This window comes from Scyliorhinus torazame, chromosome 12 (assembly GCF_047496885.1).
Source record: "Scyliorhinus torazame isolate Kashiwa2021f chromosome 12, sScyTor2.1, whole genome shotgun sequence".
Taxonomy (NCBI): Eukaryota; Metazoa; Chordata; class Chondrichthyes; order Carcharhiniformes; family Scyliorhinidae; genus Scyliorhinus; species Scyliorhinus torazame.
The window spans coordinates 44720880-44865058 of NC_092718.1; the positions used below are offsets into that span (position 1 = coordinate 44720880).

Below are 144179 nucleotides of genomic sequence, written 5' to 3' on the forward strand. Positions count from 1 at the left end.
GCGCTGAATACGCCTGCTTTAAACTATATGTCCTCCCTCACCTCTGCGCCCCCCTACTGCTTGGTCCGGATTTTCAATGTAGTCACCGAAGCCTGACCCTGAAGTTCGGCGGACCCTTACCCCCACCTCACGGTCTGTAGCCTCGCGACTCTGAAGGTCTCCCCCCCCACCCCCCCCCCCCTCGCTCTTCGCGAACCTCACCCCTAACTGTAAGCCCATCGCCACCAGAAGCCAGCGGTACAGTGCCCAAGATATGACTTTCATCAAGTCAGAGGTTCAGTGACTCTTGAGAAAGGGGGTCATCGAGGCAAGCAACAGCCCCTGGAGGGCGCAGGTGGTGGTAGTCTGGTCCGGAGGAAAGAACCGGATGGTCTTGGATTACAGCCAGACCATAAACCGGTTCACGCAGCTTGATGCGTACCCCCTTCCCCGCATAGCGGAGATGGTAATCAGATCGCGAAATACCGGGTTTTCTCCACGGTTGATCTGATGTCCGCCTACCGCCAGCTCCCGGCCCGCCCGGAAGAGCGCCACTACACTGCTTTTGAAGCAGCCGGCCGACTCTTTCACTTCCTTAGGGTCCCTTTTGGCGTTACTAATGGGGTCTCGGTCTTCCAGAGAATGATGGACCGAATGGTGGACCAGTACGGGCTGCGGGCTACTTACCCGTACTTGGACAATGTCACCATCTGCGGCCATGATCAGCAGGAGCACGACGCCAACCTTGAGAAGACCTCCAGACCGCCCGGGCCCTCAACTTAACTTACAACAAAGAAAAATGCGTTTTCCGCACAACCCGGCTAGCCATCCTCGGCTACGTCGTGGAAAACGGGGTCCTAGGACCCGACTCCGACCTCATGCGCCCCTCACGCAACTCCCTCTTCCCCTCAGCCTCAAGGCCCTCAAACGGTGCTTGGGACTTTTCTCCTATTATGCCCAGTGGGTCCCCAGCTATGTGGACAAAGCCCACCCACTTATTAAGACCACAACGTTTCCTCTGATGGCTGAGGTCCGTTCAGCCTTCAGCCGTATCAAGGCCGATATCACTAAGGCTGCTATGCACGCGGTGGATGAGTCGTGAGCGATGCGTCAGACGTCGCCCTGGCTGCTACCCTCAACCAGGTGGGCCGGCCAGTTGCGTTTGTTTCTAGAGCCCTCTACGCTTCCGAGATCCGACACTCCGGTGTCAAGAAGGAGGCGCAAGCTATTGTGGAAGCTGTGCGGCATTGGAGGCACTACCCAGCCCATAGGAGGTTCACCCTCGTCACCGACCAACGGTCGGTCGCCTTTATGTTCGGCAACGCACAGCGGGACAAGATCAAGAATGATAAGATCTTGAGGTGGAAAATCGAACTCTCAACCTACACTTACGATATTAAGTATCGTCCGAAGGAGCTCAACGAGCCCCCAGATGCCCTGTCCCGCGGTACATGTCGGACTCGTAAAATGGCCGTCGCCGCCGGCTGTGCGTTTCGGGTCGAGAAGATGGCCGCCGACAAGATGGCCGCTCCCATGATTCGCACAAGGCTGATGACGCATCAGAAGAGGGCGAGTCAGGTCAGTGCGCAGCCGCATTGCGAGGCCTGCGGGCCTGAGAGCCTGATTTTCGGGCCGGCTGTTCTTTGTTTTCTGGTCCCTGGGTCTGGCGCAGGCCTGTAATACGGTTGAGTCTGAGGAAGTCCGGGGGGGGGGGGGGCTGGCAGAGTCTGCGGGGTACGTACCCAAGTTATGTCGGGCCACCTCCAGCGAGGAGGCGAGCGTTAGCGTCTCCTGGAGGTCTTTTGCCCCGTTTTCGAGCAGCCGCTGCCGGATGTAGGTCGAGCGGATGCCAGACACGAAAGCGTCCCTGATGTGCAGGTTCATATGGACTTCCCCTGTCACATCCTAATGGTCACAGTCCCTGGCAAGCGCGGTGAGTTTCTCAACAAATTCATCGAGCGATTCCCCCGAGCGCTGCTGGCAGGTAGAGAGCAGATGCCAGGCGTGCACCTCATTGATGGGTTTGACAAACCGCTTGCGGAGCAACTCGATCGCTTCCTCATAAGTCATCGCCTTTTCGAGCGTGGCGGAGGTTCTGTGACTCACCCGGGCGTGGAGTAGACGCAGCTTGCGTGGCCCCAGGATGGGAGTCTCTGCGGAGTCCAGGTAGGCCTCGAAGCACCGCAGCCAATATTAAAAAATTTCCTTTGCCTCCCGTGTTCGTGCTTCCAGATTGAGCTTCTCTGGTTTTAGGCCTGCGTCCATCCTGAATCTAGTTTAGTCTGATAAATTGAGGTACCCTCAATAATGACACTTAGAGATTAAACTGTAAAGAAGGCTTTATTAGACTAATAGCTATGCTAGAGCTAGAGACGAGAGCTGACTGTTACAGACCATGAGGCAGCCCTGATGTATGGCTCCCAGATGGGCGGAGCCAGAAGCGGAGTCCCCAGGGTTCCAAGCCCGGTCTTAAAGGGGACATCACCTTACATGATGATAAGGCAGTAACCGTTCATCACAGAGGGTATTATTGAGGCCAGCAACAGCCCCTGGAGAGCCCAAGTGTTAGTGGTTAAAACTGGGGAGAAACACAGGATGGTCGTGGACTACAGCCAGACCATCAATCGGTATACGCAGCTCGACGCGTACCCCCTCCCACGCATATCTGATATGGTCAATCAGATTGCGCAGTACCGGGTCTTCTCAACAATTGACCTGAAATCCGCCTACCACCACCTCCCCATCCGGAAGTCGGACCGTCCATACGCGGCCTTTGAGGCTGACGGTCGCCTCTACCACTTCCTTAGGGTCCCTTTCGGTGTCACAAATGGGGTCTTGGTCTTCCAAAGAGAGATGGACCAGTACGGTTTGCAGGCCACCTTTCCGTAATTAGATAATGTCACCATCTAGCGGCCATGACCAGCAGGCCCACGATGCCAACCTCGATAAATTCGTCCACACTGCCACCCTTCTCAACCTGACCTACAGCAAAGAGAAGTGTGTGTTCAGCACGACCCGGTTAGCCATTCTCGGCTATGTAGTCCAAAATGATCTACTCGGGCCCGGCCCCGAGCGCATGCGCCCCCTCATGGAACTTCCCCTCCCCCACTGCCCCAAGGCCCTCAAACGCTGCCTGGGGTTCTTTTCCTACTACGCTCAGTGGGTCCCAAACTATGCGGACAAGGCCCGCCTACTCATTCAGTCCACCCAATTCCCCCTTGCGGCCGAGGCACAACATGCTTTCACCCGCATCAGAGCAGACATTGCCAAGGCCGGGATGCGCGCAGTGGACGAGTCACTGCCTTTCAAAGAACAAAGAACAAACAAACAACAAAGAACAAAGAAATGTACAGCACAGGAACAGGCCCTTCGGCCCTCCAAGCCCGTGCCGACCATGCTGCTCGACTAAACGACAATCTTCTACACTTCCTGGGTCCGTATCCCTCTATTCCCATCCTATTCATGTATTTGTCAAGATGCCCCTTAAATGTCACTATCGTCCCTGCTTCCACCACCTCCTCCGGTAGCGAGTTCCAGGCACCCACTACCCTCTGCGTAAAAAACTTGCCTCGTACATCTACTCTAAAACTTGCCCCTCTCACCTTAAACTTATGCCCCCTAGTAATTGACCCCTCTACCCTGGGGAAAAGCCTCTGACTATCCACTCTGTCTATGCCCCTCATAATTTTGTATACCTCTATCAGGTCTCCCCTCAACCTCCTTTGTTCCAGTGAGAATAAACCGAGTTTATTCAACCGCTCCTCATAGCTAATGCCCTCCATACCAGGCAACATTCTGGTAAATCTCTTCTGCACCCTCTCTAAAGCCTCCACATTCTTCTGGTAGTGTGGCGACCAGAATTGAACACTATACTCCAAGTGTGGCCTAACTAAGGTTCTATACAGCTGCAACATGACTTGCCAATTCTTATACTCAATGCCCCGGCCAATGAAGGCAAGCATGCCGTATGCCTTCTTGACTACTTTCTCCACCTGTGTTGCCCCTTTCAATGACCTGTGTACCTGTACTCCTAGATCTCTTTGACTTTCAATACTCTTGAGGGTTCTACCATTCACTGTATATTCCCTGCCTGCATTAGACCTTCCAAAATGTATTACCTCACATTTGTCCAGATTAAACTCCATCTGCCATCTCTCTGCCCAAGTCTCCAAACAATCTAAATCCTGCTGTATCCTCCGACAGTCCTCATCGCTATCCGCAATTCCACCAACCTTTGTGTCGTCTGCAAACTTACTAATCAGACCAGTTACATTTTCCTCCAAATCATTTATATATACTACAAAGAGCAAAGGTCCCAGCACTGATCCCTGTGGAACACCACTGGTCGCAGCCCTCCAATGAGAAAAGCATCCTTCCATTGCTACTCTCTGCCTTCTATGGCCTAGCCAGTTCTGTATCCACCTTGCCAGCTCACCCCTGATCCCGTGTGACTTCACCTTTTGTACTAGTCTACCATGAGGGACCTTGTCAAAGGCCTTACTGAAGTCCATATAGACAACATCCACTGCCCTACCTGCATCAATCATCTTAGTGACCTCTTCGAAAAACTCTATCAAGTTAGTGAGACACGACCTCCCCTTCACAAAACCGTGCTGCCTCTCACTAATACGTCCATTTGCTTCCAAATGGGAGTAGATCCTGTCTCGAAGAATTCTCTCCAGTAGTTTCCCTACCACTGAAGTAAGGCTCACCGGCCTGTAGTTCCCGGGATTATCCTTGCTACCCTTCTTAAACAGAGGAACAACATTGGCTATTCTCCAGTCCTCCGGGACATCCCCTGAAGACAGCGAGGATCCAAAGATTTCTGTCAAGGCCTCAGCAATTTCCTCTCCAACCTCCTTCAGTATTCTGGGGTAGATTCCATCAGGCCCTGGGGACTTATCTACCTTAATATTTTTTAAGACACCCAACACCTCGTCTTTTTGGATCTCAATGTGACCCAGGCTATCTACACACCCTTCTCCAGACTCAACATCTACCAATTTCTTCTCTTTGGTGAATACTGATGCAAAGTATTCATTTAGTACCTCGCCCATTTCCTCTGGCTCCACACATAGATTCCCTTGCCTATCCTTCAGTGGGCCAACCCTTTCCCTGGCTACCCTCTTGCTTTTTATGTACGTGTAAAAAGCCTTGGGATTTTCCTTAACCCTATTTGCCAATGACTTTTCGTGGCCCCTTCTAGCCCTCCTGACTCCTTGCTTAAGTTCCTTCCTACTTTCCTTATATTCCACGCAGGCTTCATCTGTTCCCAGCCTTTTAGCCCTGACAAATGCCTCCTTTTTCTTTTTGACGAGGCCTACAATATCTCTCGTCATCCATGGTTCCCGAAGATTGCCGTATTTATCCTTCTTCCTCACAGGAACATGCCGGTCCTGAATTCCTTTCAACTGCCACTTGAAAGCCTCCCACATGTCAGATGTTGATTTGCCCTCAAACATCCGCCCCCAATCTATGTTCTTCAGTTCCCGCCTAATATTGTTATAATTAGCCTTCCCCCAATTTAGCACATTCATCCTAGGACCACTCTTATCCTTGTCCACCAGCACTTCAAAACTTACTGAATTGTGGTCACTGTTACCGAAATGCTCCCCTCCTGAAACATCTACCACCTGGCCGGGCTCATTCCCCAATACCAGGTCCAGTACCGCCCCTTCCCTAGTTGGACTGTCTACATATTGTTTTAAGAAGCCCTCCTGGATGCTCCTTACAAACTCCGCCCCGTCTAAGCCCCTGGCACTAAGTGAGTCCCAGTCAATATTGGGGAAGTTGAAGTCTCCCATCATCACAACCCGGTTGTTTTTACTCTTTTCCAAAATCTGTCTACCTATCTGCTCATCTATCTCCCGCTGGCTGTTGGGAGGCCTGTAGTAAACCCCCAACATTGTGACTGCACCCTTCTTATTCCTGATCTCTACCCATATAGCCTCACTGCCCTCTGAGGTGTCCTCTCACAGTACAGCTGTGATGTTCTCCCGAACCAGTAGCGCAACTCCGCCTCCCCTTTTACATCCCCCTCTATCCCGCCTGAAACATCTAAATCCTGGAACGTCTAGCTGCCAGTCCTGCCCTTCCCTCAACCAGGTCTCTGTAATGGCAACAACATCATAGTTCCAAGTACTAATCCAAGCTCTAGGTTCATCTGCCTTACCCGTAATACTTCTTGCATTAAAACATATGCACTTCAGGCCACCAGACCCGCTGTGTTCAGCAACTTCTCCCTGTCTGCTCTGCCTCAGAGCCACACTGTCCCTATTCCCTAGTTCTCCCTCAATGCTCTCACCTTCTGACCTATTGCTCCCGTGCCCACCCCCCTGCCATACTCGTTTAAACCCTCCCTTGTGACACTAGCAAACCTCGCAGCCAGGATATTTATGCCTCTCCGGTTTAGATGCAACCCGTCCTTCTTATACAGGTCACACCTGCCCCGGAAGAGCTCCCAGTGGTCCAGATAATGGAAACCCTCCCTCCTACACCAGCTGTTTAGCCACGTGTTTAGCTGCTCTATCTTCCTATTTCTAGTTTCACTGGCACGTGGCACAGGGAATAATCCCGAGATTACAACCCTCGAGGTCCTGTCTTTTAACTTTCTGCCTAGCTCCCTGAACTCCTGCTGCAGGACCTCATGCCCCTTCCTGCCTATGTCGTTAGTACCAATATGTACAACGACCTCTGCCTGTTTGCCCTCCCCCTTCAGGATGCCCTCTACCCGTTCGGAGACATCCTGGACCCTGGCACCAGGGAGGCAACATACCATCCTGGAGTCTCTTTCATGTCCACAGAAGCGCCTATCTGTGCCCCTGACTATAGAGTCCCCTATTACTATTACTCTTCTGCGCTTTGACCCTCCCTTCTGAACATCAGAGCCAGCCGTGGTGCCACTGCTCTGGCTGCTGCTGTTTTCCCCTGATAGGCTATCCCCCCCGACAGTATCCAAAGGGGTATATCTGTTCGAGAGGGGGACAACCACAGGGGATTCCTGCACCGACTGCCTGCCCTTTCTGGTGGTCACCCATTTCTCTGCCTGCACCTTGGGTGTGACCACATTTACATAACTGCGATCTATGACGCTTTCCGCCACCTGCATGCTCCTAAGTGCATCCAATTGCTGCTCCAACCGAACCATGCGGTCTGTGAGGAGCTCCAGTTGGGTGCACTTTCTGCAGATGAAGCCATCCGGGACGCTGGAAGCCTCCCGGACCTGCCACATCTCACATTCAGAGCACAGCACCCCTCTAACTGACATTGCGTCAATTAATTAAAATTAAAATTAAAAAAACATTTTTTTGAATATTTTTTTTTTAATTTCAAAGTTACTGTTAACTATCTGTTTCCTAGCACTAGATTTCTAATAGAAATGCGAAAGCTAAATATAGTACTCTCCGATCTCTGCCTTAGATGTCCCTCTAAATTATAATTAAGTAATTATGTTTAATTAGTTACCAATGCTCAATTTTTTTAAATTTAATGTAGAATCCCAACCAGGCACTCAGGCCACAGCTTTTCTGTGATGTCACTTCAGTTTCCCCCCGACACACACACAATTTGAAAAAGGTACAAAAGTAAAAATGAGTAAAGATCACTTACTTACCTTCTTAGTGTTAATAATAAAATATGGTACTTACCTCACACCAATGGGTTTTATTATTAGGTTAGAGGAGGAGGGCGGGTGGGAGACACTACACGTGTAGTGTCTCGGGTTTCCTCTCCACCAGAATTTATTGGTGAGGGTCTTCCCAGAAGTCCGCGGGTCGAACTTCCTGTTCCCGCCTTAAATACTAAAATATAAAAAAAAACAGAAAATAGGGACCGAAAACGGGACCAGGTAAGTGTTTTTAAAGGACAGACTTACCTCCCAGCAATCACTTCCGCACTGCCCCCGCTGAAATTGGATCACCAGCTGTTCTCCCGCCGAAATCGACTGGCCTGCCTCTGCAAAGACAAGTGTTTTTAAAGGAGAGACTTACCTCCCAGCAATCACTTCCGCACTGCCCCCGCTGAAATTGAATCACCAGCTGTTCTCCAGCCGAAATCGACTGACCTGCCCCTGCAAAGACAAGTGTTTTTAAAGGACAGACTTACCAGACTTACCAGACAGACTGCCAGGTCTACCTTCCAAGTAGAAAGCGACGCTTCAGACGTCGCCCTTCCCGCCACCCTAAACCAGGCAGGCAGACCCGTGGCATTCTTTTCCCGCACCCTTCATGCCTCTGAAATTCGACACTCATCCGTCGAGAAGGAGGCTCAAGTTATCGTTGAAGCTGTGCGGCATTGGAGGCATTACCTGGCCGGTAAGAGATTCACTCTCCTTACGGACCAACGGTCGGTAGCCTTCATGTTCAATAACACACAACGGGGCAAGATCAAAAATGATAAAATCTTGCGGTGGAGAATTGAGCTCTCCACCTATAATTATGAGATCTTGTATCACCCCGGTAAACTCAACGAGCCCCCAGACGCCCTCTCCCGAGGTACATGTGCCAGCGCACAAGTGGACTACCTCCGGGCCCGACATGACAGCATTTGTCACCCGGGGGTCACTCGATTGTACCATCTGGTCAAAGCTCGCAATCTGCCCTACTCCATCGAGGAAGTAAGGATAATCACCAGGGACTGCCAGGTCTGTGCGGAGTGCAAGCCACACTTCTACCGGCCAGACCGTGTGCGCCTGGTGAAGGCTTCCCACCCCTTTGAACGCCTCAGCGTGGATTTCAAAGGGCCCCTCCCCTCCACCGACCGTAACACGTATATTCTCAGTGTGGTCGATGAGTACTCCAGATTCCCCTTCGCCATCCCATGCCCCGATATGACATCTGCCACCATCATCAAGGCCCTCAGCACCAGCTTCGCTCTGTTCGGTTTCCCCGCCTACATCCACAGTGACAGGGGATCCTCATTCATGAGCGATGAGCTGCGTCAGTTCCTGCTCAGCAGGGGTATAGCCTCCAGCAGGACGACCAACAACAACCCCCGGGGAAACGGGCAAGTAGAACGGAAGAATGGGATGGTTTGGAGGGTTGTCCAGCTGGCCCTATGGTCCAGGCCCCTCCCAGCCTCTCACTGGCAGGAGATCCTCCCTGACGCTCTACACTCCATCCGGTCACTATTGTGCACCGCCACTAATAACACACCCCATTAACGTGTTTTTACCTTCCCCAGGAAGTCCACATCCGGTGTGTCACTCCCGACTTGACTCGCTGCTCCAGGACCGGTCCTTCGCCGTAGGCACGTCCGACTCCACAAGGCGGACCCCTTGGTGGACAGGGTTCACCTGCTCCACGCCAACCCTCAATATGCCTACGTTGAGTTCCCCGACGGCTGCCAAGATACTGTCTCACTCAGGGACCTGGCACCGTCAGCTTCCACCCCAACACCCCCCCCCACCACCACCAATGCGCCCCCCCCCACCTCCCACCGCGCCGCCAATATTGACCCCACCAGACCATCCCCCCTCCCCTTTTCTGCACAAGAGGACGAAGAGGACTTCAGCACGCTCCCGGAGTTCCCCGATGACTGGCCAGCATCAGAACCGCCACCACCGCCATCAGGGCCACCTCCACCACCGCCAGCACCGACTTCACCGACACCGTTACGCCAATCCCAACGAAGCACCAAAGCACTGGACCGGCTGAACCTTTGACGGACTCCGGACCGTCAACATGGACTTTTCTTTTCCTACCACTGTACATAATTCCACTAATTGTATATAGTTTCACGTCACCCCCACCGGACTCATTTTTAACAGGGGGTGAATGTGGTGATCCACTGTAATTGGAGATGTAAGGCAGGACCTGCACTACAGGTTCGCCGGTAGCTCCTGCCGGCTGGCAGGTACATGTGACAGCGCACAAGTGGACCGACTTCGGGCCCTACACAATGGTCTCTGTCACCCAGGGGTCACCTGGTTCTTTCACTTCATAAAGGCCCGCAACCTGCCCTACCCCATTGCAAAGGTGAGGGCTGTCACCAGAGACTGCCAGGTCTGCGCGGAGTGCAAACCACACTTCTACCGGCCAGACCGGGCGCACCTGGTGAAGGCCTCCCGCCTCTTTGAACGCCTCAGCATGGACTTTAAAGGGCCCCTCCCTGCCATCGACCGAAACACGTACCTCCTGTACGTGGTCGATGAATACTCCACATTCCCCTTTGTCATCCCATGTCCCAGAATGACGTCTGCCATGGTCTTTAAAGCACTCAACACAATCTTCGCCCTGTTCGGTTTCCCCACTTATGTCCACAGCGACCGGTGATCCTCCTTTATGAGTGATGAGCTGCGCCAGTTCCTGCTCAGCAAGGGCATTGCCTCGAGCAGGATGACCAGCTACAACCCCCGGGGAAACGGGCAGGTGGAGAGGGAGAATGGGACGGTCTGGAAGGCCATCCTGCTGGCCCTGTGGTCTAAAAATCTCCCGGTCTCCCACTGGCACGAGGTCCTCCCCGACGCGCTCCACTCCATTCGATCGCTTTCTGCACTGCGACTAATGAAACCCCCCATGAACGTCTCCTTGCCTTCCCTAGGATGTCCACCTCCGGGGTTTCGCTCGCAACGTGGCTGGCAGCTCCAGGACCCGCCCTTCTCCGGAAACACGTGCGGCTACACAATGGGGACCCGTTGGTCAAAAGGGTACAACTGCTGCATGCGAACCCGCAGTACGCCTACGTGGCGTACCCCGACGGCCGCCAGGACACAGTCTCCCTCAGGGACCTGGCACCAGCTGGATCCCCACCCACGGCCCAACACCACCCGACACCCCTCCCTCCGATTGCCCTGGCGCCACCCACCCTCCCTCCAGCGCACCTCACTACAGCACCCGCCCCAGGACAATCCGTCCTCCCACTGGTTCCACCCGGGGATGAAGATGAGGACAACACGCTCCTGGAGTCACAGGCGACCAAGTCGGCGCCTGCATCACAGCGCTCACAGTGGAGGATCAAGGCACCCGACCGGCTAAATTTGTAAATTTTCACAAGACTGTAACCTTTAAATCCTCACAAACCTGTAAATAGTTTTCCAGCACCCCCGCTGGACTCTTTTTTAACAGGGGGTGAATGTGTTAGTCACCACTGTTTGTATAATAGTTGTATTAGAGGTAATACGGTAAGGCTCCTGTGCTACAGGTACGGGGGTAGATCCCTGCCTGCTGGCTCCGCCCAGTAGGCGGAGTATAAATGTGTGTGCACACCGTGCTGCTCCCATTTCTGGTAGCAGCTGCAGGAGGCCACACATCTCTGCTTAATAAAGCCTCGATTACTCTCTACTCTCATCTTGTCGTAATTGATGGTGCATCACTATGGCCATCTTGGTCAGGAAAAACTCTGTTAAGAAACTGGGAGTAATATGAGTAAAGTGCTGTCCTTCCGGCATGCAGCTCGTGCGGACACCACAATGGATATACAATAACCATCAAATTCTACTCCATGTCACGCACTTTCCTGACTTGGACATACACCAATGAATAATTTTTCAAAAATAAATCATAGGTCCTTCTTCGCAGTTGGGCCAAAATCCTAGTATCCCTTGGTGCAGTTACTTTAGACCTACTATGAGGTATTGTCTCATTCTGTTGCATCATGTCAGGCACTCCAGTAAATATTTCGCTACTCAAAGTACCTTATATAACAGAAAGATTTGCATTTTTATAGCACGTTTCATGACCAGAGGATGTTTCAAATTGCTTTGCAGCCAATGCTGTGATGCAGGAAAAGTGTCAATTGGCACACATGTTCCCACAAACAGCAATGTGATCATCTGTTTCTGAGATGTTGATTGAGTGATAGAGTGATGGCTGGGACACTGGGGATAACTCCCAAGATTTTCTTTGAAATATTGCCATGGGTTGGTTTAAGTCAACCAGAGAGAGAGAAGATGTTAATCGGGAAATCCCGATTTGGTGGACAAGTAGATAATATCCTCTTCTGACATGAAAACTTAGACCTTCAGGCTGGAGTTACTAGAATATGAATAGAAGCAGAAAGAGAAAATAAATGTTCAATTATAGAGAGTCTTTTGTGAATTTAGCACATTTTTAAAAATCAATTTTTACGGGATGTGGGCTTCGCTGGCTTGGCCAATATTTGTTGCCCATCCTAATTGCCCTTGAGAAGGTGGTGGTGAGCTTTGTTCTTGAACTGCAGCAGTCTATGTGGTGGAGGTACACCCACTGTGCTATTAGGGAGGGTGTTCCAGGATTGTGTCCCACCGGGACAGTGAAAGAACGGCAATATATTTCCAAGTCAGGATGTGGAGTGGAACCTCAAGGTGGTGTTCCCATGTATCTTCTGCCCTTCCCCTTCTAGTTGGTAGTGGTCATGTGTTTGGAAGGAGCCTTGGTGAGTTCCTGCAGTGCATCTTGTAAATGGTACACACGGCTGCTACTATGTGTCGATGGTGGAGGCAGTGAATGTTTGTGGATGGGGTGCCAATCAAGCGGGTTGCTTTATCCTGGATGGTGTCGACCTTCTTGAGTGCTGTTGGAGCTGCACTCATCCTGGCAAGTGGGGAGTTTTCATCACACTCCTGGCTTGTGCCTTGTAGAGGATTCAGGAGGTGAGTTATTCGCCGCAGAAGTCCAAGCCTCTGACATGCTCTTGTAGCCACAGGATTTATATGACTAGTTCAGTTCGGTTTCTGGTCAATGGTAACGCGAAGTATATTGATAGTGGGGGATTTCCCGTAACAGCCTCCCCGAACAGGCGCCGGAATGTGGCGACTAGGGGCTTTTCACAGTAACTTCATTTGAAGCCTACTTGTGACAATAAGCGATTTTCATCTTTTCATTTTTTCAGTGATGGTCATGCCATTGAATTCCATGGGTGATGGTTTGATTCTCTCTTGTTGGAGATGGTCATTGCCTGGCACTTGTGTGGCACATATGTTACTTGCAACTTGTCACCCCAAGCCTGGGTTTTGTCCAGGTCTTTCTGCATTTCCACATGGATTGCTTCAGTGTTTGAGGAGTTATGAATGGTACTGAACATTGTACAATCACCAGTGAACATCCCCACTTCTGACCTTATGCTGGAAGGAAGGCCATTGATGAAGCAGCTGAAGATGTTTGGGCCTAGGACACTACCCTGATGAACTCCCGCAGTAATGTCCCGGGACTGAGATGACTGACCTCCAACAACCACAACCATATTCCTTTGCTAGTTATGACTCCAACCAGTGGAAGGGTTTCCCCGATTCAAACAGACTCCAGTTTTGCTGGGACACCTTCATGCCATACGCAATCAAATGCCGCTTTGACGTCAAGGGCAGTCACTCTCACCTCACCTCTGGAGTTCAGCTGTTTTGTCCATATTTGAAACAAGGTTGTAAGGAGGTTGGGAACAAAATGACCATGGCGGAACCTAAACTGAGCGTCCGTGAGCAGGTTATTGCAAAGTAAGTGCTGTTTCATAGAACTGTTGATGATCTCTTCCATCATTTTTCCGATGATTGAGAGTAGACTGATAGGGCAGTAATTGGCCCAGTTGGATTTGTCCTGCTTTTTGTGTATAGGATATATCTAGATAATTTTCCACATTGCCGGGTAGATGCCAATACTGTAGCTGTACTGGAAGTTTAGCGAGGGATGTGGCAGGTTCTGGAGCACAGGTCTTCAGTACTATTGCCAGAATATTGCCAGAATGGGCGGCACGGTAGCATAGTGGTTAGCACTGTTGCTTCACAGAGGTTAGGTCAGGGTCCCAGGATCGATTCCCGGCTTGGGTCACTATCTGTACGGAGTCTGCATGTTCTCCATGTGTCTGTGTGGGTTTCCTCCGGGTTTCCTCCCACAAGTCCCGAAAGACGTGCAATTAGGACATTCTGAATTCTCCCTCCACGTACCCGAACAGGCGCGGAATGTGGCGACTAGGGGATTTTCATAGTAACTTCATTGCAGTGTTAATGTAAGCCTACTTGTGACAATGAAGATTATTATTATTACTATTATTATTATTATATTGTCAGGGCACATAGCCCTTGCAGTATTCAGTGTCTTCATCTGTTTCGTGATATCATGTGGGGCGAATCGATTTGGCTGAAGACTGGCATCTGTAATGCTGGGGACCTCTGGAGGAAATCGAGATGGATCATCCACTTGGCACTTTTGACTGAAGATTGTTGCAGATGCTTCACCCTTGTATTTCTGCTGATGTGCTGGGCTCCTCAATATTGAGTCTCCTCCTGTGAGTTATTTAATTATCCACCATCATTCATGACTGGATGTGGCAGTCTGAGATCTGATTTGTCGGCTGGTGGATCGCTTAACTCTGTCTATCACTTGCTGCTTATGTTGTTTGGCATGCCAGTAGTCCTGCGTTGTGGCTTCATCAGGTTGACAACTCATTTTATTTGGTATGCCTGGTGCTGCACCTGGCATGCCTTCCTACACTCTTCATTGAACCCTGGCTTGGTGGTAATGGCAGAGTGGGGGATATGCTGGACCTTAAGATTACGGATTGTGGCTGAGTACAATTCTGCTGTTGCTGATGGCCCACACCACCTCATGAATGCCCACTCTTGAGTTGCTACATCTGTTCTGAATCTATCCCATTTAGCATGATGGTAGTGCCACACAACATGATGGAGGGTATCCTCAATGTGAAGATGGAACTTTGCCTCCACAAGGACTGTGCAGTGGTCACTCCTACCAATACTGTCATGGACAGATGCATTTATTGGTGAGGAGGAGGTTTAGTATGTTTTTCTCGCTTGTTGGTTCCCTCACCACCTGCCGCAGACCCAGTCTGGCAGTTATGTCCAGCTCGGTCAGTAGTGATGCTACCGAGCCACCTTTGCTGATGGACATTGAAGTCTTCCACCCGGAGCACATTGGGTGCCCTTGCAACCCTCAGTGCTTCCTCCAAGTGGTGTTCAACATGGAGGAGTACAGTTTCACCAGCTGAGGGTGTACAGTACGTGGTAATCAGCAGGAGGTTCCCTTCGCATGTTTGTTCTGAAGCCATGAGACGTCATGGGGTCCAGAGTTAATGTTGAGGATTCCCAGGTCACCTCCCTCCCGACTGTATGCCACTGTGCCTCCAACTCTGCTGGGTGTGTCCTGTTGGTGGTGTAGCACATACCCAAGGATGGTGGTAGTGGTGCCTGAGACGTTACCTGTAAGGTATGATTCTGTGAGTATAACTATGTCAGTCTGTTGCTTGACTAGTCTGTGACACAGCTCTCCAAACTTTGGTGCAAGCCCCCACTTTGGACGGTTGACAAGCCTCGGTTTGCTATTGTTGTTTCCAGTGCCTAAGTTGATGCCGGGTGTTCTGTCCGGTTTCTTGCCTTTTTATTGACTTTGTAGCGGTTTGATAAACTGAGTGGTCTTGCTAGACCATTTCAGAGGGCATTTAGGAATCAACCACATTGCTGTCGAGTCACATGAGGGAAAATCAACAATGGTTTCATGGTCATCATTAGACTTTTAATTCTACATATTTATTGGATTCAATTTCCACCATCTGCTGTGGCGGGTTTCATAACCCGGGTCCCTAGAGTATTCCTCTTGGTCTCTGGATCACCAGTCCAGCGACAATACCCCTACGCCACTGCCTCCCCATCTTACAGTACTTTCTAAAATGCAATCACTGTTGTCATGGAGAGAGATGTAGTAGCTAATCTATGCACAGCAAGGGCATCCTGTTTAATTTTGTTTTGACTTTGCTCCAGGCATTGAGGTGCCCTTCACAATTTCCTATCGGTGAGCAGCTAATTCAGCATAGTGGCGGCACGGTGGCACAGTGGTTAGCTGCAGGGTCCCGGGTTCAATTCCTGCCTCAGGTGACTGTGTGGTGTTTGCGCTTTCACCCAGTGTCTGCGTTGGTTTCCTCCGGGTGCTCCGGTTTCCTCCCACAGTCGAAAGATGTGGGGGGTAGGTGGCTTGGCCATGATAAATTGCCCCTTAGTGTCAGAAAGGTTAGGTGGAGTTACTAGGTTATGGGAATAGGGTGGAGGCATGAGCTTAAGTACAGTGCTCTTTCCAAGGGCCAGTGCAGACCCGATGGCCGAATTACATTCTTCTGCATTGTGAATTCTATGATTCTATGAGATGTCCCTGGATGTATTTTGGATTGTGATGGCCATCACAAATTGTCACTTAGTGTCAGAAAGGTTAGATGGGGTTACTAGGTTACGGGAATAGCGTGGAGGCGTGAGCTTAAGTACAGTGCTCTTTCCAAGGGCCAGTGCAGACCCGATGGACCGAATTACATTCTTCTGCACTGTGAATTCTATGAGATGTCCCTGGATATATTTTGGATTGTGATAGCCACCAGGGGGCAGTATAACTGCTTTTAACTCATCGATTTATCCTGTCCACCATCATCAGCAAGTCGCCCCTAAATGAAATTACTCGCAGAGATTTTATAGATTTACCAATTCTTACGTATCTTGCGAGTGACATAGATTACTTTTTGCTACTGACCCTCTATTCCCAAGGAAATATTCTCATATTTTTTCGATGTTGGATGTCACATTGCAATGTTGCCAGTCTGGCAAAAACCTTTGTCAAAAATGTGTTCCTACAAATTGAGGTTTAGAATGTAAGTTAGAGAAGCATTAGCCCTTTTATGGTTGATTTGCTCATGGACATTCTTTGTGCTTAGAGCAAGTGTAAAATCTATTCTGTTCTTCTTCGACCCAACACCTTTTGGGTCCACCTGCGAGGGCAGGCTGGGCCTCCGCTTCACATTTCATCTGAAAGACAGCACCTCCAACAGTGTCGCGCTCCCTCGGTGTAGTGCTGGGGAGTATCGGCCCACATTTATCTGCTCAAGTCTCAGCAATGGGGCTGCTGTTCTTCAAAATAGCAACCGTGGGACATTTTGGGTCTACTCGAGAGAGGGGGCAAGCTGGGCCTCCGCTTCACATCTCATCTGAAAGACAGCACCTCCAACAGTGCAGTGCTCCCTCGGTGCAGTGCTGGGGAGTATCAGGTCAGATTTAACAGCTCAAGTCTCTGAGGTGGCACCTGAACCGACTGTGAGGGGGAGCCTGCAGAGCTGGGGGTGGAAGGAAAGATAGGGGAGATGGATCAGAAGAAGCTGGGGTGCAGTGAGTGGGGCTGGTTTAGCACAGGGTTAAAGAGCTAGCTTTTAAAGCAGACCAAAGCAGGCCAGCAGCACGGTTCAATTCCCATATCAGCCCCCCCAAACAGGCGCCGGAATGTGGCGACTAGGGGCTTTTCACAGTAACTTCACTTGAAGATTATTTGTGACAATAAGCGATTTTCATTTCATTTCAATGTGTGTATGTGGAAGGGAGAGGAGGTTCAAGACCTGACTACAACTCCCAGCATGCTCGGCGAGATCTCGCCCAATCGGGAGGCCTCTTGCTGCCCCTGCAGATGATTGGCCAGGACCGCGGCGCTGGCAGTCGATTGGCGGCCGGCGGGTGCGAGTGAACGAATGGGGAGCGGGTTTGTTGCTGGCGCTGGGTTCAAACGTGAAGGGTCAAGTTGGTGCAAATGGAGCCGTTTGTCGGCGCACTTTAAAATGTCCCGGGAGAGAGCGGGATAGAGGGAGCCCCGGGCTCGGCCCCGCCCGCCGCTTTGTGGTTGTCCCGTCCCCACCCCAGGCCGCAGTGCTTCCCCATCGTTGGGCACCTCTCCGAGCTCCAGGAGGTATTTATCTATCTGCAGCCAACCATGTTGTATTGTGTGACCTGCCAGTAAGCAGCCTTTTTTGTCTCTTGAGGACCTGCCGCTTAAAGAATAAACTCGGATTTATCATGAACACCACGAGGCCAACCCCTCCCCTGGGCACCCACATCGTCAATCCAATGGTGATCAAGTCCCCCAAGCGCTTCCAACATTTGAAGGACAGTCCTTGCTGTTGTGTAGGTTTACTTTGGGGTTTTGCTTTGCCTTGGTCGAAAGGTGCCCTGGCAGTGCGGAATTGAATTTTGCTGAAGGCAGAGATGCTGTCGATGCCTCTTATCTCTCACCCATCAAGACATAACACAGGGATGCCAGATTTCAGACCATTGCAGCACATCGCACCACTTTTCTCCTTTGGCGATGTTTCTCTTTTCAGCAACATCCATTGTTTTTAACTTCCTTGTTGGGAGGGGGAGATGAGTCTGCGGCCCATAATAAAACTACTTTGCCGGCTTATGACGAAGGTTAGGGCGCTTGGAGTCCAAGAACACAGGAACAGTAGGTCCCTCAGCCCCTCAAGCCTGACTTGCCATTTAATGTGATCATGGCTGATCTGTGACCTAACTCCATATACCTGCCTTTGGCCCTTATCCCTTAATATCTTTGCTTAACAAAAATCCATCTACTGACTGTGGGAGAGAATTACAAACCTCTACCACCCTTTGAGTGATGATGTGGAGATGCTGGTGTTGGACTGGGGTGGGCACAGTAAGAGGTTTTGCAACACCAGCTTTAAGTCCAACAGGTTTGTTTCAAATCCCTAGCTTTTGGAGTGCAGCTCCTTCATCAGGTGAGTGATGAAGGAGCTGCGCTTCGAAAGGTAGTGATTCGGAACAAACCTGTTGGACTTCAACCGGATGTTGTAAGACTTCTTACTGTACCCTTTGAGTGAGGAAGTGCTTCCTAACATCGCTCCTGAATGGTCTAGCCTTAATTTTTAAACTATGACCCCTAGTTTTAGAATCTCCCTCCAGTGGTTTATCTCCCCTGTTTTTCCCTGATAAAATCTTGAATATTTTGCAGATCACCCCATAACCTTCTAAATTCTAACAAAATCAGGTCTAGTTTGAATTTAAGGTGACAGTGGTTAGCACTGCTGCCACACAGCGCCAGGGACCCGGAATCAATTCCGATCTTGGGTAACTGTGGAGTTTGCACCTTCTCCCCGTGTCTGTGTGGGTTTCCTCTGGGTGCTCCGGTTTCCTCCAACAGTCCAAAGATAAAGTGGATTGACCTTGGTAAATTGTCCCTTTGTGCTCAAAGATTGGGTGGGGTTATGGGTTTACGGGGGAGTGTGGCGAGGTAGGATGCTCGTTCAGAGGGTACGTGCAGACTTGATGGGCCGAATGGCCTCCTGCACCATAGTGATTCTATATGATTCTATATCTCTAACCCATGTAATCTAAGTATCATTTTTGTAAACTTACGTTGCACACTCTCCAAGGCCAAAATATCCTTCCTAAGGTGTGGGGCCCAGAACTGCTAACAGTACTCCAAGTGGGGTCTAACCAGGGTTTTGTACAGCTTATAACCCCTGTGTATTTATATTCCAATCCTCTCGATACAAAGGTTAGCATTCCATTAGCTTTTATGATTATTTTCTGCATTTGTGCTTGGCATTTTAAGGACATATGCACCTGAACCCAAAAGTCTCTTTGGACATCCACTAATCTTGTTCCATTTAGAAAGCACTCTGCTCTTTCCTTTTTTGGTCCAAAATGGATAACCTCACACTTGCTTACATTAAATTCCATCTGCCACAATTTTGCCCATTCATCAAGTCTGTCAATATCTCCGTGCAATTTTATGCTATCATCTAGGCTGTCTACAATGCCACCTACCTTTGTATCAAATCCAAATTTTGATATATGACTTCATCGAAGTCATTAATGAATAATGTGAATAATTGAGGACCCAGGAAATGTTAAGAAGAAATAGGAGGAGGAGTTGGGGTGGGTAGGAGGAGGAGTTGGGGTGGGTAGGTGGAGGCCAGGACGTGAGAAGAAGCTCTGTGGAGAATGAATGCGTCCTTGTCATGCAAGGCTCAGCCGTATTCAGTTCAAAGTAGCTCACAGGCATATGATGGTGGCTTGGATAAGCAGCTTCTTTGAGGGAGTAGAGGATATGTGTGGACGGTGCGCGGGGAGGCCGGCATGTCCAAAACTGAAGGGGTTCTGGCAGGTGTTTGCAGACGTAATGTCCGGGCTGTTGGGGTAATGGTGATCCCGAGCCTGGAAGTAGCGATATTTGGGGTGTCGGAAGACCCAGGAGTCCAGGGGTGAGAGAGGCTGATGCTTTGGCCTTTGGCTCCCTGATAGCCCAGAGACTGATTTTGCTTGGGTGGAGGGACTGGGAGCCATCCAAAGCGGGGTGTGGGTGAGTGACCTGGTGGAATTCCTGAGGTTGGAAAAGATTAATTTTGTCGTGAGAGGGTCGGTTGATGGGTTCGCCCGGAGGTGGAAGCCGTTCATCGACTTCTTCAAGGAGATTTGAGGTGTCAGCAGAGAGAGGGGAGGATAAGGGGGTTAAAATGGGGAGGTGTGGGTGTTGGCTATTTATTAGCTGTTCAAGTTTGATGTTGCTCTTATTTGTGTGTTTGTTGTTTGTATAAATGCCTCAGTACAATATTTAAATAAATAAATAAAATAATTGAGGCCCCAACACAGATCCTTGTGGTACCCTGCCAATTAGAGTAATTACCCATTATCCCCACTTTCTGTCACCTGCCACTCAACCAATTTCCAAACCATGTCAATAATTTGCCCTCAACTCTGTGGACTTCCACCTTAGTTAACTGTCTCTTGTGTGGGTCTTTTATCAAATGCTTTCTGGAAGTCCATATAAATAACATCCATAAACATTCCCCTGTGTACTACCTAAGTCACCTCTTCAAAAATGTCAGTAAGATTAGTCAGACATGACCTTCCCTTCACAAATCCATACTTGCTCTCCCTGATCAACCAAAAATTTTCAAGGTGTTTAGTTACACCATCCTTGATTATAGACTCCAACAATTTCCCACCACAGATGTTAGGCTAACTAGTATAATTCCTTGGTCTCCCCTATTCACCTTTCTTAAAAAGTGGAGTGACGTGCAATTTTCCAATCTCGAGGGACTACTCCTGAATCTTGAGAACTCTGGAAGATTATAATTAAAGCATGCACAATATAGCTGAAAGGTGAATTATAAAGATAGAGAGTAGGTTTAAAGGGTAGTTATTTTGGATTGAAGGAACCGCCTGTTACTCATTACCTACATTAATGATTTGGATTTAGGAACAAGTAACTCTTATCAAAATATTTGCAGATGCTATTGAATTGAGTATAAGCTAACACCTGAAGAATACAACATAGAAAAAAATCATTAAAAAAAAAAATCTTTATTGTCACAAGTAGGCTTACATTAACACTTCAATGAAGTTACTGTGAAAAACCCCTAGTCACCACATTCCGGCACCTGTTTGGGTAAACAGAGGGAGAATGTCCAAATTCCCTAACAGCACGTCTTTCGGGACTTGTGGGAGGAAACCCACGCAGACACGGGGAGAACGTGCAGACTCCACACAGACAGTGACCCAAGCAGGAAATTGAACCTGGGACCCTGGAGCTGTGAAACCACAGTGCTACCCACTGTGCCACCGTGCTGCCTCAGAATACTTACAGATTGCGATTATGTAGCAAATAAGATTTAACACCGCTAAATGTGAAGTACTGTACTTTGGGAAATAAGAAACCAAATGGGGTTGAAGAGATACAGGTGAACAAATCATTATATATAGAATCACAGATCAACAAAGCACGAGGATTTATTTCTCGGTGTATAGCATTCAAACGTAGTGAAGGATGAAGGCTTCTGGTAAGACCACATTTGGAGAATTGTGCACAGATCTGTTCTGCATGTTATTAAAACGGACATAGAAGCACTGAAGAAAGTCTAAAAAACATTACAAGGATGACCCGGGAGTAAAAAGTTATGATTATTGGGAAAGATTGACCGGGTTGGGACTTCTTTTTTCTTTAGAAAATAGACGATTTAAAAGTGATCTGATAGAGATTGTTAAAAATGATGAATGCGTCTGTGTGGGTTTCACCCCACAACCCAAAGATGTGCTGGTTAGGTGGATTGGCTATGCTAAATTGCCCTTTAATTGGAATAAAAAATAATTGGGTACTCTAAGTTTATTTAAAAAAAGATGAATGCATTGCAAAAGTATAAATGGAGTGAATGCTTCCACTTATGGAACAACACAGAACTAGGAGCTCTTGAGTGCAAGACAAATGAAACAGAGATATTTATTTACTCTGGTTGAAATGTGGAACTCGCTAACACCAGGAAGTGGCTGAGGTAGATGTTTAAATGCTTTCAACATGAAATACTAGATGAGTATAGGGAAGAAAAGGGAATCAAAGAATTTGCTGAAAGTCTGGTGAGGTGGATGGAATGAAAAGAGATGAGTTGAGAGGGACATGAACAGCACAGACTATTTGGGTTGACAGATCTGTTTCTGTGCTAGATATTCTATGTAAACTGTTTCCTTCCACCCTACTGTCATGTTGGGTGTTCCGATACACAAACAAACCAACACGGTTGTAGATGGTACAACTCTGTTTTATTATTCTGTACAATAATAACTATTAACTTCTGGCTGTGGTTCGTACTTTACCAGCTAACCTGTGGACCCAGCCCTAGCACTATCTTAGTGAGGCACTCAGCACATGGTGTATGTCTGAGTGGCACGCTGTGTGCTCTGAGCTATCTCCTGGTAGAATGAGCGGGAACTGTGGTGTTCCCTGTTTTATAGTGCTTGTGCTCTCACTGGTGATTGGCTGTGATGTGTGTATTGGTTGGTCCATCTACCTGTCCATCAGTGTGTGTGTGTGATTGCATCATGATATGTTAATGTGGATATCATGACACTGAGTATGCGGCCTGATTAAAAGCTGCCATGCACCCTAAAATTATACTTCCTCTTTGTATGGGCATTAAGTTAATGGTTTCTGCCTCAAACCAATTATGTGGCTTAAAAGATCATGGGATTTTGGGTAGAAGTGAGTTACTCGTGTAACTAGTGTGCCCAAGTTTCTGCAATCCTTTGTGCCTGTCAGTCAAACTCTCGTGTCAGAATGAATATCTTTCCACAAACCTGGCGGTGCCTCTGATTCTCATGTGTCCTCCAGTTTCACTTGTTCAGAGGTCCCTTAACATTATGACCAGATTTCCACGTGTAAAGGAAACAAAGTAATTCTTTGGGTCTTACCCATTGCAGTTTTTCCTTTGAGTGTTTTATAAAAATCCACCCTCAGTGAGCATGCTTTATAATCTGTTTCTCATAATGCATTTTTGTCGTATGAGTATAGGTAAAAATGGCAAAGCTTCCTCCATTGCAGATTTTGAAACATGACAGGATGGGGTAGAATAGTGAAATTGCACCTAAAATAGGTTTGAAATGACACCGGTCAAATTACAGTTGTCTTATTGCTATGAGCCAACTAGTTGGGCAGTGTAATTGACACAGTTGTATCTTTCTTCTCTGCGTTATAAAGTATTCTCTGATAAGAGTGACAAACTCGTACACTTGGGTTGCTACAACTGAAAACAAAAGCGTCTTTAATAAGGTATCTTGACCTCCATCTGTGAGCAACCTGATTTAAAATGACTGTTTAAAAGAGCCAAACTGGATAATTTCACGCCGTGTCTTGGTTAAAAGCTAGTGTTACATTTGACAGAAAAACTTTTAAAACGTGCTAATTGATAATTGTTCACAAAAGAAACTTGAAGAAATTTGAAGATCCTTCCCTCACCAGTAGAATCTCACATTTCCGCCCCGAAGGCTGTTTGTTGTCAGGTCCTGCTCTGAGCAGATTCAATCTAATACCAGTTTAAAAGGTGGCAGAAAACCTAATTAGTGTAAGATTTCCCCTTATTTTTGCAGTGATATTACAAACAAATCTACCCCGTTTTTGACGCACGGATGGTAGTTAAATGAGGTGAATCTTAAATTTTAAGACTGAAAGACTAAATATAATGGTGTGGGATTGATATTTCTTCAGGCCATGGTTGTGTAGCTGACAGGCCTAGTTCTTGTATGGATTATCTCTAGTCTCGATTCCTGGATTTCTGCTGGTCATCCAAGTTAATACTAGGTTCAACCCTGCCCATCATTTTGTATCAACATGTTATTTTTAAAAAAATCATTTTACGGGATGTGGGCGTCGCTGGCGAGGCCAGAATTTATTGCCAATCCTTAGTTGCCCTTCAGAAGGTGGTGGTGAGTTGCCTTCTTGAACCGCTACAGTCCCTGAGGTGTGCTTTTGTAGTGACTGAATACGACTGAGTGGCTTGCTCGGCATTTCAGAGGGATTTAAGAATCAACCACTTTGCTTTTAAAAAAATAAATTTAGAGTACCCAATTCTTTTTTTTCCAATTAAGGGGCAATTTAGAGTGGCCAATCCACCTACCATGCACATCTTTGTTGGTTTGAGATCCACGCAGAAAGGGAGAATGTGCAAACTCCACACCGACAGTGACCCGGGGCCGGGATCCAACCCAGGTCCTCGGCACTGTGAGGCAGTAGTGCTAACCACTCTGCATCCCCGGGTCAACCACATTGCTGTGGTTCTGCAGTCACATGTAGGCCAGACCAAGTAAGGATGGCAGATTACTTTCCCTAAAGGACATTAGTGAACCAGATGGGTTTTAACGACAATCAACAATGGTTTCATGGTCATCATTAGATTTTTAATTCCAGATATTTTATTGACCTTAAATTCCACCATTAGCCGTGGAAGGATTCGAACTCCGGTCCCCACCAGTTTAACTTTTTAGAGACTCCAGGAAATTACATGTTACATAATGCAGCTGGTTACTCTAGCCATATTAAAGAGAGATAAACATGGTTTAAAAGAATATAAACTTTTTTCATGATTTTTGCTTTTAGATCATGATGTTTCTTGTAGATTTTTCCAAGTTTTAATTAGTCAAAGCTCAATGATAGTGCAGCAGGGATCTTTTATTTTCGGTTAACCTTGGACTATATTTTTCTCAGGAAACCATGGATCTTTGATGTGGCACCAAGACAGTTTGATCATGAACACTGATCTTTGGAAAGCTATCTTGGTGGCCAAGCGGGAGAAGCACAGAAAACTATTTCTTAATTACAAGAGCCTTTGCAAATTTCCTCCTGAATTATTGAAAGATGGTGGCTCCGAATACTTGGAACACCTTTACATGAAGATGAATTCATTAACAACACTGGTATGTATGTTTGTTTTCCCCCCAACCTAGTTTAATTGAAAAATCAAATAACAGGTTGTTTCAAAAGCTTCTAAGCAATTTTTAAGTGGTTTTGTATGTGATAGCAGACTCATTAGATTTAGTGGCAAATGGTTAAGTCTTAAATTGGAACTGAGTCATATATACCAAGAGGTTCCACTTTTGACTTTGCAGTCTGTGCTGAGGTAGCTGATTTCAAACTACACCTGACAAAAACAAGTAGAGAAAAGAAAGCAACGGCAGGACCTACCGGTTGCCCAGTCGTGTTGTGTTCGAAACGTTGCGCGACGCGATCGGTAGATGCTGGGAGAACCCGCTTCTGGGATCTACCCGGCTCGCCTCGCCTCGTGAGATCAAACACAATCTTGTGAGCTGTCAGGATGTGAATCCCGCACATTTAGGGTAGAATCACTTTCTGGCAAATCTGTGTATTAGAGTGAGACAGCTAGTCTCGCTCTAATAGGTGTTCCCGAGATCTAACCAAGGTGTGGGATCTAACTCCCTTGTCTGGGAGATCTCAGGTGAACGCTGTTCCACAAACAGGGACCAGACGTAATGGCACTCATGGTGGTCTCCCAGGGGATTGGATGCCCCAGATGCATGCCGTCTAGGCAGGGTGGTAGCCTGGCATTGTTTGTCCCACCTGGCACCCTGGAAATGTCACCAGGGTGTCAGTCTGGCACTGCCAAGGCGCAGCGGTGATCGGCCCGGGGTATACCCTTGAGTCGGTGAGAGGAGACCCAGGGACCTTCTTTTGTGAGTTGGAGCTTGGGGGTTTTGGGGTTCCTGTTGGGGGCTTGAGAGATCAGGATGCCATTTTAAAATGGTGCCCCGATCCCCCGCTGCACTGAGGAGTTCCGGCGAGCGGAGCAGAAAACGGGGCTAAGTGTGGCCTCATTGGGGTGTTCCCCACTGAGGCCCTCGGTCTACCCGGAGGGGTGTTAGATAGTGGGGTGTTTCTCGACGCTCTGAGTGCCAGGAAACACCCGGCTAATCTCGCGCCATGGGACTCTGTCCCCATTCAGGTAGATTGCGCCCCAAGCCTTTGTAGCTCAGTCTGTTTGTAGTATTTTTCTGGTTTTGTATATGCCACTTACCATTCCTTTGAGTGCGAGGTGTTAGCCCAGTAGCTCGGCCTTGGAGAAATAGCAAAAGAGCTGTTGGTATTTAGGTTTCAGCATTTTGTATAATAATGATTTCAGTTAAGGAGCACAGGAACCACACTGACAGTGAAACGTTCCATCTTGGGAAAATGTTTTAGCCTTCAACAGCACGAGCAGATTGCATTATGGGACAGTTTAATTTATCCTGCAGGACGGTATCCAGGAACCATTTACAGGTGCCTTGTTCTTTAATCTTAGATCTCTATTTGTTGCATTACAGAATTGGTTCATTATGTTCGTTATGTTCTGCAGTAATGCCTAGAACCAAAAATATGAAGGCATATTTTTTTGAAAATTTGACTTTTCGTTGTTTAAACCTGGAACAGTTGCCAAAAAGAAACTACGAGGATTAAAAATAATTGCAACTATTTCCTATTTTCAGCCAGACAACCTTGGACAGAAGCTTCCAAATCTTACTGAATTGTGAGTATTCTCAAACTGCTTTGTTCACTTTGATGTCTTTTAACCCACACACATCTTACCACCATTAAGAATCCAATTTATGCTTTTTAAAATTCATTTACGGGATGTGCCCATCGCAGATTAGGCCAGCATTTATTGCCCATCCCTAGTTGCCCTTCAGAAGGTGGTGGTGAATTGCCTTCTTGTACCACTGCAATCGTTGAGGTGTAGTTACATCCACTGTGCTGTTAGGGAGGGAGTTCCAGGATGTTGCCCCAGTGACAGTGAAGGAACGACAATATATTTCCACGTCAGGTTGGGATTGACTTCGAGGGAACTCTCCAGGTGGTGGGGTTCCCAGGTATCTGTTGCTCTTGTCCTTCTAGTTGGTAGTGGTTGTGGGTTTTTAAGGTGCTGTCGAAGGAACCTTGGTGAATTACTGCAGTGCATCTTGTAGACGATACACATGGTTGCCACTGTTCGTCGGTGGTGGAGGGTTTGAATGTTTGTGGAAGGGGAGCAATCAAACGGGCTACTTTGTCCTGGATGGTGTCGAGCTTCTTCAGTGTTGTTGGAGCTGCACTCATCCAGGCAAGTGAAGATTTTTCCATTACACTCCTGACTTGTACCTTGTAGATGGTGGACAGACTTTGGGGGGTCAGGAGGTGAGTTACTCGCTGTAGGATTCCTAGCCTTTGACCTGCCTTGGTAGCCACAGTATTAATATGGCTAGTCCAATTCAGTTTCTGATCAATGGTAACCCCCAGGATGTTGATTGTGGGGGATTCAGCTATGGGAATGACATTGAATGTCAAGGGGCGGTGGTTCGATCCTCTCTTATAGGAGATAGTCATTGCCTGGCACTTGTGTGGTGTGAATGCAACTTTCCATTTGTCAGCCCAAGCCTGAATATTGTGCAGGTTTTGCTGCATATGGACATGAACTGCTTCATTATCTGAGGAGCTGCAAATGGTTCTGACCATTGTGCAGTCATCTGCGAACATCCCCACTTATGACCTTATGATGGAAGGGAGGTCATTGATGAAGCCGCTGAAGATGGTTGGCCTACGAAACTACCCCGAGGAAATCCTGCAGTGATGTTCTGGAGTTGAGACGATTGACCTCCAATCACTACAACCATCTTCCTCTGTGCCAGGTATGATTCCAAACTGATTCCCATTGACTCCAGTTTAGCGAGGGCTCTTTGATGCCATACTCGGTCAAATGCTGCTGTGATGTCAAGGGCAGTCACTCTCACCTCTGGCATTCAGCTCATTTGTCCATGTTTGAACCAAGGCTGCAATGAGGTCAGGACTGAGTCACCTGGTGGAACCCCAACTGAGCGTCCGTGAGCAGGTTATTGCTGAGAAAGTGCAGTTTGATAGCACTGTTGATGACTGCTTCCATCACGTTGCTGATGATGGAGAGTAGACTGATGGGACGGTAAATGGCTGGGTTGGATTTGTCCTGTTTCATGTATACAGGACACACATCCCCCACCTTTCCTCAAACCCCCCTGAAGAGCCCCTTAACACATACTTTATCTTCTCTAATCGCAGGAAGTTGTACAGGTCACCCACTAAGCCGTTACCCCCGGTGGCAATGCCGACCGCCACTCCAGCAAAATTTGCCGCTGTGCAATCAGAGAGGCGAAGGCCAAGACATCGGCCTTCCCCCTCTCCATGAGCTCCGGCTTCTCTGAAACCCTAAATATCGCCACCAAAGGGTCCGGATCTACCTCCTCCTCCAAGTCCTGGCTAAGACTGTGATCACTCCCGCCCAGAATCTTCGCAATTTTTCGCAACCCCAAAACATGTGCGCGTGATTCGCTAGCCCCTGCCCACACCTCACACTCATCTGTTATACCCTGAAAGAACCCACTCATTCTCGCCTGAGTCATATGCACCCTGTGCACCACCTTAATCTGTATCAGGCTCATCTGTGCACATGAGGAGATCCCGTTTACCCTACGCAGTGCCTCACTCCAAGCTCCCCAGTTGATCTCTCCTCCCTTCCGCATCCCATTTCTCCTTGATCTTCACCACCCACTCGCCTCCCTGCTCCCCCAGCCACTTGTATATATCCCCAGTTCTTTCCTCCCCTTCCACATCTGGGAGCAGCAGCCGCTCCAGCAGGATGTATTCTGGCAACCTAGGGAACTCCCGCCAGACCTTTTGCACAAAGTCCCTAACCTGCAGATAGCTGAACTCACTCCCCCTCGGCAGCTCTACCCTCTCCCTTAGCTCCTCCAGACTGGCGAACTCTTCCTCCAAATACAGATCCCTCACCTTGACCAGCCCCACTTCCCTCCACCTCCTGTATACACTATCCATCCCCCCCAGCTCAAACCCAACATTCTCGCACAGCGGCGTTAGCACTGACATCCCTTCCACCCGAAAATGCCTCCTCAACTGATTCCATATCTTCACTGTGGACTGCACCATCGGGCTCCTTGAATACCTACTCGGAGCCATTGGCAATGCTGCTGTCACCATAGCCCTCAAGACCCCTTACAAGATTCCTCCTTCATCCTAACCCACTCTACCCCTTCTCCTTATCACCACCGCCGCACGTTGTCCACATTCGCCGCCCAATAATAATGAAGCAAGTTCGGCAACCCCCCTGCTGCCTCTGTAGCAGGGTCCTCCCCACCCTCGGCACCTTCCCCGCCCATACAAAGTCAGAAATGATCGTGTCCACTTTCCGAAAAAAGGCCCTTGGTATAAAGATCAGGAGAGCTTGAAAGATAAACAAGAACCTCGGCAGAATATTCATTTTCAACACTTGGACCCTCCCTGCCAGCGTTAAGTGCAGTGTATCCCACCTCTTAAGATCCTCCCTCACCTCCTCCACCAGCTTCTTTAGGTTCCACTTATGGAGCCCAATCCATTCCCTCGCTACCTGAATCCCCAAATACCTAAATCTATCCCTCACTACCGTAAATGGCATCCCACCTAAATTAGCCCGCTGTGCCAGCTCATTCACCGGGAACACCTTGCTTTTCCAACATTCAGCTTGTACCCTGAGAAACCTCCAAACCTCGCCAGCAGGCCCATAATCCTTCCCATACTCGCCAACGGATCCGAAGCATACAGCAAGAGGTCATCGGCATAGAGCGACACCCGATGCTCCCTCTGTCCCCTCATAATCCCCCGCCACTCTGCCGACCCCCTGAGAGCCATCGCCAGTGGCTCTATGGCCAGCACAAACAGCAGCAATGACAGCAGGACTCCTGCCTCGTACCCCTGTGTAAGTCAAAGCTTTGTGAGCTCATATCATTCATCCTCACCCTCGTCCTTGGTGCCACATACAGCAACCGTACCCATGCCACAAATCCTGGCCCAAACCCAAACCTTCCCAAAACCTCGAACAATACCGTCACTCCACCCGATCAAATGCCTTCTCCGCGTCCATGGACACCACCACCTCCAGTACCAGAGCCCCCGACGGATTCATCACCACATTCAACAGCCGTCTTATATTACACGCTAGCTGCCTGCCCTTCATGAAGCCTGTTTGATCTTCTGCCACCACCCCGGGGACACACTCCTCTATCCTCTCTCCCAACAATTTAGCCAATACTTTCACGTCCGTGTTCAATACTGATATGGGCCTATACGACCCATATTCCACTGGTTCCTTCCCTTTTTCGGAATTAGTGTGATTACTGCCTGCGTTACTTTTTTTGCTAATTAATGGAATTTCATTCATTTAAAAGGAGATATTGGTGTTACTATATTACAGCTGGGAAATGTTGCAGGTTAAGCAGCATTTTAAGCCTGAGGATTAATTTACAAGTGTTTTTCAAACTTTATTCCTGGGACCCACTTTTACCAATCGTTGACCTTCCCGACCCATGCTGGCCAACCTTCGCGACCCATGCTGGCCGACCTTTGCGACCCATGCTGGTCAACCTTTGCGACCCATGCTGGTCGACCTTTGCGACCCATGCTGGCCGACCTTTGCGACCCATGCTGGCCGACCTTTGCGACCCAAGCTGGCCGACCTTTGCGACCCATGCTGGCCGACCTTTGCGACCCATGCTGGCCGACCTTTGCGACCCATGCTGGCCGACCTTTGCGACCCATGCTGGCCGACCTTTGCGACCCATGCTGGCCGACCTTTGCGACCCATGCTGGCCGACCTTTGCGACCCATGCTGGCCGACCTTTGCGACCCATGCTGGCCGACCTTTGCGACCCATGCTGGCCGACCTTTGCGACCCATGCTGGCCGACCTTTGCGACCCATGCTGGCCGACCTTTGCGACCCATGCTGGCCGACCTTTGCGACCCATGCTGGCCGACCTTTGCGACCCATGCTGGCCGACCTTTGCGACCCATGCTGGCCGACCTTTGCGACCCATGCTGGCCGACCTTTGCGACCCATGCTGGCCGACCTTTGCGACCCATGCTGGCCGACCTTTGCGACCCATGCTGGCCGACCTTTGCGACCCATGCTGGCCGACCTTTGCGACCCATGCTGGCCGACCTTTGCGACCCATGCTGGCCGACCTTTGCGACCCATGCTGGCCGACCTTTGCGACCCATGCTGGCCGACCTTTGCGACCCATGCTGGCCGACCTTTGCGACCCATGCTGGCCGACCTTTGCGACCCATGCTGGCCGACCTTTGCGACCCATGCTGGCCGACCTTTGCGACCCATGCTGGCCGATCTTTGCGACCCATGCTGGCCGACCTTTGCGACCCATGCTGGCCGACCTTTGCGACCCATGCTGGCCGACCTTTGCGACCCATGCTGGCCGACCTTTGCGACCCATGCTGGCCGACCTTTGCGACCCATGCTGGCCGACCTTTGCGACCCATGCTGGCCGACCTTTGCGACCCATGCTGGCCGACCTTTGCGACCCATGCTGGCCGACCTTTGCGACCCATGCTGGCCGACCTTTGCGACCCATGCTGGCCGACCTTTGCGACCCATGCTGGCCGACCTTTGCGACCCATGCTGGCCGACCTTTGCGACCCATGCTGGCCGACCTTTGCGACCCATGCTGGCCGACCTTTGCGACCCATGCTGGCCGACCTTTGCGACCCATGCTGGCCGACCTTTGCGACCCATGCTGGCCGACCTTTGCGACCCATGCTGGCCGACCTTTGCGACCCATGCTGGCCGACCTTTGCGACCCATGCTGGCCGACCTTTGCGACCCATGCTGGCCGACCTTTGCGACCCATGCTGGCCGACCTTTGCGACCCATGCTGGCCGACCTTTGCGACCCATGCTGGCCGACCTTTGCGACCCATGCTGGCCGACCTTTGCGACCCATGCTGGCCGACCTTTGCGACCCATGCTGGCCGACCTTTGCGACCCATGCTGGCCGACCTTTGCGACCCATGCTGGCCGACCTTTGCGACCCATGCTGGCCGACCTTTGCGACCCATGCTGGCCGACCTTTGCGACCCATGCTGGCCGACCTTTGCGACCCATGCTGGCCGACCTTTGCGACCCATGCTGGCCGACCTTTGCGACCCATGCTGGCCGACCTTTGCGACCCATGCTGGCCGACCTTTGCGACCCATGCTGGCCGACCTTTGCGACCCATGCTGGCCGACCTTTGCGACCCATGCTGGCCGACCTTTGCGACCCATGCTGGCCGACCTTTGCGACCCATGCTGGCCGACCTTCGCGACCCATGCTGGCCGACCTTCGCGACCCATGCCGGCCGACCTTCGCGACCCATGCCGGCCGACCTTCGCGACCCATGCCGGCCGACCTTCGCGACCCATGCCGGCCGACCTTTGCGACCCATGCCGGCCGACCTTTGCGACCCATGCCGGCCGACCTTTGCGACCCATGCCGGCCGACCTTTGCGACCCATGCCGGCCGACCTTTGCGACCCATGCCGGCCGACCTTTGCGACCCATGCCGGCCGACCTTTGCGACCCATGCCGGCCGACCTTTGCGACCCATGCCGGCCGACCTTTGCGACCCATGCCGGCCGACCTTCGCGACCCATGCCGGCCAGCCTTCGCGACCCATGCCGGCCAGCCTTCGTGATGTGCCATTATTGATTACCTTTAATGCGGCAGGTGAGCCTGCTTGGTCCTCATGATCTCACATGCTTCATCATTCAATGTTACCTTTCTGTGAAGGACTTCAGCTGATGGTTTAAGTTCTCGCAGCATCCTTCGAAAAAAATCAGGAGGTTTGTCCTCGAATTCGCCATGCTTAGTCTTCAAAGGCCTTTGAAGATTTTAGCGTTTTAAATTTTCATTTGCCAGTACTTCCCTGCATATAACACACATAGGTTTTCTATCCTGATGTCCAGTGGCATAATTAAAGCCCGACCTCAAGAAATCATCTTTCTACTGCTCCCAATTTCAGTTTCTTAATTGTTTGTTCACCAGAGGCCCTGGAGCTCAGGATACAGCTCACACCAGCAGTGCTTTGTCCTGCCATGGTCTTTCCTGAGACGCTCTCTCCAGCAGATTCAGTTGTGAGATCCTGGCCTGTTTGTGTCTCTGGCCCGCTCTTCCTTATTACAGAATAATCCAACTTCAGTTCTTCACACGGTCCTGTTGCTTGCTTGTTGGCGGCTACAAAATGGAGGAATCTCGCCTCGTGATTTCACGTTCAAAGCACACCATTTAAAAATGGCGTCCCGACCTCTTCCTGCACTGAGGAGTTCTGGCAAGTGGGGCTCCGCAGTGCAGGAAACAGGACTAAGTGGGGCCTTGTCGGGGCGTTCACTATTGAGCCCCCAAATTGCAACAAAGTTCCGATAGGCAGTGTGGGGTTTCTTAGTGCTGCGAGTGCCAGGAAACGACCAGCTAAACGCACTTGTCACGGGACTCTGTTGCAATTTAGTTAGATTGCACCCAAGGTTTCTGGATACTGGACCAAAACTAACTTCTGTAATGACAAAAAAAAAAGGTTATTTGTAGTTTCCTGGATAATAAATTTATTTTTATATTAATCCATGTATTTACTGTTTCCTTCTCTGCCTCCAGTTCCCATATTGATCAACATTCACTCATTGAAAATCTGACCTTTCAATCCATGTAAATAATCACATATGTAATTCTCTAAACTAAAATGTAATTCTTTTCCTCTTGCAGATATTTACATTCAAATAACATTGCAGTTGTTCCTGAAGGTATGGATAGTTTATATAGAAAATATTTTATGTTTCAGCAGTCTGACATTTCCATATTGTAAGCTTGGGCTGACAAACAGCAAGTAACATTCACACCACACAGGTGCCAGGCAATGACCATCTCCAACAAGAGAGAATCTAACCAATGCCCTTGACATCACCTTTGCCGAAGCCCCCCTCGATCAACATCCTGGAGGTTACCATTGACCAGAAACTGAACTCGCCATATAAAAAAATGTGGCTTCAAGAGCAGGTCAGAGGCTAGGAATCCTATGGTGAGTGACTCGCCTTCTGTCTCCTTAAAGCCTGTACACCATCTACAAGGCACAGTTAGGAGTGTGATGGAATACTCTCCATCTACTTGGATGAGTGCAGTTCCAACAACAATCAAGTTTCACACTGTCCAGGACAAAACTGCCTGCTTGGTTAGCACCCCATCCACAAATATTAATTCCCTCCATCACTGACGCACAGTAGTTGCAATCTTTACCATCTACAAGATGCACTGCAGGAACTCGCCAAGGCTCCTTACACAGCTCCTTCCAAACCCATGACCAGTACAGGTCGAGAAGGGCAAGAGCAGTAGGTAGAACTTGGAAGTTCCCCTCTAAGTCACTCACCATCCTGACTTGGAAATATATTGCTCTTCCTTCTCTGTCGCTGGTTCAATATCCTGGAACTCCCTCCTTAAAATACATGGACTGCAGCAGTTCAAGAAGGCAGCTCCCCATCATCTCCTCAGGGCAATTCGTGATGGGCAATAAATGCTGGCTCAGCCAGCGAAGCCCACATCCCTGAAAATGATATTTTTTAAAAAAATGCACGTAACCAGTACTGTATACTTATGAACTTGTTTGTTTGCCCTCGAGACTTGGAGATTAAAATTATTTTGCTAAATTAATCTTGTTCCAAATGGGCATGCATAGCACAGTGTGGGCAATTGCTAAAAAAAAAAAACACCTTTTCACCTCCATCTTATTTTGGCGGGAAGGAGGCAAAAGCAAGTACAAATGATGATAAGCCACTTCACCCAGACAACCGGGATAAAGGTGCAAAAGTAATTCTTCCGGTGAACGGGAGGTGTTATGAATGTTTGCTTCCTCTTCTTTCTTGTCGCCGCCCTCCTCTACAATGTGAAAATGGATTTTGAATAATGGTGGAGACTCTTTTTGGTGTGGATTTTAAAATGATACAAAGTAACTCTCGCTTCTAAGCTTAACAGAATGCCCATAGTGCAGCTACAGCATCAAGAGTAGACATTTTGGAAATACAGTACTGATTCCTCTAAGACAGGTTGAGCAGGTCTAGAGGCAAGCCAGTACAGTGCCTATTTTTAAACGGGTGATAAATCAGATGCATAAAACTGCAGTTTTTAAATCATTATCTAATAAAACAATCAAAAAATGTTCTAAGAGGTGATCTAGAGGAGTGCTCTTGCACTAATAACCTGACAGTGAGGATGGGTATAAAGATGAATGTTATGATTAATATCCATAACTTTTACAGTATATTAAAAGTAGGTGGCGGAACCCTTTTGCTTATATTATCCAAAATCTTTGGATGAAATTCCTTGGGACAGATGTGTGTCTAAATAAAAGTACAGTAAGAAGTCTTACAACACCAGGTTAAAGTCCAACAGGTTTGTTTCGATGTCACTAGCTTTCGGAGCGCTGCTCCTTCCTCAGGTGAATGAAGAGGTATGCTCCAGAAACATATATATATAGACAGATTCAAAGATGCCAGACTGTCTATATATATATATATATGTTTCTGGAACATACCTCTTCATTCACCTGAGGAAGGAGCAGCGCTCCGAAAGCTAGTGACATCGAAACAAACCTTTTGGACTTTAACCTGGTGTTGTAAGACTTCTTACTGTGCTCACCCCAGTCCAACGCCGGCATCTCCACATCATAAATAAAAGTACCCAGGTCTTTGATGGGGTGGTGTTTGTGCAGTGTGTCCAGGAAGCTTTTCTAACACAGTATGTAGATTGTCCGACCAGAGGAGAGGCAATATTGGATTTAGTACTTGGTAATGAACCAGGGCAAGTGATAGATTTGTTAATGGTGGAGCATTTTGGAGATGGTGACCACAATTCTGTGACTTTCACTTTAGTAATGGAGAGGGATAGGTGCGTGCAGCAGGGCAAGGTTTACAATTGGGGGAAGGGTAAATACGATGTTGTCAGACAAGAATTGAAGTGCATAAGTTGGGAACATAGGCTGTCAGGGAAGGACACAAGTGAAATGTGGAACTTGTTCAAGGAACAGGTACTACGTGTCCTTGATATGTATGTCCCTGTCAGGCAGGGAAGAGATGGTCGAGTGAGGGAACCATGGTTGACAAGAGAGGTTGAATGTCTTGTTAAGAGGAAAAAGGAGACTTATGTAAGGCTGAGGAAACAAGGTTCAGACAGGGCATTGGAGGGATACAAGGTAGCCAGGAGGGAACTGAAGAAAGGGATTAGGAGAGCTAAGAGAGGGCATGAACAATCTTTGGCGGGTAGGATCAAGGAAAACCCCAAGGCCTTTTACACATATGTGAGAAATATGAGAATGACTAGCGCGAGGGTAGGTCCGATCAAGGACAGTAGCGGGAGATTGTGTAATGAGTCTGAAGAGATAGGAGAGGTCTTGAACGAGTACTTTTCTTCTGTATTTACAAATGAGAGGGGCGATATTGTTGGAGAGGACAGTGTGAAATAGATTGGTAAGCTCGAGGAAATACTTGTTCGGAAGGAAGATGTGTTGGGCATTTTGAAAAACTTGAGGATAGACAAGCCCCCCGGGCCTGACGGGATATATCCAAGGATTCTATGGGAAGCAAGAGATGAAATTGCAGAGCCGTTGGCAATGATCTTTTCGTCCTCACTGTCAACAGGGGTGGTACCAGGGGATTGGAAAGTGGCGAATGTCGTGCCCCTGTTCAAAAAAGGGACTAGGGATAACCCTGGGAATTACAGGCCAGTTAGTCTTACTTCGGTGGTAGGCAAAGTCATGGAAAGGGTACTGAAGGATAGGATTTCTGAGCATCTGGAAAGACACTGCTTGATTAGGGATAGTCAGCACGGATTTGTGAGGGGTAGGTCTTGCCTTACAAATCTTATTGAATTCTTTGAGGAGGTGACCAAGCATGTGGATGAAGGTAAAGCAGTGGATGTAGTGTACATGGATTTTAGTAAGGCATTTGATAAGGTTCCTCATGGTAGGCTTCTGCAGAAAGTAAGGAGGCATGGGATAGTGGGAAATTTGGCCAGTTGGATAACGAACTGGCTAACCGATAGAAGTCAGAGAGTGGTGGTGGATGGCAAATATTCAGCCTGGATCCCAGTTACCAGTGGCGTACCACAGGGATCAGTTCTGGGTCCTCTGCTGTTTGTGATTTTCATTAATGACTTGGATGAGGGAGTTGAAGGGTGGGTCAGTAAATTTACAGACGATACGAAGATTGGTGGAGTTGTGGATAGTAAGGAGGGATGTTGTCGGCTGCAAAGAGACATAGATAGGATGCAGAGCTGGGCTGAGAAGTGGCAGATGGAGTTTAACCCTGAAAAGTGTGAGGTTGTCCATTTTGGAAGGACAAATATGAATGCGGAATACAGGGTTAACGGTAGAGTTCTTGGCAATGTGGAGGAGCAGAGAGATCTTGGGGTCTATGTTCGTACATCTTTGAAAGTTGCCACTCAAGTGGCTGGATAGAGCTGTAAAGAAGGCCTATGGTGTGCTCGCGTTCATTAACAGAGGGATTGAATTTAAGAGCCGTGAGGTGATGATGCAGCTGTACAAAACTTTGGTAAGGCCGCATTTGGAGTACTGTGTACAGTTCTGGTCACCTCATTTTAGGAAGGATGTTTAAGCTTTGGAAAAGGTGCAAAGAAGATTTACCAGGATGTTACCTGGAATGGAGAGTAGGTCTTACGAGGAAAGTTTATGGGTGCTAGGCCTTTTCTCATTAGAACGGAGAAGGATGAGGGGCGACTTGATAGAGGTTTATAAGATGATCAGGGGAATAGATAGAGTAGACAGTCAGAGACTTTTTCCCCGGGTGGGACAAACCATTACAAAGGGACATAAATTTAAGGTGAAAGGTGGAAGATATAGGAGGGATATCAGAGGTAGGTTCCTTACCCAGAGAGTAGTGGGGGCATGGAATGCACTGCCTGTGGAAGTAGTTGAGTCGGAAACATTAGGGACCTTCAAGCAGCTATTGGATGGGTACATGGATTACGGTAAAATGATATAGTGTAGATTTATTTGTTCTTAAGGGCAGCACGGTAGCATAGTGGTTAGCACAATTGCTTCACAGCTCCAGGGAGCCAGGTTCAATTCCGGCTTGGGTCACTGTCTGTGCGGAGTCTGCACGTCCTCCCCGTGTCTGCGTGGGTTTCCTCCGGGTGCTCCGGTTTCCTCCCACAGTCCAAAGATGTGCAGGGTAGGTGGATTGGCCATGATAAATTGCCCTTTGTGTCCACAATTGCCCTTGGTGTTGGGTGGAGGTGTTGAGTTTGGGTAGGGTGCTCTTTCCAAGAGCCGGTGCAGACTCGGGGCCGAATGGCCTCCTTCTGCACTTTAAATTCAATGATATTCTATGATTAATCTAGGACAAAGGTTCGGCACAACATCATGGGCCGAAGGGCCTGTTCTGCGCTGTATTTTCTATGTTCTATGTTCTTTGTGCAGAACATGGGACTGATAATCAATAAATGGAAAATCTGCTCCATGTATGTGTTCAACATTATCTTTTTAATGTTGTGAGGTTTCTTACATTTTTTTAATGAGAGGATAATTGAGCTTGCTGTATTTCGTTAATCTTTGTTTGTGATGGAGGTCATTGATAAAATATAATAAATATTACGGTGTGAATTTGTGGTCAGTTATTTTGCAACATCTTAAAAATAAGCTGATTGTGTATTTATGGTCTTTGGTTTCTGAAAACTGAAGCATCCCAATGACTGACTTACAGGAAGAGAGCTCTCCCAAATGATCCCAATATGTAGTCAGTAGTGATCTAATAGTAAACAATGTTGTAATTTTGTTTCTCAGATAATTAAATTTAACATTTACATTGTGCCTTTTAGAGATCATTGTAGAGAAATGTCGACGACTGCTTAAAAAAAAAGTCCTTGTTTGCTTGTAGACATTTCGATGTAGTAAAAGACCTGTTCCTCAATATTTTTAGTATTTGTCCTCTGGTAGAGTTTCATGTTCAGCAGACAACGAATATGTGATGGGGCTTTGAGCACAAGAGTTGCGTGACTTACCTGTGTCCCAGATTTAAGCAATTATAACTTGAGCAAGACAATTAGATGAATCACAATGGTTGCCCATTGTTCAAAGTTTCTCGGAAGCACAACAGTTTAAAGTCCTGCTGTTGTGTACGTGCATTGTGCAATGTCAAGTTTGTGAATAATTTACTCAACTAAACTGTATTCAGTCATGTGTTTTTCTTCATCTCCGAGTACAAGGACTAAGTAATTATTTCCCATAGAGTAAGAAAATATTCTCCATTGAATGCAACTGTATAAATAGAATGCCCTTCCTGAATTCCAGGTAAGTTGTTGGGATGTTAATGTTAACTTTTTCATTTTCTCCATACTAGCGATTGGCACCTTGGTTAAACTTCAGTCATTGGATCTTAGTAATAATGTGTTGGCAATCCTCTGCCCTGAGATTGGTCAACTGAAATCTTTGCAACACCTGCGATTAGCCAACAACCAGCTGAGATTTCTCCCTTCAGGTGAGGAAATAACTCTTAAGTTCTAGCTGTGAAAGACATTGAGATGGGCAGACTGGAGTTTGTTTTCCTTGTAGGTATCCGTGAAGTTGACAAAATTTGCAATGTGTCCTGCAGAGCAAGTAATATTTTTACTACGCCTAGCACCATTGTAAAGAGTCAGGTAGACCTGTTTTGTAGATGGTTGGGCTCCCACAGATCCTGCAAATTGTCAAAGGTTACTAAATGTTAAGGAGGTTCACAAAAAAGGCATCTTCAAATGGAGGAAATTAAATGGTTGCAAACCTATTTATGTTAACATGATCCAATACTAAACATTTTACTTATTCTTGTGGTGGGAGTGGTGGTGCAGTGATGTGACGGGGAAGGTGGTATAGCGGTAATGTAACTGAACTAATGCTGCAGGGACTCTGGTTCACATCCCACCTCAGAGGCAGGTGAAATTTAAATTCAATAAATAAATCTGGAATTGAAAGCTAATGTTAGTAATGTTGACCATGAAACTATTGTTGATTGTTGTAAAATCCTATCTGCTTCACTAATGCCACCCTTGATCTGGACTACATGTGACTCCAGATCCACAGCCATGTATGTGGTTGACTCTTAACACACCCACTGAAATAGCGCAGCAAGCCACTCAGTTCAAGGGCAATTAGGATGGGCAACAAATGCTGGCCTTTCCTTTGGCTCCTATTAAAGAATAAAAGAAAAAGATATTTTCCGGAGTATTTACAGTCATAAGAAATTATCTGTATGTGATATAAAATGTAGCAATGTATCGAGAACATATCTAGAAGGTTATTCAAGTACTCTTACTTTACAATTCAACTGAACACTGCACCCTATGTGGCAATTTACCCTAGCATCAGCTAATATTACACAACATATATGCAATGCAAGTAGTCTTTCATCCAATTGAACCTGTCGCAGGTGAAGGAAAATTCTGAAACAAGTGCTTAAACTGGAAGCCTTCATTTCCAACGCTAGAGTTTGTTTCATGAGCTGTCTTAACTAATAAGAACATGCCATTTTGTCTTTATCATAGAATTTACAGTGCAGAAGGAGGCCATTCGGCCCATCAAGTCTGCACCGGCTCTTGGAAAGAGCACCCTACCCATGTTCAACACCTACACTCTATCCCCATAACCCAGTAACCCCACCCAACACTAAGGGCAATTTTGGACACTAAGGGCAATTTATCATGGCCAATCCACCTAACCTGCACATCTTTAGATTGTGTGAGGAAACCGGAGCACCCGGAGGAAACCCATGCACACACGGGGAGGATGTGCAGACTCCGCACAGACAGTGACCCAAGCTGGAATCAAACCTGGGACCCTGGAGCTGTGAAGCAATTGTGCTATCCACAATGCTACCGTGCTGCCCTTGATAATGTTGAGTTTCGTGTGTATTTTTGGAGTGGCACTCATCCAGGCAAGTGGCGAGTAGTCCATCACACTCCTCACTTGTGTTTTGCAGAGGGTGCGGAGGCTTTGGGAGGTCAGTTGCAATATAAATGCTAACTGTTTCTTGAGGTGGTCATGTCTAATTTATTTAGTAATTTCCGAAATAGTTTTGAAGATCAATTTTTCATCTGAAAGCAAACTGGAGCTTGGCTTACCTCAACGCAGAAATGGCATATTCTGTAGAAATTGCAACTTCAATCCACTAGAGGGCAGAAGTACTACAGTATAATAGTTCCATGCAACAAGTGGTTTATTATAACTAAGAGGTAGTCATGTTTCCAAGCAATAACTGAAATACTTTCTTAACGTAGACCATAGTAATTCTTGCTGGTGTCGGCAATGTTACGCACTATAAATTTGTCTACCTATCATGTGCCTTCAGTATAAATATTAATAGTTATTCAATTTTGACACAACTGACTTGGAAAATGTCTCAAACAACATTAATCATTTACTTCATTATTTAAAATCTTATTCTGACATTTTGTAATGTTTACAAGCCTTATTGATTGGTAGGCTTGGTGGCCTGAAAAGTTCAGACCTCGAACAAAGGTCAAAGTACAATCTCTCAATTGCTCAATACATAGGGAAAAATATGAAAAATTGTAACTCAATATTGTGCACCACAAAGGCAAAATGCACTTTTAAAAATAATCATGCAATAGGAAGCAGCAATAATCCATGCAGTTGTTGCTAACTTTTGCCTTAGTTTAATTGCTCTGTTTTATCACCTTTGCTCTTGAGTCGCCAGGTATCCTTATGATACCGCCACGTGGTTCAAGTCCGAGTAATGATCAATAATCCAATACACCGCTTAGTAAGATTTAAATCAAAGCACATTTATTATACACAGTAATCACTACTCATGCATAAATTCTACGTCTAAGCTACTTCTTACAACTAACAGGCCTATACTTAACTTGGAACTGGCCCACCAGGTCAGGGAAACGAATGGCCTTTTGTTCGGGTTCTGAGCCTGTGGGATTCGAAGTTGGTACAGATTGGTAGCTAGGAGCGCCTATCTCGTAGCGAGCGTTGAAGTAAAACTTACTGGATATCAGCAGCGGCTGAACCGGTCACTGTCAAGGGTTGGTTTGCGTTGCTGAGTGACCAGGTCAAGAAGAAGAAGAAGACTGCAGGAGGATGCAGAAGGGGTAGCAGAAGGGTCGATTTGAACTTGGACTCTATTCTTATAGTCCCCAGAGGCTTCCCGCCTTTTGGGGCGGACCCTGTACCTGGTACCAAGTGATTGGACTTTGTCCCAATCACTTGGTTCGATATTCTCCAATGCTGGAGCGATTCCTTGATCGATGGGCGGTCTTGAGGTGATCGTTCACCTCCCTTTGTGTAGGCTCCTATTGGCGCCGAAAAGTCTGGGTTGGCTTTGTGTGTCTAAATTATTGCACATTGTTCCCGAGGATTGCTCATTAGTATGCAGATGGCTGGTGTTTTGTTGTGCCGATGGTTCCTGGTATCGATCTTGTCTGGCCTTCCCAGAGGTGAATACACAGTCTACCTGTAGCTGCTTGTTTTAGTCCAGTTGGCTGATTTTCCCATCAGCCTTTGCCGTTCGCCATTTTAAATCGGGGTTAGCCATTCTAAATTGTTAGTTAGCCATTTTAACTGGCTACACAGTATGTTGTTTTTGCCCTTCTAGGCCACTGTGATTGTTTCGTATTTCGTAAATTCCTGAGCGATGCTAGTAATAGGTACAGTTGTACCAATTTTTAACTGAATACCTATTCAGTTTATTTAGATGCGTACTTCACTCAACTTGCAAAGTTGGTCATTTGACTAATCTGCAAACTTAAAATGGTCGGATTATTTTAGCTGGCTCATTTTAAAGAATAGCGAGGACCTTGCTCACAGAAGAAACAATGTTATCCTGGATATTGAGAAAAAAAGTATGAGAAACAAGCTTACGCAGCTTTACTCTGTTCTTGATGTGAGCTGCATTGAACAGAGACTGGTTTCTGTTGGGGGCACAGAGGGAGAGAAGAATGAGGATACTGTCATGTTTGCAAGTTTTCTAGCATTTTGTGGCAATCAGAGAAGATTTTGTGTTTGCCTTCTGGACTGTGAAAATATAAGTGACGTTCAGTTACAAAGATAAAATGTGACATCTGCCCTAAAAAGATACAATTTTTCGAGTCTCAAATAATTTAACTGACCACATATCGCCTTTATTAGCCAAGACTGGGTTTAAGAGCAGGGCGTTTATGTGAAACTGTAAAATTTGTTGGTTAGAGGGGGGGGGGAAACGTGACCGCACTTGAAAGAATGCAGAGGAGACAGGATGTTGCCTGGGCTAGAGAGTTTTAGCTATGAAGAGAGATTGGATCAACTGGGGTTGTTTTCCTTTGAGCAGAGGAGACTGAAGGGGGACATGATTGAGATCTATAAAATTGAGGGGTATGGAAAGAGTTGACAGGATGAAACATTTCCCCTTGATGAAGGGAGCAATGACCAGTGGAGATAGATTTATGGTAAGGGGCAGGAGGTTTAGAGGGGATGCGAGTAAAAACCGTTTCACCCAGAGAGTGGTGGGAGTCTGGAACTCACTGCCTGAAATGGTGGTGGAGGCAGGGACCCTCATAACATTTAAGAAGTATTTAGATGTGCGCTTCCAAGGCTGCTCGGCAAGTGCTGGAAAATGGGATTCGAATAATTAGGTGGTTTTTGACCGGCGCAGACATGATGGGCTGGAGGGTCTTTTCTGTGCTGTTGACCTCTATGAAATATTAATCCTAGTGGTGGGGACAGGATTGTGCCGATTGATTTGGTTTTAGAAAGGAAATGATTGAATCCTTGTATTTATTTGGTTAAAATTAGTGACATGTCATTTTAAAAGATCAAGCTTGGCATTTAGAAAAGAAAGGTGGTTACCCATCAATGTGAGATACTTGGTCCAGTTAAAGATACATTTGATGTGCTTTCATGCTTCAAATGTTTGACGTTGAACTCGTCATGATTAATGTGACAATGGAACCACGAAAATTGGCACTGAGATTGGTTTTTTCTAAAATGTTGTAAATTGCTTGGTATTTGGCTGTATGACACTGCAATCTTCAGCTCGTGTTTAACAAAAAGAATCATGTTCCTAATTAAAGAATAATGAATGGCATCTCCTTTTGGAAAATTAATGAAGGCGATTGAGGTAAACAGGTTTCAAGTGGAAATGACCTCTGGAATTTCCTCCTTAAAACGTCTCTGCCTTAGTTTCCTCCTTTTAAGTTGCTGCTTCATACCTCACCTGTCCGAATATCTCTGTGGCTTTGAGTCAAATTGCATCTGTTAGTATTTCTGTGAAGTGCCTGGAATCTTTTTCTCCATGAAAGGCATTATATAAATGTGTTTTGTTGTAAAACTCTCTAAGACTAGGTCCCAATATCATGGGAGATCCAAAAGAATGCACTTTTAGCTGATTTATTTGTGGTTCTGATCAAGTGATTGCACTGTCTAGTTAATCATCTAAAATGCACAATCCAATTAACTCCTCGATCCAGGTAGTTAAATGACTGCAAAGTGGGATACCATAGATTTTGGTGTACATTCACACCAGCCTAGAAGGGTGAATTTCCTGTATTTGCTACATTTATCTCTCGGCATTAAACCACAATAAACCGATACTGCTGAAAGCATTTCTTCACTACAAAGAAAGTTATTTATGTTGACTAGGATGAGGCATTTAAGCCCTTTTAAAGTAGTAACAGTGGGCATGGTAATGTTTAAAGAAAAATATTTTTAAAAATGACTCGAGAATTGGATGCTTAATGGATTAAACTTTTAAAAAAATTATGTTCTCTCTGGGAGTGTAGAAGAAATAAAGAACCAGTAGGGTTGCAAAAGCTTTGGCCAGACTCCGAGATAGAACAAAGAACAATGCAGCACAGGAACAGGCCCTTCGGCCCTCCAAGCCTGCACCAATCACATGTCCTATCTAAACCAAACCGCCTGTATCCTTCTATACCTCTTCTGGTCATTATCTGTGCCTATCCAGATAAGTCTTTTTTTTAAATTAGTTTATCAGAATTACAAAGCCAGAGCTCAGAGTGTGGAAAGGGGCAAACCCCTAATCCAGCTCCTTGCCTGCTCCAACAACCAATTCAAGTTGAATCCAATTCATGGGCCCCACAAGAGAGACATACCAGAAGCAGGCATTTCACCTGACCTCATGCTCACCTTAGTCAATAGGCCAAGAAGCGATCTATCCAGATAAGTCTTAACGGTCGCTAACGTACCTGCCTCGACCACCTCACCTAGGAAAAGCAGAAGGAATTTTAAGACAAGTAAGACAACCCATTGAATGGAGTCGTGTGTTCTTTATTTGTATTATGGAAATTGGAGCTATACTGATGGAATTTGATCAGACTTAGTTATTCTATATGTTCATAGAATCATAGAATTTACAGTGCAGAAAGAGGCCATTTGGCCTATCGAGTCTGCACCGGCCCTGGGAAAGAGCTCCCTTCTTAAGCCCACCTCCATCCTATCCCCGTAACCCAGTAACCCCACCGAACCTTTTTGGACACTTAAGAGCAATTTAGCTTGGCCAATCCACCTAACCTGCACTTACAGTAAACTAAAGCAGTTCATCAATTGATGTATGACCTTGCCTTGCCAAGTGTTTTCTCAGTCAACCTGCAGATGGATTGAAAGAACACATTTCCTAAAAACATACATTTCCATATCTTGGGCTGGAGTCACCAATAGCGGAGTTCTCGCTGCGGCGGAGAATCCAGCGCCGGGGAAAATGGCGCCCATCCATTTCCGATGCTCTGTCACACTACTGCCGCCGGGATCGAGGTTTGTGCACCGAGCCAGCGGGAGGATGTTGATGGGTCATTAAGACCCAATTGCATCCTATTAACAGACCAGTACTATATTCTCCACACCCTCATGGCGCTGACAAGCGTGTACTTGACGTGGTGAGCCAAGGGGGTATGATTTTAAGGAAATTGTCCCCAAAGTCCATCGGAGGGCCACATCCCACAATGCAATACCTGCCCCCACCAGACCCACCGCCCCCCCCCCCCCCAACAGAGCTTCCCTAATTAAAGAGACCCCCTAATTAAAGAGAATTCCCAGAAACCCCTGAAATCAAGACACCCCCCCCCCCCCCCCCCCACCCAAGTGACCATCTTAGCAGAGTCCTAGGTCCAACTATCTTCAGCTGCTTCATCAATGACCTCCCTTCCATAAAGTCAGATGTGGGGATGTTTGCGGATGATTGCACATTGTTCAGCACCATTTGCGACTCCTCAGATAATGAAGCAGTCCATGTCTAAATGCAGGAAGATCTGGACAATGTCTAGGCTTGGACTGACAAGTGACAAGTTACATTCATGCCACATAAGTGCCAGACAATAACCACCTCCAACAAGAGACGATATTAACCACTGCCCCATGACATTCAATGGCATTACCATTGCTGAATCCTCCACAATCAACATCCTGGGGATTACCATTGATCAGAAATTGAACTGGACTAGCCATGTTAATACTGTGGCTACCAGACAGGTCAAAGGCAAGGAAGCTATGGCGAAAAACTCAGCTCCTGACCCCGCTCCCCCAAAGCCTGTCTCCAATCTACAGGGCACAAGTCAGGAGTGTAGTGGAATACTCTTCACTTGCCTGGATGAGTGCAGCTCCAACAACGCTCAAGAAGCTCGACAAGATCCAGGCCAAAGCAGCCCGCTTGATTGCACCCCCTTCCACAAACACTTAAACCCTCCACCATTGATCAACAGTGGGGGGCAGTCGGGAGGCAGAGGGGGTCATAGATAGCAGCTTCAGGGAATTAGTTACACCAAAGATTGGAGATAGATGGGTAACTGTAAGAGGGACTGGGAAAAAGCAGTCAGTGCAGGGATCCCCTGCGGTCGTTCCCCTGAGAAACAGGTATACCGCTTTGGATACTTGTGGGGGGGGGGGGCTTACCAGGGGTAAGCCATGGGGTACGGGCCTCTGGCACGGAGTCTGTCCCTGTTGCTCAGAAGGGAAGGGGGGAGAGGAGCAGAGCATTAGTAAGTGGGGACTCGATAGTCAGGGGCACAGATAGGAGATTTTGTGGGAGCGTGAGAGTATGTTGCCTCCCAGGTGCAAGGGTACGTGATGTCTTGGATCGTGTTTTCCGGGTCCTTAGGGGGGAGGGGGAGCAGCCCCAAGTCGTGGTCCACATTGGCACTAACGACATAGGTAGGAAAGAGGACAAGGATGTCAGGCAGGCTTTCAGGGAGCTAGGATGGAAGCTCAGAACTAGAACAAACAGAGTTGTTATCTCTGGGTTGTTGCCCGTGCCACGTGATAGTGAGATGAGGAATAGGGAGAGAGAGCAATTAAACACGTGGCTACAGGGATGGTGCAGGCAGGAGGGATTCAGATTTCTGGATAACTGGGGCTCTTTCTGGGGAATGTGGGACCTCTACAGACAGGATGGTCTACATCTGAACCTGAGGGGCACAAATATCCTGGGGGGGGGAGATTTGTTAGTGCTCTTTGGGGGGGTTTAAACTAATTCAGCAGGGGCATGGGAACCTGGATTGTAGTTTTAGGGTAAGGGAGAATGAGAGTATAGAGGTCAGGAGCACAGATTTGACGTCGCAGGAGGGGGCCAGTGTTCAGGTAGGTGGTTTGAAGTGTGTCTACTTCAATGCCAGGAGTATACGAAATAAGGTAGGGGAACTGGCAGCATGGGTTGGTACCTGGGACTTCGATGTTGTGGCCATTTTGGAGACATGGATAGAGCAGGGACAGGAATGGATGTTGCAGGTTCCGGGGTTTAGGTGTTTTAGTAAGCTCAGAGAAGGAGGCAAAAGAGGGGGAGGTGTAGCGCTGCTAGTCAAGAGCAGTATTACGGTGGCGGAGAGGATTCTAGATGGGGACTCATCTTCCGAGATAGTATGGGCTGAGGTTAGAAACATGAAAGGAGAGGTCACACTGTTGGGAGTCTTCTATAGGCCTCCAAATAGTTCTAGGGATGTAGAGGAAAGGATGGCGAGGATGATCCTGGATAAGAGCGAAAGTAACAGGGTAGTTATTATGGGAGACTTTAACTTTCCAAATATTGACTGGAAAAGATATAGTTTGAGTACATTAGATGGGTCGTTTTTTGTACAGTGTGTGCAGGAGGGTTTCCTGACACAATATGTTGACAGGCCAACAAGAGGCAAGGCCACGTTGGATTTGGTTTTGGGTAATGAACCAGGCCAGGTGTTGGATTTGGAGGTAGGAGAGCACTTTGGGGACAGTGACCACAATTCGGTGACATTTACGTTAATGATGGAAAGGGATAAGTATACACCGCAGGGCAAGAGTTATAGCTGGGGGAAGGGCAATTATGATGCCATTAGATGTGACTTGGGGGGGATAAGGTGGAGAAGTAGGCTGCAAGTGTTGGGCACACTGGATAAGTGGAGCTTGTTCAAGGATCACCTACTGCTTGTTCTTGATAAGTATGTACCGGTCAGGCAGGGAGGAAGGCATCGAGTGAGGGAACCGTGGTTTACCAAAGAAGTGGAATCTCTTGTTAAGAGGAAGAAGGAGGCCTATGTGAAGATGAGGTGTGAAGTTTCAGTTGGGGCGATGGATAGTTACAAGGTAGCGAGGAAGGATCTAAAGAGAGAGCTAAGACGAGCAAGGAGGGGACATGAGAAGTATTTGGCAGGTAGGATCAAGGAAAACCCAACAGCTTTCTATAGGTATGTCAGGAATAAGCGAATGACTAGGGAAAGAGTAGGACCAGTCAAGGACAGGGATGGGAAGTTGTGTGTGGAGTCTGAAGAGATAGGCGAGATACTAAATGAATATTTTTCGTCAGTATTCACTCAGGAAAAAGATAATGCTGTGGAGGAGAATGCTGAGACCCAGGCTAATAGAATAGATGGCATTGAGGTACGTAGGAAAGAGGTGTTGGCAATTCTGGACAGGCTGAAAATAGATAAGTCCCCGGGTCCTGATGGGATTTATCCTAGGATTCTCTGGGAGGCCAGGGAAGAGATTGCTGGACCTTTGGCTTTGATTTTTATGTCATCATTGGCTACAGGAATAGTGCCAGAGGACTGGAGGATAGCAAATGTGGTCCCTTTGTTCAAAAAGGGGAGCAGAGACAACCCCGGCAACTATAGACCGGTGAGCCTCACATCTGTAGTGGGTAAAGTCTTGGAGGGGATTATAAGAGACAAGATTTATAATCATCTAGATAGGAATAATATGATCAGGGATAGTCAGCATGGCTTTGTGAAGGGTAGGTCATGCCTCACAAACCTTATCGAGTTCTTTGAGAAGGTGACTGAACAGGTAGACTAGGGTAGAGCAGTTGATGTGGTGTATATGGATTTCAGCAAAGCGTTTGATAAGGTTCCCCATGGTAGGCTATTGCAGAAAATACGGAGGCTGGGGATTGAGGGTGATTTAGAGATGTGGATCAGAAATTGGCTAGCTGAAAGAAGACAGAGGGTGGTGGTTGATGGGAAATGTTCAGAATGGAGTTCAGTTACAAGTGGAGTACCACAAGGATCTGTTCTGGGGCCTTGCTGTTTGTCATTTTTATCAATGACCTAGAGGAAGGCGCAGAAGGGTGGGTGAGTAAATTTGCAGACGATACTAAAGTCGGTGGTGTTGTCGATAGTGTGGAAGGATGTAGCAGGTTACAGAGGGATATAGATAAGCTGCAGAGCTGGGCTGAGAGGTGGCAAATGGAGTTTAATGTAGAGAAGTGTGTGGTGATTCACTTTGGAAGGAATAACAGGAATGCGGAATATTTGACTAATGGTAAGATTCTTGGAAGTGTGGATGAGCAGAGGGATCTAGGTGTCCATGTACATCGATTCCTGAAAGTTGCCACCCAGGTTGATAGGGTTGTGAAGAAGGCCTATAGAGTGTTGGCCTTTATTGGTAGAGGGATTGAGTTCCGGAGTCAGGAGGTCATGTTGCAGCTGTACAGAACTCTGGTACGGCCGCATTTGGAGTATTGCGTACAGTTCTGGTCACCGCATTATAGGAAGGACGTGGAGGCTTTGGAGCGGGTGCAGAGGAGATTTACCAGGATGTTGCCTGGTATGGATGGAAAATCTTATGAGGAAAGGCTGATGGACTTGAGGTTGTTTTCGTTGGAGAGAAGAAGGTTAAGAGGAGACTTAATAGAGGCATACAAAATGATCAGGGGGTTGGATAGGGTGGACAGTGAGAGCCTTCTCCCACGGATGGAAATGACTGGCACGAGGGGACATAGCTTTAAACTGAGGGGTAATAGATATAGGACAGAGGTCCGAGGTAGGTTCTTTATGCAAAGAGTAGTGAGGCCGTGGAATGCCCTACCTGCTACAGTAGTGAACTCGCCAACATTGAGGGCATTTAAAAGTTTATTGGATAAACATATGGATGATAATGGCATAGTGTAGGTTAGATGGCTTTTGTTTCGGTGCAACATCGTGGGCCGAAGGGCCTGTACTGCGCTGTATCGTTCTATGTTCTAGTGGCAGCCGTATGTATCATCTACAAGATGCATTGCAGTAACTCGCCAAAGCAGGAGCGCAAATCAGATGCAATTCAGCTCCGGCGGGAGAACATATTCTCCCAAACTGAGATCTTGCCCCATATCTCTTGAGGATGTGAAGGGCACCACATAAGTGCAAGCGAATTCGTTCATTTCTTTCATATTTTTATTTTGAACAAAGCATTTTCTGCTCTTGAGTTTAGTACTCCAAAATTACAGATCAATACCGTGAGAATATCATTTACTTTCTATTTTGAGTTTGTATTTAGATAAATGTAAGGGGAATCAAGATAAATACAGGAAGGAGAAAGAATAGAAAAATATACTGAAACTGAGATGAAGTTAGGTGGCAGGAGGCTTATGTGAAGCATAAACATTTGTGTAGGCCCCTTGGGCTGAATAACCGGTTTCTCTGCTACAAATACAATGACTTGCTGAAAGAAGAGACATGCTGTCAATGCTTTTCGTCTTGCACTCATCTGGACAGATCTCAAGAAAACCAAATCTCAAAAAGAACAATTTCTACTGCACGAGAAGAAGGTGCTGGTTGAATGGCAGGTGGACTCTGGTAGAGGCATTGCCATGGAGATGCACCAGGGAACAGTTAGCCAACAAGCTTTTGTTTATATTTAAACTGGGCAGGTCATCCTGAGTCGAGGTATTATGCGGAATGAAGCAGTGAACGGCAGACCCTCAAGCTTTTGTTTAATTTTAAAAAGTGCATGCGTAGACGTTTTCTTTCTGGTTTAAAGGACCGAATCTTGTGTGAATTTCTGTGGCTTCGTGCATGCGCACTTGAGCCACACTGGGAACCTGACTGATCATCTTAAATTAGTTGTTAGTGTAATTCTTAGAACAATCAGGATTGTTTAATAAGTACAGTTCAATGTGGCACCACATCTAATGTTGCACACTATGTTCTGAGTTTTGCAAGCATGGGCTGGTTGAGTCCAGTCAGTACTTTGCCTTTTGTGGACAGCTGCAGGGATGTGCTGTTTAATATGATCCACCAGTTATTAGGATGTACGGTCTACATGCCACTCATCACGGCACTGAAATTTATATATCACATTACTGATTTGTGTGGTAGGCAGAATGTCCTTTTAACTTTATGGCACCAATCCATTGGTGGGGAATCCCACATGTGTTGCTGCAGCATAGTAGAAGCATGAAGCAAGTTCAAAGTTTTGAGGCACTGTACTCTTGCAGAAAAATCTGAGCACGTTAGGCATTTTTAGAACCGAAAGTGGTGGTAGCCTTAGGCCCATTCATTTGTTTGCAAGATATGAAGCAAGCAATGATCTGATCTGGGTAGCCATCATCCCACAGGATAGCTTGATACGCACTATTTCACCACAAACTTGGGCAGTGAGCAAATTGGGTCCTATGTACGAGTTTGCCATTCAGGCTAATTGTACAGTGTGTGGAACTATAGGAATTGCATATATACCAGTGAAGGTGGGCTTGCGATAGATCATAGAATCATAGAATTTACAGTGCAGAAGGAGGCCATTCGGCCCATCGAGTCTGCACCGGCTCTTCGAAAGAGCACCCTACCCAAGCCCACATAACCCAGTAACCCCACCCAACACTAAGGGCAATTTAGCACGGCCAATCCACCTAACCTGCACGTGTTTGGACTGTGGGAGGAAATCGGAGCACCCGGCGGAAACCCACGCACACACGGGAAGAAAGTACAGACAGTGACCCAGCCGGGAATTGAACCTGGGACCCTGGAACTGTGAAGCAATTGTGCTAGCCACTATGCTACCGTGCTGCCGCTACTCTGAACATATCTGCTGGTACGCTGTTATACTCTTTAAATTAAACAAATGATCAATAAACAAAAATGACGGTGTGATAGAGTGTCAGGTTCTGACAGAAAATCGACGCGCATCTATCCAGATGAGTTCTCAGACCAGAGTTTCTGACATTGACCAAAAAAACCTGGGGGCATGGTTTACTCTGCCAAGGCTGGCCGGGCCGGGGCCTAATAAACCCAGCAAATCCGACTTCACAGGAATCGGGATGCCCTTTAAGTTGAAACATCCCCCAGCACCCCCCCAAACACCATCTTGATGGTATCAGGGACCCCCCCCCCCCCCAACCCCATCTTGAAGGTATCAGGGATCCCACCCCCCAACCCCATTGTGAAGGTATCCGGGACCCCCCCTCCCTCAACCCCATCGTGAAGGTATCAGGGACCCCCACCCCCAACACCATCTTGAAGGTATCAGGGACCCCCAACCCCAATCGTGAAGATATCAGGGACACCCCCCGTCCCATCGTGAAGGTATCAGGGACCCCGTCCCCGTCCCATCGTGAAGGTATCAGGCCCCGCCCCATCGTGAAGGTATCAGGGACACCCCCCCCCCCCCCCCCCCCCCCCCCCCAAACACCATTGTGAATGTATCAGGGACCCCCCCCCCCTCGCCCCATCGTGAAGGTATCAGGGACCCCCCACCCCATCATGAAGGTATCAGGGAACCCCCCCCCCCCCCCCCGCCCCATCGTGAAGTTATCAGGGGCACCCCCCACGCCCATCGTGAAGGTATCAGGGACCCCGTCCCCGTCCCATCGTGAAGGTATCAGGCCCCGCCCCATCGTGAAGGTACCAGGGACCCCCCCCCCCCCCCCCAACACCATCGTGAATGTATCAGGGACCCCCCCCCCCCTCGCCCCATCGTGAAGGTATCAGGGACCCCCCACCCCATCATGAAGGTATCAGGGAACCCCCCCCCCCCCCCCCGCCCCATCGTGAAGTTATCAGGGGCACCCCCCACGCCCATCGTGAAGGTATCAGGGAACCCCGCCCCATCGTGAAGTTATCAGGGGCACCCCCTGCCCCATTGTGAAGGTATCAGGGACCCCCCCCCCGCCCCATCGTGAAGGTATCAGGGACCCCCCACCCCATCATGAAGGTATCAGGGAACACCCCCCCCCGCCCCATCGTGAAGTTATCAGGGGCACCCCCCACGCCCATCGTGAAGGTATCAGGGAACCCCCTCCCCCCCCCCCCCCCGCCCCATCGTGAAGTTATCAGGGGCACCCCCCGCGCCCATCGTGAAGGTATCAGGGACACCTCTCCCCAACCCCATCGTGAAGGTATCAGGGAGCCCCCTCCCTCCAGCCCCATCGTGAAGGTATCAGGGACACCCCCCGCCCCATCGTGAAGGTATGAGGGACCCCCCTCCGCCCCCATCGTAAAGGTATCAGGGACACCCCCTGCCCCATTGTGAAGGTATCAGGGACCCCCCCCCCCCCCCCGCCCCATCGTGAAGGTATCAGGGAACCCCCCCCCCACCCCCAAACCCCATCGTGAAGGTATCAGGGACCACCCCCCAACCCCATCGTGAAGGTATCAGGGACACCCCCCGCCCCCAACGTGAAGGTATCAGGGCACCCCGTCCCATCTTGAAGGTATCTGGGACCCCCCCCAACACCATCTTGAAGGTATCAGGGGCACCCCCCCAACCCCATCGTGAAGATATCTGGGACACCCCCCGCCCCATCGTGAAGGTATCAGGGACCCCCCACCCCCGCCGCCCCATCGTGAAGGTATCAGGGACCCCCCCCCGCCACCCCATCGTGAAGGTATCAGGGACCCCCGCCCCATCGTGAAGGTATCCGGGACCCCCCCCCCGACCCATCGTGAAGGTATCAGGGACCTGCCCCCATCTTGAAGGTATCAGGGACGCACACCCCCCCCAACACCATCTTGAAGGTATCAGGGGCACCCCCCCCAACCCCATCGTGAAGATATCAGGGACACCCCCTGCCCCATCGTGACGGTATCAGGGACCCCCCCCCCGCCGCCCCATCGTGAAGGTATCAGGGACCCCCGCCCCATCGTGAAGGTATCCGGGACCCGCCCCCATCATGAAGGTATCAGGGACCCCCCCCCCAACACCATCTTGAAGGTATCAGGGGCACCCCCCCCAACCCCATCGTGAAGATATCAGGGAGACCCCCCGCCCCATCGTGACGGTATCAGGGAGCCCCCCCCCGCCGCCCCATCGTGAAGGTATCAGGGACCCCCCCCCCCCCTCGCCGCCCCATCGTGAAGGTATCAGGGATCCCCGCCCCATCGTGAAGGTATCCGGGACCACCCCTCGCCCCATCGTGAAGGTATCAGGGACCGCCCCCCAACCCCATCATGAAGGTATCAGGGACACACCCCCCCCCCCCCCGCCCCCATCGTGAAGGTATCCGGGCCCCGCCCCCATCTTGAAGGTATCAGGGACCTTCCCCCCCCCCCCAACACCATCTTGAAGGTATCAGGGGCACCCACCCCAACCCCATCGTGAAGATATCAGGGACACCCCCCACCCCATCGTGAAGGTATCAGGGACCCGCCGCCCCGTCGTGAAGGTATCAGGGACCCCCCCCCAGCCGCACCATCGGGAAGGTATCAGGGACCCCTGCCCCATCGTGAAGGTATCAGGGACCCCCGCCCCAACACCATCTTGAAGGTATCAGGGGCACCCACCCCAACCCCATCGTGAAGATATCAGGGACACCCCCCACCCCATCGTGAAGGTATCAGGGACCCGCCGCCCCGTCGTGAAGGTATCAGGGACCCCCCCCCAGCCGCACCATCGTGAAGGTATCAGGGACCCCCGCCCCATCGTGAAGGTATCAGGGACCCCCCCCCCAACCCCATTTTGAAGGTATCAGGGATCTCCCCCCCCCCCCCCCAACCCCATTGTGAAGGTATCAGGGACCCCCCCTCCCCCAACCCCATCGTGAAGGTATCAGGGACCCCCCCCCCCCCCCCCCAACCCCAATCGTGAAGATATCAGGGACACCTCCCGCCCCATCGTGAAGGTATCAGGGACTCCCCGCCCCCCCCCCCCGCCCCATCGTGAAGGTATGAGGGACCCCCCTCCGCCCCCATCGTAAATGTATCAGGGACACCCCCTGCCCCATTGTGAAGGTATCAGGGACCCCCCCCCCCCCCGCCCCATCGTGAAGGTATCAGGGAACCCCCCCCCCCCCCAACCCCATCGTGAAGGTATCAGGGACACCCCCCGCCCCCAACGTGAAGGTATCAGGGACCCCCCCTCCCCCAACCCCATCGTGAAGGTATCAGGGACCCCCCCCCCAACCCCAATCGTGAAGATATCAGGGACACCTCCCGCCCCATCGTGAAGGTATCAGGGACTCCCCCCCCCGCCCCATCGTGAAGGTATCAGGGACCCCCCCACCCCGCCGCCCCATCGTGATGGTATCAGGGACCCCCCCCAGCCGCCCCATCATGAAGGTATCAGGGACCCCCGCCCCATCGTGAAGGTATCAGGGACCCCCCCCCAACCCCATTTTGAAGGTATCAGGGATCCCCCCCCAACCCCATCGTGAAGGTATCAGGGACCCCCACCCCCAACACCATCTTGAAGGTATCAGGGACACCCCCCCCCACCCCAATCGTGAAGATATCAGGGACACCCCCCGCCCCATCGTGAAGGTATCAGGGACCCCCCCCCCCCCCCAAACACCATCATGAAGGTATCAGGGACCCCCCCCCTCGCCCCATCGTGAAGGTATCAGGGAGCCCCCTCCCTCCAACCCCATCGTGAAGGTATCAGGGACACCCCCCGCCCCATCGTGAAGGTATGAGGGACCCCCCTCCGCCCCCATCATAAAGGTATCAGGGACACCCCCTGCCCCATTGTGAAGTTATCAGGGACCCCCCCCCCCCCCCGCCCCATCGTGAAGGTATCAGGGACCCACCCCCAACCCCATCGTGAAGGTATCAGGGACCCCCCCAACCCCATCGTGAAGGTATCAGGGACACCCCCCGCCCCCAACGTGAAGATATCAGGGCACCCCGCCCCATCGTGAAGGTATCAGGGACCCGCCCCCATCGTGAAGGTATCAGGGACCCGCCTCCATCTTGAAGGCATCAAGGACCCCCCTCCCCCCAAACACCATCTTGAAGGTATCAGGGGCACCCCCCCAACCCCATCGTGAAGATATCAGGGACACCCCCCGCCCCATCGTGAAGGTATCAGGGACCCCCCCGCCGCCCCATCGTGAAGGTATCAGGGACACCCCCTCGCCACCCCATCGTGAAGGTATCAGGGACCCCCGCCCCATCGTGAAGGTATCCGGGACCCCCCTCTCGCCCCATCGTGAAGGTATCAGGGGCACCCCCTCAACCCCATCGTGAAGATATCAGAGACACCCCCCGCCCCATCGTGACGGTATCAGGGACCCCCCCCCGCCCCATCGTGAAGGTATCAGGGACCCCCGCCCCATCGTGAAGGTACCCGGGACCCCCCCCCCCTCGCCCCATCGTGAAGGTATCAGGGACCCGCCCCCATCTTGAAGGTATCAGGGACCCCCCCCCCCCAACTTCATCTTGAAGGTATCCGGGGCACCCCCCCCAACCCCATCGTGAAGATATCAGGGACACCCCCCGCCCCATCGTGAAGGTATCAGGGACCCCCCACACCCCCCCCCCCCCCGCCGCCCCATCGTGAAGGTATCAGGGACCCCCGCCCCATCGTGAAGGTGTCCGGGACCACCCCCTCGCCCCATCGTGAAGGTATCAGGGACCCCCCCCCAACCCCATCGTGAAGGTATCAGGGACCCGCCCCCATCGCGAAGGTATCCGGGCCCCGCCCCCATCTTGAAGGTATCAGGGGCACCCCCCCAACACCATCTTGAAGGTATCAGGGGCACCCCCCCAACCCCATCGTGAAGATATCAGTGACCCCCCAACCCCATCGCGAAGGTATCAGGCCCCCCCCACGCTCCATCACGAAGGTATCAGGGACCCGCCCCACCGTGAAGGTATCAGGGACCCCCTCCAACACCATCTTGAAGGTATCAGGGACCCCCCCCCAACCCCATCGTGAAGATATCAGGGACACCCCCCGCCCCATCGTGAAGGTATCAGGGACACCCCCCGCCCCCATCGTGAAGGTATCAGGGCACCCCCCCCCCCCCCCCCAACCCCATCGTGAAGGTATCAGGGACACCCCCTGCCCCCATCGTGAAGGTATAAGGGACCCCCCCCCCCGCCCCATCTTGAAGGTATCAGGGGCAACCCCCCCCCCCGCCAACCCTGTCGCAAACGTATCAGGGCTCCCCCCCCCCCCCCCCCCCCCCCCCCCCCATCGTGAACGTGGTGCAGTATCAGGCTGTTCAGAACTGTAAGATATAATGTGGGATTGGAGAAATAATAATACCCACATTATGATGTGCACTGTCACATGGGTTCAGTAGAATGTAATGGTGAGTGTGGTTGAAGTTGGCATGAAGAAAGCACCTGGTCAGGACTGTATTCCGTATATATGACTATAGTTTTGTCTTATTAATAAGCAGAATGCAAATGCAACATTCACACGTTATCTCCTCCTTTGAATCTCTTAATGCCTTATTCAAACCGTTTATGTTCTATTCCCCATTGTTATCGCTTGCCTTAAGTAAACATCTCTTTGCAGTGTAGCTAGGCTCATCAACATATCATTAACACAACAAAACTGTCCCTGCCTTTAAACAACCCAAATTTTCCAGTAGTTTAAAAAATATATATAAGCAGGAGAAAACATTTAAATTTATTGGATTTTCCTGATATTTTCACATCACTATTTTCCTGACATGAGATCTCAGAGGAATCCAACCACTAGTCATAGGTATGATTCAAGAGGGCGGCACGGTGGCATAGTGGTTAGCACTGCTGCCTCATGGTGCCGAGGACCCGGGTTCAATCCCAGCCCCAGGTCACTGTCGATGCGGAATTTGCACATTCTCCCCGTGTCTGCGTGGATCTCACCTCCACAACCCAAAGGGCTAAATTGCCCCTTAATTGGAAAAAAAAGAATTGGGTACTCCATATTTACATTAAAAGAAGGTATGATTCAAGAATCGCTCCAGAGTGGCAACAATCAAGTAATCAAAATTCTGTAAGTCATCCGCAATCAACCCATTTCTCTCCTAAGCGGAGACACCTGTGTTGCCCTCAACCTCCTCAAAACCGCAGAGGACGTCAAAACAACCACTGTAGTCAACTACACTGAATTGGAGACTCCCAGGAGCTAATGATCTCGACTGGGACTTCAGTTCGGGATGTCATCCCTATTGCAGAGGCAGTTATTCCAGCTGCTTTGCACATGGCAGAAAATACCCTTCTTTGGCCAGACCAGCTAAACTGCCATATGAACACCAACATCAAGGTTATAGAGGAGAAGGTGCAGCAACAGAAGGTTAAGCCCAACTTTACAGTCAAACAGTTGCTAGCACAGAAGTAGGAAAAAACTACAGCAACAAAGCTGGAGCTTTAAGCTCACACACAAAACATGAAGTCAATCCTGGGGCAGGTAAGAAACAACTACTAACTCACCATGACAAAACCTAGGGAGGGCCAGGTGCAGATGAAGAAACAGAGCACGGCATTAGAAGTCAAGCTGCAGGTGGAGCTCCAGGATGAGGAACAGACACACATAGAGGAGGTAAACCTTCAATTTCCAGGTAGAACATGACAGACCCCACTAAAAAATGAAACCCAAGTCCACTTTATGAATGAATGGAGCAAACATTCCCTCCGGAAAGAGAGGGATAAGCATATGGTACCTGACAAAGAAGACAGATTGTCAGCAAAGAAAAATAAAACATTGAGGAGTGCAAGAAGTGAACCAGAAATTGACAGCTGAGTATTTGAAACATCAAGTACTGTACCTTCAACTCTAGAACAAGAGTCAGCCATTTTAGAAAATGGGCAGCACAGTGGTTAGCACTGTTGCTTCACAGCGCCAGGGACCCGGGTTCGATTCCCGCTTGGGTCACGGTCTGTGCGGAGTCTGCACGTTCTCCCAGTGTCTGCGTGGGTTTCCTCCGGGTGCTCCGGTGGTTTCCTCCCACAAGTCCCGAAAGACGTGCTGTTAGATGAATTGGACATTCTGAATTTTCCCTCTGTGTACCCGAACAGGCACTGGAATGTGGTGACTAGGGGCTTTCCACAGTGTTAATTGCAGTGTTAATGCCTGCTTGTGACAATAAAGATTATTATTAGTTACTATGGCTCTAAAGGAATAGATTTCAGCATTGTCTTTCTTGATTTCTCTTAATCTAAAAAGTAGAGCTTGTGCAATTACATTATGGAGGACAATGAAACCTCGGATGAAAATGCAGCAAACCAATGAGGACACGCTATCTAAATGTGTGATCTCATTGGATTTTAAGATGACAAGTTTCCAGCATTGAAACATAGCTCTTTTTTGCACATGGCAAGGAGTGTGGATTTACAGCTCCCAGATTAATTTATGCAACTTTACACATGCAAATTGGGAGGAAATAGCTTTCTGGTGTACCAATTTTTAAAAAAATCCTTAAAATCAATTAAATTATGTTATTTTAAATCTGTATGCGAATAATTCCAGATGCTATTTTTTTTTTTCAAACTTTACTATCTACTGCTCTCACGCTATTGCTGGAAAGTTTAGAATGCCTTACAAGCAAAATGCATTGTGATCATTACAGTAAATCTCTTGAGAGTCATGTGTATGTTTTTATTTTGGCTGGGGTGCAAAAGCCAATTTCCTAATCGTTTTCTGGAGGGGAAAGCTGCTCTGTTTCCAACACTACTGTATCCCAGGAAAAGTATTTTGTTTTAATAAAAGACTATATATATATATATATATATATATAAAACATACTGCAACCAAATACCCCCAAATCAAATTGCCATTGCGCACTTCTATGAGTAAGATAGAGAGAATCTACCTCAGCAAAACAACTGTTCAGCATGAACATGGAGCCACAGTTTAGTGTTTTTGTTTTTCGTTTTTATTCGAGGTTCCTGTGACAACGCTTCGGAGCTGGTGCAAAAATATTTTTGCTAAGAGTGTACTGAATTTAATTTAAGAAGCACTTAACAGTTGTCAATCTTTGCATTTACCTTGCCAAAACGTACAGAATGATTGTGCAGTGCATCTCTTCCCTAAAAATTACCTCAACTTGCTTTCATACACCCAGGGCATTCATCCTTTTATTTTGGGATTCTACTGTCACCATTGCATGTCAGGCAGCCAGCCACCATTCAATGAATGCAGTACAAACCAACAGCCAGGGGGAAGTGCTTAAATATGTTAATGAAAGAAGAATGTGCTAAGCTTCCACCTGTGTACTTCTGACATTAAAAATCAGCCGCCAGGGAGCAATGCATTGTGGATATGTCCAAGCTCCTTTTGTAAAGTTACATATGGCCCACACTTGGAGTTTTGGTATGGATGCTGCATGTCACATTCCATAATTGCAGCTAAAAACTTGACTGTTCATTCTACCACACTTAAGAACCTACTTGTTTGCTTGCAAGCAACATTTTTGGCTGTGTTTGCACGTGGCTGTTTGCAATGTGATTTCAGCTCAGGAAAATGTTGTGTACTTTTTGTACTCCTGCATAAGCAAATTTGTCAATCACACTTATCGATAGAATTGGTGGTGATCATGACAATATTGAATTCTTTACCCGTCAGTCTGGCCTCAATAAAACTCTAGATGGATTTGTAGGTATAGTATTATTTATTTTAACCAACTTACAAGGCTGACTTGCTTCTCAGGGACACAGAACACCGAAACTGTCTCCTGGACCCCTTGGAAAACGAATGAGGTCGGAGACAAAGGGATCTCTGCAAATACATTCAAATGGCATCAAGTTTCACATACACGATTCCCATAGGTCATCCTATACCCCTCCTGACCTGGCCATACATCCTAATTGACTCACTTCTCATTCCTTAACCCTGGGCCTCTTGTTACCCAGCATCCTTTTCCCCTCCTCTACCAGACACCCCTCCCCTTCCTTGCCATGCTTTCTGAAATCCTTTGTGCTTTGTCCTTTGTGAACTCACTAGAATTAAACTGGCCTACATCTACATTACTGTAACTAATATTTAAACTAACTATTTTATATCACATTCGTCAATCAGTTTAATTTTTCTTCACCATTCCTCCCTCCGCTGCCCTGACCATCCAAATCAGTCCCCCTGAAACAAATCCTCCTCTTTAAGGATGGAAAAGTGTAGTTTAAGAATGCCTACATAGTCAACCCATTGCCTGGTTCTGTTTGGCAGTAACAGAGGGCTGATGTTCAATAATTCCCTTGAAGATGCAGCTCAAATTAGCAAACTTACCCATTGGGGGTTCTTTCATGAAGTTGAGATTAGAATTTGGCAGGTTGCGCAGTCTAAATGCTTGTGCTGTAGATTTAAACAGAACTTTTCTTCCGTGTTCATTCTCCAAATTAATGCTTTGTTATATAATCACATGACTATTTATGGAAAGGATCAAGTTTTTAAAAAGCTTTGTTTAAAATGCCACACAAAACCAATCCATAGATACTTGAAATGCTGAGTACGATTAAACAGTTATGCTGCGCCTGAAAAGCAGCTTACCGCAGCGTGGCCAATAGAAGCCGGGAGACCTCACTCCCAGGATGTACCCGGCTTGCAACGCCTTGCAAGATCTAACGCAACCTCGTGAGACGTTGTGATGTAAATCCTGCCCATTGTGGGTGGGATCACTTTTAAGCAAATTTGCATATTAAAGCGAGACAGCTAGCTTCATTTTAACCTGCAGACTCCCGAAGTACCCGAGGCGTTGGGAATCTATCCCCATCGCTTCGGAGACCTCGGGCGAGCGCTGTTCAGCACTGGTCTCTACAAACTGGGACCAGACGGGACGACATTCGTGGAAGTCTCCCAGGGGATTCCATGCCCCAGTTGCATGTCCTCTGGGCAGGGTGGCACCATGGAATGGCTAATGCCACCTGGACACCCTCATAGGGCACTGCCATGTTGTCATTGCCAAGGTGTCATGCTGGCATTTCTGCATGGTGGTGATAGGGCTAGGGATGCTCTGTGCGGGTGTTGAGGTAGGGGGCACTCCCATAGTGCTTTGGGGCATTGCTTCGGGGGCTCCTCAGTGCACAAAACGGGAGTAACGTTTCATAGCATTGTGTTTATCGACGCTGCAAGTCCCAGGATAACACGTGGCTAAACGTGCTCGCTATGGGACTTTGTTCCCATTTAGTTAAATCCTGCCCGCTATGTAACTTGGTAACTTTCACATTTCGATTTCTAATAACCAGGATGCTGTCTTCTGTTTTTAAAATCTATGAACCAAAATGCATTAGTTTGGCATTGCTTCATTTTGTATTTGAAAGCCAGATTTGCTCTGATATAAACTGACCTCGTTATCCTTTTGTGTTTCATGTGCAGCATTTCATGCTGTTCTGGTATTCTTCCACCCCTCCAGACTTCCTGAGAATCATAAACAGACTTCCACTTCTCTTAGTTGCAGATTGTTTGGTGAATACAATAACATCCTTCCAGCAATGGTGGATCTGACAGCAAAGGAAATGGGGCTTGACTGTGTTTTACCTTCTTTGTTTCACACATAAAATCATTAAAATGATTGCTCTGTTTTTTCCCTTTTTCATCTTTACAAATCTGTGTAATATTCCCTTAACTGTAACACTTCATCTGTCTGTTGTTATACTTCTTATCACTGAAGATGTTATGTAATTATTTTGTCGAACACATGGTCCTTAGTTGATAATTTTGTTTTGCATGTTGAACTAAATTATTTATTATGTAAAAATACAATACATTTAATCTCCACTGTATTGGAGACCTTGGATAAATTCTAATTTTCCCTAGAAAATAATGGTTTTTATTGGGAGGCAGTGGCATAGTGGTATTATCGCTGGACTAGTAATCCAGAGATCCAGGGTAATGCTCTGGGGACCTGGGTCGAATCTCGCCAGGGCAGATGGTGGAATTCAAATTCAATATAAAATCTGGAATTAAAAGTCTAATGATGACCATAAAACCAATGACGATTGTCATAAAAAAAACCCCATCTGGTTCACTAATGTCTTTATGTCTTTCAGGGAAGGACATCTGTCATCCTTACCCGGTCTGGCTGACATGTGACTCCAGACCCACAGAAATGCCCTCAGGGATGGACTCTTAAATGCCCTCAGGGATGGACAATGAATGCTGGACCAGCCAGCGACGTCCACATCCCAAAAACGAATAAAAGGAAAAAATAAGAAACACAGTCAGTGCTATATTTGCAATTTGTCTCCACTACCAGCCATTCCCTTAAATCCTTCTACCTTCCCCACCCTCAGCTCCATCATGTGTAGAGCTTGTGGACGACTTTCACACAAAGACAATGGGTGGGATTCTCCATTGTGAGTCTGCCTCGCTACTGCTGCCAGTGGGAACGGAGAATCCCACCTGCGTGAAGGAACGGCACAGTTGCTTCACAGCTCCAGAGTCCCAGGTTCGATTCCCGGCTTGGGCCACCGTCTGTGCGGAGTCTGCGTGTTATCCCTGTGTCTGCGTGGGTTTCCTCCAGATGCTCCGGTTTCCTCTCACAGTCCAAAGATGTGCAGGTTAGGTGGATTGGCCATGATAAATTGCCCTTGGTGTCCAACAGGTAGGTGGGGTTACTGGGTATGGGGATAGGGTGGAGGCGTGGGTTTCAGTAGGGTGCTCTTTTCAAGAGCCAGTACAGACTCGATGGACCGAATGGCCTCATTACATAGAACTGTAAGTTCTATGTTCTATGTAAAATGGGTCTCTTTCCTCTGGTACTATCCTTCTCGATTTTAAATTCCATCTTCAGCCCTTTCTCAAAAAGAATCCTCAAAGCCTCTAACCTTAAAAACCACCATTCTATTTCCAATCTTCCATTTCCTTCCCAGGCAGAATTTTAAATCATTGACATGAATTGTTAGACTTCATTTTCTGTTTTATAGCAATTGGAGATGGGGAAATGATACCCAGTGATCACATACTAAAAATTTTGTACATTTTATCCTAACCAATGTTTGTTTTTCAAGCATAGCCAAGATTTAGAGAGTTGTGAATAGAAAATGGTTGTATATTTTTACATGTACCTTTGATTGGAATTAAACTTGCAACAAGAGGGTTAAGAGTTTGTAATAAACAATTTCTTGTCTTCCTTGAAATCCAGGAGTAGCCAAATTTAATATCTTGAAAATGTTTTTAGTTGCCATTCCTTAAAGCAAGATTTTGATTCCAAGTCAAGCTTGCTTGGATGTGAATTCATATCCATGTGTAATAAACTTGAACAGGAAATTAATTTTATTCTGGAAAAGGAGTGGGAGTAGAAACAATATGCAACTGTGTAGAACATAGCTTCTACTGTAAAACTGGTAAGTGACAACTATATTAAAGTAAATGCTAAAATGCTTTGACACCCAGATTTACTCCTTTTTTTCCAAAATGTATTTTTCATTGTGAACTACACAATAAAGCCAGTATAAATGATTTACGATTGTGAATGGGTTCTTTTTGTTTTGAGCAGAAATTGGAGATTTGAAAGAACTGCAGACTCTCGATGTCTCGACCAATTGCTTGACAACATTGCCGGAGAGTCTTCATTTATGCTTTTCCCTGCAGTATTTGGCAACTGACCGGAACCATCTTGTAGATTTACCGAGGCAGCTTTGCATGCTTCAAAATTTGAATGAACTCTCTGTTACCAGCAACAGTTTAAAATGCTTACCACAAGGTGAGTTTCAAGTATTGTTACCATAGAGTACATGTGAAATTTCATTAATATTTTTGTGAAGTGCCTTTGGACATTTTTGCTACTTTAAAGGTGACATAAATGCAAGTTGTTGTTGAAACTTATTATCTTCATCTAATCTTGAATCATGGAATATTTCAACGGTGACTTTTATTTTTGCTATGATTTAATCTGTTAACTTTTAGCATTTGTTTAGGATTCTTTTATGGTGATTCATCATTTCAACTCCCAAGTCTGTGATAGAATAATTTGAAACACTTAGCATTTTAAGTTAAAGCTCTGGTGTCATGCCAGGAACAATATTTATCACACATCCCGTGACAACTTTGCAGTGGACAGCTACCATTTTAGTTTTGATGATCAATTTTCTCGTGCGTTGAAAATTCCAAGAACACAGATCCTGAACTTGCTTGGAATGGTGATCATAGTCAGATTGCCACTCCGCTCATACTTTCTTACCTGAAATTCCTTTTGATCCTGTCTTGCCCAACCTTCTGATTCAGGCCTAGCAAGGCCCGAGCAGTGCAGCGGATCACTGGGGCCTCGAGTCAGGGACACCTCTGTCAGATACATACCCCTTTTTTCCAGCATTAGCTATCATAGACCAGATAAGTTTAAAAGTCCAGCCATGTTTAAAGATCTTTCACAGGCGAAGGAAAAGGTACATTTTTATAGTAAGTTAATAAAATTTGGTAGGGTGGGGGGGGTGGAGGGAGGGGTTGTCCTGCCTTTGGAGGGGGTGGTCAGTTCGGGACTGGCTTATGGAAGTTGGCATGTGAGGGGTTTTGGGATGGGCCTTTGGAGGGGGATCGGCTTGGTTCTTAGGGGAAGGAGGGCGTATTGTCGTTGTCGGGTCATGCTTTGGGGCCATGGTCAGGAGGGGATGGGGGATTGGGGTGTGGAGAGAGCCCCTTGGGGCTATAGGGAACGAGGGAATGGGGATGGGGAATGGTGAGGGAGGCCTCTATGAGTTCTGGGATGTAGGATGAGTCGTTTGCGGGAAGTGTCGGTCAGTGTGCATCTGTAAAATAGACACCCGGAAGTTAGAAGAGGTTTTAATTCTTCTAACATTTTATGGGTAACCATTAGTGTAATATAGTTAGAACCAGTACAGGGCGATTGCTCAGGGGAAGTTTGCACTTCTGGGCAATTGCGTGCAAACCTTAGATGGGAACGCTATGGGTGTGTGTGATGGGGGTGTTAGTCGTTTTCCAGTACATCTTTTGGGTACCCGCCCCATACAATCCCCTGGAGCTTCAAAGTTACAGACTACAGTCTACCTTGTATAACTTGGGGGTGAGAGAGTATTTTTTGTGAACTCATGTAGGCCATGTAGGCAAAATTCTATGATTCAAGGTGGGAGAATGTATTTTTAGTTGGGCGTTAGAAACATCATACTCTAATAATCAGGGCATTATTTGGATGATTTAAAAAGCTCAACTTGCATTGAATGCAGTAAGCCTCGATCAGATCAGTATTGTCCGTGGATTTTATTTTGGTATAATTAGATTCAATGGTGGCATAGTGGTTAGCACTGCTGCCTCACAGCGCCAGGGACCTTGGTTCAATTCCAACCTTGGGTGACTGTTGAATTTGGACATTCTCCCCGTGTGTTCGTGTGTTTCCACCAGATGCTCTGGTTTCCTCCCACAGTCCAAAGATGTGTAGGTTAGGTGGCTTGGCCAGTCTTAATGGTCTCTTTGTATCCAAAGGTTAGGTGGGATTACATGGATGTGGCAGGGGAGTGGGTCCAGGTGGTGTGTTCTTTCGGAGGGTCGGTGTAGACTAAGTGGGTTAAATGGCCTCCCTCTGCACTGCAGGAATTCTATATTCTATTCTATTCTAATTCATCTCTTTTAAAACAATCAGCTGAAGAAAAAACTGTTTTAAACAGTTAGGTAAATCCCGGAAAATATAAAATTGAGCACCCGAATAGTTTATATTTCTTTAATCGTGTGTTTTCAGACGATGCTGAGCAAAGATTACCAAGGAAGTTGATCTTTTAAAGCGGATATGACTTTAATGACTAAGACTGGATTTTAGCATTATAGATTTCTTGACCATGCTTATTTACCCATTCATTTAAAAAAAAAAAAAGAATTTCTGTGATACATTTTCAATAAAATATTTTACTCAGGCGCTGAATTGAGAAGTGAAGTTTGCACAGATTCAGGATGTTTTATTACTGCTCACATTATCTGCATGATATAGAAATTGGCCAGGCTTTATTTCTTGGTAGAGTTCCTTGGAGCCTGATTGCAAATGTTTAAGAAGAATATAAATAACTTGAATATTTTTTGATGTCATAAATTCAATTGTGGGCTGTTGCTTCAGAAATCTTGACATATTTTTCAGTTTCTCCCGTTACCATGCCAATAATAAGTAAAGAGGTAGTTTTTGGCAGGAAGGGGAAAACATCCGCAGGGAAGGAAGGTGTCCTTGAGTTGTGTCTCATGATCGCAAGGCCACACTTGTTGCCCATCTCTAATTAACCTGAGAGGTCGGTGCTGGTCTTCTTGAATCACAAGTCTTGATGCTGATGGTTTCCACGAGCCAGTTACAGAATTATGACCCAGGATGAGAAAGAAGGAGTTTTGGTATATGTCCACGTCACAATAACGTGTGACTTGGAGAAGATTCTGCAGGGCATCTATCTAGAGGGTGAGTTGGTCTTGTTGCTCTTATTAGCCTTAGTTTTATTAGCTCTAATTCTGTCACCTTTGCTCACGAGTCGCCAGGTATCTTTCTGATACCGCCACGTGGTTCAAGCTCAAGTACTGCTTAATAATACAGTACACCGCTTAGTAAATGTTAAATCAACGATCATTTATTATATACAGCAATAAATACTTATACAATAATACTACCTCTAGACTATTACCTACCACTAAAGGCCAATACTTAACTTTGGTGATGGCCCACCAGGTCAGGGAAACAAATGGCTTATCGAATTGGGTCTGGCCTGCGGGATTCAAAAAGGCTGGTACGGGTCGATAGTCTGGCACACCTATCAGGTCGCGATCGCTGGAGTAAGACTTACTTGTTCTTTCGTCGAAGGGTCTCGAAGGTTGCGAGTAGGAGAAGAAAGAGGGTCGATCTGAACTTGGCCCCTATCTTTATACTTCCCAGGGGCTTCCCGCCTCTCGGGGCGGACGTTGTCCTGGTCCCAATCACTGGGTTCGATATGCTCCAATAATGGGGCGATCCTTGATCGGGGGGGTGGTCGTTCACCTTTCCTTGTCTCGGCCACTGCTGGCGCCGAGAGGTCTGGATCGGCTTTCAATTGCTAATTTGTAGCAATTGTTCCCGGGGATAGCCGATTAAACTGCAGATGGCTGTGTTGATGTGCTGCTAATGGTTGCAGGTATCGGTCTGGGCCGACTTCCCCAGAGCCGAATACACTGTTCTGTCTGCAGCTGTCCGTTTGTGTCCTGTTGGCTGATTTTACCATCAGCCTTTTCAGTTCGCCATTTTACATCGGGTTTTGGCCAAATTAATCGGGAATCAGCCATTTTAGGTGGCTACATTCCCTCCGTGTGATCCTAACGCGAAGCGTGAAGGATCAAATACATTTGTTCTTTCCGTTCCCTGACCGGGGGGTGGGGACACCTCCTACATGGCCACTGCTCTGACCCTAGCTATGCACAAAAATTGTTACCTAAACAATTCTAAGGGCGCTATGTCAGGCAGGGGCATGCATTTGCAAAATAAAAAAACTTGGAACCTTTAATTTTACCTAATACACTATATTCACTAAACATTGCATTATCCTATCTTCCTAAAACATACAACAACAATCATAACGTTCAATATACTCTTTCCTGGCTTGGCAGTCAAGCTCAGGATCATACATTTTTTTGTTCATGAAAAGTTTTGTACATCTTTTATTTACAGAAAAAAACACAAGTGCATGTTCTTTATTATTTTGTTATAGGTCGGGGGTCTGGTCATAACTGAATATAGGGGATCGGATCCGATATACCGGGGTTCGAGTGCGGTACGCTCTCCTTCTCCATTTGCGGAGGCGCATAGTCTGCACTACACAGCAGAGTATCGCCAACGCTAACAGTGCTTCAAATACGTAGGACAGGGAGTACCAGGTTATGAACCTGGCACACCAGGAAGATGCAGTGTCGCTGGTGACTGGGCTTTAGGTACTGCGGGGCAGTGAAACATTAACGGCAGGGAGGTTTGAAATAATGGGGTCCGCGTTCCCGCGCAACCAAATGTTCATAAAAAAGATGTTGAGCACGATGAAAGAAGTCCTCATGGCTGTCCTGGCTGTCCTCTTTCCTTTTCCTTCTGGTGTTCTTTTGTTTTCTCCGGTCCTGGAGCTTCTGGAGTTCTGTGAAAACAAGCATAGTATCTGTAACTACCTTGGTTTAATATCCGGTGTGTTGGTGTGTCTGTCCTTTTGGGGCCAATTATTCCCTTATAATTGGTCACTATGTGTGACTCCCTCATTTTTTTTTTCAAAAACAAATGTTAGGACACAGCACACTTCCCAATGAGGGACCAGTGCTGATTTACCATCCGAATGTTCCAGGTCGCCCAAAACAAAATAAAAACGTTTTGAAATGAAAATGTCAAATGAGGTGCGTATGGGCCGCGACGGGTAAGATTTGGATGGAGTCCCCAGGTAGGACGGCTACCAATGCCGTATCTCCCCTACCCGAGCGTGTTTGACCAACGGGGGGTCCCCAGGCAGGGCGGGTCTCACGCCGTTTCTCCACTGCCTGAGCAACCGACAAGAACGGGCAAAAATGTAGTCATCGTGGTGTGGTTGCTACAGTGATTCTATCCTTGAATCACAAAAGCAGCTACGATCGGGTGTCTGGTAAGCAGCTATCTGCTGAAAAGCTAGTTCCACTGAACAAGCGTGTGGTCTGTTGACCAGTGCCTGTAGACAAGTTGGTACCGCTGAACAAGCTGCTGGAATTTTTTTTCCTGTAGGACGAACAACACAAACCAAACGTACGAACAACATAAAACATCCTGCAGGTTCAATCAGGAAGGACAACACTTCTCCCAAGCGTTTCCTTTAAGCATCATGTGGACACCTCAGTTCTCTGTTGCGAACAGGGCCGCAAAGGGGTTGGCGGCTTGGGAGTCAGACTCGAGGTCGTCCCCTTCTCCCGGGTGCCAAACTCTGGAGTGAATTAGTGCTGAGAGGGCTGTGTGGTGTGAGTTGGGGTTGCTTTCGTCGTTGCGGACGAGTCTGTAGGAATTGTCGCGGTGCCAATGAGTTGTGTCGAGTTGTGTGGGGACAAAGTCGGGGTCGTCCGTGTGGTTCGGTGGTCGGTGGTGGGATTTGTTTAGAAAAGTGATCATGAAGGGATCACTGGAGTCGAAATCGGAGTCGCTGGGTGTGGGTCCGGTGGTATGGGGATAGTAGGGAGACGTGCTGTGGCTATCGTCCGAGTCACAGTCGCTGTCTCTGCTGCTGCAGTCTGTGGGCGTTCCGGGGCGGAGTGTAGATTTTGGGGGTGGAGTCGAGGGCGAGTCCGTGTCTGGGCTGGACGTGGTGGGGGTTGGTCTGGGTACGTTGGCTGTGGGCGGGGTGTGGTCTGCTGCGTCAAGCATGACGTGGTGGGCGTGGTTTGACTGTGCTCCATAAGCCTTTAACTGGTTGATATGAAACCACGCAGTCTTACCATTTGGGTATTTTATTTTATATACCGATGGGCTTACTTTAACCGTAATGGAGTACGGACCCGAGTATTTTGGAGACAGGAATGTGCTGGGGTTATATACAGACAACATCACTTGCTGTCCTATATCATACTCCGTTGCATGCACTGCCTTATCAAAACAGGCCTTGCTCTGTTTCTTTTTGGTGCCCAATTTAACTGCGGCTGCTAACTGAGCCGTTTTTACATTAGCAACTAATTGCTCAACGGCTTTCTCGTGGGTGAGGGCCGTAACTTCAGGGCTGGTCAGGTCTAAACCTAACAAGTATTCTGTCCCTTTCATGGGGCGTCCGGTCATATGAGTGTGTGGGGTGTAACCTGTGGTGGTGGAAACAGTGTTACGCAAAAACATCAGCGCAAACGGGAGGACTGAGTCCCAAGTGGTGTTCTGCTGGACCATTTTTCGGAGGGTGGTTTTTAGGGTCCGATTCATACGCTCCACTATACCACTCGACTGTGGGTGGTACGCAATGTGAAATTTTTGGGTTATGCCAAATATCGTGAGGACGTTCTGCATGACCCGTCCCGTAAAGTGAGAACCTTGGTCCGATTCAATACTGCGGGGGAGTCCCCATCTTGTAAAGATGTGGTGGGTTAGGATCTTGGCTGTGGTTTTCGCGGTGTTGGTGCGGGCTGGAAATGCTTCCACCCACTTTGTAAAAGTGTCTATGACCACCAGAACATATTTATAGCCATTCCTGCAAGGGGGCAATGGGCCTATAAAATCAATCTGGAGGTTAGTCCAGGGGCCGTTAACGGGTCGGGTGTGGCTGAGTTGGGCCTTTTTGGCATATCTATCGGGGTTGTTCTGCGCACAGATAAGGCAATTCTCAATGTAATGGCTTACATCTTCCTTGAGATTTGGCCACCAACAAAGCTGTTTGAGGTGGGCTGTGGTGGGATCGATTCCCTGGTGTCCATGACCATCATGGAATAAACAAATTAATTGGTTCCTATCCTGCTCAGGAACTACATAAAGGGTGTCCTTTAACACCACACCGTCATGTGTGGTTAGTGTATTTCTGAACCTCTCGTAGGAGGCTGGAAACTTCCCTTTCACGATCTCAGTGAGAGCACTATCCTGCTTCTGGGCCTCTACTAGATCCTCGATCCTAGTCTGCGTGACCTGAACTGCACTCACTGGCGCACTTTCAGGGGGTTTCCAAAAGTACCCATGCCTGGATCCTGCCTTCGCCGGTGCGTCGGCTTTTACATTTCCAGGGGGGGAGGAACGATGATGGCTGCGGACTTTTATAATGCCAAAAGTCCTGTTCTGGGCTTTTTGTAGAATATGGCGGAGTAATGGGGCTGAGGGGAGGGGTTTCCCATCCGCGGAAACAAATCCTCTTGTTTCCCAGAGGGGCAGAAATCCTGTGAGGCTGTTGCAGACATATAGGCTGTCTGAATATATATCTGCTGGGCTGGGGAAGGAATCTGGGTGCTCTACAATGTACGCGATGGCCGCAAGCTCTGCTGCCTGTGTGCCTAAGTGTCCGGGGAGTTTTAATGCTATCTCCTCGAGGGCGCGTCCCTGCGCGTCCTCAACATAAATCCCGCAACCTGTTATGCGCTGCCCATTTAAGACTGTGGAAGATCCATCCACATAAATCTTAATGGGGTCACACGTGTCCGGGTATGGGGGGGTTCTGAGATGGATTTGCTAATCTTCTGGGGGGGTGTTTTAGCTATAAAGGGGCCTGTGTTGTGGTGTGGAGAGATGATTTCACACTCATGGGGGGGGGGGTTCCGGGGTACTGTAAATTGTCCGCTAAGTATGTGTGGGTCTTTGTGCGTTTGACTGTGATGTCCCGTCCTTGCAAGAGAAGGGTCCACCTAGCTGCGTGTATTTGGCTGACGGTACCGTCTTTAAGTCGTCCGTCCAGTAAAAGTTGGGTGGGGGTGTGCTCAGTCAGAATGGTGATGGGGTTCAGTCCGGTAATGTATGAAAAGTACTGGACTGCCCAGAAAACGGCGAGCAGGTGCCTCTCATAGGCTAAAAATCCCTGCTCCACAGCATCTAAAATTCGGGAGGCATAAGCCACGGGTCTTAGCTGGTCGTGCCGTTCCTGCAGGAGCACGGCTGAAAGGGTGCGGTCTGTGGTCGCGACCTCTATTGCGTAAGGGGAAAGCAGGTCTGGAACTTGTAGTGCGGGTGCAGCTATGAGCGCCTGTTTTAATGATTCCACAGCCTCCGTATGCTGCGGAAGCCACTCCCAGGGGGCTCCTTTCTTTAGGAGGTCTGAGAGGGGCGCTGCCTTGCTGGCGAAACCGTCGATGTGGTTTCGGCAGTAGCCAACCAGTTCTAAAAACGACCGGAGGGCTGAAACGTTCTGGGGAAGGGGCAATTTAGCGATCGAGTCAATTATTTTGTGCTCGATCTCGCGTTTGCCGTGTGTGATAATAGTACCTAAATATACCACTTTTTCTTCCAATATCTGGGCCTTTTTGGGGTTTACTTTACAGCCAATGGAATTTAACAATTCCAGGAGTTCGGACAGAAGCTCAATGTGCTCTTCCTTTGTGTCTGTCTGCAGTAGTAGATCATCTACATACTGTACCAGATATTCGGGGCGAGATAATTTTGCTAATCCATTTGCCAGCTGTCGGTGGAAAATGGAGCGGGAGTTGTGGAAGCCTTGTGGCAGGCATGTCCACGTGTACTGCTGCGCTCTGAAAGTGAAGGCAAATCTATACTGGCACGCCTTTGCCAATGGAATGGACCAGAATCCATTACTGACGTCCAAAACCGTAAAATATCGGGAATTGAGTCCCTGTTTGAGCATGGTCTCGGGACTTGTTGCTACGGTGGGGGCTGCTGCGGGGGTGACTTTATTGAGTTCCCGATAATCAATGGTCAAGCGCCATGATCCGTCGGGCTTTCTCACTGGCCAAATCGGGGCATTATTAGTTGAGGCTACCGATCTTAGTACGCCCTGTTCTAATAAGCTCTCTATAACTTTTAGGATTTCTCCCTCTGCTTCTAGGGGGAATCCGTACTGTTTTTGGGGTCTAGGGTCCGGTCCTGTTACTTGTACGGAGCCAGTCATCCGTCCACAGTCGTGCTTGTGGGTCGCGAATGCTGCCCTGTTCTTTTGCAGGACTGCCCTAACCTGCCGGTCCGTGCTGAGTGTGGTGGGGTTGAACCAAAACTCGCCTACTGCGCTAATTTTGTTCATATAGTCCCCTATGTTGAGCGTTGCGAGGGCGCTAGCGGATTTCGCCATCTTCCAGACGCACTGGTTGACTGGATCGAAGGATAGGTGGTGGGAATTCATAAAGTCGATTCCCAGAATATGTTCTGCTGTGTGGGGCAGGTCGACTAAAACTACGGGGTGTTTTGTGGTAATGTTTCCTATTTGAATGGGTACAGGGGCTGTGATGTGTCCCTGCTGTGAGTGGCCTGTAAAGCCGCTGAGGGCGATAGTGGCTGTAGTGGGCCACGTGTCCTGACAAAGGGTGGAGGAATTTATGGTGGTGCGGGACCCTCCTGTGTCCCAAAGAAACTCGATAGGCTGTCCCCGAATTTTCGCTGCGACTACGGGTCGTCCTGACCTATCCCAAAGGGTATCGCAGACCCAACTGGGGGAGCCTGTACACCGTCAGTCCGTTCCGGTCAAGTCCGTCTGATCCGAACGGGCGCTAACGCTATGTATGGGCTCTGCCTTTTTCTTACTGAGAGTGCCTGTCTGTTGGGCTCTCGGTGGCTTTTTAGGGGCATTGCACTCTTTGGCAAAACGTCCCAACTGTCCGCAGTTGTAACATTCTTGCGGTTTTGCTGGGGGGCTGTTCTTTTCCTCATTTACCCAGGTGGGGTTATGAGGTGTGGCTTTTACTGCCTGCATGACTGCGGCGGCTTGCTTTTCCTCTGTGGTTTTAGCGGCGGGTCGATTGTGAACAGACTGCTCCCAAACGCGGGACAATCTTTTAACCACCCGCTTCTCATTATGAGCCTCCTCCGATGTATCATAATTACTACAGGCATTCTGTCCTGCCTCGGTGGCATGGGAGATAAGGGTGCGGGTCCATTTGGCCATATTGTCTGGGGACAAATGGGCACGGTCTACGTCTCCAAAAAATGCTTCGAAGTGAATCTACAAGCCTCCTGCAAACGCTGTGGGGTGCTCAGACTTCTTCTGCCTCCACTTATTTAGGCCATCTACGGGGTCACCCCGGTTATACCTGATCGCATCCAGGATCGCGGTATGCATTTCTGCAAGGGTGCCTCCTCCTACGTTCTGTGGGTCGGGAAGGGCTGCTGCTACCGATGGGTCTAGACTTAGAACCATGAGCTTTACATGCTCTCTCTCACCCAGGCCGTACATGGTCGCCTGATGTTTGACGGTGGCAAAGAAATGGTGTGGGTCTGAAGCGGGGAGGAACGGTGTGATTTTTGCACACGCGTCCTGTAATTGGGTCACTGTGAGGGGGGTGGAATATAGGAATTCCGCCTCGTCTGATGTGGCTGTGCGGTGGGTTGTTACAGGGTTCATCGGAGCCTGAACTACCTGCTGTGTGGGGGGTGGGGCTGCTTTCCTCCTTTGGGGCTTTCCTTGCGCACATGTTCCCTGAACATATCTCTGCGCTGTTATCTGCAATTCTTCCCAATCAGGGCTGTCTTCCTGGTCTAAACTTTCCCCAAAGGTTTCTTGGAATCCCTTTTGGACAGAAAGCAGTGATTGCAGGTCTGCAATTTGCTTCCGGCACTTAGCATGGTCTATGGTGCTCTGCCTTTGTTCCGTGGTTGCCGCGTGGAGCGCTCTCAAGGCTGCCTTGAGATCACTACATTGCTTCTGTAGCGTCTCCACCTGCTTCTCTGTCTCTTTCTTCACCAGGACTGCACGCTGCGTGTCCTGATAAGCCTTTTCGTACTGGGACTGGAAACTACTCAAATGCGCCAGACAAGACTGGTGACCCCGTTTGGCGTCAGCCACCTCTTCGTCCTTTGCTGCTAATTTCCGCCTTAATTCCAGGTTCTCTTTCTCCACCTCGCATACATCGACTTTACTTATACGATGTATGCCCTCTACTTCTTTGCGGAGCGTCCTGATGACCTCCTCTGTGCCTCGCAATTGTGCCAGACAGGACACAATTGCCATCGGCTTGCGAGCTTTTGTTAAAATCTTTTTGTGGATTTCACTCATGTTCTCCCACTAAGTATGCCCTATACTTCCGGGACCTGAGTCGTCATTATTACAGAAATCATTCCACATGGGCCATCCTTTGCGCTTGAGGTATTTCCGAATTTCCTCTTCCCAAGTGGGGCACTGTCCCACTCTACTGCTGCTGGTCGCTGCGACCGCAAATTCCTCGGGATTCATGAGGCGTTGCATTGCCTGCATGGCCATCTCTCCTATCTGCTTGCTTCGGTTAAGTTTGGAACAGGGGGTTAAGGTGGTGTTGTAGATGCGGGTACGGCTTGCGCTAATTTCCAAAAATACAGACTTCCGACAGTTTTGACACAACAAAATCTATCAGTTTTACCTTATAGCCCTGTTAGTTTGGCATGCATACACACACTTCGGAATTATAATTTATTAATCAGAACCGCTTGAACACTTGTGGTTTTTTGTTTCCAATTGGATTCTAATTCAAAATTTCTTGGGTTCTCCCGGAGTGGTTTTCCACTTCTAGATCGGGTCCCATCAGAGTCGCCAAAATGTTGCTCTTATTAGCCTTAGTTTTATTAGCTCTAATTCTGTCACCTTTGCTCACGAGTCGCCAGGTATCTTTCTGATACCGCCACGTGGTTCAAGCTCAAGTAATGCTTAATAATACAGTACGCCGCTTAGTAAATGTTAAATCAACGATCATTTATTATATACATTTATTATATACAGCAATAAATACTTATACAATAATACTACCTCTAGACTATTACCTACCACTAAAGGCCAATACTTAACTTTGGTGATGGCCCACCAGGTCAGGGAAACAAATGGCTTATCGAATTGGGTCTGGCCTGCGGGATTCAAAAAGGCTGGTACGGGTCGATAGTCTGGCACACCTATCAGGTCGCGATCGCTGGAGTAAGACTTACTTGTTCTTTCGTCGAAGGGTCTCGAAGGTTGCGAGTAGGAGAAGAAAGGTCGATCTGAACTTGGCCCCTATCTTTATAGTTCCCAGGGGCTTCCTGCCTCTCGGGCCGGACCTTCACCCTGGTCCCAAGTGATTGGACTTGGTCCCAATCACTGGGTTCGATATGCTCCAATAATGGGGCGATTCCTTGATCGGGGGGTGGTCGTTCACCTTTCTTTGTCTCGGCCACTGCTGGCGCCGAGAGGTCTGGATCGGCTTTCAATTGCTAATTTGTAGCAATTGTTCCCGGGGATAGCCGATTAAACTGAAGATGGCTGGGCTGATGTGCTGCTAATGGTTGCAGTCTGGGCCGACTTCCCCAGAGCCAAATACACTGTTCTGTCTGCAGCTGTCCGTTTGTGTCCTGTTGGCTGATTTTCCCATCAGCCTTTTCAGTTCACCATTTTACATCGGGGTTTGGCCAAATTAATCGGGAATCAGCCATTTTAGGTGGCTACAGTCTCAGCAGGCATTGGTCATATGGTGTGAGACAATCCCCTTCAGGGCGTTTTATTTTGCTTCAGGTTCCGCCGGGCCTTTATTCTGAATTTACATTACTTGCATCGGGCAAAGCAGAAACCCTTTCCTTGCTGCTGATTTTGCAACATAAATGCACCCTGACATCCAAACTTACTATATTTTGGTAAAAAATCTTTTTCATTGAGGTTTTCATTGTATTTCAAAGCTATGAGCCCCCGTGGAAGGTACATGATGACTTTATACTTAAATACAGAATAAAGCAAATTAAATCCTGATCTTATTAATTCATCCAAGCCTTATAGCTGTTTCAGCATAAGCTGTTAAAAGTTTCACTTCAATTTACGGCTTATTAGCTAAATAAATTATCCATCGCAGATGGAAATGAGCCATGTCTAAAGTGGTCATCTGTTTCATTATTTCTTTAGCGTTTCGCCTGTGAAGTGTGACCAGATAATTGATTTGAAAATTATCATATGCACTCCATGTTGAGTCAATTTTGATTTTGGTTGTGTACAGGCATGTTAGTTTCCCTTGCCAGAATGCATTAAGCCCTGTATTGTGTAATCATTTTGTTGCAATGTAAAAGAATTGATTCAGACTGAGTATAGCTCAAGTTTTTCTCAATTTATTGATTAATGCTGTCATTAAGCTCCTGTCAAAGTTCTACATTTTCACGACAGAAATTGATTATCATTAATTTTGCAAAGTATGGAGATTGAAATTCAAGTGTGAATAATTCATTTTTTTAAAGCTGTAGAACGATAAGATATTCAGAACGTCTTCCTTTTAGTTCTCAAGAGATAAAGCTGACGGCCTGGATCTTCTTCAAACCAACCGTACTTTTCTGTGGAGGTGGGTAGGGTAGCAGGTTGGTTTGGGAGGGAACGTCGAGTCTGAAAGAGAAAGGTAGTTGAGTGGTGGAAATAATCAGGTCAGTTAGGGAGGGGTGGTCAGGAATTAGCGTGATTAGCGTGGTCTGGAGTAGTAGTTGGGTCCAGTCCGGGGGGGGGGGGGGGGGTGGAGGCACACGTAGGGGGTAGTCAGGAGATTGGGGAGTTGGTTGGCAGGTCAGGGGGGTAGATAGGGAACTGGAGTGGGGGTGGGTAGTCTGTGTGTGTGATCAGGGGTCAGTTCTTTAGTTACGCTGGAGTTAGATTAAGACATTTCTGCCTAAGCTTTGCTGGGTAACCTCCAGGTCGGTATTTTGGAACTATCCAAAGTCTCCATCCGAGTCTAACTCGAGTTGAAAGCCTTTATCGAGGATCATGGGGAATTGCCCTTTGGAAGTTCAAACTTTCCTGGCAATTTCCGGGGGGCCAGAGTGCCGAAACGTCAGCGAGTTTCTCTGCCTCTGCATTCATGATTTATTTGTAAATCTAGTCCCATATCCACAAAATCACGTTGTTCTAGAATGAACAAAAGGATGAACTATCCAACTTCACAGCGTATGGCGGGAATTCTCCGTCCTTTCATGCCATTGTGATTCTGGTACCGCTGCTGTGAATGGAGCTTTGGCTGAGCACCAAATTCTCCGTTCTTGTTGGCAGCAGTGGCAGCGTAAACTAATCGGAGAATCCCGGCCTGTATGTCATCCTGATGTATAAGACTGTACCATTTGTTCAGTGCCAAAAACCATGCTTATGCCTATTCCCAACCTATAAGTGTGATCCCCCTTTTCTGCTAAGAAACGCTATTCTCGCTTTAGGTGTCAGCCTCAATTTTTTCTCATCATGGCCGGGATCCTCCGAGCCCGCGCTGGGTCGGAGAATCGCCAAGGAGGCGCGAGAATCCCGCCACGCTGGGCCGCCGATTCTCCGGCAAATCGTCGGAAAACGCAGTCGCCGCGGCGCCGCTCGGGGGCCGCTGAAATAGGCCCCCGCCGCGATTCTCCGCGCGCGACGTGTCGAACTCCCGCCAAGTCCCGCCGGCATGGTTCAGACCTGGTACCACCCGGCGGGAGCCCGGACCCACGGCCAATGTGGATGTCCTGGTGGGTAGGGCGGGGGGCAGGGGGATCTGACTCGGGGGAGGGGGGGGGGTGCTCCATGGGGTCCAGGCCCGCGATCGGGGGCTTCCAATCGGCGGGTGGCCGCGATCTAGAGGGGGCCTACCTCCTGCCGCGTGGGCCCGCTATTCGGTCGCCGACATGTTGCTTTGTGCCGCCGCGGACACAGCCGTGGCACGCATGCGCGGACCCGCGCCGGCCACGGCACGCATGCGCGGACCCGCACCGGAGCAGCACACAGCACTCCGGCTCTGTTCTAGCCCCCGAAGAAGAGGAGAATTACTGGGCCTCGAAGCCCGTTGACTCCGGTGTTGCTCGCTCCGATTTTGACACCGGCGTCAACAATTGGCCGTGATATCGGTGCATCACGGCCCATGTGCGTGTTTTACACATTAAGTCAGCACATGGAGCCAAGCAGGCAAGTTACCAAGATGATGAGCGTGAATTTAAGACACATCTTTGCATAGCAGGCTGCATGTGGCAATCGATGGACAGAAATAGGTCCTCCAGCGAAACAAATAATGTGCAAAGCTGGTTTTAAGCGAAAAGTCGTAACAGTTGCTCACTCATCAAATAACTCCTCTCGTGAGGGAATTTGGTGTTAATGAAAAACTGGTGCTAGAATTGAAGATGGAATTCACCCTGAAGAAGATGCCCAAGACCAAGTGTACCATGGCCATTTTGACCATTATCGGCATAGGCCTTTGAAAATCGTCAGAATAGTTACATCCTCACCAGAAATGCAATGTGCAGATACTTACTTAAGTGGACCAAATCAAACCCCGAGTTGAACAAAGATATCGGAGGAACACCTAGTTGGCGGAGCTACTTTATGGAATAAAAACGTCCAGTGTTGCGGTAGAAAGCCAAGATCGCTCTGAGACAGTTTCCAGTGATGCATCAGACAGCGACAACAACACGAGTATCCATGTTGTCTCATTGGCAATGCGGAGGGAATGCCTGTGAATTTTGATATGCCCAGCAGCCAAACTGTGGAATGGAAAGATTCGAAAACAGTTCTCGTGAAAATCACGAGACATGAAAAGTGGAATTTTAAAATGTAAAACCATCAAATTGTGGGAGGCTATTAATACACAAACTGTTACCAGATCATTCAAAAAATGAAAATATACAATTCAATAGATGGAAAGGAAGGGGAAGGTGATTTGTTACGGACGGATGGTTATGAAATCTTAAGTGACAAATCTGATGCAAAGTGGGATCCTTACGGATGATGCCAAAGTGACTCAGTGAATTTTATCGGTTGCCAAGAACAATGAATTTGACAGCTTTAAAACACTTTGATTGTGGCTAAAGGTATTTTTTTTTAAAAATTTTAATTCTCCTTTTTCCCATTTTCCCCCAAATGTACATCCAAAAATAAACAATAATCAGTAACGAATGTCAATCCCCATAATCAATAACAATGATCCCATCCTCCCACCAAACCCCAGACATTGTCCCGCATGTTAACTTAAACAAATGACAAAAAGGAATCAGGAATCACCCATAGTCACCATTAACACATACAGTCCCCCTCCCCCCAGCCCCCAACCCCCCTAATGTTCGATGTGATCCAATTCTCGAAAGTGCATAATGAATAACGCCCATGAATTGTAGAACCCCTCCATCCTTCCCCTCAGTTCAAATTTGACCGTTTCAAGCATTAAGAATTCCAGCAGGTCCGCCCGCCACGCCAGGGCACAGGGTGGCGAGGTTGATCTCCACCCTAACAGGATCCGCCTCCGGGCGATCAACGAGGTGAAGGCTACAACATCAGCCTCCGCGCCCGTTTCCAACCCCGGCTGGTCCGACACCCCGAATATGGCCTCCCGACGGCCCGGGTCCAGTTTCACGTGCACCACTTTAGAGATTACCCTAAAACCTCCTTCCAGTAATCCTCCAGCTTTGGACAGGCCCAGAACATATGAACGTGGTTTGCAGGGCCTCCCCCGCAACGTTCATACACATCTGTGGAGTCTGCACAACCTCCCCGTGTGTGCGTGGGTTTCCTCCGGGTGCTCCGGTTTCCTCCCACAGTCCAAAGATGTGCAGGTTAGGTGGATTGGCCATGATAAATTGCCCTTAGTGTCCAAAGTTGCCCTTAGTGTTGGGTGGGGTTACTGGGTTATGGGGATAGGGTGGAGGTGTTGACCTTGGGTAGGGTGCTCTTTCCTCGATGGGCCGTATGGCCTCCTTCTGCACTGTAAATTCTATGATAATCTCCTGCCCCCTCAAAGAGCCGGCTCATCCTCGCCCTTGTAAGGTGCACTCTGTACACCACCTTCAGCTGTACACCACCTTCAGCTGTATCAGCCCCAACCTCGCACACGAGGTGGAGGAGTTCACCCTCCGGAGCACCTCGCACCAGAATCCCTCCTCCATACCCTCTCCCAACTCTTCTTTCCACTTTGCCTTGATCCTTTCTAGAGGCGCCTTCTCCTCCAAAATAGCCCCGTAAACCGCCGATCCAACCCCCTTATCCAGTCCCCCTGTCGTCAGCACCTCCTCCAACAATGTGGAAGCCGGCTCTACTGGGAAGCTCTGTATCTCCTATCCGGCAAAGTCTTGAACCTTCATGTATCTAAATATTTCCCCCTGCTCCAGCCCATACTTCGCTCCCAGCTCCTTTAATCCCGCAAAGCGACCCCCCCAAGAAATAAATCTTTTAGTGTTCTAATTCCTTTCTCCTCCCATCTCTGAAAATTTCCATCCCACTTCCCTGGCTCAAATTTATGGTTCCCTCGAATCGGCATTTCCCTTCCCTGCCCCCAACCAGAAACTGCCTCCAAATTCTCAACGAAGCTATTACTACCGGATTCACTGAGTATCTCACCGGGGGCGTCGGGAGTGGCGCTGTCGCTAGCACCTTCAATCCCGACCCCCGACACAAACTCTCTCCTCCATTCTGACCCATTGGGTCTTCTCCACATTCGCCGCCCAGTAATAATACATCAGGTTCGGAAGACCCAAACCCCCTGCCTGCCTCTCTGTAGTAGCACCTTTTTAATTCTGGCCATTCCCTCCCCATATGAACGAGGTAATCATCCCTTCAATCTCTCTAACAAAAAGCTTTTGGCAGGAAAATCGGCAGGCATTTTTGGCAGGAAAATCAGCATGCATTTTTGGCAGGACAATCGGCAGGTATTTTTGGCAGGAAAATCGGCAGGCATTGTGGCTAAAGGTATTCTTGTAGAATGAATTAATTCAATGAAACAATTGCCCGATCTACTGTATGTTCCACCAGTGGAACCCATGGTTTAGGCAGTAAAGCTTGCTTATGTTGTGATCACTAGTTGTGAAATCTCACCATATACTGAGCGAGTAGTAACTTTCAGTGCATGTGATTGCTTGATAATTGGCCAATGTAGGTACTTTCTGGGAACTCCTGCTGCTCAATGCATTCCAGAAATGTATAAGAATCTTTCGAAGGCTACTGCATAGAGATTGAATGGTCTTGGTTCCCAAAGGTGCATGAAGTTGATTCACCTATATAGTGTTTTTTTTTAATAAACATTTTATTGAGGTATTTCTTTGGCATTGTAACAGCAACAAAATCAACAATGTACATAACAAGGAAAATATTAACGTAGTACAAATACCGCCTCCCTCTCCCGCAGGTCCCACCATTACTTACCCCGCTAATCTACGCTAGTCTAACCCCTCCCCCTCCTTCTGCTGACGATTAATTCTCTGCGAAGAAGTCGACGAATGGTTGCCACCTCCGGGTGAACCCGAACAGAGACCCTCTCATGGCGGACTTAATTTTCTCCAGGCAGAGAAAGCTAGCCATGTTCGATAGCCAGGTCTCCGATTTTTGCGGCATCGAGTCCCTCCATGCTAGTAATATCCGCCTCCAAGCTACCAGCGAAGCAAAGGCCAGAACATCTGCCTCTTTCTCCTCCTGGATTCCGGGATCCTGCGACACCCCGAAAATCACCACCTCTGGACTCATTGCCACCCTCGTATTTAATACCTTGGATATGGCGTCGGCAAACCCCTGCCAAAATCCCCCCAGTTTTGGGCATGCTCCAAACATGTGGACATGGTTCGCTGGCCCCCCCGCACACTTCGCACACCTGTCCTCCACTCCAAAGAATCTGCTCATCCGGGCCACTGTCATGTGAGCCCGGTGAACAGCCTTAAATTGGATCAGGCTGAGCCTGGCACATGTTGTGGTCGCTTTGACCCTACCCAACCCGTCCGCCCAAAGGCCCTCCTCTATCTCTCCACCCAGCTCCTCCTCCCACTTTTGCTTCAGCTCCTTGGTCTGCGTCTCCTCCAAACCCATAAGCTCTTTATATATGTCTGAGACGCTCCCCTCTCCTATCCATCCTCTAGACACAACCCTATCCTGAATCTCCCATGGCAGGAGTGGGAAGGTTGGTTCTGCCTCTGCAGAAAGTCCCGCACCTGCAGATATCGAAAATCATTTCCCCCCGCCAATGCAAACTTATCCTCCAGCGCCCTTATACTCTGGAAGCTGCTTTCTATAAACAAGTCCCACATCCTGTCAATCCCCGCTCTCCGTCAAATTCAGAACCCCCCGTCCATCCTCCCCGGGTGATTATCGTAGATTGGGGACCATACCGATGCCCCCTCTGCTCCCACATGTCTCCTCCACTGCCCCCAAACTCTCAGGGCCGCCACCACCACTGGACTGGTGGAGTATCGCGCCGACAGGAATGGCAGAGGCACTGTTACCAGTGCCCCCAGACTTGTGCCCCCAGACTTGTGTCCTTACAAGAAGCCGCCTCCATGCGCACCCACGCTGGCTCCCCCCCCCCGCACCAGCCACCTCCTCACCATGGCTATATTAGTCGCCCAGTAATAATTGCTGAAATTCGACAGCGCCAGCCCACCATCGTGCATTGCCCTCTTCGCTCGTGGGGACCTCCCCCCCCCCCCCCCCCACACACACACAAAGCCCACAATAATTTTATTGATCCGCCTCAAAAAGGACCGCGGGATGAAGATGGGGAGGCATTGGAAAACAAATAGGAATCTCGGGAGGACCGTCATTTTTACCAATTGAACTGTGCCCGGCAGAGACAGCGGGAGCGCATCCCATCTCCGGAAATCCTCCTTCATCTGCTCCACCAGCCGGGCCAAGTTAAATTTATGTAGCCTGACCCAATCCCTCGCCACTTGGATACCTGAAACTGTCCCCTACCACTCTGAATGGCAGTTCCCCCAGTCGCCTCTCCTGACCTCTCGCCTGGACCACAAACATCACGCACTTCCCCATATTGAGCTTATACTCCGAAAACCGTCCGAATTCCCCTAAAATTCCCATAATTTCTTCCATTCCCTCCATTGGGTCTGAGACATACAACAGGTCATCTGCATACAGCGAGACCCTGTGCTCCACCCCGCCCCCCCGGACCTGCCCCTTGAGGCCCTCAGAGCAATTGCCAGCGGCTATATCACCAGCACAAACAGCAGTGGGGAGAGGGGGCATCCCTGTCTCGGCCCCCGGTGCAGTCTAAAATAGATCAAAGTCGTCCTGTTTGTCCGTACACTTGCACCTCGAGCCCGGTACAGCAATCTGACCCAGTTAATAAAGCGCCTCCCAAAACCAAACCGCTCCAGCACCTCCCATAAATAATCCCACTCAACCCGGTCAAAGGCTTTCTCCGCGTCCATCGCGACCACTACCTCAAGCTCCCTAACTTCCGGGGGCATCATGATCATGTTTAACAGCCTTCTTACATTGGCCCCCAGCTGCCTACCCTTAACAAACCCTGTCTGATCCGCCACAATAGCGTCCGGTACACAGTCCTCAATCCTGGAGGACAAAATTCTGACCAGATGTTTGGCATCTACGTTCAACAAGGAAATCGGCCTGTAAGACCCACATAGCTATGGGTCCTTGTCCCGTTTCAGGATGAGCGAGATCATGGCCTGTGACATCGTCTGGGGCAGAACCCCTCTTTCCTTACCCTCGTTAAAGAACTTCATCAGCAACGGCCCCAATATTCCGGAGAACTTTTTATAGAACTCGACTGGGTACCCGTCCGGTCCCGGGGTCTTACCCGACTGCATGGCCTTCAAACCCTCCAGTATCTCCTCCAGCCCGATCGGATCCCCCAGCCCTTCTACCAGCCCCCCATCCACCTTCGGGAAAGTCAGCCCCTCCAAGAAGTGCCTCATCCCCTCCGACCCCGCAGGGGATTCCGACCTATACAACCTGCTATAAGAGTCCCGAAAGGCCTTGCTCACCTCCGTCGAGTCCCCAACTAAGTTCCCATCCCCATCAATAACTTTCCCTATTTCTCTAGCTGCCTCCCTCTTTCTGAGCTGATGTGCAAGCATCCTGCTGGCCTTCTCACCGTGCTCGTAAATCGCCCACTTCGCCTTTCTGAGCTGTTCCACTGCCCTCCCTGTGGTTAACAAACCAAATTCCTCCTGTAGCCTCCAGCGTTTCCTTAAAAGCCCAGCCTCTGGAGCCTCCGCATGCCTCCTATCAACTCGTAGAATCTCTTTTACCAGTCGGTCCGTATCTGCCCTATCCGTCCTGTCCCTGAGGGCCCGTATCGAGATCAGCTCTCCTCTCACCACTGCCTTCAGCGCTTTCCAGACCACCGCTGCTGAGACCTCCCCCGTATCATTTACCTGCAGGTAATTCAGCATACACTTTCTCAGCCTCGCACACCGCTTCATCCGCCAACAGCCCTACATCCAACCTCCATTGCGGGCGCTGCTTGCTATCCATACTCACCTGCCGGTCCACCCAGTGCGGAGCATGGTCCGAGATTGTGATTGCTGAGTACCCCGTGTCCACCACCCCAGCTAGTAGGGCCCTGCCGAGGACAAAGCAATCGATCCGGGATACACATGATGTACGTGGGAGTAAAAAGAAAATTCCTTGCCCTCGGCTGCCTAAATCTCCATGGATCCAACCCCCCCCCATCTGCTCTGTCATGTGAGAGTACCTTTAAGACATGGATGTTTAAGCAATGTACCTTTGAGAAAACAGTGATGTCAGAGAGTGGGTGGAGCTGAGGTCAGGTCAGCCATTTTGCAGTTTAGTTTTGCAGTTTGAAAAGAGCTTGGGAGTGTGTGTTTGCAGTGAGCTGGATCTCTGCCATGAAAGACTATCTCTGGATCATTTGGGTGACTTAAACTCATAATAGTAAAGCCTTTAACTTGATGTGATTCTGTTTAAAGGTGTTAAGTCTCTTGGAAGTTTGAAGGAACATTTTGAGGAATTATTTACTGTTGCAATATTTTCTGAGTTATCTTTGAAGTAAGGGGCGTTAAGAGATCCAATGTTTATTTAAGATGTTAAGTTGAGTTCATGGAATAAACAGTGTTTTGTGTTTAAAAACCCACGTGTCCATAATTGTAATCCCACACCTAGGGAACAAGCCGTGTGCTGGGAAAAGGAACAAATACACTAAAGGGAGAGGTTGGTTGAACGGCATGATACATTTTGGGGTTCTGAAAACGCCTCGCCCATAACAATTGGGGGCTCGAGGGGGAATAAAAGTCTATCTATTGGATTGGCTTTTGTGAACTTAAAGACAGTGAAGGATTGTTGCTTTTCCGGGGTGGTATTTTAGTTTAAATGGGGAGAGTGTTGTGAACAATGGCTCTTTCAGAGGCTCAGAAGTTTTTGGAGGTGGAGAATGTCACACATAGTACTTTACGGACAGAAACAAAAAGCAGACTGTTAGATTTGGCAAGAACATTGCAGTTAACATTGCCTGACAAAATGCGGAAAGATGAGGTAATTATGGTGGTGGTTAAGCATTTAAAGTTGCCTGAGATAGAGTTTGACTCATTGGAAATGGCAAAAATTCAGTTGCAAATTAAACAAATGGAACGTGAGAAAGAATTAAAGTGGCTTGAAAATGAGGGTGAGAGAGGGGAGAAAGAGAGAGAGAGGAAAAAGAAAGAGAAAGAGAGAGAGAGGAAAAATAAAAGGAGAGAGAAGAAAGGAGAAAAGAAAGAATAGCCCTAGCAGAACAAAAAGAAAAAGAAACGGAATTACAGATCAGTAAAAAAGATAAAGAGAGGGAGTTTGAACTTCAGAAAATGGCCATGAAACATGACAATCAGTTAAAATTGGCAGACGTAAAGGGAAACGTACAGTTGGATGATAGTGATGAGGATAGTGAGACAGCGTCATAGTTGAAGACGTGGTGGGAATCTATTTCAATATGTCCAAGCATTGGAAACGTTTGATGAGAAGGAATTTGGAAGCCTTTTTCATTTCATTTGAGAAGGTAGCTAAACAAATGAAATGGCCACAGGACATGTGGGTGTTACTGATTCAAACAAAGCTGGCAGGTAGAGCTAGTGAAGTATTTGCATCATTACAGGAGGAGGTATCTGGAACGTATGAGGAGGTGAAGAAATCCATCTTCAGTGCATATGAGCTAGTGCCTGAAGCTTACAGACAAAGGTTTAGGTTTAAGGGAAGAATTTGGTCAAACATACATGGAGTTTGAAAGGCTCAAACAGGGTAATTTTGATAGGTGGATAAGGGCTTTGAAAATAGACCAAACGTATGAAGCTCTCAGAGAAATTATACTTTTGGAGGAGTTAAAAAATTTAATTCCTGATTTAGTGAGAACTCATGTGGAAGAACAGAGGGCTAAAACTGCGAAATTAGCAGCGGAAATGGTAGATGATTATGAATTAGTTCATAAATCAAAGATTGGTTTCCGACATCAGTTTCAGCCGGTGAGGGATAGAAACTGGGGACATGAGAAATACTCAAGTGGTAAAGGTAAAGGTGATCTGATGGGAGACAATAAAGAGAGAGTGTACCTCAGATTAAAAAAGAAATCCAGGAGGGTGGAAAAGAAATGAAACGTTTCAGATGTTTTCACTGTAATAAACTAGTCCATGTAAAGTCACAGTGTTGGTGGTTGAAGAATAGCACTGGGAAGGCTGATGTGGTAAAACAGGATAAGACAGTAGGGTTTGTTAGAGTGGCAAAGGAAAGCCCAAAGGAAGCGAAGGAGGTGCAAACCAATGTACAGCCTGTTCAAGAAGTAAGTGTTAAGAAGGTGCCAGATGCCTTTAAAGAATTTACTTGTGTGGGTAAAGTTTACTCATGTGCATCAGGAGGAGCAGGTAAAGAGGTCACAATTTTAAGAGATACAGGGGCTAGTCAATCTTTAATGGTAAGAGATGAGGAATTATGTAGTTTGGGAAGAATGGTGCCAGAAAAGGTGGTGATATGTGGAATTCAGGGTGAGAGGAGTAGCATTCCATTATATAAGGTAAGGTTGGAAAGTCCAGTGAAGAGTGGTGAAGTGGTAGTAGGAGTAATAGATAAACTATCTTGTCCAGGAATACAGTTCATCTTGGGTAATGATATAGCTGGATCGCAGGTGGGAGTGATGCCTACTGTGGTTGATAAGCCAGTGGAAAATCAGACAACTGAAGTGTTGAAGGACGAATATCCTGGGATTTTTCAGGATTGTGTAGTAACAAGGTTGCAAAATCACAGGTTTAGACAAGAGGAGAAATCAAAGAGTGAAGATGAAGTTGAAGTGCAATTATCAGAAACGATTTTTGATCAGATGGTTGAACAAGAACAGGTGCAGAATGAGGTGGATAGTTTTAGTTCAAGAAAATTGGCGGAGTTACAACAGAAAGATGTAGAAATAAAACGGATATATCAGAAAGCATATATGCAAGAGGAATCTGAGTGTATACCAGAGTGTTATTACCGTAAAAATGGTGTCTTGATGAGAAAATGGAGGCCTTTACATATGCAGGCGGATGAAAAGTGGGCAGAAGTTCATCAAGTAGTATTGCCGGTAGGGTATAGAAAGGAGGTGTTGCGAGTAGCACATGAGGTACCAGTGGGAGGTCATTTGGGAATAAGGAAAACTCAAGCTAAAATCCTGAAACATTTTTATTGGCCTGGGCTATCAGACATTAAAGACAATGTTGAGGGCGTATTGTCAAGATTATCCAGAGGATTGGGATAAAGGAATCCCATTCGTATTGTTTGCAATTAGGGATGCACCTAATGAGTCTATCAAATTTAGACCTTTTGAACTAATTTTTGGTCATGAGGGGTAAGAGGACCACTTAAGTTGATTAAGGAAAAATTGGTGGGTGAGAAATCGGAAATTACACTATTGGATTACGTGTCAAATTTTAGGGAATGATTAAATAGAGCAGGTGAATTGGTTAGACAACATTTGAAAGTTGCACAAAATGTGATGAAACGGGTAGCGGACAAGAAATCCAAAGTTTGTAGTTTTGCCAGTGGGGATAAAGTTTTAGTGTTGTTACCAGTGGTTGGTGAGCCTTTAAAAGCTAGGTTTTGTGGACCGTATCAGATTGAAAGGAAATTAAATGAGGTGAATTATGGTAAAAACACCAGATAGAAGGAAGACTCATCGAGTGTGTCATGTGAATATGCTTGAAAGGTACTTTGAAAGGGTAGGAGAGAAAAAGGAGGTTTTAATGATTCTAACTCAAAGTGACGAACCAAATCCAGATGACTGTGAATTTGACATACCTCAAATTAAATTGGAAAATGAGTATGTTCTTAAAAATTGGGATGAATTGTTAAGTTACCTTCCAGAGGAAAACAAACTGATCTGAAAGAGTTATTGATATCACGTGGGCATGTTTGTAGAGATAAATTGGGAAGTACTAAAATGCCGATACATGATGTAGATGTGAGAAATGATGTTCCCATCAAACAACATCCGTATAGACTTAACCCTTTAAAATTGGCACAGGTTAACAGAGAGATTGAGAGTATGCTGAAGAATGGCATAATTGAAGTGGGTTGCAGACAATGGAGCTCACCCATAGTGATGGTACCTAAACCAGACGTTACCCAACGGTTGTGTGTGGACTATCGAAAGGTGAATGCAGTTACAAGAACGGACTCTTATCCTATCCCACGTTTGGAGGATTGCATTGAGAAAGTGGGGCAATCCGCTTTTATTTCCAAATTGGATTTACTGAAAGGTTACTGGCAAGTACCTTTATCTGAAAGGGCGAAGGAGATTTCAGCTTTTGTGACTCCAGATGGTATATACCAGTTCAAAGTTATGCCATTTGGCATGAAAAACGCCCCAGCAACATTTCAACGGTTAACCAATACAAGATTACCCAATTGTGCGGTATACATCGACGAGCTGGTAGTTTTCAGCCAGACATAGAAAGAACATTTAAAACGTCTGAGGGAGTTATTCAATCGACTTCAGGATGCGGGTTTGGTGATAAACCTAGCCAAAAGTGAATTTGGAAAAGCCCAAGTCACTTTCCTTGGCCATACAATCGGACAGGCTCGACTGGTCCCACGGGATGTGAAAACGAAAGTTATTGGGGAGTTTCCGATACCCTCGACACGATTGGAAATAATGCGATTTCTTGGTATGAGTGGATTTTACCGGAAATTTGTACCAAATTTTAGCAGTAGTGGTCGCTCCACTGACGGACTTGCTCAAGAAGCGTAACAAATTCCAGTGGACAGCGGAGTGTCAACAGGCATTTGACGGCCTGAAGGCTGTGTTAACCACTGCTCCTGTGTTAGTCATCCCAAATTCTACCAAACCCTTCAAAGTGGCTGTTGATGCGAGTGATGTGGCCGTAGGTGCGATGCTTCTACAAGACGACGACGAAGGGCGAGAGCGGCCTGTTGGTTATTTTTCAAAAAATTGAACTCTCACCAGAAAAAGTATTCGACGATTGAGAAGGAGACTTTGAATTTGGTGCTGGCTTTGCAACATTTTCACATTTATGTGACCAGCAATCCATCTGACACCATTATATATATATATATATATATACTGATCATAATCCTTGATGTTTTTGGAGCGATTCCGGAATAACAATGCAAGGCTGTTTCGCTGGAGTTTATTGTTACAGCCATTTCATTTAAAAATAGTACATGTGGCAGGACGGGAAAATGTGATAGCCGATGCTTTGTCACGAATGTGATCAATTGAGAAGGTTTTCGGTTGGAGGAAGAAGAACAAAGAAAAATGGACTATATTATTATACCTGTTTGCGTGTGTTGTTTTTTTTTTAAAAAGTGAAAAGGTATATTTACTGTGTACATTTCGTAGTGGCTGGTGCAAAAGTTGATGGTTTTTTTTTTCTTGGGGGGAGGTGTCATGTGAGAGTACCTTTAAAGACATGGATGTTTAAGCAATGTACCTTTAAGAAACAGTGATGTCAGAGAGTGGGTGGAGCTGAGGTCAGGTCAGCCATTTTGCAGTTTAGTTTTGCAGTTTGAAAAGAGCTTGGGAGTGTCTGTGTTTGCAGTGAGCTGGATCTCTGCCATGAAAGACTATCTCTGGATCATTTGGGTGATTTAAACTCATAATAGTAAAGCCTTTAACCTGATGTGATTCTGTTTAAAGGTGTTTTGTCTCTTGGAAGTTTGAAGGAACATTTTGAGGAATTACTTACTGTTGCAATATTTTCTGAGTTATCTTTGAAGTAAGGGGTGTTAAGAGATCCAATGTTTATTTCAGATCTTAAGTTGAGTTCATGGAATAAACAGTGTTTTGTGTTTAAAAACTCACGTGTCCATAATTGTAATCCCACACCTAGGGAACAAGCCGTGTGCTGGGAAAAGCAACAAATACACTAAAGGGAGAGGTTGGTTGAACTCCATGATACACTTTGGGGTTCTGAAAACGCCTCGCCCGTAACAGCTCCATGAACCCTTTCAGCTCTTTTGCCATTGCTGGCACCTTGCCCGTTCTCGAGGATGACCGGTCCAGGCCTGGATCAATAACCATATTAAAATTCCCTCCCATAATCAGCTTGTGCGAGTCCAGGTCTGGAATCTTCCCTAGCACCCTCTTTATAAAATCCCCGTCATCCCAATTTGGCGCAGATTCATTGACCAGCACTCCCTTCATCCCCTGCAGCTTGACACTAACCATGACATATCGACCTCCCACACCCAAGACTATTCTTCCCACCTCAAATGTCATCCGCTTGTTAACCAAAATCGCAACCCCTCTAGTCTTTGTATCCAGCTCCGAGTGGAAAACCTGACTAATCCAGCCTTTCCTCAACCTGACCTGGTCCACTGCGCTATGGTGCGTCTCCTGCAGCATTACCACGTCCGCCTTCAGTCCCCTCAGGTGCGCAAACACACGTGCCCTCTTTACCAGCCCATTTAGCCCCCGTACATTCCAGGTGATCAGCCTAGTTGGGGGGCAAAGAGCCCCCCCCCCCCCCCCCGCACGTCTCCATCCCACAAAAGTGCACATCAATAAAACCAAAAGGAACATTGCCACCGAGTAAAAGAACCCGAAACCGAAAAATTGACTTTTCCTCCACCTCCCCCCTTTTCCCTTAAACAGAGCCCCCAAAACAGATACGAAACAATTAGAGAAGGCATAACCAATTTAAAAACAGGAAAACAAAACCCCAAAAACCAAGGGGAAAAAACAAAAACAGAAAAGAGGGGCCCAATGTAGGCCAACAAGTTATCTCAAAGTCCGAGAGTTCTCAGACCCCCACCAGTTCTTTTCTTTTAGCAAAGCCCAGCGCCTCATCGGGCGACTCAAAATAGTGATGCTGGTCCTCATGCATGACCCAAAGACACGCCGGATACAGCAGACCGAACTTCACCTGCTTCTTGAAGAAAATAGATTTGACTTGGTTAAAGCCTGCCCTCTTCCTCGCCACCTCCACGCTCAGGATGCTGTTGTCCCACTTGCAACTCCGTGTTCACTTGGCCCACCGAAGAATGCATTCCTTGTCCAGGAACCTATGGAATCTCACCACCATTGCCCTCGGAGGATCCGAGGCTTCCTAGCAAGCGCTCAGTACGCCCTGTCCACCTCCAACGGTCGGGGGAATGCCCCCTCCCCCAGCAGCTTTTCGAACATACTCGCTACGTATGCCCCAGTGTCCACTCCCTCAGCCCCCTCCGGGAGCCCGATGATTCTTAGGTTCTGCCGGCAGGACCGGTTCTCAAGGTCCTCCACCTTCTCCAGGAGCCTTTTCTGCTGCTCCCGAAGCATCCCCACCTGCAGCTCCACCGCTGTTTGATGCTCCTCCTGTTCAGCCAGCGCCTTCTCAACCTTCTGAATCGCCCGATCCTGGGCATCTAATCTGCTCTCTAGCCGATCGATTGATTCTTTAATTGGTTCCAAACATTCCCGCTTCTGCCTGGCAAAACCATCCTGGATGGCCTGCATCACCGGGTCCGTTGGTCGCTGCGCTGCCACCCCAGGGGTCCAGTCCTCGGCCGTACTGTCTCCCGCTGCAGCTTCAACACAGCTCGTGGCTAACTTCTTGTTTCTGCCCTTTCGTGCACTTCTGGTCCTTTTCTCCATGCACCGATACGTGGAAACGGTGCCCAATTGCCTCAGCCTTTGAATTTGCCGTTTAAAACCGGAAAAAAGTCAGAGAGAAAGATCCAAAAGTCCGACCAGAGCGGGAGCCACCAAATGTGCGACTTACTCCTTCATAGCCGCCACCGGAAGTCACCTATGTAGTGTTAAGCCACCAGTTGAAATCTGGAGGCTTGTCTCTTGTCCCTGAACACAATAGCGCATCATAAGTTCCAAAATCTGGTTATCTGGTATTTTGTATTATTTTGCAACAATACCATCTGCTTTTCAGTGAACATGAAAGGAGGTCCACATCATGTTGGGTTTAGGGGTGAACAAGATTCTTGTCTTGTTAACAAATATCATGTCTCTACTGGAGTTTGAACTTTATTTGAGCAGACGTTTGAGGTTCTGAAACAATACTTTTGTTGCCTGGATTGAACCAGCGTTGATTTACAGTATGCCCCTGAATTTATTGCAAAGACGGTGGTGATTTGCTGTATGCTATAAAAGGGAGGGTGTTTCCCCTTGTGAACCTTGTGATTGGTGCTGGACGCAGATGATGAAGAAAATTGAGTCAATAGATGGACATGAGAGTGTAATAGAGCCATGCTCCAGCTTTTAGCAAGTGATTTCTTTCTCTCATTGAATTAGAAGCCTATTATGGTGCAACAAAACTGAAAGTGACAAGACAGAGAAGATGTTAACAGTAACATACCATTCTTCTTCCTCTTACATCTAACTTTCAAGTTTTCCACATTCAAGCATTTGTACTCAAAACCATTTCTGCAATTCAATGAACTTCCTGATCCCTAAAGAACTAGGACTGTTGATGGGTTTCAGTAACACTTGTGAATGGTCATATAAATTGGTAGTACTGAAGGGGTATTCCTAGGGTTTTGTGGTAGTGTATAATTCTTTGGTTTCGCCATTACTTTAGTAGAAACTCCAGAGAAAAGACATGCCGTCTCTCCTGATTTTCTGCTGAGAGATCAGTAAAAGCGCTGCTAAAATCTCTGGGAGGAAATCTTACATTTTAAATCCCAAACCCTCTTCCCTGCCCGGGGAAAGTCTACCTCATGGTTAGTTGAATAAATTACTCCCTCAATCTTGACTCCTTTGATCAAAAGTATCCTAACTAAGCATTCCGAAGTTTGTTTTGCATTTACAATCAATCCCTTGCTCCTTACAGAATTGTAGTGTGTTCCTGCCAGGCTCTAAATGGCTGATCTTGATATTAATCAGGAAAATGTCTATTATTTTGATGACGTACGAGTCTGCAGCAGTGTTCCTTCTAACCTATGCAGCCAAGCAGTAACACGCAGGTTGTTGCACAGGCCATGCACAAGTCGACCCCTTTTGGAGCGGTTGAATAAACTCGGTTTGTTCTCACTGGAACGAAGGAGGTTGAGGGGCGACCTGATAGAGGTCTACAAAATTATGAGGGGCATAGACAGAGTGGATAGTCAGAGGCTTTTCCCCGGGGTAGACGGGTCAATTATTAGGGGGCATAGGTTTAAGGTGAGAGGGGCAAGGTTTAGAGTAGATGTACGCGGCAAGTTTTTTACGCAGAGGGTAGTGGGTGCCTGGAACTCGCTACCGGAGGAGGTGGTGGAAGCAGGGATGATAGTGACATTTAAGGGGCATCTTGACAAATACATGAATAGGATGGGAATAGAGGGATACGGACCCAGGAAGTGTAGAAGATTGTAGTTTAGTCGGGCAGCATGGTCGGCACGGGCTTGGAGGGCCGAAGGGCCTGTTCCTGTGCTGTACATTTCTTTGTTCTTTGTTCTTCATATGCACTGTCACGCAAATATTTTTAGAGGTCGACACTCTTAACTAAATAAGTGCAAAAAAAACCTAGCAAGTACATTAATGCTTCATATTATATGTGAGATTTTTGTTGAACAAATAGAGTTTTATGCTTTTCTATTCGACTCCTCAGAGACCAGAATTGCAAACAAGAAGTGCTGGAGCACAGGCACTTCCACTGAATCAAAAAAAAGGCCTGGATATTAAGCTTGAATATGAACCTTTAATTGAATAAGGCTGTTGAGGATCATTTCCCAGGTGGGCTTTAGAATAGTTTGGAAAAAGAAAGGAAATTAAATTGCGTTGCAGCATGAGAGAACAGTGCCTTCATGTTGTACACTGGGAGAATAATCTTGATGCATGCAGGGAAATTCTGCACCCTGTCTACTTCGATTGCAACATCCAACAATTTGCTGACAGACTGATATCTGTGAGAAAAGTGTTCACTTAAGCCTCCATGCTTTCGTGAGAGGCTGAAGCCTTGAAGTGCAACCCTTATCATAAATACCCTAAAACACAGAAGGAAACTTTAGAGGCTACTTTAATCCTGTTGTGAAATACCTAAATTTTTAATGCTGCCTTGTTTGAAACCTTAATTAGGGCCTTCAACCAGCCGGCTGAGGGGGAAATTATGATGAGAGGAAGCCAAATGTTTTTTGACATAATTTGATTAGTTGAGTTTCAGTTTAGGAAAGTTTTTGTGACTGAATAGGTTTTTATTTTAGCCAGTTAAGTGTGACATCAGATGGTGGCAGACGGGAATCATTTTTAATATTGACTTAATAGTATTCATGAATACATATTTAATATAACATTTATTTAAATGCCCCAGATTTATAGGCTTGTGAGTAGTTATGAGGTGGGGAGACAGCAGCAGGTTCACTCTCTATTAGATTTATTTCCTCCCTGTGAAGATGCACCTGCCATTCACTCTGTACCTTCCCACAACAGCATGGAATGCACCACATGGAGAATGAAAGAACAAATCCACATCCTGTATGAAAGTGGCACAGAATGTTAGAGCTTCAGCATGCTGTGCCACTGCACCTGCTCATCATGACATAATTTTTCTTCCACTAAGGCCGTTTCATGATATTCATAATATGTAGACAAAGAGAGCTTCAGCGTGTGATGCCTTGATTGTTATAGGGAACCAGTCACCTGCTATCCTTAATATTGTATCGTCAGGTTGGTGTGACTCCGGGCTCGTATCCAATTTGCTTACGGTTTGCAATTATTTCCCTTCCACCAGATACTTGAGGATCTTTTAACCGTAGGCAACAGTTGTCTCACTTGGTTTAAGGAAGACATTTTTATATTGTACGCAATCGTTAAAAATCCCTCCTTTTGTAGGATCCAGACCTAGTGATATTCAAGCCCACATGTCTACGAGACAATGGCACCATGACAGTAGCTTACTCTCAGGGAAACAAGTGTGCTTCACAGCATGGAGTCAACTAGATGCACAAGAGTACACTGGAAGTTAGTTACTGATTTCTCTGTTTACACTGTTACTTTGATGTCTTCATTGGCCAGCATCCCATACTTAATTGCTTCCTGAGGTCTTTAACTTTTTGCCTCGATCAATACATAATACTGAAAACCTTCTTCCAACTTAACCTATAAACGGCTAGAAAGTGTGCAAGGCTGATTTTATTTTCCCCTGCTGGGACTTTTATGTGTTTGTTCTATTACACCCATTCTCTTGGGTATAATTGTTTTTGGAGTCAACCTACGGATGTGGAAGATCTCATCTTGAAGCAAATATTGCTTACTGTAGATGTTTTGTTTCTCCAGAGGAGATTTCTGTAAAAGATGTATGATCTCACTTTTCCCTGCCATATTTCTTCTCCAACATCTCACGGGTCTTAAAATCTTGGAGCAATTACAACCCAATCTTAATATTGTTATAGTTGTGTCACCATTATTGCTGCCACAGCTAGAAAGGCGTAGTGTTTTTGAGATCAACATGCCAGCAATAACTCAAATTACATCAATTGCAGTAATGCAGTGTTCACTTAGTTTGATTCTACCCGCTATTAATTTGTGATTTTGGGGTGTGAAGCAATAACTGAAGCCCGAAATGTATGTATTCAGAACAATTCATCAGAGTTTAGTCATTGGATATTAAACTATATTCAATTTACTTGCTGCATTGGAAGGGTGTATATTTTATTATTTTTATACCTTCATAACATATTTGCTTGCAACTATGAGCATCAAGTCTCTGAATATTGACCTTTGAAATCAATGATCGCTGTAACTAGTTTTTAGTTGAATGTTTATGTCTCTTTTTGTGCTTATAATAGTGGCCTGGCCCGCGATCAGGGTCCACCAATCTGCGGGCATGCTTGTTCCGTGGGGGCACTCCTTTCTTTCGCGCCGGCCCCTGTAATGCTCCGCCATGGCCAGGGCGGAGAAGAGAACCGGTCTGTGGTTCCGCGCACGCGCGAGATCACGCCAGCCCTTTGGTGCATGCGTGAACTCGCGCCGTCCTTTCGCCGCCGGCTGGAGAATTACGCACTTTCAGGGCCTGTTGACGCCGGAGTGGTTGGCGCCAGTTCTCCCGCCAGCGTGGGGACTTAGTCCCCAGAAGGGAGAATCCCGGCCCTTATTTTCCAATCACAAACCAGAAAAAGAAGAGATACAATAACCATGGTAATTCTTCATCCACCCTTCGAGGTACAACCAAAAATAGAAATTCACAATCCTAAATGATAGACTTGCCTAAACTTGGCTCGGGAACATCTCCTTTCTCGTCTCTGTTCAACACCCTTTTTTGCAAACAGCATGATGCCCTCTGAGCTTCAGAATATTCTGTTTACCCCCTCCACCTGCATATTCCCAGTCAGCCAGTTGATGCCACATTTTTTGAGGTCTGATATAAGGGCTCCAGTACTAACAACACTCACAACAGTGTATAATGTTTAAAAGTTAATGCAGGGCTGAATTGTAAATTTAAAGTGTGTGTCTCCTCGGCTCTTTAACATGCACAAAACCAAGTGGAGAATGAGTGAGTGGCACAGTAGTTGCGATCTGGCAGCCACAACATTGTTACATTCAGTGTGAAAACCAAAAAGGATAAAGAGCATTTATAGAAGTGGTGAAAGGGTAAAAGGCAAAGTATGGAGTTTGGAAAAGATGTGACCTAAATTAACTGGGCAATTCAGAAGCAGAAAATGGTGGATTAGAGTAGGAAAAGTAATTGTATTCTGGATGGGGCACAGTTTGATATAGTTGTAAGATGAAGAAGGTACCCAAAGAATTAAGTGCCATGACTGAAAGTTAACAAATCTAATAGATACACGCTAAAACTAGGAGTAACAATACTCAAAATCATAAGTTATCGAAGTACAGTGAGAAAGTTAAAACGGAGATTGGTAGGGCGACAAGAGGATGTGAAAATGACAAGTTAAGTAAAAGGGAAAAATAAGGATTTTTCTTGACATATTTTAACTTAAAAGGAAACTAATGGCATGACTGCTTTGTGAAGGAGTAAAATCTAGTTGTGGGGCGTGAAAACATGCCCAATAGATGGAAATGAGAATGATGACTAATAGCGGAGAAATAATTGTGGAAGAAGAGCAGAAAAATAATTTCTATTAAAAATATTGTAGAGCACAAGATAGGTGAGTTACTGGCCCCTTATGGTATACATTGCAGATTGTTGAAGGAAATCAGAGAAGAGATAGCTAAGGCTCTGACCAATATTTTTCAATCCTAATATGGAAATTATGTCAATGAACTGGAAATAAATCAACGTAATCTTGAAAACCCAGCATTGGTGGCAGTAGGTCATTTGGCCAAGTGTTTTTCCAGTCTTCCCAAATTTTACATGCTTAAACGACAAACTTCATGCAGGTATTTAACTGAAGAATCGCCTTCCGAATTAACGTTGACTTGTGATTCTTAGATCCATTAAAGTGCTTTTAAAATATATAATAGTTGAAAGGCCATTACCATGATAGAGGTTGCAAGATCCTGGCTAACAAATTGAAGCAGGTTCTTCTAGAATAAATTCAGGGGAACCCACTTAAGCTGGACATATTAAGATTCAAATGATAAATGATTCCGTTTTAATGTATTTGTTCATGGCCCCTGTGTTCTGATCAAATATTTACTCTATTTTTGAATTGTACTGAACTGAATAATCTGATGTGGAGGAATTATCTTACAAATTTGCATTAGATTGATACACTTTGAAAACATTTGTTCACGTGTATTTGATCTTGAGGTACTGACAGCAGAATGACTCTTCTACTGTTCCAAGTCCTGTTTCTGTAACTTTGTTTCATGGAAAAACTATGTCTTTCAACAGTTTAGCAGCAGCTTTTCCTTCAATCGTACCTTCTTCATGATCTTGAGAATACAGCTTTGCTAAGTTTTGTCCTTGCACTGGTCCGTACTTGAAAAACGTGGATGCTATCAGTTTCCTATATAACACATTTCAGCACTAAACCGCTAGCTCCTGGAAATGGCAGCTATTATCTTCCAGACTACAGGTTTCTGTCCCTCCTGTGATTGGGCAGCTCTGAAATTGAAGTTCTGGGTACACACCTCCCAAGTCCTACAAGCTGAACCGGGCACCAAGTCCTCACCAGAAGGTGAGAAAATGCCTCCAATCCTTTGTTCTCACTCTGTGAGAGCAATGCATGGGCAATTGTGGAATCAAATATTATCAACACCACCAGTTGGCCAAACTTGGAATAGGTCTTATTTAAACAACACAAAAAAAAAATGCTCTGATCATCTCCCTCAAAATTAACATTGATTTATCATTCAGAGAGTCAACAGTCACATTCTATTATCTCATAGTTGATCATTTACTGGGACATCTGTACTAACTTTGAACTGTGTCAGGAGTTTTGAATTAAATTCAATGACAAATTTCAAAAGTTCTTTGTTGATTCTTGCACCTCGTTTTTTTTTTTGCTGTCTTTCGCTGAAGTCAATGGGCTCGATTCAACTAAATGGGAACAAAGTCGCATAGCGAACGTGTATAGCTGCAAGTTTCCTGGCGCTCGCAGCAACTCGCATTGTATATGAAGCCTCAGTGGGGAACCCGCGGCCAAGGCCGCAAAGAGTCCCATTTTGTACAATAGGGAGTTCCGCTCCCTGGAACTCCCCAGTGTAGCACGAGATTGGGACACCATTTTTAAATGGTGTCCCGGTCTCCGAGGCCCCAGAAGCAATCCCCGACCCAGCCTGAATGCACTATGGGAGGGTCCCATGCCCCCCCCCCCCCACTGAACACTCACGCAGGGCACCCCGGCCCAATCGTGCATGCGCAAAAACTGCCAGCTTGGCCGTGCCCCTGCCAGCTAGCAATGCCACCTGGCCACCTTGGCAGTGACGGGTTGACATCCAGGTGGCACTGCCAGGGTGCCAGGCTGGCACCAGCAATGCCAGGGAACCACCCTGCCTAAAGGACATGCAGCTGGGGCCTCCGATTCCTTGGGAGACCCTCACTAGTGCCGTTCCGTCTGGTCCCCGTTTGTGGGGACCATTGCTGAACGGCGCTTGCCCGGGTTTTTGAGGGGAAGGCGATGAATCCCAAAGCCTCAGGTGCCTCAGGAAAACCGCATTAGAGTGAGACGGGCTGTTTCGTTCTAATATATAGATTTGCCAAAAAGTTATGCCGCCCACAATACGTGGGATTTGCATTGCATCGCAGCATCTCGCGAGATCTCGTTGGATCACGCGACGCCTTGCGAGCTGGTAGATCCCAAGAGCGGGGTCTCTCGGCTTTTATCGGCCACACTGCTTTTCAGGCGCAGCGTGGCTGTTGGATCGCGCCCATATTTGAATAAAATAAATTGAGCAACAGAGGATGCTCAAGTATAAAAACCAGCACTTAAAGATGAAGAATTCACTTTTTGGTCTGCAGAAGAAAAATTTAACCATTTTGCCAGCAACCAAATCAAAATGGAAGATTCATTCAGCAGTTTTCAAGCAAGATTTCTAAAAAAGATTTAGTTCACAATTACCGGAATGGTTCTGGTTAAAATGGAACTGCCTACATCAATGTGGTTCTTCATTAATTTATAAGTAAATTTCTCTCATGGGTGTCTTTTTTTTAAGACCTAGGACGATATCCAGAACTGCAGTACGTATATGTAGATAACAACCTTGAGCTATATGGATTACCATCTTTCCTGTACAACAAAGTTATTGGTCACAGTGGGTAAGAACAATTTGGTATTTTGATATATTAGGCATCAGTTACTAATCAGTGATACCACTAAGTGATTCTGTTTGTATAAGGATCAAGAACGAGAGGCACAGAGTTAGTGATTTACAAAATCAGCAAATGTGATGTGAGAATAAGCTTTTTCACACAATGCACTGCCTGGAGTGTGGTGGAGGCAGGTTCAATCGAGGCATTCAAAGGGCCGTTAGATGATTACTTTAATAGAAACAATGTGCAGGAGTACAGATGTTCATGGGGTAATGGATAGGTATTGAGGGAGTTGCAATATAGTAATGTAGACACGCGATTTAGATGAAGTCATAAATTATGCCACGGGAGCTTGAACACGTGTTGCCCAAGGCTTGGGATTGTCACTTCCGTTAGTTACCTGTTTTTTTCCCAATAGAGAATTATAAGGCTCAATTTGGCCAAAGGGTTCTGATAAAATCCTAAAAACAGTAAAAGCAAAAAGATATAAACTGGACATAAGCCATCCAGTGGTAGAGAGTTAATTAGTACCTTGCTTTCTTTTTGTGGTTCCATGCTGCGGAGATATTGGGGGTTGTTGTCTGTTGAGGACAAGCACGGACAAGGACATCTTTGACTTTCGCAGTTGCTGGATCGTGACTTCTCCATTTCATGTGCTTTAATTTTTGCCCAATGAATGATCTGAATTGAATTCAAGATGACCTGCAGGAAAGCTGCACTTAAATAAAGACAGTTTCTTCATTAACTCACAGAACTTTTATGGTGCAGGTGGAGACCATTTGTTCTGTTATGTCTGCACCGGCCTCCAAACGGGCACCATGACTTAGTGCCATTTCCCTGCCTTTTCGTTCGTACTCCTGCGCATTGTTTCTAATCAAGTAATCATCCAATGCCCTCTTGGATGCCTCGATTGAGCCTACCTCCACCACATTTCCAGGCAGTGCATTCCAGACCTGAACCACTTATGTGAAAAGGTTTTTTCTCACATCACATTTGCTTCTTTTGCAAATCATTTTAAATCTGTGCCCTCTCGTTCTTGATCCTTATATGAACGTAAACAGTTTCCCTAACTACTCTGTCCAGCCCCCTCATGATTTTGAATATTTCTATGAAATCTCCTCTTCTCTCAAAGAGGAACAGTCCCGACCGCTCCAATCTGTCTGAAGACGTGTAAAAATGTGCTATATAATTTTGTTGGTATAAGATCTAAAGCCTGAAAAGTACAGTGAATGTAAAACAAAACAAGGAATTGTTGTCATGGATGTCTTCTCCACTGAGATCCATGCATTGGATGAAATCTCAGGGCACTAATTATTGAAATATACCCTCAAATGTTTTTTCCCTAATGAGTTAATTATCTGACTTTTATATTGAGGTGAAAGGGCAAGTGAGTAGTATGTGATCATTAATTTCAAATGATAATTCATAATGCAACAAAAGTTTATTGCATTATTGTTTTCATTGCATGGGTGATTTATTGAGCCTTCCATGAATTTTTCAATGGCTTTATGAATCAGATTATTAAGTGGTGAATTAATGTATTAATCTGCCATCAGTGAGTTTTTACATTACTGGGCTTTGGAACCAGCGTTGGCACAAATTAATGTCATTTTTTTATGCTGGCCCAAATTTTGCTGTAATAATAACAGTAAAGCTAATGGTGCTCACCCTTATTGAAGTGCTAATTGGATAGCAACGTCGATCAAAAGCGCACATGCAGTTAGCTGTGAAAATTAAGAAGTCGCAGTCTGAAATCCCTGTTCTCCCAGCAGCTCTGCAAAAATTGAATTGTGCCAAGACATTCTCCATTGAAATGAATCTAATGGTGTGAAATTAGTATATGTTGCTGCTAGCTGTAACTCATGGAGAGCCATAGATTCATTTTGAGTAAGAAGGAGAGCTTTTTTAATTCTTACATGGGATGTGGGCATCATTGGCAAAGTCAGAATTTTTTGCCCACCCTTAATTGCCCTTCAACTGAATTGCTTGCTACATCATTTCAGAGGACAGTTAAGATGCACACTATGTATCTGGAAACACATGTCGGACAGACCATGTAGCGACCCAGATGTGTTTTTGTTTTAGAGAAATCGGCAGGGGTTTCATGGCAGTTACCTTTACAGAGACTAGCTTTGCAATTGCAGATTTAATTGAATTTAAATTCCACCAGTTGTCGTGGTGGGATTTGAACCCCTGTCCCAGCACATTAGCTTGGGCCTCTGGATTGCTAGCTCAGTGACATTACCATTTCCACCGTCACCCCTATTTGGTCCATTGAGTTCATCACGTCTCTGTAGAGAGATCAAACAGTTCCATTCCCCACTCTATTCCGGTAGCCTTGCAAGTTTTTTTCACCTATTCAATTTCCTTGTGAAATCATAGATTATTTCCATTTCCAACATCCTCATACAAGTTCCAAGTCATTATCACTCGCTGAGTAAGAAAAAATCTTCCTCGCATCCCTCCTGTACCTCTTGCCCAAACTCTTGTACCTGTGACCTCTAGTCCTTATACCATCAGCTAATGGGAAACAGTTGTTTTTTGTCCACCCTGTCTGCACCTTGTCATAATCTTGGACCTTTATGAAATCTCCCCTCAATCTCCTCTGCTCCAAGGAGAACAACCTCAACTTCTCTAACCTAACCTTGTAACTAAAGTCTCTCATCCCTGGAACCATTCTAGTAAATTTCCTCAAGGACCCTCGCATTCTTAAGTGTGGTGCCCAGAAATGGATGTAGTGCTCTCTTGTAAACTAACCAAAACTTGAAACAGACTCTCCGGAACCTCTCCACTTTTGTACTCAGTGCCTCTATTGATCATCCTGAAAATGTCATGTTCTTTGCTAATTGCTCGCTCATTGTCCTTCTCTGTCCACCTTCAAAGATCTATGCACATGACCCCCTCTACCCCTCCTGTGGCCCCTCTCAACCTCTACACTCAGAATTGCGCTATATTATTGTCCCTCTCCTTCTGCCAAAGTGCATCACCGTACATTTGTCTGTATTACATTCCATCTGCAATGGCTACCCAATCTACTAGCCTGTCTAAAACCTATTGCAGTCGATTTGGTATCACCCTCAATGCCAGCCACACCTCCAAGTTTGGAATCATTGGAAAATTTTGAAATTTAACTTTGTATTCAAATACCCATGTCAGTTATATATATATATATATATAAATCAAAAACGCAGTGGTCCAAGCGCTGACTCTTGAGGACATTGCTGCCTACCTGAGCGGCACAGTAGTTAGCACTGCTGCCTCAGCACAGCACCAGGAACCTGGGTTCACTTCCAGCCTTGGGTGACCATGTGGCATTTGCACATTCTCCCAGTGTCTGCATGGGCATCCTCTGGGTGGTCTAGCTTCCTCCCACAGTCTAAAGATGTGTGGATTAGGTGGATTGACCATGCTAAATTGCCCCTTAGTATCCAAAAGGTTAGGTGAGGTGACGGGATATGGTGGGGGCTTAGGCTTAGATAGGGTGCTCTTTCAGCATATCAGTGCAGACTCGATGGCCGAATGGCCTCCTTCTGCACTGTTGGGATTGTATGATACCATGTTCCAGTCTGAAAAACAACCGTTTTCCACCACCCACTGTCCTTACGCCAGAAATCACCAGAAAATGTTAAATTTTGTCCATTCCAGTGTAAGTAAACATGAAGCACACAAAGTCTTAATTACTGGCAAATAACCTCTCCAACACCGAAAATTAAATAAGCATGGAGGTCATTCTTTCAGATTTCAAAAAAAGCATCTTCAAACTTTATTGCCCTCTTTATCCCATTTTTCCTTTCCCTACCTGATTTAACATTGAATTAAATATTCTGACACATTCTGCTTCAGACCTCATCAATGATTCTTCAATCTGATTGGATAAGGAGATGTCTAGTTCTCAGTTCATGCAAGTGAAAAGTGAAAGTGAAAATCGCTTATTGTCACAAGTAGGCTTCAGTGAAGTTACTGTGAAAAGCCCCTAGTCGCCACATTCCGGCGCCTGTTCGGGGAGGCTGGTATGGGAATTGAACCATGCTGCTGGCCTGCCTTGGTCTGCTTTAAAAGCCAGCGATTTAGCCCAGTGTGCTAAACCAGCCCCACCAGTTCCATATCCCCTGTAGAGGGTGCTGGACTAATTCAGCATTGCATTTTACAGCAGGTTACATTGCAAAATCACCAAAATTCAGTGGTTAAGTATAATGAAAACTGGTATCCTTCATTTGTTGCTGAAATCTAAATCCAGCTACTTTATTTATTTCAATATGCCTATATTGAAATCAAACAATTATATCCATATTTGTTATGCTTTTCTCTCCTAAAAGATTAAGACGTTTGTTGTAGAATTAAGGGGTATCATCATCAGCGTTGAGAAGGAATCAGTCTAATGTCAAGCTCAACATTGCCAATAAGAATATGCAGAAGATGTCGGGAAACATAGAAAATAGAAAGACGAGGCCATTCAGCCCTTTGAGCCTGTTCTGCCGCCATTAATTTTGATCATGGCTGATCATCCAACACAATAGCTTGATCCTGCCTTTCCCACCCCCAATATCCATTGGTTCCCTTCACCCTAAGTGCTATATCTAATTGCTTCTTGAATCTATAGAAAATGCGACTAGAATTGTAACTCTTAAAACAGAAGCAGAACTTTTGGTTTGAACAAAGGTTGTTGCAGTGTCAAATACAACGGTGATTCTCACATTGCAGTGACTTTTGGATGTATGTTTTTCTTCCCTGTTTAACCAAAGTTGTGGTTCCTCAGTGCAAAGTGAAGAAATGAAGCTTTCATTCACCCATAGGCAGCTAACCATTACTGTACCAGAGGAAATCCAGACGATAGGAACGGAAAATGACACAGTCCCACCACTTCAAGAAATTATTATGAGGACTATCTACAATTTCTACCACACATCTAAGAAAGGCAAGCATTACTAGTATTCTTTTTATTGCTGCGTACAGAGTCATGTCTGAAAGAAATTGCAAGGTTGGTTTTATAGCTTCTAATATTAAAATGCCTTCATCAGTGTAATAAAGATAGGGAACATTTCAATGCCTTTACATGCTAGTTGGGAACTGGGGATGACTACTGAATATTCCCAACAGCATCACTGTCTATGTGCGCAATTAATGGTGATAAAAGCAACCCACTGAATTTAAAAGAACATTTTGTTTGCTTTCTGCATTTATTCCATTTTTAAAATGCAATGCAGAGGATGCATTTAAATCACTGACAATTGACACATTCCCCATGTACAGTGCATTACACTTCACTAAGCATACAGATCAGTGAAACCCGAGGGCTAAGAATGCTAAAATATTATACTTTAGTGATGCGCTGCATTTCTGTAGCAGAGGTCAAGGGTTATGGGGGGTGGTCGGACAGAAAAGTGGAGTCGAATCTGCAACCAGATCAGTCATGATATTGAATGGTCAGGTTCAGGGGTCAAATAACCTACTCCTGCTCCTGTGTACCACAGCCTTTCGTTGTCATGGCCCTCTGTTCTGGAATTCCCTCCATAAACCTCTCCATCTCTCTACGTAGCTCTCTTGCCACCTTTAGGGTGTTCCTTAAAAGCTACCTCTTTGACCAAGGTTTTGGCCACCTAACCCAAAGCTTCCTTATGTGGCTCAATGTCAGATTTTGCGTTAAAGCTCTTATGAAGAATCTTCGGATCTTTTATTACATTAAAAGCACTATATAAATACAAGCTGTTACAGATTACTGCAGGAGTTCCTAAGGGTAGAGTCCTAGGCCCAATCATCTTCAGCTGCTTCATCAACAACCTTCCTTCCATCATAAGGTCAGAAGTGGCGATGTTCTCTGCTGATTACACAATGTTCAACACTATCCGTGACTCCGCAGATACTGAAGCATATCATGCCCAAAGGCAAGACCTGGACAACATCCAGGTTTGGGATGACCAGTGGCAAGTAACATTCATGCCACACAAGTGCCAGGTAATGACCATCTCTAACAAGATAGAATCTTAACCATCGACCCTTGACGATCAATGACTTTACCATCAATGAATCCCCCACTTTCAATATCCTGTTACCATTGACCAGAAACGGAACTGGACTAGCCAGCACCTGGAAGTTCCCTTCCAAGTCACCCCCCATCCTGATTTGGAAATTCCTTCACTGTCCATTGTGTCAAAATCCTGGAACTCTCCCCTTGGGCAGCATGGTAGCATAAGTGGATAGCACTGTGTCTTCACAGCGCCAGGTTCCCAGGTTCGATTCCCCGCTGGGTCATTGTCTGTGCGGAGTTTGCACGTTCTCCCCGTGTCTGCGTGGGTTTCTTCCAGGTGCTCCGGTTTCCTCCCACAGTCCAAAGACATGCAGATTAGGTGGATTGGCCATGATAAATTGCCCTTAGTGACCAAAAAAGTTAGGAGGGGTTATTGGGTTATGGGGATAGGGTGGAAGTGAGGGCTTAAGTTGGTCAGTGCAGACTCGATGGGCTGAATGGCCTTCTTCTGCACTGTATGTTCTAAAAGCACTGTGGATGTGCCTACACCACGGTTTGCAGCAGTTCAAGAAGGCACCACCACTTTCTCATGGGCAATAAATGCTGGCTTGACCAGCGACGCCCACATCCCATTTAAAACATTTTTTAAAAATTTGCATTTATTAAAAATGTACCAGCAGTGCTGAATGATAAATAATCCAACGATATATATATATATATATATATATATATAATTTCAAGCAGTTACATTACTTGATTTTATATCTCCAGTTTCATACTTATGCATAGCCATGCTCATAGTAAGTCAGATGTCGAGCTGTTAGTGTGGAAACAGGGGATGCATGGTCATTGCCACAAAAAAATTGGAAAACAGTTTGGGAGCGATATCCCGAGAGGCACTGAGATAAATGGTTTCTGCGAATTATATTAGTGTTTTCTTAGGAATTGCAGGCAACCTGATCTTTTACTTGTAACAGTGACATTTGTATTTTACATCCTACTTGAAAGTCTGAAGTGGGAGGGTTACGGTGGCTGACAATTATGAAGAAGTGTTTTAAGTAATTTGACTGGTTTGTTGAATTGCTATGTCATTAGAAATTTGACACGTTACAATTAATGCACTTGAATCAGATTGAACAAATTTGCATCTCTACCAGTCATGTGGAAGAGGTTTTGGGCATATTTGGAGTTAATAGACATAACTTATGGTGCATTATGTCTAAAATGTGGTGGATAAGCAACTGCAGACTCGTAATTTTTCACATTTTGAACCTTCCATACTTGTGGTAACTCAAATGATGCCCTTTTTGCACCTACATGATTACTAAAACATATAAAAAAGTATTATTCAGCTGCTGCATCCTTTTATGACTTCAAAGACGGATAAGCAATTGTTGAGTGAATTAATTAAAAGGTTAATTGACATTTAAGTTGGAGATTAGAAGTTTGGTTTTGTCAGAAGGCCAGATAAAAGCTTGCAGATGTGCTTTTGATATTTTGTGTTTGTGCAGATCTTTTCTGTGTCTGAGAAATGAATGCTTTTGTTGCTTTATGCTTTTAAGTGGAAGGCAGAAATATACACGAGAAAATATGTAACATTTGAAACTTGACAGATTTGCCAGGTAGATTCTGCAGCATATTTCTAATTATTCAAACACAATTTAGTTCTTGTTTGCTTTGTATCGTTTTTTTCTGTTTCTGATCTGAATATATTTGTTTGCAAAGTCTGTGCGAGTGCCAGATTGATCTTTAAAACTGCAAGAACATTTTATGTACAAAATTATACCAGCACAAGTTTAGTTCTTTAGTCTCGTGGCTGAGGCACGTGTTATTTATGCACTTCTAATCTATATGCAGAGCCTTGGGAGATGCATGGTTTGTCTTTGAAAGGCTAACAAGTGAACCTGAAAGTAATCTAGTGCATTTTCAGTTTGACTAATTGACTATTATTATGTGTCCAATTCTGTTAGTGGAATGCAGTGTTTTTAATTTGCTTAGGAATATTTACATTGGATATAGGGCACAGAAACAGGTCATTCAACCTAACTGGTCCACGCTGGTGTTTATGTTCCACTCAAGCCTCCTTCCATCATTTCTCATTTAAGTCTACCATTGAAATTATCTATTGGGTGACTGCGGAGTTTGTACATTTTCTCCATGTCTGCGTGTGTTTCTCTGGGTGCTCTGGTTTCCTCCCACAGTCCAATGATGTGCAGGTTAGGTGGATTGGCATGGAAAATTGTCCCTTGGTGTCTAAAGATGTGCAGGTTCGGTTAGGTTGCAGGGATAGGGCAGGTGAGTGGGCTGTGGTGGAGTGCTCTATCAGAGGGTTGGTTCAGACTCCATGGGCCGAATGGCTTCCTTCTGCACTGTAGTGGCTCTATGAATCTCCCTAACATGCTTGTCTAGTTTCACCGTAAATGCATCAATTCTATTCACTTCTACCAATCCCTGTGGTAATTAGTTTGACATTCTTACCGATTTTTGGGTGAGGAAGTTTCTCCTGAATTCACTGTTGAATTTCTTGGTGACTATCTTGTATCGATGGTCTCTACCTATGTTCTGCCCCGCAATAGGAAATATTGCCCCTCTGTTCACTCTCTCAAAATCTTAATAATTTTAAATGCCCCTATTCAGTCAATGCTCAAGTCTCTTCTCAAGAGAGGAGGTCCAACCTGTCAATCCCTTCCTAATATGCAAATTACGCATTCCTGGTATCATTTTTGTAAATCTTCTCTGCACCTTCTCCAGAGCCTCTACATCCACTGCATGCAAGGGTGTAATGTAACTACAATTGGTTACAGATTTATACAGGTTCTGGCATGGAGCTACAGTGTGATTCAATGTAAGGATACAGCTCTCCACACAGTGTACCAAGAGTAGGCTCGGGACAAATGTTCCATGCTTCACCACATATTGGGAGATAAAATTGGAGGAACGAAGAGAAATAACCACCCTCCCCTAGCTTTAGATAAGCCTTAGCATCAGTTAGGCAGATACCAAGGAGTAGCCTGTCCTGTGAACCAAAGACTGGTTGTGGTATGAGCACAAAATGTCTGCTGTTATTCCCCATTCATCTTTACCTCTAGTAACAATGGCATAATAACATTGTTAGATAATATTTACTATGATTGAAGTCATCCTTTTCTATCTACTGCAGTTGTTATGATTTATACACCAGTTCAGAAACCGCTTTGGACGCAAACTGTAATGTTTATATCTGTATGATGTACCTTTCTAAAGATTAAGCTGCATTAAATAGGACGATTATTACAAATACATTTACAATGTTATGTTCTCCTGTAGGTCTGGATCCCCTGTCCCCAAACTCATTACCTAGGAGTCTGTGTGAGTTACTATTCTACCCTCTGGGACATTGTCATCACTGCAGCCAGCCAATGTTTACCATTGTCTATCCTAAGTGTTTTCCTTTGACAGAGACCCCAATGGCTGCCATATATAATGGGTAATTATAAAGAAATTGATCTTGTCTTTTGAGTTTCCATTGAGATTTTCACTGAAGGGAAAACCATTAATAACAAAAAGGGAAGCACAATACTTTTTAAAAATTTAATTAGTTTATTAGATTACATCAAATGGCGATTATGCTTCTGAGCCAAAAGCAAAACAATTTTCCCATAAACTGCAGGGATGTTATTTTAATGAAATTTTATACTTTTGCGCTTGCTGTTTAGAAATTCAATAATTTTGAATTAATTATGGTAGAGATATAATATTTGATTAGACCTGAAGCATGCTTCTGAAGTTCTCGTGAAGATAATTCAGGTTCTCTTTGTTATGAAAATTTGATTGCACGAAATTTAAGGTGGGATTAATTTTCCAATCCCGCCCACCTCGGGAAATGTCACAGATGGGACGGACAATTTAATGGACCATTAAAAGGTCCGTTGACCTCGGGCTGGACCAGCAAATCCCGCCCAGTGATGTTTTGAAGGTTTCGCCATCAGTGTTCCTTCTGAGCTGTAAGGCTGCTCATAGTATGTTGCCTTTCAGATACTGCATGCACTTGGCAATGCAAACAAAGTTTTTAAAGTTTACCGTGCATTGAAGTAACAGACCGCGCACAACAAAGAAAATTTAGAGGAATCGATGATTTTTCCAAAATTCTTTTGAATGGTTAGATTCTGGTCTGTATGGCTGTATAAACTGAGCAGTCTTAACTGGTAATGTTCTTGCTTCAGGTTCAACCCTCGCTTCAAGACTTGCCAAGCAGCCTGTGCTGGCATTCCATTAGTGTTAAGGGAGTACTGCATTGTCATAGGTGATATTTAGTAGTTAAATGAAGATCCTATCTGTCAGTCTATCCCTGCGATTCAGGTGGACAATTCAGAATCATGTGGCTTAATTTGAAAAACAGGCACTCCTGATGTTTCAATCAATATTCATCCTCTCAAACAACATTGTCGGATGAACTGTTCATTCATTCAGTGGCAAATTGACTGCATTTTCCCATGAAACATGTCTTTCCATTTTATATTCATTTCATTTCATTTTCATAAGTGACTCATTCTTTGCAGAGTGCTTTCGGATGTTTGAGATATGTGAAAATTTGCTCTATAAATGCAAGTCTTTGAGGTCTGCCCCTCAGGTTTCCCAGATAAAATGGCAATTGGAATTGAAGATATTTAGGAGACAAATGCTGCCTTTCTTCATGTCCTTCTTGGTGTTTTTTCTTAATTGGGCTTTTTAAAATGTGTACAGTAAAAAAAACAGTCATTTGCGTTTGGTTTACTCTGGATTTGCCCAAATGTGTACTGCCATTCTCATAAAACATCAAATACCATAAGCAATTAAAGAAGAGAAATAACTTGCATTTATATAGTGCCTTTCCTGACCTCAGGATGTCCCAAAGTGTCCCACAGCCAATTAAGTATTTTAAGTATAGTCACTGTTGTAATGTAGGGAATCTAGGGGAGGGGGTGGCGTAGTGGTACTGTCACTAGACTAGTAATCTACAGACCCAGGGTAATGCTCTGGGGCCAGGAGTTCAAATGCCACCATGGCAGAGGGTGAAATTTGAATTCAATAAAAATCTGGAATTAAAAGTATAATGATGAAATGCCGATCGTTGTCATAATGTTCTTCAGGGGAGAAAACCTGCTATCCTTATCCAGTCTGGCCTACATGTGACTCCAGACCCACACAGTGATGGTGGTGCCCCCTTCTGAAATGGCCTAGCAAGCCACTCAGTTCAAGGGCAGTTAGGGATGGGCAACAAATGCTGGCTCAGCCAGCGCCACCTACATCCCAAGAACAAATTAAAAATAATAATCTTGACCCTTTAGCAACCGATTAGCCCACAGGAAAGCTCTACAAACAACAGTGAGATTAACTGAGCCGAGGCTGATGCCAGTGGCATAGAAGATCTCTCCATACACGTGAAATATTCATCCATTGTTGGTCATGGTGATCAGTTTTGCAAGGGTAGTCTTAATACCCAATTTTCTCTCCTTTTCTTTCCCCTAAAGACAGTGACTTATGCTTTGACATGAAGCTACAACCTCTCAGTGCCTCCCTTGCATTGGAGTCCTTTTTATAAATGAATCTCGCTGTGTGCCAAAACTTTGGACTGCGAAGGCATAAGCCATACAAGATTCTGATGTCCAGAAATCTCTTCCAACATGAGACATTATTTTGTGATTCAAAGTTGGGGATCTTGCCTTTAATTTTAGCCCTGTGTGCTTTAGTTGTAAGTTACCAATTGTATAAGCATTTTCCCCATACTATAGCTGACATTAATTAACTCAGCCTAGAACAGAAATCAATTGAGACATTCCTAGTCTGCATGGTTCAGTATTTTACTATGGTGTATTCACAAACAATTTGGAGTACATCTATTTGATAACAGTGTCTTATCACTCACGACTCCTCCCCCACCCTGCCACCTCCGTATGTAGTTCATTGCCGAAAAGTATAAGCCTGCGTTCATTATTTTTGAATGAAGTTTTCCAGATATCTTTGAACTGAAACCAGGAAAGTAAAACTTGAGGTGGATGACTTGTATGTGCTAGAACATAAAATGGCAATATTCAGTGAACCCAATTTTCCAGCAGGATCATGAAATTGTACCACAGAGTAATTCTGAAATCGAAACAAATTGATACAAGCCGTAGATGTTAAATACAATTGAACCATATTTCATCCATCAAAATATTTTTGATGAATGTTAAGATTCTGCTTTATCTGTTTTTATAGGAGGACAAAAATGTGTTTTGTGGCGTACTGTTGCTCCACCAAGTGTCTACAAGTCTTTGACTTGCTCAGCTGACACACCTTGTAACGAGGGATGAACGGCTGCCTGAATTTGGAGGATACATGGAAAGGTGGGAAGGCTCAGTTGAAACCGCAAGGTCCTATAGGAGGTTCCAGTGATTGACTCTCATTCCATCACAATATTCAGCAAGGCCTTCGAGTTGCAAGATTGCGATGAGCTGCCAGAAAAACTTTGTCCAAGTTATGATCCTTTTTGGCTCGTACTGAAAACTATTATGATTCACACACCTGTGGAGAATTGTTAATTTCTAATGAGGAAAACTGTGGGTTTGGAATGTCAAACAGTTGCACTTTATATGTTGATTACCTGGAAGATGATGTATATTGTAAGCTCAAGCAGGAAAGCTGCAAACTGATAAATAAACGGACGCTCATTTCGGCATAACTGCTTGATCGTCAAAGCCAGCTTTATATGAACTGGTTAATTGCAGCGCTTAAGTGGCATTTGTGTTCATACTTGTAGTTTTCTTTTTGTCAAACCTGAGTATTAATCATTTGTTTCATAATTGGGTTTAATACCAATTGGTTACACGCAGGTTGTATGGTAACAATTTCACAATTCATGCTCAGATATGTAATTTGGAGGGCTGTTTTTTTTAAGGCTATCCTATAATGCTGATTAAGTAACCAATCCCAAAAGGATGTATGGTTTATCTTGTTTCTGTCACAAGTTTCAACTAAGTCATGAAAAATGTTATGCATGAAGTGAAGATTTTTGTTTGAACATTGCTGTTTGCACTTGCAGTTTCTAGTTTGAAAGAATGTTATGTATGCAGTAATGTGTTCACGTGGGACTTACTGCTTGCATATTAAAAGATCATTTGGAACAGAGATTGCTATGGTGTGTAAATAGAGTTTTCCTTCTCCAGTGGCTTTGTGGTTGAATGTAGTACATGGTGTGTTACAAAGCATGGTGCATTACAAAGTCATATAGACCAGGTTTTCCAAACTTTCCCAGCCCTGGAACCCTTTTGACCCCCAAGCGTACTGATGGAACCACTGAGAAACATTTTTATTGTGGTGGAAGAGCTAAACCACAAAGAAATACTGTTTTTTGCAATAGCTACAAATATACAAAAACCTACTTTATAGAAGTCTTATCTATTTCTTATATGTGTACATTTATTATAATTAAAACGTTCTATTACAAGAAGTATTTAGGTCTTACCTTTTTGTCATTTTTAATGGGAGGAGTGACACTGCTCCTTTGCTTCCATTGTTTAGTGGGCAGAGTTTTGCTGGATTATAATATTGGATACACACACATGCTCTTGCCCTTTTCCTTTCCCACTCACTCACACACACATGCGCTCACTCAACTCTTTCTCATGCGTACTAATGCACAGACAAACCCTCAACCTTTCTCCCACATGCTAGTGATTCCCCATTTGCCCTGTATCCTAACCCTTACCCCATTTTCCCCTCACCCACACTCCAACTCTGAGGCGCACTGGCCTAATCATTCCCTCTCCAAGACCATCTCACACTCGCTTTGAGGCCGGCATTCCCCTGTTCCGAGGCCCGCTTACTCTCCCGCTAAATTACTCGCTCTCCCCATCACTCTGCTGTCCGCACTTGCACTGATTTGGAAATTTGAGTTTCGTGCTGTTTCCAACTTGTCCATTCATAGGCTGGATTCTGGAGAAGACAGTCTCTGATTAGACAAGCAGCTTCATAGCATTTTAAAAATTTTATATCTCAGCCTGGCTTATGGTTCTGTGGAACCCAGTTTGAGAAACCCTGATATCAACTATTGTTGCCAAGTGTGCGAAAAGTAAATTGATTTAATCCAGAATTCGACTTTATAATGAAAAAAATCAGTTATCGTTGCTAATTATGCTACTACGTTTGAAGAGTTAACAAGTGCCAGGCAATGACCATCTCCAGAGACGCTTTAACTACCTCACCTGGACATTCAATTGCATTAGTATCATAAAATGTTGAGACAACTTGGCTACATCATTATCATTGCTAAGTTCCCCATTATCAACTTCCTGCGGTTTACCACTGTTATGATCTCAGTAGAGACCAGCAACTTGTGCACGGTAGCACAGTGGTTAGCACAGTTGCTTCACAGCCAGGGTCCCAGGTTCAATTCCCAACTTGGGTCACTGTCTGTGCGGAGTCTGCACGTTCTCCCCGTGTCTGCGTGGGTTTCCTCCGGGTGCTCCGGTTTCCTCACATAGCCCAAAGATGTGCAGGTTAGGTGGATTGGCCATGATAAATTACCTTTAGTGTCCAAAAAGGTTAGGTGGGGTTACTGGGTTAGAGTGGAGGCATGGGCTTAAGTGGGGTGCTCTTTCCAAGAGCCGGTGCAGACTCGATGGGCCGAATGGCCTCCTGCATTAAATTCTATGATAAAGTAGACAAAATACAAAATCCAGCCATTTTAACCTTGGAGGGATTACAACGTAGGTTACAAGAATGACACTTGAACTTCAGGGGTTAAGTTATCAGGAGAGATTGTACAAATTAAGCCTGTTTTCTCTAGAATTTAGAAGGTTAGGGGCTGATCTAATAGAAGTCATCAAGATATTGACAGGAAAAAACAGGCTAGATAAAGATAATGGGTGGGATTCTCCGCCCCCCCCCCCCCCGGCGGGCCAGAGAATCCCTGGGGGGGCGGCGCCGGCTGCCGTATTCTCCGGTGCCGGTTTTCGGGCGGGGGCGGGGTTTACGTCGCGTCAGTCGGGGGCCGTTGGTAGCGGCCCCACGGCAATTCTCCGGGCCCCAATGGGCCGAGCGGCCGTCGTTTCCTGGCCAGTCCTGCCGCCGTGAAATGGACAAGGTCCCACATGGCGGACCTGGCTTGTAGGCCAGCTAAGTGAGTTCTCGGAGGCACAGGGGGATCCGGCCCCCAGTGGGGGGGGGGGGGGGGGGGGGGGGGGGGTGGCCGGGCCCACCAATCTGTGGGCGGGCCTGTGCCATCGGGGCACTCTTCCGCACCAGCCTCTGTACGGCTCCGCCATGGCCAGTGCAGGGAAGAACCTTCCTGCACATTGGAACACACCGGCTGGTCTGCGCATGCGCGGAAACCACGCTGGCGGTTCTGCGCATGCGCCAACTTGCGCCGGCCCTTCGGCGCCGATTGGCGCGGCGTCAACCCCTCCGGTGCCAGCCTAGCCCCCAGAAGTGCGAAGGATTCCGCAACTTCCAGTCGGCCCGACACTGGAGTGGTTCGCGCCGCTCTTGGCACCGGCGTCGGGCCATCCGGCCAGTTGCGGGAGAATCCCGCCCAATCTGTTTCCACTGGTTGAGGACTATAGAACGAGGGGGCATAGTCTAAAAATTAGGGTCAGGCCATTGAGGAGAGATGTTAGGCAGCACCTCTACACAAAAAGGGTGGTAGAGGTGGTTTGGAACTCTCTTCCACAAATGGCAAGTGATGCTAGATCAGTTGTAAATCTGAGATAGATACATTTTTGGTAAGCAAAGGTATTGAGGGATATGAGCCTGATGTAGTTATGCCACAGATAAGCCATGATCGCATTGAATAGCAAAGCAGGCTCAAGGGGCTGAATGGCCTACTCCTGTTCCGATGTTCCAAATGTAGTGGAGATATATTAAGGTTTCCTTAGAAACATCTAAACCAGCTTGTATTTCTGATTGACAGCCAGCTTCAAAGTTACCTCCCTCAATCACTTCCTAGAGAACGGATGTTATTTAATAGTTTTGATCAACACCAGATGAATAAATCCATTAAATCATTGCCTTGTACAAAATCTACCCCATCAATAGGTTGTTATGGCATGGTAGATGGCAAGTGCCAGGCCGCCTGTGGTAACTTGAGACCACAAAGAAGGTAGTCGAATGCGTTGTTTAAATGAAGGAACTTCGTAATATAAGTAGCAATGCTGTTTAACAATAGCTATGAAAGCAGGAGCTCGAGTCAAACAGGTCTTGTTTACAGTTCACCTCTTACAGACTGAAAAAACCCACCCAAAGCTCACACATGCGTAGAACCCTCAACAGACCCCAGTAAAACAATGACATTGGAGAACGGTTTATAAGAACACTCTGTACTCAAAATGACACTCTAACATTTCCCAAACCAAAAGGGAAACTTGAATCAGCTGTCAAAACTATATTTCAATTTGTGTATTATGAGGATTTTTTTCTGAAGTCAAGGTAAGTAATTCTCAAATCAATTGTGATGAATTTATATTAATATAAAGAAAACAAATATTTTACTTAAAACACAAGAACACGTTTACACAGTTAACTTTTCATACATTTCCTAAAATATTTTGGTTTAAATAAACTCCGAGCAAAACCCGTTTGATGACAGCAGTCCATATAGACTATAAAATTCCAGTAACGTTACCACACAATGCCCTGCTTCTCTACAGTGTTCTCTGAGAGTGACAGCAAACTGGTGTTACAAGTTTGGCTTCATCCACACTCTGTCTTGTTCAAGATCTCACCAACACAGTCTGCAATGTTTCCTTAAAGCTGTTTTCCCCTTTGATCTTACACAATTATTTTCTACAATCCTTTTGAAGTTTGTATTTCCAGAATTGCTCAACATTTTGTTTACTTTATGGCTAATATATTTTAAAAGTAAATTAACACTATTTCACCTCATGTATTTATAATCTGCCAATCATATATGTTCCTTTTGAAATACAACAGCCAACTTTAAACCACTTATGTTATTTGTCTTTTGTAAATTTCAATTCAAGCTCTCCTGGCTTCTTCTCCATCACCATATCAAACACTTGCCTACACACCCTCTTTAATGATTTTTAACTTTGCAGTCCATTTGCCTCCAATTCAATTAGGCCACGTATTGGTGCAAGCTTGTTTCCCAGTATATGATGGTATGAAAATGATATTGCAAAAAAAGAAATTAAGATTCTGATTTTCCTGGCGAGGTAAACTAGGAACAATTCCCCCACAGTAACAATTGTTCACTAAGCCACTTCATAAATTAACTTTAAACAAGGGAACTGGATTATAAATTCCATGAATGCCCCATTAATGATTTTTATTTCATCAAACCCTTTGGAAGACAAATTGTATCAACAGCCGCCATCAATGACTGAACTGCCCCAGTATCTTTCAAAATATTAATTTGTTTACTTGTTTTGTTGGAACGTTGAGGGAATACTTCTCCCTTCGAGTCAAAACCTCTGTAACCTCCAGTAACCTGATTCACTTCATCGGTACCTTGGGAAGATTCCCTTTTCTATCCTGAGCTACATCCACCACTCTAGCAAATTCTGAGGGAACATTTTGCAATTGTATTGTTGCGACTGTTTTATCACCCAATTCCTTATTGGTGTAACCTTTTCTGAATGTTCCTTGGGCACCTCTAGTACTGTCATTGATTTAATTTTCAGATTCCAACCATTTGATTATACATGACCGTCTTACGACAATGAAAGCATACTGGTTTCTTTACCTCACCTTAATCCTCTATATCATTTTTTTTGACCAGGACAGCTTCTACCTTCGCCCTGTGGGATTACAAATAGAAATCTACAGCCCCTAGCTGCTCAAGTGATATATCAAAGCCATTTACCAGAAATGGGGAGGTGTGGCATAATGGTATTGTCCCTGGACTGATAATCCAGAGACCCAGGGTAATAATGCTCTGGGGACCAGGGTTCATATCTCATCATGACAGATGCTAAAATTTGAATTCAATAAAAATTTGGAATTAAAAGTCTAATGATGACCATGAAACCATTGTCAATCGTCATAAAAACTCAGCTGGTTCACTTTATGGAGGGAAATCTGTTGTCCTCACCTGGTCTGACCTACATGTGACTCCAGATCCACAGCAATGTGGTTGACTCTTAAATGCACTCGGGGATGTGCAATAAATTCTGGCCCAGCCAGCGATGCCGACATCCTATGAATGAATAAAAAATGGCGCTTCCCTTCTTTTACAAATTTTAGAACTCTTCCAGGTGTGACCTGATTGCTGTTGAAATGCGGTTTTGAAATCCTTCCATTATTGTTGCCCCTCTCACGCCCTCAAAAGTCTTTTTTCATTTCATTAATCATAGCCACTTGTCGAACAGCGTTACTTTCTCTATGTAAATTATACAAATATTTGATTCTGCCTTTTAATCAAAGTGTGAGGTCTTAATTGTTATGCGTCGAGGCTCGTAAGCATTGAGCACCACAGTTCCAACCGTCTCATAATTTGTGGATTGTTTTTCCAAGGACTAAATTACACATCCATTGCTTTCCTCAGTAAAGTCCTCTGCAAAATAAGAGCTCATGTGTCCTTTGACCAGCTTAGCTTTTTAGCTATCTTTTCAATCAAATAAATATCTCTCAATTCCGTCCTCACTTAGACACTCGGTGAAGATTCTTTGATAATTTCCAAAGCTCGGAATGGAACTCGACTCCACATCTGAACTATTAACTGCTCTTTCACCCCATAACTCAAGATGTTCTTTAGCCAGTTCATACTGTCTTGATTTATTTCTCTTTCCTTATCTCTGCGTCCCTTGCTAACCTCTCTCTGGAGTTCAAGTTCAAGCCTTCACATTTCCTATTCTTTCTCTTTTTCAAGTTCAAGTTTTTAATATTTTTTGAGTTCAAGTTTTTGCTTTACTCCATCTCTATCTCCATCTGCTTCGTTTCTTTTTCTTTCTGTATTTCAAGATGCTTCATCTCCAACTGAATCCTAGCCAACTCAAAGTTGCACTCTACCTGGGTCAGGCTTTTCTTCTTCCAGTTATGATATGACCTCAATTATGTCTGCTCTTTTATCCCCAGCTTTTAACTCCAATTTCAACCTTTCTGCTAATGTTATTAACCTAACTTTTGTCAATTGTTGCAAATTACTCAGGAATAAATCTTCCCTCTCCAGGAAAGTCATAGCAACTGACAAAGCCATCCTGCTTTTCAATAAGAGTAGTTAAATTAATCTTGATAGCCTCAACATCAGCAAGTCGAAGCACACTGTGGATTCAAAATACTGCAAAAAAGCTCCTAGTTTTACCACAATCTGGCAGAGAACTTTTTTGAAGAAAAAGACAAAATTTGAAATCCTAGTTATTTCCTAAAATAATGAAGCCACAAGATTGCACGTTTTATAACAAAATAGGTTTTACTATACAAGAGTCAACAAAGCAAACACTATTGATGTTGTACTCCAACCTTCAGATTAAGCTGAGTTATGCATGACTTAACAGGCAAATTATATTTGAATATACACCATAAATTACACATTAAATGACAGATAAAACTGACATCTTATGAATTGGCTCAGCAGCCCACTCAGATTTTAGTGATCACAATGAGTCACAAAGTGTTTCAAACTCTGTCTTCCTCCACGAGGAATATCAGCTCCATTGTTATGGGCCAGGGTTTAGAGAACCCCAAAGTGTATCATGGAGTTCACCTGACCCACAACTTTTAATAGATTGTGGTATGGGGAGCACACGGCCCACTCTACAGGTGTGGTACAACAGAAATCAAGTATTTTTTAAAGCAAAACAATGTTTATTCTATGAACTCAACTTAACCTTTTTAAAACATACAGTGAACATCTTAGCAACCATTAATTCATATACAACCCCCAAAGAATACAACACTAAGTAATCCTTAATAAATTCCCAAACAACATCCAGAAGACAAAAGAAACACCTTTTAACAGAAGCACATCAGGTTTAAATTCGCTACTGAGAACATTTATAATTCTGAATTCACCAAATGATCAAGAGATAGTCTTTTCATGGCAGAGAGAACAACAGTACACCTGCTTTGTCTGGCTTCAGCTCCAACGCTGAAACGAAACCGAAAAAAACACAGACACACCCAAGCTTTTCTCAAAGTGAAACTAAAAGCTGACAGACAGCCCAGCTCCACTCACAGTCTGACATCACTGCAGTAATAAACACCCATTTCTTAAAGGTACACCCACTACAGTTATTCTATAAAAACACCCATTTCTTAAAGGTATTCTCACATGACACCATTCCTTCTCAGAACTAGCCAGATCCCCATAAGAGAGCAGCATACAATCCGAATTCCACAGGCATCGTCCTCAGCACAAATGGCAGACGTCTGCAGAATCTGCTCAACTCTGTCTGGATGGGTTAGACTCACCAATATTATCTTCCGGTAACAGGAATAGCTGCAGCAACTTATTCTCAGCATCTGGATCTGAACTCTCATCTACGGGCTTCTTGTACTGCATCAATGGACTCAACAAACAACACTGCTGCTTGGACTGATCTGTCCTTTATATCTTTCAATATACAACATCCAAGTTTGTTTTTTGTTTCCTTAGAATTGTTCAGTTTCATTTCAAGGTTCACCCTTTCTGCTTCCTCTCAGTTTAATTTCCAGTTCTGATCTGTTTTATGGTTGTGTCTGCCTCAAAAAGATACAAAGTAAATGTAAAAATATAGATGCCATCACACGATTAGCCAGAAACTCAACGGATGAGCCATATAAATCATGGGCGCGATTCTCTGCTTCCGCGCCGTTTCAGAGAATCGCCTGGGTCGCCACATTTTCCCGCGATGCAGGTCCGACGCCCTCCCGCGATTCACGGAAGCGGCCAGATCGGCACAATCACGTTTTGCGCGGCGCGGTCCAGTGAATCACCCGAAACAGCCAAAATGACGATTCTCAGTGCCGGATGGGCCGAGCGGCCTGCCCACAACGGCGGTTTACCCCCGGCGCCGTCCACACCTGGTCGCTGCCGGCGGGAACAGCCTGGGAACGCTGGGGGGGGGGGGGGGGGATCCTGTACCCGGGGGGGGGGCTCAAATGGGGTCTGGCCCGCGATCGGTGCCCACCGATTGTCGGGCCGGCCTCTCTGAAGGAGGACCTCCTTTCTTCCATCGGACAAGATCCATCGGACATCTTGCGGGGAGGACGGCAAACACGCATGCACGGGTTGGCGCCGGCCAACCCGCGCATGCGCAGGTGACGCCAGTTATGCGGCGCTGGCCGCGTCATGTATGCGCCGCCGCCTTTACGCAGTGCCAAGGCCTTACGCGCGTAAATTACATAGAATTACATAGAATTACATAGAACATACAGTGCAGAAGGAGGCCATTCGGCCCATCGAGTCTGCACCGACACACATTAATCCCTCACTTCCACCTTATCCCCGCAACCCAATAACCCCTCCCAACCCTTATGGACACTACGGGTAATTTATCATGGCCAATCCACCTAACCTGCACGTCTTTGGACTGTGGGAGGAAACCGGAGCACCCGGAGGAAACCCACGCGGACACGGGGAGAACGTGCAAACTCCGCACAGACAGTGACCCAGCGGGGAATCGAACCTGGGACCCTGGCGCTGTGAAGCCACAGTGCTAATCACTTGTGCTACCGTGCTGCCCTATGACGCGGCGCCGCTCCTAGCCCATTTTCGGGCCTTGAATTGGTCGGGATAGGGGCCGTTTCGCGCCGTCGTGAACCTCGACGGCGTTCACGGTGGCGCGAACACTTTGTCTCCATTTCAGAGAATCGCGCCCACTGTGTCTACAATGGCAGATCGAAGAATGGTGGATCTGCAGCACTCTGCGGAGCATTTCAGGATGTATAAAATGAAAACTGGAACGTGCAATCAACACATATGTGAATACAAGACAAATGAATGGAAATAGATCTCATGAGGTGTTGGTCATGGATAATCCATGAGGTGTTGGTCATGGATAGTCCATGATCTTAACAGTGGCTGGTTTAGCACTCTGGGCAAAATCGCTGGCTTTTAAAGCAGACCAAGGCAGGCCAGCAGCACGGTTTGATTCCCGTACCAGCCTCCCTGAACAGGCGCCGGAATGTGGCGACTAGGGGCTTTTCACAGTAACTTCATTGAAGCCTACTCATGACAATAAGCGATTTTCATTTCATTTCTGAACTCGCCTGTCCTTAAAACCACTGTTCAAGCATATTTTGTGGGAAATTAGGTTATTGTAACTGCTCATAAATCTTTAGGGTGAATCAGAGAGTAGTAAAGTGCTTATGAGTATCAGGTCCAAGGTCATAATCTCAAGAGAACTGCTTTGTTATCTTTTTATTTTAGGATTGGATGTTTTGACTCATGCTTCTGTGTGTCCATCATTGAGAGTTTCTATCTTGCTTTGGTTAGCTCAGTTGGCTGGATGGCTGATTCGTAATGCTGAGAGATACCAACATCGTGGGGTTCCATTCCTTTACCGGCTGAGGCTATCCATGAAGGCCTCGCCGTCTCAACCCTGACCCTCATGTTAAATCACCACCAGTCAGCTCTCTCTCTCTCTCAAAGGGGAGAGCAGCCCACGGTCGCCTGGGACGATGGCGACTTTCATTTCATTTCACAGCATTACCCACTGAGGTGTCGCAAAGTTAGGTTTTCACACACCGGGTATTTCTACATGCAGCCTTTTTGTATTAGCAGCCAAATATATGTTTCTGCTATTTTAGTTGGATGGTGTTACTGCTGCATTTCTCATGGATCTTATTAAAAGTTAAAGTTCAGTATTCTTGCGCAGCTGCGAGTCCTTCATGAGCTGCATTTTGAAGTAGTCCCAGGGATCTGTAGGATGCAGCCTCTCAGACCCAACGCTGTACTTTCAGCAAAATGTACTTATTCAAAATCTCATTGAATTCAGTCGGCATTTGAGTCTCTGTCTGAAATTGTAACAGATTTTACCAGCTGCTCATATACTGTCAATTATGTCTGTGGGAGGCCTTACCCATCCCATTGAGTGAGACTCTGTCATAGGGTGGAATCTTACCAGAATTTGGCAAAGCTCAGACTGAAAACCGGCGTGGAACTCTCCAATTGCACAGACCAGTTTCTCTTCAAATGTTGAGCCTCTTTTTTTAAAAAAGGAGTGGTGGGATTTAAGTCGGCCTTCTGGGGGGGTCAGGACCTGATAGAGCCGACACCCAGCTCCACAGAGGTTGGGACGCCATCTTTAAAAGGCGCCTCAATCAGCACTGCAGCCTAATGGCCCCCAGCCCTTACCACTAAGGTATTGGTGGCACTCTCTCCACCCCCTCCCCCTACCACCCCCGGCAATCCTCACCAGGATACCCAACCTCCACACCCCCCCTCCCCTCCCCAACCACCACTACTGTGGAAATATCACCAGCATTTTGCCTTCACCCCCCCCCCCCCCCACACAAATTAACTCCCGCCACCCCCCGAGACTCCAACTAGGGTCAGCCTCTGGCACTGCCTCCCAGCACAGCTGCCAGGTTGGAACTGTGCCCACCTGTGCTGGGGAAAGCACCAGGGCACTGCCCATCCATGTCACTCTTCCCTCCGGGCCTATAGTTACATCTTTGCCCTGGAGAGATCCCCTCGACTGAATCTCGTTTGGCCAGTTGTACTGTTGTAAACCTCGCCAATGCGATGTCACGTCAGTGAGGTATAAATATTTAGTGAGGGGGGATCATGAGGCAGGGGGCCCATTAATGATATTCAACTACATTAAAATCAATTTAAATGAGATTTGCGCCCTTTGTGGGCGCGAACCTCCTGATGTTGCTGGTGAGGAGTGGGGATAATCGAGAAACACAATCTCCCTGGAGAGGACCTCGTTTCCCGATTCTCTCCAGATTTTCCACTCGCGTCGCTGATCCTGCGCACGGCTAGTGCGGGCTCAAAATCACCCCCATAATCTTAAAGCTCATTATCTCACTATCCTGTCCATGTGCCACTTTGGCCAAATGAGTCTGCACTGGAGCAACCTTTAAAAAACCATGGGCATTACAAACCAAAAAACACTTATCCCATGTAAATAAATACTACATTTTGTAATTAATATGAATGTTAAATGTATTGAAGGTAGTGGCACAATGGTGGAGGAATCAAATGTGTTTTACAATTTAAAAAAAAATAATATTTTATTAAGGTATTTGAAAATTTTTATAACAGTAACAAATACAATGACATCAACATGGTAAAATAAACATTTCCTCCCCCAGCCCAATCTTCACGCACCTCAACAATACAACAACAATCCGCGCGCCCCCCCCCCCCCCCCCCCCCCCCCCCCCGGGAACACTGCATCTGCTGACATTTTTAATTTTCCCTGAGAAAGTCAATGTTACACTTTTATTTGTATTTGCGCGGAAAAGCAACTGTTGAGACAGTCATCAAAACTTTTTGTGACCAACTTTTTTTGCTGTGTTGAGATAGATTTATTCATAGAGTGAATCATTACAGGTATATATCTCCTGACTCCACTCAACTCTCATGTCAGTAAGTGTCTCCACATGTTCTCAAGTAACCATCCAATCAATACCCTCCACCTGTTTGTACTTAACTTCAATTGATATAATTAACATGTGGCCTTCTGGTCCCAACTGTCACTGGAGAAAGGGACCAGTAAGGTTACAGATATTTCCCATAACATTTACAGTTGTGTGGCACCCTGCAAAATAGACTTCATTTCAGAGGAACATATGAATTAGGAACAGAAGGGGGCAATTCAGTCCTTCGAGCCTGCTCTGCCATTCAATTAGATCATGGCTGATCTCTTCCTGGTCTTAAAGCCAACCTAACCCTATCTGTTTCCCATATCCCTTTGTCATGTGAGAGTACCTTTGAGAAATGGGTATTTGGGAAATGTACCTTTAAGAAATGGGTGTTTATCAGTGATGTCAGAGTGTGTGTGGGCGGTCTGTCAGCTTTTTACTTTTGTTTTAGGCTGTTTGCTGCAGGGTGTGTTTTAGTTTTGTTTTCAGTGTTGGAGCTGAAGCCAGACAAAGCAGGTGTACTGTTGTTCTCTCTGCCATCAAAAGACTATCTCTTGATCATTTGGTGAATTCAGAATTATAAACGTTTTCAGTAGTGAATGTAAACCTAATGTGCTTCTGTTAAAAGGTGTTTCTTTTGTCTTCTGGATGTTGTTTGGGAAGTTATTAAGGATTACTTAGTGTTCTATTTGAATTGATGGTTGCTAAGATGTTCACTGTATGTTTTAAAAAGGTTAACCTGAGTTCATAGAATGAACATTATTTTGCTTTAAAAAAACCTTTTCCATTTCTGCTGTACCACACCTGTAGAGTGGGCCATGTGTTCCCCATACCTCAATCTATTAAACGTTGTGGGTCAGGTGAACTCCATGATACACCCTGGTCCAGAACAAATTGGGGGCTCGTCCGGGATAAACATCTGTCTATTGGATTGGCTTAGTGAACTTAAAGGCAGTGAGGGGTGAGCATATTGTGGTTGCTTTTCAGGTGTGGTATTTTAGTTTAAGTAGGGACTGTGTTGTGGACAATGGCTCTTTCAGAGGCTCAGAAGATTTTGGGGGTGGAGACGGTCACACGCAGTACCTTATGGACAGAGACTAAAAGCAGACTGTTGAATTTGGCAAAAACACTGCAGTTCACATTACCTGACAAAATGCGAAAAGATGAGGTAATTATGGCGGTGGCTAAGCATTTAAATGTGCCTGAGATACAGTTTGACTCATTGGAAATGGCAAAAATTCAGTTACACATTAAACAAATGGAACATGAGAAAGAATTAAAGCAGCTTGAATACAAAAGAGATAAAGAGGAAAAAGAAAGAGAGAGAGGAAAAAGAAAGAGAAAGGGAGATACAGATCAGGGAAAAAGATAAAGAGAGAGAGTTTGAACTTCAGAAAATGGCCATGAAACATGACAGTCAGTTAAAATTGGCAGGCATAAAGGGAAAAGTACAGTTGGATGATAGTGAAGAGGATAGTGAGAAAGAGCGTCATAGTCGAAGGGTTGGTGGGGATCTATTTAAATATGGCCAAGCATTGTCATAGGTTGATGAGAAGGAGGTAGAAGCCTTTTTCATTTCATTTGAGAAGGTAGCTAAACAAATGAAATGGCCACAGGACATGTGGGTATTACTGATTCAAACAAAGCTGATAGGTAGGGCTAGTGAAGTGTTTGCATCACTACCGGAGGAGATATCTGAGTCATATGAGGAGGTGAAAAAAATCCATCTTAGGTGCATATGAACTAGTGCCTGAAACCTACAGTCAAAGGTTTAGAAATTTAAGGAAAAGACCTGGTCAAACATACATGGAGTTTGAAAGGATCAAACAGAATAATTTTGATAGGTGGATAAGGGCTTTGAAAATAGACCAAACGTATGAAGCATTCAGAGAAATTATACTTTTGAAGGAGTTTAAAAATTCAATTCCTGAGGTAGTGAGAACACATGCGGAAGAGCAGAGGGTTAAAACTATGAGATTAGCAGCAGAAATGGAAGATAATTCACAAACCCGTAATAAATCAAAGTTTGGTTTCCGACATCAGTTTCAGCCTGTGAGGGATAGAAACTGGGGACATGAGAAATACTCAAGTGGTAAAGGTAAAGGTGATCTGATGGGAGATACTAAGGAGAGTGTACCTCAGATTAAAAAAGAAATCCAGGAGGGTGGAAAAGAAATGAAAATTTGAAATGTTTTCACTGCAATAAACTAGGCCATGTAAAGTCACAGTGTTGGTGGTTGAAGAAAAGCACTGGGAAGGCTGATGTGGTAAAACAAGATAAGACAGTGGGGTTTGTTAAAGTGGTAAAGGAAAGCCCAAGTGAAGTAAAGGAGGTGCAAAAGATTGCACAGCTTGATCAAGAGGTGATTGATAAGATGGTGCCAGATGTCTTTAAAGAATTTACTTGTGTGGGTAAAGTTTACTCATGTGTATCAGGAGGACCAGGTAAAGAACTCACAATTTTAAGAGATACGGGAGCTAGTCAATCTTTAATGGTACGAGACGAGGAGTTATGTAGTTTGGGAATAATGTTGCCAGAAAAGGTGGTATGTGGAATTCAGGGTGAGAGGAGTAATGTTCTATTATATAAGGTTAGGTTGGAAAATCCAGTGAAGAGTGGTGAAGTGGTAGTAGGAGTAATAGAGAAACTATCTTGTCCAGGAATACAATTTATCTTGGGTAATTATATAGCTGGATCGCAGGTGGGAGTGATGCCTACTGTGGTTGATAAGCCAGTGGAAAATCAGACAACTGAAGTGTTGAAGGACGAATATCCTGGGATTTTTCTGGATTGTGTAGTAACAAGGTCGCAAAGGCACAGGTTAAGGCAAGAGGAGAAATCAGAGAGTGAAGATAAAGGTGAAGTGCAATTATCAGAAATGATTTTTGATCGGATGGTTGGAAAAGAACAGGTGGAGGGAGTATGAGGCAGAAATTTTTAGTTCAAGAAAATTGGTGGAGTTACAACAGAAAGATGTAGAAATAAACCGGATGTATCAGAAAGCATACACGGAAGAGGAATCTGCGTGTATACCAGGATGTTATTACTGTAAAAGTGATGTCTTGATGAGAAAGTGGAGACCTTTACATATGCAGGCGGATGAAAAGTGGGCAGAAGTTCATCAAGTACTATTGCCGGTAGGGTATAGAAAGGAGTTGTTGTGATTTGCAGATGAGGTACCAGTGGGAGGTCATTTGGAAATAAGGAAAACTCAAGCTAAAATCCAGAAACATTTTTATTTGTCTGGTCTACATAAAGATGCAGTTAAATTTTGTCAATCATGTCACACATGGCAAGTGATAGGGAAACCTCAAGCAGCGATAAAACCAGTGCCCTTAATACCCATTCCAGCATTTAAGGAACCTTTTACAAGGGCCCTAATTGATTGCATAGACCGCTTCCTAAAACAAAAAGTGGGAATCAATATCTTTTGACTATAATGGATGTGTCTACTAGGTTTGCAGAGGCCATTCCAGTACGTAATATTACAGCTAAAAATAAGCTCGGGTGCAGGCCATCAGGTCCTGGAGACTTATCTGCCTTTAGTCCCATTAGTTTATTCAATATAGCCTCCCTAGTGATTGTTATTGCACCAACCTCCTCCGCATTAACTACAGTCGTCGGAGAATTTTTATTATCCTCTACCATGAAGACAGAGACAAAATATTACTTCAGTGCCTCTGCCATCTCTATGTTCCTCATTATTACATCACCAGTATCGCCCTGTATAGGGCCAACATTTACTTTCGCAGTGATATGTTTATGTTTTCTGCTGGTTTCCTTTCGTAGTTCACCTTAGCTTTTTTGATTCTATTTTTAGTAGCTTTTTGCTGACCCCTAAAGTTCTCCCAATCCTCCAGTTTACCACTAGCTTTTGCAATATGTTATGCCCTAGTTTTTGCCTTTATGTCCCTCTTGACTTCCTTGTTGAGCCATGGAACGTTTTTCTCCTCTTCCTCCCAGGAACTTAACCCGTTCCTTTCACTGATCAAGAAGAACAACCATCTATTTCTGCGTCACCCAGTTATTGGCATAATAATAAGAAACAGTCCTGTGTTCATTGGTGCAGCAGTGAGATTTAAATTCTTGACGCCTCACAATCGCAGTATTCTCTTCCTAGTAGAATCTAAGAATATAAGTATTTCCATTGAAAATAGTCACAGTAAAATCTTGAGAAAGGGCCCTTTTTTGCAGCATGTGAAACAGATCAGTTACTTGGCAATTCTTTCAAAAATCTTCCAATCATATTCTTGTTCCTGTTACTTTACTGGCAACAGTGCACATTTTGGCAGTGGTAAAATGGGCTACAATCCAATAAAAGCAACAGTTGAGTAGGACCTAAACTCTCCTTTTCATGATTACAGTAACTACTTTCATATGTGTAAAATCTTGCACAGCACATAACCAGAAACATACCAACAATAATACCTTTACTCACTACAGCATTCATCAACCTGGTATGGTATTTTCCACCTAATTTGCTGCTTGTGAATTACTACAAATCCTGTGGATTTCTCCATCTATGTAGCTCTTTCATTATCTAGTAGGAATAAATATAATTCTTGACATTTTTAAAGGCCTCACTCATTTTGCGTTAATGCCTGATTTATGGACACTGAGCTACAACAAACACAGCTGCGGAATTTTAAAACTTGCTCTCCAATGTTGTACCAAGCAGGCTACATTTAAGGTTATTTTGAAGCCTATCTGGACCTTACCAATAGTCCTCACCTAGATTTTAAAAGCAGCAGCACAAAGGCATTATGCATTTTTCTGAATTTCCACTGAGGTTTCAAGAGAACCGAATTGGAATTAGCCAAAACTTACATTTGCTCAATTCTTTCTGAGAAACTCAATCGTTTTTGTTGCATTACCCTTACCAGCTACTGGTTAGCAAATCAATGCACTTATGCACTAAACTGATTTTGGGGGAAGGGGATACAGGAATTATAAAAGCAAATATATTGCAACAATTGCAACAATGGACGGCATGGGGGCACAGTGGTTAGCACTGCTGTCTCACAGCACCAGGAACCTGGGTTCAATTCCGGTCTTGGGTGACTGTGTGGAGTTTGCACGTTCTCCCCGTTTCTGCGTGGCTTTCTTCTGGGTGATCCAGTTTCCTTCCACACTCCAATCCAGGTTAGGTGGATTGGTCATGTTAAATGACCTCTTAGTGTCATGGGATATGCAGATTAGATTACGGGGATAAGGCGGGGTGGACGGATGAGTGGGCCTCGGTAAGGTGCTCTTTTGGAGGGTCAGTACAAACTCGATGGGCTGAATAGCCTCCTCCTGCACTGTAAGGATTCTATGATTCTCTGAATTGTGGGATGTGATCAGCTGAAATTTATTCCCCCCCCCCCCCCCCAAGTGATTTCAGCTTTCTCGGTTCTTTCCTCGAGTTTGAAGACAGAATGTTGGAGTGCAAATATGATTTTAGTTTGACATTAATTTGTGAGATAACATGTTCCGTCTAGATATGAAGCTCATTTGTCTTTTATACTGTAATCCTTTTAAATATTTTAAATATGCTTTTAAATATTTTTACAAACGGCTGATGAAGAAGCAAGCTAATAGTACAAAGCAAGATTGGAGGTGTTAAAAATCTGAAACAGGAAATGCTGGAAACAGGAAGGTCACTCATCTGTAGAAAGCACAGCTGAGTTAGCATTTCAGATGGGCACCATTCTAACTAGTTAATTTTTGTTAACCCATCGAACTTCTCTTTTACGGTGCTTAAAAGCAGTCCACCACCATCACTTAGATTAAAAGTAACCTTGCTGAAAGGTTGTTTGTTTTTTGCTTGCTGCTTACCTGTTCCACGTAGCAGTTTTTGAATATGCCACTTGGGAAGATGTCGGCACAATCCCCACATTTTACCACTCCAGTGCAATATATTGTCATCTCTAATATGCTGTTATTTGTTTCTGGTTTAAATGGCCAGTGTGCATCAATATTATATTGTTGTATTACGATTTGAAGATAGGTAGCAATTCTGCAACCCAATAAAATAGTAGTTTGTAGTAGGTCAGATGTTTGCTCCACAGATAAATTTGCTTCCTTCAAGCAGCACAAGAACAGTTGTAATCACATTCCAAGCTGTCATTTTGACTCACTTGAAAGATGATGAAATTGGTGGTTTGGCTTTTTATTCTAAGCTACACCATCATAAGCAATAATGCTGTAATTTCACATGTACTTCTATTTCTCTTTTAATTTTCTCCCTTGGTTTTTCTTCCTTCCGTGGATCTATGGTTTAGTTTCATAAATATCGTGACATATTTATATAATACATGTTAATGATATGCATTAATCCTTTTATCTTTGTCTGATTTTTCAAAAATTATTTTCTTCCAGTTAAGGGGCAATAAGAGTGCTCAGTCCACCTACCCTGCACGTCTTTGGGTCGTGGGGGTGATACCCACGCAGAAACGGGGAGAATGTGCAAACTCCACATAGACAGTGAGCCGGGCCCGGGATTGAATCTGAGTCTTCAACGCTGTGAGGCAGCAGTGCTAACCACTGCATCACCATGCCGCCCCCCCCCATTAATCTTTTTAATAATGTTAAATATTTCTCTGATTAGAATTTCCTTTAGTCCTGTAGTGGATTTTTAAATTCATTTACAGGATGTGAGTCGCTTATTAGGCCATCCCTAGTTGCCCTTCAGAAGGTGGTAGTGAGTTGTCTTCTTGACCCATTGCAACCTTTGATGTGTAGGTACATCCACAGTGCTGTTAGGGAGTTAGCTTTAAACTTTCTCCTACGTGACCCAGTCAGGACTTACATGAGAAACGTTTTCATATATTGCTTGGGCAATTTCGAACAGCAATTGTTTCCCCATATTTATCCTCGATATGCTGTCATCCCACACCACCTCCTGAATTTCCTCTGTGCCACAGCCTTTAACAGGTCTTAAACACCCCTGTACAATAAGTAGAAAATCTCTCAAGTGGACCCTGCCTTGTGCCTCCCCTCCTTGTGTACTCTTTGTGCTATCATCATCCTGGCCGTGTCTGGCTATTTTCCTGCCAAGTCTTGCTGAACCTTTTCTCCAGCTGCTTCCACTAAAGCAAGCCAAGAACATGACCTACATCAGACAGCAGAGATAAAAAGCTGACGATGGAACAAAATAAAATGGGACACAAACAAAAAGGGTTGATTCCAATAAAAAAAAATGATTATATTGTAAAAAGATAGAAAAGGAACAGTTCAGGAGAAATGGAAAACACCAATGGAAAGAACATATAAGCGCAAGAAAAAGTACTTATAAAAAGTGATCCAATAAAAATAGAACAACATCACCTCTTCCTCATGGGTTGCAGAAAGGAAATTGTTATAACCCCCCCCAGGACCACGTGGAAACCATCATTGATCTCCCGTGGGACTTGTGGAGTACAAGCTTCCCAGATAGGGTGCAGTGGCCATCTGCCCGGGACTCGTTAGGAACCAATTTAAAAGCCGACCCAAAGCGGGGCCTCGGGTGGTTAGTTCTTCCAGTAGGACTGTACTGGGAGCGATATGCTGCCTTGAGCAGAACTTTGTAAAGAGTAAAATAAACCCATGTTCATTTACTACCGGCTTCCTCTAGTTACTAAAGAAATGCTGCCCAATTCTCTGTTAGCCGGATCCTCTGCTTAGCCGGCAGCGGGTTCCTGACGGCGCGCGATGGCCACAATGGGAAACCCCATTGGCCGGCTGCCGGAACGGAGGATCCTGCTGCCGGCGGGGGTGCGCTGCGCCAGGAAACGGGGTTGGCGGGATGCAAAATCCCTCCCATGTAATTTTCCTGGCCTCCTTTAATCCTGTACCAATTCTAGCACCAAATGCAGTAAATGTTTGCTGTCCCACATCCAGATCCTGACATTTCGGGCTGGATTTGTCCACCCGGCCCGCTGCAAGAACGCCACGGGCGAGAGGCGGACAATGGAGAACTCCATTGACCTCGGGCGGCATTCTCCGGTCGTCGGGCGAACGCGGACAGAGAATTCCACCCTCCAATATCAGCTTCTATAGCCTTCTCCTGGTTTCTGCCCTAAGATCCTCTCAAACCCGACACCTGCCTTTGCTAGTTATCAGTGATCAGAACTGATGACGATAGATTTTCAGAAATAGAATCTTATTGTTTTTTACACTTTGAATGCGGCAAGTAATTGAATGAACGGATGAGAGATCATCTGATCATTTTTTAAATTGTTCTGATTAGAAGGACCTGTGACCTCACAGTGTTAGCCCTAACCTTTGGTGCCTGGGTAAATGATACTGAGAGATACTGGGGGTGATTTTTCAGGGCCACTAGCCCCAGGTTGAATCACGATGGCCCATTAAATTGGGCGTGAGGGCCAAAACAGGTGTCAAACCCGTTGCAAGTCACTTGGCCCGCTCCGCCAGCCCTGATTAGATTCCTGCTGGCAATGATCAGGTTCCCGCCCTGAGCCGACGGGAACATGCTAACTCCTAGTTTACATTTATTTGACTGTAATTGTCGGCAGGAAGCCTGATTCAATGGCCTCCAGGGATCCCCCCCCCCCCCCCCCCCCGCCTCCCCCAGCCAAGAGTCCCGCTGGCGTGAATTAGTGCAGTCCTGACCAACAGGGACCTAGCGCCGTGGACTCCGAGGGGAGGGGGAATGGGGGGGTGAGTACCCTCTCTCCACTTATGTCAAGGGGGGTCCCTCAGAGGAGGGTGGTGCTGGGGCTGGAGGGACTCAGGCTGGGGGCCTTTCCCAGGATGTGGGTCATGTGGCAGCTCTTCCCTCTGTTGCTTTGAAAATCTTTACACTGTCTTTCAGCAAGTCAAGTTGTCGTTAAAAGTCTTCCCTCTGATGTGGTGGAACCTTTCGATGTCTCTCCCGGCATATCAAGTTCAATGATTCGTCAGATGATGGTAAAAGTGTTCCTTTTGATGTGCTGGAAACCTTTGAAGTGATTTGAACATAGACAATTTCATTCCCCATTACATTTTTCTAGCCTCTGGGCTTGCTGAGAAGTCTAGAAGCTGTGTTTACATTCAATTTCACTGTCCATTACCTTTTACAAGCCTCTTGATTGACAAGTCTAGGCTATTCCAAAGGAGGAATTAGCATTGTTTGTTTTTAATGGATCTTCAATGTCCATTAACTCTTCCTAGATTAATCATAGAACTTACAGTGCAGAAGGAGGCCATTCGGCCCATCGAGTCTGCACCGGCTCTTGGAAAGAGCACCCTACCCAAGGTCAACACCTCCACCCTATCCCCATAACCCAGTACTAAGGGCAATTTTGGACACTAAGGGCAATTTATCATGGCCAATCCACCTAACCTGCACATCTTTGGACTGTGGGAGGAAACCGGAGCACCCGGAGGAAACCCACGCACACACAGGGAGGATGTGCAGACTCGGCACAGACAGTGACCCAAGCCGGAATCGAATCTGGGACCCTGGAGCTGTGAAGCAATTGTGCTATCCACAATGCTACCGTGCTGCCCTCTTTGAACAGGTGTTCTTTTAACCACAATTTTAAAAAAATAAATCTTTGTTCTGATGTGCTTCCTAGAAAGAGCAGATGCTCTGTCTGAGCGCTGCACCCCGATCTCTGAGGAGCGGGATCTGCCAGCAGGTTTAGGCCCCGACCCTCTCAAGGCCAGCACAAAACCCACCCCTCTACGAAAAAGTGTGATTGAATCCCAACTCGGCAAAATTGCCAGCAACAGTTAGAAACACTTTGGTTTTACTGCTGATGACAACACTTGGAATCAAATCAGGAGAATTGCACCCGTTGTCTTTATAAGTACTTTAAAGCTGTATTGAAACTTTGGGATTATAATCAGGAATTTGTATTAAAGCTCAACTTTGGCATATAAAATGTTAACATCTTGGAAGTACAGTTATTTTTGAGTGGACTAACTGTTTAAGCGAAACTTTATTACAATATTTATATAAAGAATAATAAAATGGCTTTCACATAGAAATTGCACTCATTTAAACTGCAACATCGAGCCTAAAATGTGCATGTAACCACTTAATAACTGCAGGTGATTGATTTGTTTTTGCAGCTAGTCTCCAGAGAGTAACAGTTAACTTTTGCCTGAGTTTTGTGTGGGATCTAAACATGATTACAACAGCTATATAATTTTAATGCCAAAAATAAAACAACATTTCCTCTTCTTTATTTCTAAAAGCTTTTTTGGTTTAAGTGAAACCGTTTCAAATAAAGGTATTATTTCTGAAAAGACTTTATTGTGTGATTTGATCAATTCAGTATAATTTTGCATTCAAATTAATATATCAGTACTTGTAAAAACATGATTTCTTCCATTTATCTTGAGTATAAAAAAGACTTGCATTTAGTGTCATGATGTGCAGACAATGATATACAGACAGGCACAGTCAGGCAGCTAATGAACACAGAGAACAGGACATGACCAATGAGCAGGCAGGACACTCAGGGGTGGTATCTCACTATAAAAAGCACGAGGCACTCACACTCCACCTCTTTCCACTGATGAACATCTACAGAGTGAGTCAGGGTGTATTTACAGTATCACACCTCCAGCACGTGGCTAAGAGCTAGTCTGGTTCAGTCAGACAGAGTAACCACACTTAGGTTAGCAGAGAGTCGAACTCATAGAGAACTGTGCTAACTGTGCTACTGGTTCAATAAATCAGATTGAAATAACTTCAAGGTCTGGAGTATCTTTTGGTTAAAGCTGCATCCAGTTGCAGCCTGTGTTATCCCAGAGTACTTAACACGACATTTAGATCATGCTTTAATGCTGGAAAAACAGTTTAAGACACATCGCAGGAGAATTATAACCCTTCCTGCTGCACTATTTTAATAAAGTCGCCACAATCCCAGATGACCTTGGGTTGCTTTCTGTGATGATTGATTACTGCACCTTTAATGTAATGATCCCTTTAAGACCGGGTTTGGAACCCTGGGGGACTCCGCCTCTGGCTCCACACCCCAGGGAGCCATATAAAAGGTAATGTTCAGTGGGCAGTGAGCACACTTCTCGGTAGCTGTCTGGTTCTCTGCTAATTAAAACCTTTGTATTACCAATCATCTCTCTCGAGTTGTAATTGAGGGTATCTCACTTTCCATTTTGAGGGGGAGAGCTGACTGGTGGTGATTTAACCTGAGGATCACACACCTCAGGGGAGGGGCAAGGTTGAGAAGGTGGGGCCTTCATGAATAACTTCTGCTGGTACAGGAATTGAACCTGCACTGCTGGGCTCACTCTGTATCGCAAACCAGCTGTCCAGCCAACAGAGTTAAAAACAATGAGACATTAAAACAAAAGTCCGAGAGCACTTCAAATGTTGAACAAAAAAACAATGGAAAATGTCTCTGAAGTGACTGTTTACAGGATGTCAAGACTTTGGGATTTTGCAATTAACTGCTAAATTTTCTCATTTATCATACGTCTTAAAAGCAATGTTTGATTGCTGACATCGCACCATGTGCATACCTTCGAAAGAATCAAAGTCCAATTCCTTAAGTTTCCCCACATAATTTAACTTCCCAGAATAATCTCCATTGGCCTGCCTCTGTACCAACAAAATACTGCAAGTCCCTGGGAGTCAATTGGTTGGAATTTCTGATCAGTATTTTAATGCCAGTGATGGGTCAGGGTTACTCTGGTGTCCAAATGATGTCTATTAGAAAATCCAAACTTAAAAAGTCTATGTTGAGAAATCCCAAAAATAAGACAGTTGCGACAAAATAATTCTATGGCTGGGATTATCTGCCTCGGGAATTGTCATGTGCAGGATGGAAAATTTGACGGACTTTGACTTTGTGTGCCAATTTATTTTGTACAAAAACTCTCCTTAAAATAAAAGCTTACCGAATTTCTAAATGAATGTGCTGTGGGACTAGACTGGGTGAGATGAACTTTAAATAGTCAAGATACTGGTGCCTTATTCCAAATACCAATTAAATTATAAATTGCCATGGCACTAATAGATGCTTAGGAGCTAGACAAAGTTTAAGTGCCTGATCATCAGCATCTGTGCAATACTTTGCACCAATGCGACAATCATGGAGAATAACTGAATTCAGAGATTTCTGGACTGAAATACAGTAGAACATTGGCTACATGTTAATGAAGATCTACCGGCAGTGTCATGGAAATAACCTAAGCCATGTCTCAATCAGCGTTATTCACTGGTCATGGAAACAATTTAATATAATACACTTCAAAATGCTGACTTCCTGTTATCTGTTTCCTTATTTGGAGTTCCTTCTCTACTTTGTGCTTCAAACTCATGTATTTTCTGCAAAGGATGACATGGTGGTTAGCACTGTTGCCTCACAGTGCCAGTGACCCACATTCGATTCTGGCCTTGGGTGACTACCTGTGTGGAGTTTGCACGTTCTCCCCGTGTCTGCATGGGTTTCTTCCGGGTGCTCTGGTTTCCTCCCACAGCCCAAAGGTGTGCAGGTTAGGTGGATTGGCCATGATGAATTGCCCCTTAGAGTCCAAAGGTTTGGGGGGGGGGTAGTTAGAAAAGCCCATGGAAGTCCATTAAAGCTCTTCCTACCATGACCTGAAACCCTCCCATTATTTTACCCAGTGGTATATTACTCCAAATATTCCTGGTCAATGCAAGGCGACTTCTTTTTGGGGGACAGCTTGGCTTAGTTGGCTGGACAGCTAGTTTGTGATGCAGAACGAGGCCAACAGCCCGGGGTCAATTCATGCACCGGCTGAGGTTATTCATGAAGGCCCGCTTTCACAACCTTGCCCCTTGCCTGAAGTGTGGTGATCCGCAGGTTAAATCACCACCAGCCAGCTCTCCCCCTCAAAGGAGAAAGCAGCCTATGGTCACCTGGAGCTATGACAAATTTACTTACTTGACTCCAAACATTTATTACACTTAATGTGGTAGTCACCACTGATGTATTTATTAGGTGCTTTGCGGTAAGGCCCTGTACTACAGGTACGGGGGTAGTTCCCTGCCTGTTGGCTCCGCCCAGTAGGCGGAGTATAAATATGTGTGCTCCTCGTACAGCAGCCATTTTGCCAGCTGCTGTAGGAGGCCACACATCTTAGTCTAATAAAGCCTCGATTGCATCCAACTCTCGTCTTTGTGTAATTGATCGTGCATCACTTAATAAATAATTTCCTAAATTGTTTTAAATTTACAATGTAAGTTTATGTCCTCTGGGCCTACCTTCCTGCTTCATTGGAAGTAAAGTTCTGAGTTTCTCTGGCCAATACATTTAATATCTTGTATAACTTGAAGTTTCCCCCCTCCCACCCTCCTTTAAGAAAACGGTATAGAAGGAACTTCCCTCATCCTTTTCATATACCCTTCTTCTTTTTTCACTTGACCAGTCTTCTAGGCTCCTCTAAGTACTGTCCAGGAATTTGTTCGTTGTTTTTTCCAACTTGACTTGTATTCCCACATGCCGTCTGATTAGTATTGGGGCTTAGCACTTCTAGAATCTTGTACTGTGCTTATTATTCATCACAGCCTTCTGTTTGCAACGCCACATTTTCTAAATATTTTAAGTCATGAATCTGCTATTACTCCCGACTCCTGTCTAAGTCTCCGTCTGCCAAATCAATTCAGTTCATTGCATGGTCTATAACGTGCAGTAGTTTATTAAATTCATTTTTTATTTTTCTGTCCAATCCACATGCAATCTCAATCTATCTGCAAATGATCTGCTGCATTCTCATCTGTATTGTCCTCTTTCTCTCAGAACTTGAAAAGCATCTGTTTGGTTTTATTTGATGGCCAATGGGGGAGGTTAGGATAACAGATCCATGAAGTGATCCCTGTGGAACTGCACTCAACCCTTCCCCCTGGTCGGACATAACCTCTCGTGCGGGATCTGTGTTCCTATTTTTTTTCCCCGTCCATCTTTGCAATGTATAGAAACAATCTAATGATTGCCTAAAATTAGCAGAATGAAGAACAGAGTTTAGTGGGTTGCTTTCCGTTCCTTCCCAGTATGATGCAGATACAAAGCGAACACACCTGTCTCTGCATAGGGAATGATGGATTTGACCTTATCGTCATTTTCCATGCGCCTAGATCATGTGGCACAAATAACTTTGCACTTGCAGATTCTTGCAAAGTTTCACATAGCCCAAGGATCATGTTGCAAAATTAATGGATAGGATTGTAACTTAAGCTCTTGCCATGTGTCTGTAAGGAACAATTGGACTAACCAATGAAGCTGAAATGAGCAAGCTGCAAACACACTGTACCATAAATCATCGTGTCTTCTCTTTGCTTGTCCGCCTGGTCCTATTACACTTGGCTGTACTTAACAGGACAGCTACAACTCAAATTATGTGAAGGCATATGAAATATAGCATGACATCGGGCCACAAAAGGCATATTCTTCTAAGCAGTGTCTTAAAAAGAGGAGAGTAAGGCTGAGAGTTATAGGGAGGCATTTCCAGAGCTTGGGGCCTGTACAATTGAAGGCACTATGAACAGTGGTGGATCATTTATGATTAGGAACGCACAAGAGGTCAGGATTAGAGGAGCGCAGATATTTCAGAGGGTTGTGGGGCTGGAGGAGATCACAGAGATAGAGAGGGGCAAGGCCATGGTGGGATTTGAAAACAAGGATGAGAATTTTAAAATCAAGGTGTTGTTTGATCGAGAGCCAAAGTAGGTCAGCAACCACAGAGATGATGGGGAACAATTTTAATAATAATAATAATCTTTATTAGTGTCACAAGCAGGCTTACATTAACATGGCAATGAAGTTACTGTGAAAAGCCCCTAGTCACTACAGTCTGATGCCTGTTCGGGTACATGGAGGGAGAATTCAGAATGTCCAATTCACCTAACAAGCACATCTTTCGGGACTTGTGGGAGGAAACCGGAGCACCTGGAGAAAGCCCACGCAGCCAAGGGGAGAACGTGCAGACTCCACACAGACAGTGACCCAAGCGGGAATCGAATCTGGGACTCTGGTGCTGTGAAGGAACAGTGCTAACCACTGTGCTACAGTGTCATTACTCAGATTTAGTGACAATCATGCTATAAATTGAAACCCGGGAGCAAATGGTTGATGGAATCTGCAGCGTTAAAATAATACTTTGAGATACAGTTGCATCCAATGTATTTGGGTAAAATAACAGAAAACGCTGGATATACACCAGAGATTAATCAGTATTTAAAAGTGAAAAATGTATGTCTTCCATCAGAGCTGGCGCAAGTTTTGTTTTGATATATATAGCAGTGGCAGTCTTTCCTTTAATGCCTTTAGTCTTTCTCTGCCTGACTACACCTGGAAGCTTGATGGTCCTGTAGAAATTTGCAATTTTGTATAAAATTCTGAACAGCACGTAAAATACAGTGAAAACTTCAGGCTAATTATAGGTTTATGGTGGCTGTCAAATTTTCCAGTCGATGCTTTAATTTAATTTTACACTTAAAAAATTGTAAGTGTCTAATCTTGAAGGTGACCTATGATTAAGTGGCAATTTAAAGCACTACGTAGTTATATATTTCATCGAAAAGAAGGATTCGATTGAGTTTTTGTGAATACATCAATCTGAACGTAGCAGTTTAACATCCACCAACCTCTTGTGGGTGTCTTAATTATCATCAGTTTTATTTTTATCCTTGAAAATTAAGTGTGTTGATTCTATTCACTTAGTAAAAGCTGTGTCTTCCATTTTGTTTGCCTGCTCACAGCTGTTGAGCTGTTATAACTTAAGGTTGTCATTTTATTTTCTGCTAAAATGTTGTTTCTGTTCAGATTTTTAGGCAAGTGTGGGAATATCCACAAGTGGGCATGTACACTTTTTCACTCACTCATGCTTTTGCTGAGGGTGATATGAGAGACACTTCCAACCCCAATTCCATATCCTGAATTTCAGGATTACAACGGCAGCCATTTTCACAGTGAGGGAGGTTCATCACCAGTTTCTCCTTCCAATTTTACAAAGAACAAAGAACAAAGAAAATTACAGCACAGGAACAGGCCCTTCGGCCCTCCCAGCCTGCGCCGATCCAGATCCTTTATCTAAACCTGTCTTCTATTTTCCAAGGATCTACTTCCCTCTGTTCCCCGCCTGTTCATATATCTGTCTAGATGCATCTTAAATGATGCTATCATGCCCACCTCTACCACCTCCGCTGGCAAAGCGTTCCAGGCACCCACCACCCTCTGCGTAAAAAACTTTCCACGCACATCTCCCTTAAGCTTTCCCCCTCTCACCTTGAAATCATGACCCCTTGTAATTGACACCCCCACTCTTGGAAAAAGCTTGTTGCTATCCACCCTGTCCATACCTCTCATAATTTTGTAGACCTCAATCAGGTCTCCCCTCAACCTCCGTCTTTCCAATGAAAACAATCCTAATCTACTCGACCTTTCTTCATAGCTAGCACCCTCCATACCAGGCAACATCCTGGTGAACCTCCTCTGCACCCTCTCTAAAGCATCCACATCCTTCTGGTAATGTGGCAACCAGAACTGCACGCAGTATTCCAAATGTGGCCTAACCAAAGTCCTATACAACTGTAACATGAGCTGCCGACTCTTGTACTCAACACCCCGTCCGATGAAGGCAAGCATGCTGGATGCCTTCTTGACCATTCTATCGACCTGCGTTGCCACCTTCAGGGTACAATGGACCTGAACTCCCAGATCGCTCTGTACATCAATTTTCCCCAGGACTCTTCCATTGACCGTATAGTCCGCTCCTGAATTAGATCTTCCAAAATGCATCACCTTGAATTTGCCTGGATTGAACTCCATCTGGCATTTCTCTGCCCAACTCTCCAATCTACCTATATTTTGCTGTATTCTCTGACCGTCCTCCTCGCTAGCTGCAACTCCACCAATCTTAGTATCATCTGCAAACTTGCTAATCGGACCACCTATACATTCGTCCAGATCATTTATGTATATCACATTATGTATATGATATCTTATGTATATCCAAGCACGGATCCCTGTGGAACACCACTAGTCACCTTTCTCCATTTTGAGACACTCCATTCCACCACTACTCTCTGTCTCCTGTTGCCCAGCCAGTTCTTTATCCATCTCGCTAGTACACCCTGAACCCCATAGGACTTCACTTTTTCCATCAACCTGCCATGGGAAATTTTATCAAACGCCACAATTTGACTGATATTCCAGAGTCTTTATGCAGACCAGTGGAGAGACAGAGTGATGCACCGTCAATTACCACAAGACGAGAATGGTGGAACAATCGAGGCTTTATTGAACAAGATGTTGTGCCTCCTGTAGCTGGAACCAGAATGGCTGCAGCACAGAAGAGCACACACATTTATACGCCTCCTGCAGGCAGGGATTTACCGTTGTACCTCTAATATACGGGCAGTGCCATAATACATATAATATACCACTAGTGGTGACTACCACATTCACCCCCTGTTAAAAAAAGAGTCCGGCGGGGGTGGTGGAAAACATTACAAGTTAAGTCTGTCGGGGGCCTTGACCTCTCCGATCGCCTCAGTCCTGGTGGTGATGTGGGCACCGAGTTGGTCACCTGCGACTCCGGGAGCGTGTTGTCCTCGTCTTCATCACCCCTGAGTGGAACCAGTGGGAGGACGGATCCTGCTGGGGTGGGGCTGCGGTGAAGATCGCTGGAGGGAGGGTGAGTGATGCAGGGGTGACTGAGGCAACTGGGGGGGGGTCAGGTCGGCGGTCATGGGTGATGATCGCGCAGGTGCCAGGTCCCGGAGGGAGACTGTGTCTTGGCGCCCGTCGGGGTGTGCCACGTAGGCGTACTGCAGATTTGCATGAAAGAGGTGGACTTTTTCGACCAAGGGTTCTGAATTAAGGGTCCGCATATGCTTCCGGAGGAAGATGGGTCCAGGAACTGTCAGCCATGTTGGGAGCGAGACCCTGGAGGTGGACTTCCTGGGGAAGGCAAACACGCGTTCGTAAGAGGTCTCATTAGTCGCGATGCAGAGGAGTGAACGGATGGAGTGGAGCGCGTCAGGAAGGACCTCCTGCCAGCGGGAGACCGGGAGATGTTTAGACCGCAGGGCCAGCAGGATGGCCTTCCAGACCGTCCCATTCTCCCTCTCCACCTGCCCATTTCCCCAGGTGTTGTAGCTGGTCGTCCTGCTCGAGGCAATGCCCTTGCTGAGCAGGAACTGACGCAGCTCATCGCTCATGAAAGAGGATCCCCGATCACTGTGGATATAGGTGGGGAAACCGAACAGAGTGAAGATGCTGTGCAGGGCTTTGATTACTATGGCAGAAGTCATATCGGGGCATGGGATGGCGAAAGGGAACCTGGGGTACTCATCAATCACATTCAGGGAATACGTGTTGCGGTCGGTGGAGGGGAGGGGCCCTTGAAGTCCACGCTGAGGCGTGCAAAGGGGCGGGAGGCCTTTACCA

General features: G+C 46.0%; 1 protein-coding gene across 4 annotated transcripts; it reads left to right on the plus strand.

Annotated features, from left to right (window-relative positions):
- Positions 1-17433: 17433 nt before the first annotated feature.
- lrrc28 (leucine rich repeat containing 28) lies at positions 17434-114488 on the plus strand. 4 transcript variants are annotated; one of them, XM_072470788.1, is made up of 10 exons: positions 17434-17612; positions 24696-24904; positions 26468-26508; positions 33564-33601; positions 39203-39340; positions 64643-64849; positions 101302-101404; positions 106141-106313; positions 110670-110711; positions 113580-114488. In XM_072470788.1, coding segments are annotated over exons 2-10 (936 nt in total). In that variant the 5' UTR covers positions 17434-17612; positions 24696-24712; the 3' UTR covers positions 113582-114488. The 4 variants fall into 4 exon arrangements, with proteins under 4 accessions (XP_072326889.1, XP_072326885.1, XP_072326886.1 ...); XM_072470784.1 differs by having other exon boundaries at positions 17435-17612; positions 110670-110829; XM_072470785.1 differs by having other exon boundaries at positions 17435-17612; positions 106192-106313; positions 110670-110829.
- Positions 114489-144179: the final 29691 nt, after the last annotated feature.

Coding starts and splice junctions, on each gene's coding strand:
- lrrc28 (XM_072470784.1), top strand. CDS start 24,713: ATGTGGCACCAAGACAGTTTGATCATGAACACTGATCTTTGGAAAGCT. Junction 26,509..33,563: donor CTTCCAAATCTTACTGAATT/GTGAGTATTCTC, acceptor TTCCTCTTGCAG/ATATTTACATTCAAATAACA. Junction 106,314..110,669: donor CTACCACACATCTAAGAAAG/GCAAGCATTACT, acceptor GTTCTCCTGTAG/GTCTGGATCCCCTGTCCCCA.